Source organism: Mustela nivalis (genome assembly GCF_964662115.1).
Source record: "Mustela nivalis genome assembly, chromosome: 4".
Taxonomy (NCBI): Eukaryota; Metazoa; Chordata; class Mammalia; order Carnivora; family Mustelidae; genus Mustela; species Mustela nivalis.
The window spans coordinates 64,903,414-65,044,333 of NC_139023.1; the positions used below are offsets into that span (position 1 = coordinate 64,903,414).

The 140,920-nt window shown below is 54.5% G+C and overlaps 2 protein-coding genes across 4 annotated transcripts; one reads left to right on the forward strand and one right to left on the reverse strand.

The window, feature by feature from the left end:
- Positions 1-21,849: 21,849 nt before the first annotated feature.
- Positions 21,850-60,349, reverse strand: ACOX3 (acyl-CoA oxidase 3, pristanoyl). 2 transcript variants are annotated; one of them, XM_082727511.1, is made up of 18 exons: positions 60,180-60,349; positions 55,098-55,255; positions 54,560-54,790; positions 53,398-53,472; positions 52,931-53,020; positions 50,092-50,235; positions 46,761-46,849; positions 44,074-44,170; positions 42,300-42,482; positions 40,423-40,545; positions 38,777-38,897; positions 35,963-36,085; positions 35,681-35,794; positions 32,097-32,212; positions 28,364-28,538; positions 26,930-26,997; positions 24,875-24,961; positions 21,850-22,425 (listed from the first exon to the last, which is right to left on the reverse strand). In XM_082727511.1, the coding sequence occupies exons 2-18, from the start codon at positions 55,239-55,241 to the stop codon at positions 22,306-22,308; spliced, it is 2,100 nt and encodes a 699-aa protein (XP_082583637.1). In that variant the 5' UTR covers positions 55,242-55,255; positions 60,180-60,349; the 3' UTR covers positions 21,850-22,305. The 2 variants fall into 2 exon arrangements, with proteins under 2 accessions (XP_082583637.1, XP_082583638.1); XM_082727512.1 differs by lacking the exon at positions 60,180-60,349 and adding an exon at positions 55,394-55,542.
- An 11,970-nt stretch (positions 60,350-72,319) lies between these two features.
- Positions 72,320-93,478, forward strand: TRMT44 (tRNA methyltransferase 44 homolog). 2 transcript variants are annotated; one of them, XM_082727505.1, is made up of 11 exons: positions 72,320-72,970; positions 74,398-74,512; positions 77,115-77,334; positions 79,003-79,071; positions 79,783-79,890; positions 81,079-81,150; positions 82,149-82,255; positions 83,075-83,258; positions 85,080-85,488; positions 87,644-87,760; positions 92,624-93,478. In XM_082727505.1, the coding sequence occupies exons 1-11, from the start codon at positions 72,394-72,396 to the stop codon at positions 92,854-92,856; spliced, it is 2,211 nt and encodes a 736-aa protein (XP_082583631.1). In that variant the 5' UTR covers positions 72,320-72,393; the 3' UTR covers positions 92,857-93,478. The 2 variants fall into 2 exon arrangements, with proteins under 2 accessions (XP_082583631.1, XP_082583632.1); XM_082727506.1 differs by lacking the exons at positions 82,149-82,255; positions 83,075-83,258.
- The last annotated feature ends 47,442 nt before the right edge of the window (positions 93,479-140,920 follow it).

Genomic DNA, 140,920 nt, shown 5'->3' on the forward strand with positions numbered 1-140,920 from the left:
GAGTGGCCCCGGAACACAGCATTTAGGAAGGGGTCAGCACGTCTCCCCACCGGGCCTCACTCTGGTCCCCCCTCTCCTCACCCAGCATTTCCTTGGCCTCGACCTTGGACTTCTTGACCACAGGCGACAGCTGAGCTCTGGACCTCCTCATCTCACTAGGCTCTGCCAGGCTCTGCACAGCCCGAGGCTCATTGGTGGGATTCCAGCAGGTCATCAGGCTATCCAGCCCTTAGAAAGTTGTGTGTCACCTGGGGACATGTGCGTGGGCTGGCAGTCGCCCTGCCCACCCCCACTCCCTAGAGCTGAGACCCAGCATTGGTCAGTTCACCTCTGAGGTCTCCTCTGTCAAACAGGTCCCTGAGTCTCTACTTCACAGAATCTGTAGGAAGAGTCTCAGGAATGACCCAGGTCACTCGGTCGAGGACTGCAGAAGGCCCTCCCCCTCTCTGCCCAGCATGAGTGACAGCTCACCATTCTAGCATGTCTGAGATGGGAAGGACAAGCACTCACCCATCCCACAGCCAGCATGAGGCAGACTTAGGAACTCATGTCCCCTTTCCTGGTCTGGCTGGCTGGCTGTGGCCACGGTCCCATGGTTGGCAGAGCCAGGCGGGTGAGGTAGTGTCTGGTGCCCAGGGAAGTGAAGGCACAGAGGTGGGGAACACAGAGGTGCAGAGTGTAGGCCTATGGGGAGATACTTTGAGCAGCAAGCAGGGTGGAGGGCACCGAGCAGCCCTGCCCAGCCCCTTCCCCACCAAGGCCACAACCCCCACCTGTGCAGTGGGAGAAAACCCCAGACCAGCCTCCTGCCTGGGGACTGAGCGAACCGGATGGACGGTCCTCAGGCCCTGAGAGGGCTCCTGGGGTCCTGCCGGCTAGACAGTTTAGGGGAGCCAGGGAAAGATGGAGTGCCGGGGTCAGAGGGCATCACTTGCTTACTCAAACAACTAAAGCCAGAATGCTGCTTAGACCATGACATGCAGCCCCATGGATGGGCCGCTCCAGGCAGAGGGGGCTGCCCCAGCTGCCCCAGGAGGGCCTAAGGGCCAGGTAGACCGAAAGATCATGGCAGGGAGTTTTTGGTCCTAGGCTGGAAAGTCTGCAGAAGGCTCTGGAATGCAAGGATGTGACACGCTGCTACTTGTGGGCTGCTGGACGCTATTTACGGTTTGAGCCAAGTGGCCTCACGCAAGCTGGGTGACCAGGGCTGTGGCCCCCCAGGAGGGTGAGGGCTGGGGGGGGGGGTCACTTGCCCAGGGAGGAGTACAGGCAAAGACCAGCCTGAGCTGCCCCTGACCCACAGACAGGGAGGTCTCGAAGGCCACAGAGGGTGGGCACAGAGTCATGGATCACAGGCCTCAGTCTCCCCATGGGCAGCATGGGGACCAGGTCATAGAAGTATCAACCCTTCCTGTTTTAAAGGTGCCACTAGGTCATGTGGAATGGGAATGAGGAGTGGTCAGCAACGTGTCCTTCAGCCTAGGCTACCTGCAGCCCCAGGACAGGGATTGCTGGGGGTGGGGCAGACAGGAGGTCATTCTCGAGTGTGACCTTGAACACACCTCAGACCAAACTCGGGCTTACACACTGAGGGAGGAGAGAGCCTTCTCAGAACCACAGATGGGGCCTGAGCCCTGAAAACACCATCTGAGCCTAGATCAATCCATACCTGCATCTTGACCTCACTTAGCATTATCGGTCACTGAGTCCGTCAACTGCCCATTTGGATTCAGCCGGTTTGAGTTATGTTTTGACATCTTGTCACAAGAGGGTCCAGACAAACCCAGTAAGGGTCTACTGCATCTGAAAGTCATAACCTGAAGGCCAGCATCCGGAGAATGCCCCAGGAAGCAAAGCTGTCACTACGGGGGAAACAGTCACCCCACTGTGAATCAGCCCCACGTGCAGCCTGCGTCACACACAGCCCAATGCCTCTTTTGTCCGTGTGACCCCAGGCCGCCAGGTGACCCCCATGGGCTCATGGTACAGTGCTTTCATGGTCTACTTCCTCCCTGTGAAACAAATTCTTTGCATGATGTTTTATAGCTGAGATGGTACAAAGATGAAAGGGCTCTAGACTGGTTTTCTTTACTTTCTGATTTTAAAAGAACCTAAAGCCAAACATTTGCAGGGCCCCGGTCTGCTGGAGACGCTGGGCCTGAGTGGGCCAGCCAGAGCCCCCAGCCCTGCCCTCAACCCCACCTGCAGCGTGCCCCAAATGCTGGGCCAAGCGGTCACTTGGAAAGGTGTCCAGGAAGAGGGCAGAAGTTGCTGGAAATCTGATGCAACCCCCACAAATATATCAGTACCCAAGGCCCTGGTCTAGTTAGACCCATGGACCGTCTGGGAAGGGGACCCAGGAATAAGTGATCGGAGCACTCCAGGGGGCCTTGGGAACACACGAAGCCCTCTCCCAGCACTTGACTGGGTACCCAGTGACCTCCTAGATATCTCCACCCATCAGCCCCACCTGCCCCGCCCCAGTCCCCCAGAAGTCATTCTGACATCACCCATTCCCTCAACCCCCCATCCAGGGCAAGAACACCCTTTGATGGCCCCTAGAGCCTCAGGGTACGGGCCAGCTCCCAATCCTGTATCCCAGTCTCTGCCTCTGTCTCGGGGTCTGCCTAGCCCAACCATGCACAGCTGTTTGTGAGGGAGACCCCCGACCCAATCCCCTCAGGTCCAAATGCTCGTGGCCACCTGGTTCAGCATCCCCAGCCTGCCTGGGCCTGGTTCACTAGCTCGAAGGCCGAAGTCTGGTCTTGTCCCACCTCCTTTCTGGAAGCCTCAGAGCCTCTGGCTTGACCCTGGTGAACTGACAGGACTTGGGCCACGAAGGTCCCAAGGGGTCTGTGAGGTGAGATGTTGCCCAGCAAGGGAGAGGGAGGCGGGGCATCCTAACGAGAACCAGAGGGAGCTGGCAGCCCAGCCCTTCCTGGCAGGAGTCACTAGAATCCCAGAATGGCGCTGTTCCCAGGCCTCCTCAGCCAAGGGGCCTGCAGTTGGCGTCAGACAAGCCTGGGGCCTCTCCAGGCAGAGCCTCCGAGGGCGTGTCTATCACGAGCATTTGAGCCATCCAAGAACCCCGGCTTTCTGGGAGACAGTTCTACAGCAAATATGATCCCCTACTGTGCACTGTTTGTCAAAGCACATCTTGTTACTGCTTTAATTCCCAAACTAGCCCTCTTCTCCCCATTTTACAGATGGGAAACTGAGCCCCAGAAGACCAAGCCCCTAACCTCGATTTACACAACTGTGAAGTCAGCCCTGGGATGTTACCCTTCTGACCTGTGCTTGCAGTGGAGACAATCCCACTTCAATCCAACATAGGTGGGAGAGGGAGAAATCTGCTTCCCGCAGAGGGTCACTTGCAGTGTGAGAGGCCTCTGGGCCTGGGTGTCCCCACTCCACCCTGAGTTGGGAGGATACGTAGAGTCAGCTCTCACCAGCAGGGAGGGCCACGGAAACCAGGGATGGGCTGAATCAGGGACAACCAGGTCAGGTGTGTGCCAGGAAGAGCCCAGCCCCAATGGGTGAATGGGACATTGCAAGGGCCCTGTGCAGGGATGCTGGTACTGGAATGTCCCCATGGCAGTCCCACTGGCACCAGGCACAGCCCTCACTGTCCCACAGCCGGTGCCCACAACATGCAGACCTAACAGCCGAGATTCCTGACAACAATGAGCTGATGGCATTTTTCATGACCCTCCGTGGCTCCACACTTGATGGGTTTGAGGAGGAAACAAAGCCATGGTTGACTCCTTAAATCATTTTGGGGTTTGTAGTTCAGCTTCTGTGACCCTCAGAAAAACCAAGATGGGCCTTTTTTTTTTCTTTTTTTTTCCAATTTGGAGGATACAGGAGTGAGGGCCAGATCAGAGTGTTCAACAATGAACTTATTTTTATTTTTATTCTTCAATAGGTAATATAAGAAGGACAGGTCATTCATAAAGAATTAGGGATCAGAAGGGCTTTGGACTTGACAATGGCTCTACTGACAAAGAGAGGATTGAAGAATTCCTGCACAGTTGGTTCTGTCCACCTTTTCCTGTAGGAAATGATTTCCAAACTAGAATTCTGCCCAGTGCTATAGACTGCATGCTTGTGCCCTACTGTCAGAGTTATATGTTGAAACGCTAACCCCCAGTGTGACGGCATTAGGAGGTGGCGCCTCTGGGAGGTGCTTAGGTCATGAGGGTAGAGCCCCATTAATGGGATTAGTGCCCTTAAAAGAGAGAACTCAGAGAGCTCTCGTCCCCTCTACCTTGTAAGAAACAGGGAGAAGACACCATCTATGAACCAGGAAGCAGGGCCTCACTAGACACGGAATCTGCCGGCACCTTGATCCTGGATTTCCAGTCCTCAACACCATGAGAAATAAGTTCCTATTGTCTCTAAGCCCCCCAGTCTGTGGTACTGAGATAGCCAGCCAAACTACCAATCAAGTGTGAGGACAGGGTGGGGCATTTTCAGGCAGTTGAGTGTAAGGACCTAGTTTAGAAACTGTCCCTGCTCCCCTTCCCCCAGGGGATTTACAGGTAACAAAGCCCAGATACAAAGGTGGGTCTGGCCAGGTGGAGACATCCAATCAGTGGGGGGCATGCATACTGTCTCCCTGGTTACCAAGGAGTATGGGCCCCGCCTTTTGGGAGCCCTTTTGGTGCCAATCCCAATCAAGGTGTAATAGGCTGGTTCAAATGTCTACTAGGGTAAACTGTAACTCAATTGGTCACCTAGCATCACTGTGGAGTGTCCTGTGTGTGTTACAATCTCATTGGCCACCTGTGCGTGGCCAGGCCCGACCGCATGGCCTTTGCCCTTAAAAGCTAGCCTGTGAAACAGAAAAGGGTCATCCTCTCTTGTAAGAGGCGCAGCCCCGAATGTTTGGTTAGATTTTTGATGCTTGGAGTGAAATAAAGCTTTGCTTGACCTTCGCTTTGTATCAGTCTCGCTCCTTTAATCACAGACCCATTATTGGGGCATAACATTGAGATCACAACATGTTTGCTTCCCCTGCACCCTCATTAGAAAGCCAACAGAATGCAAGCTCCACCAAACAAGGGGGTAAATTCAGACCAAACAAGATATAGAACACCTGGTGTGTCCAAAGGTATGGAAATTTAGACAAGAAGCAAAAAGCTTGGTGTTGAATTAGAAATAAGCCCATTAGTTTAAAAAATAAAAACATAAAATAACATAGCGATTGATAACCGTAGGGGGAAAACAGAAAGGCAGGTAAAATGATCATAGTATATGACCTGGCTCCGCTCTGAGTTACAGTTGGTCGATCACGTGACTTTAACTCAAACTACACTCTCTGTGATGGGGGAGATGACAGGAAGGAGGTGTGTGGGGCCGGGGGCCAGGATGAGAGAAAGCTAGCGCCTCTCTTCCATAAAGGAAGTCAGTAGTATTGCCTAAGCTGAAAAAGCTAGAATCAGCAACACACAAGAAGGCTATTAAAGAATACAGACATGAATACCAAAAGAATTAGTTAAGAAAAAAAAAAAAAAAGGAAACAGTTCCCTCTGGGAAGAACAGTTGGAGTGGGTGCACGGGAGGCAGGGGATGGCTGGTTTTTATAACAAGCCTTGGGAATGATTTAATTCCTTACATCACAAGCACATACAACTTTGATTTAAAATGAGACCAAAAGAAAGTCTTCCTGTGAGGCATGGCAAAAGGAGAACTTGGACAGTGGCCCAAGGGGAGTATGCCCAAGAAAGGGGATGGAGACCCATTCTAGCCAGAGAGGCAGGGAGGAGGGGGAGGCATGAGACCTCAGGCCACAGGCTCCTGGTGGAAGGCATAGACTTCAGTGTCCAGCAGGTGAGCCGTCCCCACTCTGTGGAGTTTTGTCTACCTTCCTATTGTTGCCCATTGTGTGGGAGGAAGGTACTTAGCCTCACGACCTGAGATGCACGGGGAAGTCACATCAGCAGAGCCCAGGTGAATATGGGACATCTTGCGGCACCTTATGCTTGCCTCCTCTTAGATCCTAACTGGAGTCCCTTGAGGGTAGGGGCCATGGACACGGGTCCGGGGACAGCTAGTGCTTCGTGCTGTGAGCCCATGTGGTCAGCTCTCCTGCCACGCTGGAGTTTCGTTCCCCTGCTTCCGCCACCAGATGGAGAGCCAACATGAATTTTTTTTCCCATCGGAGGGAAAACAAGTGAGGTCCAGTATCATTTACATTCTGAGAAAAATACATCTGGTTCCTCTGCCCCAAGTGTGGGAGCAAACAACTCCTCGCTGAGAGAGAAGATACAGACCCACGCTCACAGGCTCCATCTGTCTTTTGCGCTTTGGGCCGGTTCTTTCCAAATTCCTGGCAAATTCTACAGTTCTCACAGCAGCCATGCACGCTTTGCTCTCTCCCTGTGAGCCCCATGCCAACCCAAAGGGTTCAGTTTCCTAATCCCTAAATCTGCCCCGAGCCCAGTGTGCCCACATGCCCCAGTCAGAGGCATGGTAGGGGGCTGGCTCAGGGGGGGACTCCCTGTGTTTGGTCCTGTGCTGGCCCTTGCTGCTTGGAACACGGGCCACAGCAGGCAGCTTTGGTGTCGACCAAGACCTGGGGGTAAGGTGAGTCTCACCAACACGGGTCTGCCTTCAGTAGCTACGTGGGGATGTTACAGTTCAGGGCACTATGGCTCACAGGACTTAATTCCCACCCCAATCACACAAGGCTAGGGGATCCAGTGAGAAAGGGGAGGCTCGGTGAGGCTGAGTGACTAGCTCTGGGGTGAGACGAGGTATGAATAAACACTTTGGTCTCGAACCCAGGGCCTAGCTGTGGGGGCTCAGGGTGGTGGCCAGCTTGTGTGAACACAGCCTCTAAGGACATTTCCTCATCTGGCAACAGGAGAGAAGATCTGATTTTGCACACTATGACCAGCCCCTGCTCGGTTGTGGGCAGACCGAGCTGAAGCCTATCAGGGGTCAGTGCCAGCCCCACCCGGGGCCCATGGGGTAGACAGGCTGGGGGCAAGCAAGGGCAGAAGGCAGTGCACAGGGCAGAGCCCAGCATCACCACTGCTGGCTGTGTGATCTCGGGCAAACCACCCGCCCTCTCTGTGCTTAGAGTTTCCTCTTCTGAGAATGAGAGACTAGATGGGGATGAAGGATGTTACTCGTTGCTGGGGGTCTACAGTGGAGCCCCTTACAGGGGGAGGTCTCTAGATTTGTGTGGTGAATAGACAGCAGAGAAAAGGAGGGAGAAGCAACAAGGGGTGGGGGAGGGGTATGGGTGGAAGGGCTTCCCGGAAGCCACCCCAGGCTGAGGCCACTGGGGAGAGGAGGAGCAGGGCTGGGCCAGGCAGGGAGAAAGGAGACTAGGGGACCCTCAGGATGGGGTGCTCAGCACGTGGGTGCCCTGCGGGAAGGCAGGGCCTGCTGGACCCCACTCTGCCCCACCTGCTAGGTGAGATGCCAGGTCCTCAAAGTCTGAAATGATGCCAGAACCTTGAGAGGAGATGTTCCCAACCGGCTTATGTTGTCTTCTAGAAAGAGCCATGGGAAGGCTTGGCTTCTGGGCACTGAGGACTGCATCCTTGGGCTCAGCTCACAGTGCCGGCCGCTGCAGACACAGAACAAGCCTCCCAGCCTGCCCTCCACTGACAGATCATCCCCTCCTTACAGACCACCTCCTTCTCACAGGCATCCCCTCCTCAGGGGTCAGCCCCTCTTGGGTCCATTATTACATTAGTGAGGGCCCACACACCCATGTCCACGCGGACGTGTCCCCAGCTCCAGGGACAAAGGGCCGGGGCTGTGGCCTGTGAAGCCCCAGGCAGGGAGGATGTGCGGGAGCAAGTATGTAGCCTATTGGCCCCCGAGATTCTGACCCCAAATGACCCCAGGGGGCTCCAGGAAGCAGGTGCCCAGGATGGGGGGACACACATACCTGTAGAAGAACAGCAGCCATGCTGGAACCCTGGGGGGGATGGCTTCCTCCGTGTAGGCCAGGCTGCCCTCCCACAGCTGCCCAGTGGGACTGTGTTTGCCTTCCATGGGTGGGACGCCAGACCCAGGGACCTGTTACTTGTCCCGGGTCACAAGGCTTATACCTGGCAGAGTGGGGCTCCGGGTCAGGCCCAGTGAGAACATGCCCATTGCCTCCCCACCACCCTCACAGTCAGATCTGCTCCTGGGGTCTCCACCCTGGGGACTGTCCCACACCCTTCCACTGGACCACGGCCGTCACTCCTTTCTCCTAGCATGCTATGCAACCCGCCAGCCAGTCCTAAAGGTGCCACTTCTACAACATCTAGAGTGTTCTCACCACCTCTGTGTCTGGCCATCTCTCTGCGTCTCCCCTTGCTGCCCTTGGCCCGATCCTGCTCATCTTTGCTATTCCTGCAGAGCTACTGCTGTCTGGCATTTTGTGTACATACTCAGTAATTGTTTCCCACTGTGGTGTGTTGTTTGATTCCCCTTCTCCCTGCTGGGATGTCAGCACTGAGGAGCAGTGCATGCCCTCTTCTTTGCTCCCTAGGCACCCACATCCTAGAGTCATCAGAGAGAGGGCAGATGCAGGGCAGGGGGGCCAGCCCAAGGGGTGCTCTGATGGAGGGAATTATGGAGCAGGGGTGCTGACCGATGGGCTCAGGAGGGCTTCCTGGAGGAGGTGTGGCTGAGTTGAGTCGGCCTGGCGGTGCACATTCAAAAACCATATGCTGCAGTGACTCGTATCAGCATGGGCTCTGTAAGGACATCTCATCTTCCTGCTAATTGGGATGAAGCCTTAGAGAAGCATTTGCAGAGAGCAGGGGCCCTGGGGATGCATTGTTGTGCACCTGGAATCAGCAGGCACACAGACCATTAAGGCCTTCATGTAGCAGGTAGTAACTGGATCTGGATCTGGAGACCCAGAGGGGAACCACAGAGCCATGGCCCAGCCCACAGCCACAAGACAGCATGTCCGTGGAACAGAAGCACACGGGTTACACAGATGGCTGAGAAGCAGGGGGTGAGGGTTGGCTGGGAGCACAACCACAATGAGAGCTGCAGGGAGGACAATGAGGGAACAGTGTTGGAGGTCGGGGGAACAGCCTGTGCAAAGGCTCTGAGCAGGAAGCCCCAGCTGCCCCTGTGTTCTCTGAGGGGCCTGACAGGATTGTGGGTGGACGCTGCTTGGCCCCTCACATGACAACTTCAGCCAGAAGGGTCAGAGCTCTTCTCAGCGGATGTTGGCCGGCACAGCTGTTCATGTTGTTCACATATCCGACAGCAACCTGGCAAGGGCGCCTCTGAAATCCCACTTCATTGTTTTGGTTATGATTTGTGTTTTTCTTTTTAAGGAAAAGCAGCTGTGAGGCCAAGAGAGAATGGGTAGTTTGGAGAAACTTCTGATACTACAAGCCCAGCTTCTAAACGTGGGGCCAGGTCCTAAAACAACCCAGGCAGGGCTGGCTGCAGCAATCCCACGCACAGTCTGAACTGAGCTGACCCATCTGGGGGTCACAACCAGGATGGCAACCCTGCCCTTCGGGCCTCAGACTCAGGCCAGCACAGAGTCTGCCCTCCTCCATCTTTCTGTGAGCACTCCCCGTGGGTGGAGCACTAATGGAAGATGGAGCACTCTTGGCAGGTGGAGCACTCCCGGCAGGTGGAGCACTCCCCGCAGATGGAGCAGTCCTGGCAGGTGGAGCACTCCCCGCAGGTGGAGCAGTCTTGCAGGTGGAGCAGTCCCAGCGGGTGGAGCACTCCTGGTGGGGGAAGCACCCAGACCAGCTCACTTGGTGTCTCCACACACTCTCAGACCCCACTCACCAGACTGGCCTGAGCATGGGACCTGGATGGTGCAGCCAACAGCTGTCCCCACTGAGCGCACGCTCGGCGTGGCACTGTCCTCTGTGCTCTCAGATTGCCGGACAGTGTCAGCCTCCTGCTGTGAGCCCCAGCAAGAGTAGCCGCTGTGACAGCATCCACTGAAAGTCTAAGGCCAGCTGGGCCCATCATCTCCTGGAATCCTGAAGGAGTCCCGTCATGCAGGTGGTGCTGTTCCATTTCCCAGATGAGGGAACTGAGGTGCCCCCAGTTTGCATCAGGGGCCTGAGCCCCATAGCGAGGCCCAGGAGCTCTGGACACCAGCACGCACAGTCTCTTCCCTTCCAGATACCTACATCCAGCCAAGAGGGCAAAGAGGGCCAAGAGGGCCAAGAGGCAGTGGGATGTGAGTGGGATGTGAGGAAGGATGCTCGACAGGAGGCCTGAGGATGGGATTCCAGCCTGGGCTCTGAGTCAGGGCAGCCTGGGGAGGCCTGTAATGAGCAGATAGGGGAAACTGAGGATGGAACTCATGTCGGACCCCAGAGCAAGGAGCTGGGCCCAGTGCCCTTCTGCTAATATGGAGGTTCCAAGAGCAAGCGTTGGAGGCCACGTGTCCTCCAGCCAAGAACAGGGTGGGCAGGGACCGGGCAGCATGAATGTCATAGTCTGGACCCCAGGTCAGGTCGGTGGGGCAGAAGTAGTTGCTGACAACTGGTGATAATAGGAGGGTCCTCTGGATCTGGCTGCCTGGGTAGGTGGCCTGGGGCAGCACGGTGCCATAGATGGACAGGGAGTCAGGTGTGGGCATGGAGAAGAAGCCCGCCCCTCACAGGGAAGGCCAGGAAAGCGGGGGCCTGTGCTGGTCAGCCAGGGACAGAAAACCCACCATGCACTGGCTTCTGCTGGGGGTCCATCCCTGGGATCCACAGAGCCCCTTCAGGCATCTCCTGCTGTTACTGGTTTTCCCATCATGGTCGCTGGCATCCCACGGTTTCCCAGGCAGGTGGAGAGGGAAGGGCCAAGGGGCTTTCCGGAATCGATCACTTCCTTAAAACCTTCCCAGAAACCCCATCCCCAAATGCTTCCACCCACTGCCCAGACGTAGGAGGCACAGCACCCCAGTTTCCTGGGGCCACCATAGCGACGACCCACATGTTGACATCTGCTCCTTCTGTGTCCTCACATGGTCATGCCCTCATGCCTGTCTGTGTTCCAATCTCCCCTCTCTATAAGGATGCTGCAAGATCAGATCAGGGCCCTGGTGACCTCAGTTTACCTTAGTCACCTCTTTAAAGACCCTATCTCCAAATATATCTCCTCTGCAGTCCTGGGGTCGGGGGTGGGGGACACAGCTTAGCCATGGGGCCTGGCCCGCCACAGCCGATCAACACCCGCCAGAGGCTGCTCAAACCACAGGCACTGGAGCTTGCGTCTGGGTCACTCTCTGTTCTCCAGGCCTCTTATTTACTTGTTTAGCCTCGGGTGTCAGCGGCAATGTGGTGACCTCACCCGGAAAGTACACTGGTCTGCTGCCCTGGCGGAAATTCTGTGCAAAGGGAACAGGTCCTGAAATTCCCTGGTCTCCCTTTTGGGGAGTGGGGGTGCTGAGCCAGCTGGACCGTCTGTACTGAGCCACCAGCACACACCCAGCAGGGCGACAGGTGCTTAGCACGTGCGGGGCAAGGCTGAGTGACTTTCCAGGGGGGTCCCAGCTGCTGAGTGGATGCTCTGGGAGGGTGGCGGGAAGGGCACCCCAGGTGAGGGAGCAGCTGTGCCAAGGCCCAGCTTCGGCAGAGGGGCTTCGGGCAGCAGCGGGAGGGAAGCCTAAGTTCAGGTTCTGGCCCTAGGGCAGAGGGGCACCCTGGGAAGACTCTGGGGTGGGCCAAGGTTAAGCCTGTGTTGGATGGAGCCCCGGAGGGCCTCAGAGGAAGGATGGGCTGGGAACAGAGGGCGGCTGGGAGTGGAGGTGTGGAGCTGGGACAGAGTGCCCTCAGGAAGAATGGACACCAGACAGCAGGGAGGCAGGAAGGACACGCCCGCACATCTGGCAGGAGTGAAGAGATAGTCATCCTTGCTGGGCGATGGATGTGAGGCAGGGGCTGGGGGAGGTGAGGGAGGGCGAGCTGGGTGGATGTGGAGGGGTTGGTGGATGTGGGTCTAGGTGGTCTGGGAGGTGATGGAAGAAGATGGGAGAGGGGATGGAGTTGGGAAGGGGCTGGATGGATGTGGGGGTGCTGGGTAAATGTGGGGGAGGACTAGGTGAGGTGGGGAGGGGGTGCTGGGTGGGTGTGGGGGTGCTGGGTAAATGTGGGGGAAGAACTAGGAGAGGTGGGGGAGGGGCTGGAAGGATGAGGGATGAGGCCTGGCTGGGTGTGTGTGGGAATGTCTGGTGTATGTTTAGTTGGGAGGAGCCAGTGGGTTGGGAGGGGTAGATAAGGAGGGATGGGGCTGGGTGAATGAGGGCAGTGGGGCTGGGCGGATGTGGGAAGGGCTGAGGATTTGGGAGAGGGTTGGGATGGAGTTGGGGAGGGGCTGGTGATACGGGAGAGGGGTGGTATGGAGTTGAGGACCAGCAGGTCTATGTGGGAGGGGCTGGGTGGATATGGGAGGGGCTGAGGGATGTGGGAGGGGCTGGTGGATGTGGGAGGAGCTGAGGGATGTAGGAGGAGCTGGTGGGTGTGGGAGGGGCTGAGGGATGTGGGAGGAGCTGGTGGATGGGGAGAGGCTGAGGGATGTGGGAGGGGCTGGTGGATGTGGGAGGAGCTGAGGGATGTGGGAGGGGCTGGTGGATGTGGGAGAAGCTGAGGGATGTAGGAGGAGCTGGTGGGTGTGGGAGGGGCTGAGGGATGTGGATAGTGATGGGCTCTGGCAGCAGCAGCTTGTCTTGCCTCATGGAGCTCACTCACATCCATCCTGTAGTTTTCAAGGTGGCCTCGGGAAGCGTGGTACCTGGTCAGAGGCTGACATCAGTAGAAGCCACTGTGTTCCTGGATCGTAGCAGGGAAAGGAAATAATCCCTCCCTGGCAGCAGGGGAGGGGGGCACTTCTCCAGCCTGGCTGTGGGAAGACAGGATGCAAACAGATCAGAAGCCTGTCTGACGCCCCGCAAGTGGGCAAGACGCCCGCCTTCCTGTCCCCACAAAGAGCCGTGTGTCCCACTGGCTGGGCAGGTGCCATGGCTTTCTGGGCAAAGCGATGTCTTTGCTGCCTGGATGGCAGGGGGCAGCAAGGAAGGGGTGGGTCCGGACTCCGTTCACAGAGCTGCCATCCCCATCATCACTGTCACTGTGGCTGCAGACTGCAAGTAGGAGGGGTGCACAGATGAGGCTTCTGTGGCCTCCTATCCCTGAGTGACTTCTCTGGGAAGAGGGTTTGCCTGCCTGTAAACCCTTGTGCCCCTAGCGCTGCTCTGAACACAGGTGAGTGAACACACCTGTGGACTGCCGACTGGACACCCACATTCTTCACAGGTCCTGTGAGGACTGGATATCCCAAAGTCTGGAGCCTTCTGTTCCGTAACAGAGCCTCTCTGAATCTCGAACATCCCCTGCCTACCCCCAAACACTCCAGAAAGAACCACCAACTTGTGTTCTCTGTCCCCTGGTATGTCCTGGTATCTCCATGGACTTCAGAAATGTGGCTGGAAAGGCCCGAGGAGAGGGGGTAGTGAAGGAACCTTCTAGAAGGAAGAGCTTCCTGCAGATGAACACAAGGCAGCAAGTCTTCTTTTGCTCTTTTTGGCACACAGGGGTCCCGAACCACCTCTGGACCAGCAGAGCATCTGCCCTGAGGGGCCCCTGGCCCATGGGAACCCTCTCCAAGGGGACTGTGGGAGCACCTGGTGCTGCAGGCTGGTCACTCAGTCTCTCCGAATATCAGTGTCCTGATAAAGGAGGACAAAAGAAGATCCCTCCTTGAATCCGGTGACATGTGGATGGTATAAACAGCCAGCAGCCCAGGGCACCCTACGGCAGGGCATTTGGTTGGACCGCCAGTTGCCCTCAGGGGTCACTTCCTACTTCCTCACTCAGATGCCAGCTGCCACGCCAAGTAGATGCTGATTCTCCAGCCAACCCTCTTCCCTGTGGATGTCTACACTGGCCAGTGTCCACAGGCCCCATGATTTCCCTGGACACACACATGCCCCTTTATGTCCCTAGCCTTTTCCCTCTGGGCAGCTGGACCAGAAGCTAGAATCCCCTTACCTACATGCATGTGTCCCATGGACAGAGGGACACTGGACCAGCTCCCAAGTCACTCGCTGCCTCAGTCTCCTTATTTGAAATGCGTGGAATGTTCCAGCCATTGGCTGGATTCCCAGAGATCACACAAGGAATGAATCCTCGTGCCCTGGCTTGTTCGGGCTGCCATACCCACAGAACAGAACCCAAACTACAGAAATTTCTTTCCTCATGCTCCTGGAGGCTGGAAACCCGAGCTCCAGGTATAGACAGGTTGGTTTCCCTCAAGGCCTCTCTGTCCGGTGTGTGGACAGCTATCTTCTTCCTATGTCCTCACGTGGTCGTCTCTCTGCATGTCTGTGTCCCAATCTCCTCTCCTTACAGGGATGCCTGTCACTCTGGATCAGGACCCACCCAACCCCCACCCCCACCCCAAGGACCTCATTTCATGGTCATCACCTCTGTAAAAGCTCCACCTCCAAATACGGTCACGTTCTGAGGTTCTGGGGGGGAAGGGCTTTGCATACAGATTTGGGGGCGACACAGTTCAGCCATTACACCCGTGTGGCTGTTACCGCAGGGAAGGAGGACATAAAGCTGAGATTAGAAGCACTATGGCCAAAGGGAAGACCTGGGACTTTTCTCGGGAGTCCTTGCTGAGCTCCCCTTTTGCAACCCTTCCTGGAGCCGCTCTTCCGGGGGTCCCCAGCTGCACGGGCCGCCATGGAAGGCCAGCACACTGTGCCAAATGATAAAATTGGAGCACAAGTGATGGCCGCTTCCTCGGGCCGTTGGCGGAGTCTGTGCTCACGAAGCCGTTATCCTGCGTTCTGTCGTACCACATGTGACATTCGGTATGGGAGTAGACACACGTGCCTTAAAACCACCCCCAGTCACTGTAACAGCTAGTGAGCATCACTGGAAACATGTGTTCACGGAATGGGACTGGATGAGAATAGCGGCTCGAGCTTTTTTTTTCCGTGTGGTGATTTTTAAAGAATTTTAGCTGCAGTGACACTGCAAGATGAAAAATGTGTTTTTTTGCTGGCTCCCGAGCTCTGTCTAGTCTTACCACTCTGTGTTAGTTTCGAAGCTGTCCACGTGGTGTGCCTGAGGGACATGGGACTCCCTCTGTCCTCAGGGTAAGGGATGCGTCCATCCCTCTGCTCACCAATCCCTCACCCATCACCACACAGGCGGGGTCCCATGAGGAAGGACCTCAACAGGACTCCCGTCCCTGGTCACAGGGGTGCGGAGAGGAGACAGCCCCCCCAGAGGGGCTAACTGGGAGCTGTAGCCGGCAGGGGTGGGGAGGGAGCTAGCACAGAGGCTGAGGGGACAGCACAAGTCCAACATAGTGACAGAAAAGACAATGTCTCATGTGGTAAGCAGCCCTACTCAACACAGTGATGAGACCATAGCTCTCAAGGCCATCACTAAGAATCTTGGGGCCCAAATGGTCATCCTTCACTCTGCAATATCTAGACGCACCCAAACCTTTCTTTTACTCATTCATTAATTCATTTCTTCACATGTATTTACTCATTTATCTTTTTCATTTAATTTTTTTATCTGTCTGTCCATTCATCCACCTATCCATCCACCCACTTACCCGTCCATCCATCCATCCACCCACCCATCCATCTATGCCTCCCTTCAGTGCTTGCCAAACACTTCCCATGAGTGGCCTTGTGCTGGGTGCTGAAGACCGCAGAGGATTCGGGCCCAATCCCTGACTTCAACAAGGTTCCAGACTGGTGGGAAGACTGACCACAAACCAAGCAGGGCTATCCAGGGAATCTGGGATATGACATGATAACAGAGGAATGTCATGAAATTCCTTGTGGCCAAAGGGTGCTAGCTGGGCAGGGAAAGTGCTAGGCCAGTGTAGCTGTGACGTCAGTGGGAAGTGCATCTCCTGCCAACACTACACCCACGTCCACACAGAAGCACCAAGGAATGACACAGAAAGAGCCAGACTTGGGTATGAGGCCCGGTGGCCATCCTGGGGTTAGAAACCCATGTGGGCAGCCGGCAGCAGGCAGCACCCAGGGGTGGAGTGAACCATCCCCCAGGTCCCTGGCCCTTGATGGCTGGGTGTTGAGGGTACACACACAGATACAAAGAGCCAAGGGGTGGCCATCTGTGCAGGCCCAGGGTCCACAGAGAAGGGCCAGCCTGCAGCCACAGGAAATTCCTGCTGTGGACGGTCTGGTCCCTGGAAAAGACCCTCTTTTGAGGTGGAAGGACTGGAGGCCAAGAGCGGGGCTGGCCTTTGGGCACCTGTGGGCAGCTGGTGGGACCACACATGGTCATTCCTCATCTTGGCATCTTTTTAAGGGGCCATGGGATGGTACTTCACCTGTCCCTAAGGCCACTGACCCACCTCCGTTCTCTCCAGAATTCGGGCCCATAACAAAGGTGGGAGTCCTCAGACTCTGCACATCACAACCGCCCACTGTGCTGAAAGAAATGCAGAGTCCGGGGCACCTGGGTGGCTCAGTTGGTTAATGCCTCTGCCTTCGGCTCAGGTCATGATCCCGGGGTCCTGGGATCGAGCCCCGCGTGGAGCCTGCTTCCCTTCCTCTCTCTCTGCCTGCCTCTCTGCCTACTTGTGATCTCTGTCAAATAAATAAATAAAATATTAAAAAAAAAAAGAAGAAATGCAGAGTCCTAGGCCCGGCCACAAGAGTCCCGGTCAGTGCGCCGTGGGCCCTCCCACTTGACATACTGCCTCTATCAGCTCCTGCAAACCAGCAAACAGGTATCTCAACTTAGGAAGGAACAAACAGCTTTAAGGAAGTTAAGAAATGTGCCCCAGGCCTCACAGCCAGTGACCAACCACAGAGGACTTGAACCAAAGCTGGTCCTCTCCAGAGGTGGCCAGCCACCTCTCCAGGCTGCCAGGAAGAATGTCAGGCCAGGGGGCACCTGGGTGGCTCAGTGGGTTAAGCCTCTGCTTTCGGCTCGGGTCGTGATCTCAGGGTTCTGGGATCGAGTTCCACATCAGGCTCTCTGCTTGGCAGGGAGCCTGCTTCCTTCTCAGTCTCTCTCTCTGCTTGCCTCTCTGCCTACTTGTGATCTCTCTCTGTCAAATAAATTAAAAAAAAAAAAAAGAATGTCAGGCCAGGGTTTTTATGGATGATGACCTAAGGACATATTCTTAAAAACGTATTTTGTTTTTACAAGCCTCACTCTGGAGTGAAGATGAAGAATTTTGGGAGAGGTCAGCAATGTTTGCAAATGCCATTGGGGCACCTGGAACACACACCTGGGGGTGAGTCTCACGTCTGGTTTTCTCGCCCCAAGCCTCTGGCCTCTGTAAGACCCTAGTCGAGTTTTCTCTTGTGAACACCATAGGCCTCCTTGCTCAACAGACTGGCAAACCTACTCCCGTGAGCAAGTGTGTGAGGGGAGTAACTGCTCCTGTGCCCTTTCATGGGACCAGCACTGCCTTCCTCTGGGCTTCACGAAGCAGAGCCACCTCCCTGGGCCTCTGGGCCATCTAGCAAGACAGGACCAGCTGAGGTCAGTCTTTGCACTGGAAGGGAAATAGGGTGGGGGAGCTTTCCCAGCAGCTGGTAGGAATGGGGGTCCTCCTGAGACTTCCTGACCTCCTGGACTCAGGACCAATGCCCACAGCCCAACAAAGTCCCCGGATAATCAGTTTTCAGGGATGGCAAGGGGCTGTGACTAAACATGAAAGCAATCCAGGGCCGCATAGGCTCACTGGGCAGCCCCATGTGGCCAGGAGTCCCCAGTCCGGAGGCGGCCGGCATTCTCCTGCTCCTCATGGAGAGTGGACCTCCCGCAAGTGTAGTCAGGAGCCACCCGGCTGAGCCGTTCTGTGGATGCCCAGGGGCCGGTTTGGCGCTGGGGCTCCATGTCAGCCTGTCGGCCCAGCTTGTGGTCATGGGCGGTTAGGCAGCTGGTGGCTCACGCACCTGGAGGCCACTGCCCAAAATTAGGTGGCCTCCTGTTGTCTTCAGATGGGGCCCACTGGGGCACCTAGGTGGCTCAGTGGGTTAAACCTCTGCCTTCGGCTCAGGTCATAATCCCAGGGTCCTGGGATTGAGCCCCACTTCGGGCTCTTTGCTCAACAGGGAGCCTGTTTCCCTTCTTCTCTCTGCCTGCCTCTCTGCCTACTTGTGATCTGTCCATCAAATAAATAATAAAAATAAAATCTTAAAAGAAAAAAAAAAAAAAGAATCAGATGGGGCCCACCGTCTGGCAGGGCACACTCCCCGCGGAGTCTGGGGAATGTCCAAACAGCTGCATGAACCAAGTCATACAGAAAGGGACCTTGTAACAGAGATGCACAGCCTTGTGTGGGGCCTGGTGTGGCTGGGTGCTGGGTGGTCACTGACTTTGTGGAAGGGGTGGTCCCAAGGGCAAGACCACCTTCAGTGTTTTGTAGGGGATAAAAATAGACTTGGGAAAGGTGACTAGAGCTGAGGTCAGGCTACCGGAAGCACATCAAAAGGGATGGTCCCCAAATGTCAATAACACGGCCCATGATAACAGAGGGCCCAACGGCCACCAAGAACCTTAGCGGCTACGAGAAAGACCTTGATCCCAAGATGTTAGTGGGCTCTCAAGGATGATGATGGGGTTTGGGTGGGTTTTTACTGTCTTCTTTATGCTCCAGTGGTTTCCATTCATATCCGCCCAGCCAGCCCCATAGAGCCCCGGGAGCCGGGCTCCTGGTCTGCTCGCAGAGGAGGACTCCCACTCCACAGCCTTTGTCCTTGGGGAGTCAGAGTTCCAGGCACAAGCACATGCCTGTGTGTGCGGCCCAGAGAGAAGGTCCCTGGCTTGGTCCCCTGCCTTGGTCTCTCTTAGCAATCAATCCCCCATACAACATCACATCAATGCAAACCACTGAAGGCAATGTCTGAGTGTCTGAGACTGGACAGAGGCGCTCACTGTCAGCTGTAAGGAGACTGTTCTGGCAAGACCAGTAGACATTAGCCAGGAAGGCTAAATGACTGGTAAAAGTTTTGATAATGGCCAAACCATCACTATTTGCCAATGACATATAAGGAACACCCAAGAGAATCAATGTAAGACTATTATAACTAAGTTTTTTTTTTAAAAGTGATCATTTACAAAGTAAATACACCAGAGCAAGGAAGCTTATTAAAAACAACATGGAAAAATGGTCTTAGATGGAGAGACTACTCACCATAAAGATCTAAATTCTGATAGTAATTGATAGATTAAACCAAACCCACAAATTCCAAAGAATCTTTCATTAATCTGGGGAAGGGAGGGCACTGTATTTGACAAAATAATACCAAAGTTTGCACACCTAAGAAATTTTTTTCAAAAGATGAGAGAGGTTTTGTCTGCTTCAAAGGATACCGGAAAGTATGAAAGCCACACTCATGGAAATCATAGGAGCTAATGTGAGAAAAGACAATAAAATAGAAAAAGGCAGAAATGGGCCCAGGAACATCCGTGATTCCGGCATTTGCTGCAGATGGCACTTCTGGTTAGGGCCAGCCACCGGGATCCCTACCTTGCATTGTATCTTGAAGTCAATTCCTGGTCAACAAAGCACTGGCAATACACGCTGGAAGAAACAGATAGGTAGAAATAATCCCAGTATGGGAAAGAACATTCCAAGCACAACCTCAAAGGGCAAAGCAGGAAAGGTTCTTAATTTTATATAAGATTTCAAATTCTATTTTAAACTTCATGTTAAATCAAAAAGAAAAAAAATTAATACAATCAAAAGGCGAAGGATAAACAAAGAAAAGTGATAGATAATACATATGTCCCAGGTTTATTATTCTTAGTATATAAAGAGTATTTTTAAAATCAACAAAAATATTGTGACGCCTAAAGTCTCCATTAGGCAAAAAGCGATAAGTGGCAATCATCCTGAGCACATAGAGATAGCCCATAAATAGTTGGGAAGACATGTTCAGCCTCAGTAGGGAAGAGCATATCTGCCCAGGGAGCCCCAGACTGGACACCACTGGGAAGGGTAACAGAGCAAAAAGGCAGGTGCCTTCCTGGGAGGAGTGTGATAATGTGGAGACCTCTCAAGCAGCGGCCGTCTGTGGGCCAGGCCTGCGTTCTGTGCCTTCCTTGCTAGCCTGTGACAATGCTGACAAGGGCAGAGTGAAGCAGATTCTGTCGTTCATGCTGTTTCGTCATGGGCACCATCTGGCTCTGCCCGGCTCTCACCCTGTGCTTGTCCATCAGGCTGTTTCACCTCTGACTTGGTGTTGGTATCACAAGCCCCGCCCCCAAGGCACTGGTCTGGGTGCCCCAGCTTCCAGGAGCTGACCCATGCACAGAGCTACTCCGGGCAGAAACTCTAAATCTCCATATCCCTCAGGAGGCTTGTTAAGCTTGTATATCCATGCTGCTTGACACAAGAAGTGCCTAAGAAGTGCCCTTCAGCCTGAAAAAGGGTCTAGAGGATGGCCCCAGGCTCTGTTAGGAAAATCGCACACACAGGAAAATTGCACACATACAGGAGTACACAAGCACACAGAGGGCTTCAAGAATGGGGTGCCGCAGCACGCCACCAGAAGACGGGATGAGCTGTCCACTGGGCTCTGACCAGTGGGGACAAGACAGTCATCTTTCCGGCCTCAGAGCAGCATGGGTCAAAACCGGTATGAACCCAGGACAACCATGAACCCCCTTCTGTGACCTCTGGTCCCAAAGGAAATGATACGTAAGCAGTCATTATCACTCAAGAGTGGAGCTGTGACATTTTCCTCTTTGATGGTTTCTACATTCCTGAAATAGTGCCTGATGGCCATGTGCTGGCTTCACAAACGACATCAGAGGCCAGCAGGCCGGAGGGTGTGCTAGCTGCCATCCATTGTTCCCAAAGGACAGGCGTGACAATGCAAACAAATCCTCTGAAAACCTGCCCGAAGGATGCTAACGGCCGAATGAGCTGCACCGAGGACAGCCTCTTGCAGCTCCTGGTAGAAGCTGCCCACCCCTCTGGAGTGAGTGTATTACACTCAGGCAGGGTTCTTCCCACTTAAAACTACAGCCCTGATACTAGCAAGGACCTGTTCTGTGCTGGGCCGAGAATGTTGGGATGGTTGTGTGCATTCTGGGCTGGACCACCTCCTGGCCGTGTTTGGCCCACGGCAGTGACTGAGGTTTTCAGGGTCAGTTTTCTCACCTGTAAAATGGGCGTGCTTGTCAGACTCTCCCCACCCAGTGTCTGGAGGTCCAGGAGATGGTGACGATGAAGTACCTGCATCCAGTAGCGCTCAATAAAAGCAGCCCCTCTCACCCACTCATGTGTGCCTGGCTGCCCTGCAGGGCTGAGGTGGGGTCGGTTTCCCTTTTTCTAGGTGTGATAACTGAGGCTGGAGAAGTCAAGGAGCCCCTCTGGTAGTTTCCAAAGCTGGAAAGTCAGTCTTTAATAAAAACGGGTCCTGCCCCCGCCCCTCCCGTGCTCAGAGGCACTTGGAGCTATTCCGAGATAAGAAGCCATCCCCAGTTGCCTGGCATGGCCTGTGCTCCTTGGGTGCCTGGGCCATGTCTGCCTGCTCCGCTCTGAAGTTTCAGAGTGGTGGCTGATGACAGAGAGGAACCTGCAAGCCAGGCATGCTTAGTGGGGACCCAGGAGCTACCGTGTGGGGGTTCGTCCACCTCCAACCTGGCCTCCACAGGAAGGCAGGTGCGCTGGTCCACAGGGCGGGGAGCCGCCAAGCAGCACTAGGCATCCTGCCAAGAGCCTCTAACCAGAATGAAGGAACATGTATGCAGCCGGCAGCTCAGGGTCTTAAACTGACCAGACCTGTGTGATGCGTTTATTTTCTTTGGAAACGTTTCCTTGGTGGAAACCTGGATTTCCCCATAAAATAGATTTTCTTCTCCTTAGAAATCTCAAAGTACAGCATTCAGGTAAGCTTAAAATAGGATTTAATTCCATGATAAAGTCAAACCAGTTAACAAAGAATCAGGTTGGCATTATTAAGCACTTAGTGAAGCAGAGCTTTGTAAGAAATCTCAGGAGGCGGAAGACCATTGGCCCGGAAATGCCCTGATTATGAGCACGCGGCCTCCTCTCGGGCATGTGAACACAGCATGTGCGATGTCCTCATTACCAAAAAAACAGACCATCAGGAAGAGAGGTGATCACATGGATTTTCTCTGCACACAGCAAATCTGGCAGAGGCGTCCTCCCGGCACCGTGCTGGGGAGCTGTCCCCGGGCGGTGGGGGGAGAGGCCAGTGCAGGACGAGTACGGCTATGTTCAGAAAGCAGCGGTGTTTCCAGCATCATATGGAACTAGGATTTGAGGTCACCGTCTTTGCCAGCAGGATCAGCTCACTTAGATTCAGCTGAGTGTGTGATGCGACTATAGCTTTGGTTTCAAACTTCCCATGCTGGGCTTCCTGATGGAAAACTCCGCCCACCATGATGGCCTCTCCAGCACTTTGCTTTCCAGAAGGACAGCAGTCCAGAGGTTTTTATAGAGCTACAAGAAATAAGCACATACATGGGTAATAAACAAGGTTCCTCACAGAGCCGAGGAGGGAGTTGCTGAGCCCCTCATACACACTTTTTGCTGAAAACACAGAAAATCCTCTTGTCACTTCTTAGAAAATTTTAAGATGATTTCATTTACATCAATCTTTTTTCCTCATGGAAAACAACTGGAAACATGTAATACTTTAAAACAATTTATGACGACAGCTTTGGATGCGTCCTTTCCTCTGGGGACTCTTGTAGGGGGAGGCCCACATGGGCTCCGCAGGTGAGCGCTGGCTGTCTGCTCTGAAGCGTGCCCTCTCCCTCAGTAGCTAGGCTGGCAGACCACCTCCTCCAGCAGCTCACACCAAACCCTTTCCACCGGGCTGCCCCGTGGGAAAAGCAGAGCAGCGTCTATATGGGCAGAAGGCCATGCACATTGCTGGGGTTCTCCATCTGCCCCAAACGTGGCACACAGGCTGGCAGGTCTCCAGTCCATGGAGCGAGGGAAGGGGCCTCCTGTGTCCCTGGCTGGCCTTGACAAATTCAGCTTTTTTTTTTTTTTTCTTTTTTAAGTGGGCTCCACACCCGCCATGGGGCTTGAACTCACAACCTGAGATCAAGACTCACACGCTCGACCACTGAGTCAGCCGGGCTCTCCTTACTTCGAAGAAGCCAGTGTCCCTGCGCCTGCTGAGTGCACTCCTGGGCCCCGCCAGGCACACTCAGGCCCACTTTCTTCACACAGGTTACATATTGCAATTTGGAGCCTGATGCTTCAGGGAATGGCTGTCTTAGCCTCTGGCAGCTGCATGTTCCCTTAAATTGCACTTCTCACCCAGCAGCGTCTGGTCAAACTGTGTGCTGTATATACCTTCCTGCCAGGCGGGGCCTCAGGAGTCCACGGTGGACTCCAGAGCCGGAAGGAGCCCGCAGCACAGGGACGGCCCCTGCACACCAGCCACTGTCCTACCTGGAGTGGGGTTGTCTCTACAGGGCACACAAGGGGCCCAGTGAGTCAGCTGCCCTGGCTCCTTCTGTACCCGCTAACTCTCCTGGGGGCTCGGGGCCTCACATGACACTGTGTCCAGGTCCTCCTCATTGCCTGCCAACCTGCATCCTGGTCATGCCCCCATGGGCAGCTCAGCCCCCCTCCTGCAGCCTTACTGGCATGTCCTTCTGCGGGTGCTCACTGGGGCCCTGACCACACTGGGGACTGAGGTCCAGTCTCCTGTCTTCTCTCCAGGTGGTAGGTCTATACCCACATCCCGGCTCTGCTGCTTCCTGGCTGGGCAGCTGTGGGCAGGCCACCTGGCTTCCCTGGGTGTTGGGTTTCTCCGTGGCAAAGCATGTGTGTAACAGACACCGTGTGGGACGGGCCAGAGGACAGCAGGCCTCCAAGGATGATACTGTCCTCATGCCAGCCTGGAGACTTCTTCTGTCCTATCCACCCTAGGGCCCAGTACACCATCCCAAGCCCAAGTGTGGCCTGAGACTGGCCATGGTCGGGGTGCCTACCCCCTGCCCAGGAGAAGTCTGTTCCCCTGAGCATGCATGGAAGGCTCCTGTCCCCTCAAATTCGGTCTCCAATGAAACACAGCTTGAGTGGAAAGTGGGTTTTTCCGCACAAAGAACATGGCCTTGAACAGCCTGTAGGGGGTGCATTGCTGGGAGGAGCTGAGGACACAGCATGTAGGGACAAGGGCGGGCTCAGGAATGAGCACTGTAGGGTGAGATGGCAGGACAAACTGGGGGCACCCGCCTCAGAGAAGAGCTGAGAGGCAGCCTTCTGCTTAGATGCAATGGATGGAAGTGCTCCACGCAGAGCGAACAGCAGGTGCAAAGGTCCTGTGGTGGGAAAGCCTACTGTCATCAAAGAATAGAGGGGGACAGTGAGGCTGGAGTCCAGCAGGCAGGAGGAGCACAGCATAAAATGACCTTGGAGGTCAGGTCACGTAGGCTAGGGGTGTGGGGATGAGGGACGTTGGTGGGAGGCTCAGCAGGGGGCAGTCTGACAAGATCACTTGAAGCAGTCATTCTGGATGGAGCATGGTGGGGCAAGGGAGATTGGGGAGCCAAGAGGGGGCTGCTGGAAGCAAAAACACCAGGGATGAGTGGTCAGTGGATAGAAAGGGTCAGGAGCCAGCACTGCGAGAGGTCAGGAAGACCCAGCGCTGGGAAGGGCCCCTGGGGTTTGTGAGAGCAGGGGGACGGCTGGAAGGCCCAGCACTCAGCATGGGCCTGTGCTGACCCCAGCACCCTGGGCCTGTGAGGGCGGGGCTGCCAGCCAACATCTGGAAGAAAGGTAGGCTGGGGTGCAGCTAACCCTCCCCAAACCAGCCCCCACTCCTGGCCGCTCCCTCTGCTGCTGCCTGAGAGCATCAACATCCCTGGCCCATGCCATCATCTCCACCCAGCAGTAACTGCCAGCAGCCCCTGGCCCTGGGGGGACTCACCTCGCCGTTGGCTCTGCCAATCGGTGAGTCTAGGACAAAGTCGGGAGGGGCGATCACGTCCACCAGGGCAACAGCATCGTCTTTCAGCTGTGGGAAAACAAAGTTCATTCTCTTGGCAACCCCCAGGAGTCTCCATGGCGACTGCCGAGAAACAGAGCATTGGCCGTTTGTTGCTACAACCCGCTAGCAATGACCCGCTAGCAACGGTAACCCCAGCAGACGCATGTGAGGCTTGGTTACTAATGCATTATCTTCCCGCTGGCCTGCATCACAGACTCCCTCGGTGCGTGTCTGAATATTTTCTCCATGTTGCTAATCACTCACAACTTCCAGTGCGTTAACTGTTTCTCAAGGAGGGAGCTGCTTGTAAAAGCAGCTCAGCAGCTCACTAACGGGGCAAGCGTCCTCAGATTCGTGTGTGAATCTGCCTACTCCAGGCAGCTGCCATTCCAGCAGAGGAGAGCACGTCCAGAAAAAATGTGCCGGGGTGGTGTTTACAGGCATCTGGGAAAGCCGTGCTACGAGGACTGTTGGGTGCATGGTGGCTTGAGGATGTCCCCATTCCCTCGTGCAAGCAGTTCTCCAATAGGACATGTGAAATTTATGTAAGACTCCTAAGAACATTCTTGAAATGCAAAAGGATTTTTTCTTAAAATAATTGTGATGCGGCCCCCAGGTGCACCAACTGGAGTCCTGGGGTGGGACAGTTTTGGCAACGCAGAGGGAAAGCAACTGGCCAGCCAGGACTAAGCCAGTCCATCCAAGAGAGGGGGGAGCACAGCTTGTGGTTTGGGTGCTGCTCGTGAGTGTACCTGGCCCCTTGCTCCGCAGCCACGCGCCCTCTGCCCCTTGGCTCCTGATGAACGAGTGCACCCACCTCAGATGTAACTGTCCGCAGAGCAAGGCCCTTGTCCAGACAGGGGCCGGCACACCTGCCATGTGACAGCAGGAAATGGTCTGGCTCAGTGGCCACCTCTGCCGTGGTTGCACCAGTGCACCCACAGATAATGCACGAGTAAACTGCGGGATGAGCACCCTGCCCCCTCCACCTGTCTGGGCCAGAGCCCCTGGAATGGCAGCAAGGACCTGGGCCTCCCTGGTGGCGGATGGACAGGATGTTTCAGCTACATGACTGTGTGTGTAAGCACCAGCCTGCCCAGGCCCCCAGCCACGAGGCACAGGTCCCCAGGGATGCAGCTGTTTGAGAGCAAGGGGAACACACCTAGGAAACCCTCCAGTCATGGGTTTGGACAGGAAGTATGCATGGCCGCACATGGGTGTGGCACTGTCATGGACGCACGCCGACCCAGAATGTCGGGAGACCAAGGGATGGCCACTGGCAAGCTGAGAATGGGGGAGGTTTAGAACCAATCAGGGGGCTGCCTGGAACCACATCGACTCTGAGCTCTGAGAGGGAGAAAGGAAGTGGCAGGTCGCTGGTCATTTGAGACATCTGATAAAATGATTTCCCACCATCGAGAGGAGAGATGACTCTGCTAAGGATGGTCACCCAGTCTGGCAGCACCAGGATGGGTGGCCTTTTAAGTGTAAGTGGGTGAAAATCAAAGACAAATACCCTCAGTCACATGGGCACATGTCCATGGCCAACAGCTGTGGGGGCTGCAGTGACCAATGGGATGGCACAGCTCTGGCCATGTCTGCCCCTATAGAAAGGCTCCCTGGACAGAGCACCACGAGGGCGCAGAGTCAGGGTTTGGCCCACATGACCTTTCTGGGGACAAAGATGAAAGAATCCCGCACACAAGAAAAACACCATGAGATAAGTTTAAGCTGGAGGCTGAATCCCTTGGGAAGCTTGAGAGAATTACCAGGGCGGCTGTGAAAAGTGTATTACAGAGTGTGGACTCTAAGATGATCCCTAAAAGTGACTCTTTGCCTAAGACCCCTGACATTGGCGCATTTTTCTGTCATCTTCCTGTTCTTGTTCAGCATTGCATAGACACATGTGTGTGCAAAGCAAAGATGTGTGTCACCCTGCAGCAGTTACACATAATGTGGGGGAATCGTGATGACACAAGAGTGATCACTGCTCACCTTTGAGCACAGTTCCAGGATGGCATTCTGGATCATTTTACCAGCTCGCTCACCAGAGAAATAGCCACCTGTAAGCACAGCACTGGTTACAATGGGGTCTGGTACCCTATGTCCACCTTAGCCCCCAGGTGCTTTGTATGAGCTCTCCCCACTGCAGGAACATGCTGGCCAGGGCCAGGTTCCCGTGCCCCTTTCCCATCACTGTGCATGTGCCAGGAGGTCACAGTCAGGCCAGGAGACATCCTCAACCACCACTACCCCCACCACCACCATCACCATTATCACCTCCACCACTGTTATCACCATTACCCCTACCATCATCACCACCACCATCATCACCATCATCGCTATCATCATCACCATCACCATCATCATCACCATCATCATTACCTCCACCATCACCACCATCATCACCACCACCACCATCATGACCAACATCATCACCACCATCACCATCATCACCACCATCACCATCATCACCATCACCATCATCACCATCACCATCATTATCACCATCACCACCACAACCACCATCACCTCCACCATCACACCACCACAGTAGGTTTGCCGTGGCATCTCATGGGGCCCAAGGCTGTGGCCTGAGCATTTGAGCGCACATTTGCTATAGAATCTTTTGTTGGATTTTTGTGAAGGAAACTGTCCATCCCTCAGAATTGTCACTTTTTAGTGCCCAGTCCCCTGTCTTGCACACCACCACTCCCTAGGTTCGAAGTCTGCTCTCCCCTTGTAAATCTAGCCATTTGCTCTCACTGCCTCCACAGGGCAACACCATCCCTAAGCAGGGAGACTAGTTCTTGGCAAGGGGAGTAGGACAAATGGTCTCACTTCTCAGAAAGCTGTGATAGACACACAGGATGTGAACAGATACACAGCCCGTCTATATCATTAGTGTGTTTTGGGGGAGATGAGGGAAAACAGTCTAAAGATGCTCCTTAGAAGGACAATAATGGAAACAGACTCAAGCTTATCACATTTTTCACCAATCTGCTGGGAATCAGCCCCCAAACCACCTCCTTCAGGAAGCCCTCCCGGGTCCTCAGGCTGGACCTTCCTGAGGGTGCCTCCTAGCAGCTTGGGCTCGTGTCTATCTGGGCCCCATGGGCTGGGAGGCATGGGCTTCAGCTTGCCATAGACCAGCTCCCTGCCTGACTAACATGGGCCTCCTGGAAATATTCTCTGAACAGGAAATAGACTTCAAGGGGACCCTGGACGAAAGGCAAATGTTGTCCTGTCCTAACACCACTTTCCCTCCCATGGAATCTGGAATCCTCATCTGCCCCCAGGCTCCTCCAGCCCATGAGGAATGCTCAAGGAAAGCAGTGGAGGTAAGGACTCAGAAGGAAAGCCAGGCCTCCTAAAGAAGATGTGGCTGGGATCCAGGGCGGGATCAGGTGCCCTCCGCAGGGGCCTCACCTTGGTAGAGCAGGGCTGTGTGCTGGCTCAGGGACCACAGGGCGTAGAGGGCACTGAGGCGGCCCAGCACGGCCCGCAGCCCAGGCGGCACGTGGGGCTGGTGTGTGTACTCGTGGAACCGCCGCACCACAGTGAGCTCCAGGAATGCGAGGGCCAGGGGACGGCAGTAGTACACCTTAGAACAACAGAACACAACATGGAGCCGCCAGCCCCTGTGAGCCAACAGCCAGGGCCGCAGTTCCAGCCTGGGGCAGGGGGCAGGGGCAGAAACCATCAGGAACACAGACCAAGGTGGGCGCTCCAGCGCAAGGCCCCGGGCGGGACAATGACACCAAGGGAAGCCAGGCACGAAGGGGGCAGGGCATGAGAATTGCCTGTGCGCAAACATCAGGAGAAGGCCAGCACCGAGAGAAGGCCAAGGCCAGCATGTGTGTGCTCCATGACCTGGGAAAGCCTGATGACTGCTCTCAGCTTGGCCCCACCCAACACGCCCAGGGACAACCATGCCAGGCCCTGGCGCAGGAGGTGTGAGGGCACACGACAGTCCACTCCTGCACTGCACGCACAGTGATGGCGCTCCACGAGCCCCCGGCCACTCCAGGCATGGCTGCACTCCTCCCCAGGCCATGGAGGAAACCCGTCTTCTGTCCCACTCATGTATCCACCCGAAGCCAGGGCGGCTCCCTGCAGCTCTGACGCGTACCGTTCCCAGCCAGCCTACATTTCCAGGAGTTTTGATGCCCGCTATTTGTGGGAGCAGGAGGTCACGGCAGGTCAGGTCCTCTGGTCCCAGTGTTTCCTTTCTCACCTGCTCCTCCAGATCCCGTTGAGTATCAGCAGCTTCATTAGGTTTTCTTCTCCTGTCTCTACCGTGTCATTTTACTGGATTTGTTCTAATGAGAAGAGTGCGCGTGGGGCCTGACCTGCACTGATGAGCTGTCCCATGGCGTGTCCCGGAGCTGTGACTACACCTGCCCCTGGCTGGCGTCTCTGGTTGTCAGAACTCAGGGGTGCGATGGACATCTTTGTGGGCAGAGGTGGGGTACTGCTGAGCAGCAGACAGCGTACAGGACGCATGGATGGGTCTGGGTGGAGCCTCTGGACAGAGCCAAGGCTCCGCCAGGCAGGGACAGACAGTGAGGCCACAGACCTGTCTTTAGGCTCCTGCGGAGTCCGCTGACCCTCCAGTGCCAAGATGTTAACCTGTCCCCTTGGGGGATCTAATGTGGCCTGGGGTCAGTTGTCTGCAGCTGCAGCAAACCTGGGACGGCTGCTTGCGGAGTGCGAGCGAGCGCTCGAGGGCAGGGCAGTCACATGCGGAGAGCCCCAAGGGCCAGCCCCTACTCCCAGCTCCTTCCCCTCCCATGAGCCTCCACCCCCATGAAGCCCTAAACCATCAGATGCAGCTGTTGGGTCCTGCTGTGCTCTAATTCCTGAGGATATCTGCACGTCAGTAAATCATCGACACTCCAGGCAGAAAACGAACTCCTCAGTGCCCATGTTCAGACCTCAGTTCACGGAAGAGGACCAGGCCCCAGGGATGGCACTGGGTTCCAGGCCGGCCCCAGCACAGCTGAGCTGGGTGACCCCAGGCATCTCTCTTGGCCCCGATTGCCCGATCCATCAGAGAAGACAGCAGGAAATGACCCACGTCAGGAGACCCGGGTGCGGTCAGGGGAGGAGAACACGGCACATCTGCCTTCCGAGGTTGACAGCTCTGGACAGGGAGTACAAGGCTCTGGGGGTTCGGGGCCCCACCGTTCACCTTATTACACATTCTTCCTTTGAACATGGGAGGGTACTACTCAGCCAAAAGAGGCAATAAACACATCTCTCTTCTTTTTAAAGAACTGTGTGTGGCCCGCTTGCAGGAGGCACAGAGCAAGGGGCAGCTGTTCCAGGGGTGGTGGGAGGGGATAGGGATAAATGCCCCGCCCCCACCAAGTGAGAGTCCGCTCGCTCCATATTTCCACGCAAGCAGCCACTGACTGCTCCAGAGGACACAGCAGCTCATGCCCCCACGACCTGCCAGACACCATCCTTCCCCCACATGTCCCCGGGATATGCTCAGCAGCTGCTGTGCCAGTGGCTGGTTCCCTGGCCAGGGACCCTTCTCTGCCGGGACACCCTGCTCATCCTGCTGCACATGCTTCCCCAGTCTGCAGCCCATCACCTGACTTTGTTTACAGAAATGAGGAGCGTTTACACAGTCACATCTGACTACTTTCTATCTTTTACAGCTTCTGATTTCCCATCTCAAGAAGGCACGTCCCACACCGAGGCTACCCACACATTCTCTGAGTATTTCCTCTTGTGCCTGGGGTTGCTGCTCAGGGCACCGTATGGGAAGAGGCTGTGTTCTCCCAGGGCACACATGAGCATCCAACCCAGGCCATGAGAGCTGACCTAGGGCTGGCTCTTAGCGGGCTCCAAGATCCAGATCCCAGCTCAGCTGGCCTCTCCTGTCCTTTCCTGTTGAGCGGCATACTGAATGTGCTGCCACAGTGGGCTTTAACAGAGGTCTAAAGGGGAATTATTTCTAAAACAGCTGAGCCCCTGCCTGAGGTCCGTCATCAGGGCTCTGGGCATGGGCCAGCTGGCAGGGGTGCAGAAGGACAGCACCAAGACCCACAGCCACCTCCAGGCAGCTCTCCAGGATTTGGATGCAGTGGGAATGGGAGCCTCTTGTGCCCTCCATTTCTCTGGGGCCTTGGCTTGTGACTCCAGGGGGCCCTCCGTTTCTACTCCCTAACAGGCAGGGAATGGGGTGACATGGGACAAGCTAATCCACTCCCATCAGTGTCCAAGGGACTAAGGCTACAGCGGCCCCAGCCATTCTGGAAGATCATTACCATACTCCCTACTTTGGTTACCATAGCACTGAAATCAAGTTTACTGACCGGGCCTCCTGCTGAATTCCTGTAAGGCCTGGGTTCGAGTTCTCAATCCAGGCCTTTCCAGTCAAGATGCCATCCTGTCCCCTCACCTCCACACCTGGGGCAGGTGTGTCTAGCAGGTCCCAGGAGACGCCACTGGCTTCGCTCCTGGCCACATCTACCCCAGTGCTGAGGCCGCCCATCACAGCATAATAGGAGGGCTAGAGTTCATTCAGGGGAGATGGGCAGACGTGGATGCTGAGTTCTCAGAGGGCATGAGACGAGCCTCACAAAACCAGGCCGCGGAGAAGGAACACCACCAGTTCTAGAAACTTATGTTTCCTTTATCCGTGCTCTCCCAAGCAACAGCCATCACTCCAGATAGACAGGATATATGGGTCACCAGAGCCCAGATCCAGATGCCAGGAGGCATCTTAGAGTGGGCTGCGTTTCCACAGTGGGTTCAGCCCTGTCTAAGCCTGACAACCAAAGCCATCCTGGGGCCATTCCCACCCAGGCTCCCTGAGAAGGGTGGTAATGTCCTGAGAGAGCCAAGTGTGAGTCACCGAGCAGCCGCTGGTCGGCTGGGAGGGACCAGGGCTGGGGTCCCATGGCCCAGTGTCCCCGGTCCCACCGTGACGGCTCTGGCGGCGTCCAGATGCCACCAGACACTCTGAACACAACACCCACCAACCATTAAGGTCCTTGCAGCTCACCAAGGCACAGGGTGGCCACGGTCCTAAGGTCACAGGGGCCAGAGGGCTTGGCTGCTACCACCACGACAGGCGGCTCACCGAGGCCATGGCAGCACAGGAATTCCAAGCAAATTAAAAAAGCAATTTTCAAAACAGATATACCTGACTGTTGTTTCTTGCTTCAAAGTCATTGCTTCCTGATCTTTTCTCCTGCGTTAATTTCTGATGACTCTCACGGAGCAGGTAACAAACCAACCACTCGTACGCCGCCAGGGGGACTTAAAAACAAGAAACAGGAAAATGACAGTAACAATGAAGCACCCGCAGCCTGCGAGCACTCCCCCAGGACGGGCAGCTTGAGAGCATGGGGCCATTTTGGGGAAGAGCCTGTGAGACACAGACGTGGAGGCACCCGGAAGGCACCCCATGTTCTGCACTATTGCAGTACCCAGAGGCCAGGGAGCCGCAGAGCCAGCTTTAGGGAGAGTGCCTTGTTTGGGAGAGTTGCTGGTTCTGGCTGATGCTCACGTGTTCGTCTGCTGGGACATGGTGCGCCCCCTCAGTGTCACTACGGATTCCCACATGCCCCAGGGGTCACTGCCATAGCATTCCAGTGGTCCCTAGACCTGCCGCTCCTGCCCCACCTCCCAGTCCTGGGGTTCCTGGGCCTCATCCATGTCCGCAGAGCACCAGACTCCACAAATGACACCTGAACTCACAGCGTCCTCCTACCTCTTCACCCTGATGCCCAGGTGCTTCAGGGAGCCCCTCAAGGCTGGCCAGCCCCCTCCAACCACCTCCCCGGCCTTCTACCCTGCCCCTCTCCTTCCCAGGCTGCCCCCACCCGGGGCCCATTTTCTGGCTGATCTCCCCCTCTAAAGCAGAGCTCTTCAACCTTGGTGTGCCCAAACAACAAGGCGGGGACGACTGGCCCCAGCTCCCTGGCTGGCACGGCCCAGGTCTGGGTGTTGCCTGCTGTCTGTCTGTGTTCCCACACCCTCACACTCCTGTGTGGCTAGATGTCCCCACACGACCTCCTCCAAAGGTGCAAGACCTGCCACGGAGCTGACTGCCAGGGAAACAGCTAAGCTCTCCCTGTGTGTGTCGTGCCTGCGGGGGTGCTCAGAGTGGTGGCCCCCTTAGCACCTGGCGGCCAGCCTCTGGTACCTGGCAGCCAGCCCCTGGCAAGAGTGAACCACAGCCTAGGCCCTACTAGGCTCCACATGGGGCTGACCACATCCCCACCTCCATGTACTACAGGGGAAACTGAGGCTCAGAAAGGTTCACTATTGAGCCCTAGGTCATGCCGACTTCAGAGCCTAAGTTCCCCAGGGAACAGGATGCGACTTGAGCCCACTACACTGTGCACGCACATAGCTGTCAGCACCACACATGGTGAACCACAATCGTTGACTGTTTTTGCAAATCAGCCAGCTTGAGGAAAACAAACGGGCCTCATGTTGCCAAGTGACAGTACGGATCTCAAACACACAGGAACATCTGTGAGGCCCATCCTCAGCATGCACGCCTGAGTGAGAATTGAAGGAAACCCAGAGATAGCCAAAGACAGGGACCATGCCCCCCGCTCCCTCCCCAGATAAACGACTTGTCCCCTGAATGAAAACCCTCAGACCTTCCCAACAGGCTATGCGCGGTACTGAGAGCTGCCATCTCTGGTCCCACAGAGTGCGAGGCTTGTAAAGATTTCACATCGTCCTTACAGCAGATCCCATGGGTAGAGGCCAGGGCTGACACATGGGCTCGGAGGACCACAGGCCCCAGAGACGAGGAGCCAGTCCCGTGCCACCAGTTCCTTCATCCGCGTGGACAGTGACGTTGGCATTCAGTGTCATTTGCACTGCTGGAGTTCTTATTCCATTTTTTTTCCCTCCAGAAGATGTTTTCACTTTGTTGGATCTTGCAAAAACCAGGGCACTCACAGGAAAAACAGATGACGCAGCCTGGCCTGTGTCCTGTGGCCACCGCACAGATGGGGTCCACGTGCATAGTGTCCACGAGGGAGGCGCCAGAGCAGAGCACCCCGCGTGGCCAGGAGCTGCCAGACGGTTTGTTTGTTCTTTGGTTTATGGTAATGGTTTTAGGGGGAAAAATGCTGGTTAGATTGATGGTATGAGAAGCATGAGCTCATTTTCTAGTGTTTTCTGCAGCAACGGTTGGTTGGGGTGCTCTGAAACCATCTGAAATAGACCTTCAGGTGGGTCCCACATCCCATGGGCACTTGACAAAGGCTGGTGAGGACCTGTCAGGGGGCTGTCATTGGGAAAACTGTGACAGACTGTGGTGACCACCAAGAAAACAAGCACTTGTGGGCAGAAGCTTCCTGGATGAAGATGATGATGGAGGAAGCAGCTGGGACATCAGCCCTGCCTGAGTTCTAGTCTTGCTCCGACCGCTGGTGCCACCTGGCCAGATGGGAGCAGGGTATGTGGCTGGGCGGAGAGTGAGGCGGGTGCCCTTGGCACCCACAGCAGGTGACACTGGGAAGCCACGGGCTCTCGGCCCCCAGACCCCAGGGGACACTGGCTCTGTGGTCTCCTGATCCAGACCAGCTGCCCCCCTCCCATGCCAAAGGTGCTTGGAGGAACAAGGGACATCCTTGTGGTGCCTTCCATGATGGAGAAGAGGGTGCGGGTTGTTGAGTGTACCACGGCGGCCAGTGGATCCTGAGCATGGATGCAGAGCTCAGCACAGTGCAAAGCACCCCACGATGTGAGTTCCCATGTCCCCACGAGAGCCTGAAAGAGTGGATGCGGCTCTTCCCGGGTGCAGCCAGCAGGCTGGGGTGGGGAAGGGGCACCCCCTCACTCTCCCGGTGGGGCCCACACTGGCAGGTCCCTGGGGGGCTCCGTACAAGGGAGGCTCCTGCCTGGTCCACTGGGACATGTGCCCACAGGGGCAGTCTCCAGGGGGTATGGAAACCCACGTGAAGCACATGCCCTCGGGGCTCATGGGTCAGATGGCAGTGAGATGAGTGATGTTCCAGCTGTGGCTGCAGGGGCTCAGGGGAGGTGAGGGTGCAGGCTTGGGGCAGGAGCAGAGGGAGAGGACCCCCGGATGGGACCGGCACCTGAGCGAGCCCCATCCCCCCCAAGCTGCCCCACCCAGGTCCTGGCAGCACTAGCCCCCCTCCTCCACTGCTGCTGCCCCATCCGGGGTACCCTCTTCTCCTGTGTCCCTCTGTTCCCAGAGCAGCCGGAGTGGCCTTTTCTCCAAAATAACATTCAAGAGTGAATCAAAACAATGAACACACAGACCCAAGTAAGTGAGCGGCTCTCTTGCTCTGAGTCAAGGGCTTCCCATGCCCTGGATTACAGGGGCACTCAACAATCATGGCCAAGCACGATAAGCACAGAGCCCTGTGCTGACTGCTGCTGAGCTGAGCCTCTCAGGGCTGAGAAGGGTGAATGTGCCACGGGCCAGGGGCCACAGAAGTGAGGCCAGCGAGGCTAGCATGTGCAAAGGCCCTGAGTGGGAGGACCCCGGGTTCTTGTGAAGACAGCTCAGTTTCAGGAGCAGCCGGCAGGCTGGAGACCAGCTGCCCAGTGAGGCAGGGACAGGACACAGAGCCCCTCCCTCTCCATCCTTGGGGAGAGTCGACGCCTAACTCAGCACTACACCCAGGAGGGGGGGGGTCTGGATGAATGCAGGGCCCACCACGGCCCACCTTGCTGCACAGCAGGCAGGGGGATTGCGGCAGGAGGCAAACGGGGAGACGGTATGCTCACCTGCAGAGTCCAAGCAGCTGTCGACGCTCGGGCATGTGAACCTCCGACCAAGGATATCGGGGTAGGCTTCCAGAAAGTCCACTGTCCTCAGAGGGCTCTCGATGCGAGCACCACCTGCGAGCACATCAGGCCCTGGAGTGACCACCCACCCCACCATGCTGGGTGCCCCCGACGCCGGTCAGTCATGCTTCAGAACGCACGTCCTCCTGCAGACACAGGGACCGCCTCATGGGGCCAGCGTGTGCGGGCCGACCACTCTCCCATGAGTGCGGGGGGCCTCACCTTGGATGTGGCGAGCCAGCAGGCTGAGCAGGTAGCTGCTGGTCTGCTGTAGCAGGACGTTGTTGTCCCCTTCGTACGTGCAGTTAGGGTCATTGTCATTCCGGAGGTCACCCAGCCGGTTCACTACAAGGAAGCCGTGCACCTCGTCACTTCCAGTGCATGTAGGAGCAGGACCCACGCCACTCCCCGGGAGCCCCAGCACCGAGACACAGGACTCCCAGGCTGCCCAGCACCACCCACGCCTCCCGCAGCTGTTCTTCCCAGCCACTGACCCCATGGCGCTGGCAAGCAGGAACACTGAGAAACACCCCGTGTCACCCGCATGTCCCTCTTCCCTGTGGACACCAAGCTTCACACGGTCAAACGCCAGATCCCAGGCATGGGGGTCACTGATGCATGCTGCAGGGCACCTGCCTACCCTGTGGCGAGTTCATCTTTTCACACAAGAAATTTCATATATCTCGGGCACCTGGGTGGTGCCATTGGTCGAGTGTTGGACCCTGGATTTTGGCTCAGGACACGATCTCAGGCTGTGAGATCTAGCCCCACCTCGGGCTCCATGCTCAGAACTGAGTCTGCTTGGGATTGTCTCTCCTTCTCCCTCTGCCCCTCCTGCTTCTGCGTGCTCTCTCTCAAAACAAATAATCTTTGGGGCGCCTGGGTGGCTCAGTGGGTTAAGCCGCTGCCTTCGGCTCAGGTCATGATCTCAGGGTCCTGGGATCGAGCCCCACATCGGGTTCTCTGCTCAGCAGGGAGCCTGCTTCCCCCTCTCTCTCTGCCTGCCTCTCTGCCTACTTGTGATCTGTCTATCGAATAAATAAAAAATCTTTAAAAAAAAAAAAAAAAAAAAACAAATAATCTTTAAAAAATGTTTAAATAGGGCGCCTGGGTGGCTCAGTGGGTTAAGCTGCTGCCTTTGGCTCGGGTCATGATCCCAGGGTCATGGGATCGAGTCCCGCATCAGGCTCCTTGCTCGGCGGGGAACCTGCTTCTCTCACTGCCTCTGCCTGCCTCTCTGCCTGCTTGTGTGTACTTGCTTGCTCTCGCTCTCTCTCTCTCTCTGGCAAATAAATAAAACCTTTAAAAAAAATACATAAAAAATTAAAAAATAAAAAATTTTTCAAATATCTCAAGAGAACTCTCCGTTCTTTTGTCTCTCCTACCAGTGAAGGGCCCTGATTCCTTCAAATTTTTTATAAGGTATGCCTTCTAGAACCTCTTATCTGGGTCTCCTTCCTCTGGTGAAGAATGTTCTCCACATGGGAGGCTGGGTGGGACAGGATGAGCCAGGAGTTAGAGGAGTGGGAGTCCCAGGCTCACACCGCTGAGAGCACAGTCCGAGCGGGTGTGAGACATCCTGCAGCAGCCCTGGGGCTTGTGGTCACCTGGGACATGCTGATCATTTCCACCCCCCGACCCACTGCTCCCTGCCACAGACCAGTCTACTGAAGCAACCAGGCATGACTACTAAGGAACAGGTCACAGTTGATATTAAACCCAGACCAGCCCATCACATCTACCCCACTGAGCCCAGCCTTGCTGGTTTCAGCCCAGCGTTTGTACTCACAACACCTGACTCGGTTGTTTATGTCCTCTGCGGGGCTGCCCGACTCCATTCTGTATTCTAGTCAAAGCCCAACAAAGCGAACTATTTATTGCGTCTCTCTGAGCTGTGACAACAAACAGAAAGTACGGAACGTTGCACAGAAGACGAGATATGTAAGCAACTTGGATGCAGGCATGGTCACCCGCTGGTCCGTGGGTAATGGGGAGGCACCACGTGGTGGGAGCCAAGGAGCCACTCCTGGCCCTGACATGACAAGCACCTGGGGCAGGTCCTTGCTGAAAACACATAATTGTCCACAGACCATCACCGAGATGATCAAAGTTGGCAAGAGCCTAAAATGCTTGTGGGGTCATTAGCCGAAAGCAAGGTTTCTGCCAATTTCGTTGTTTGGAACGCATGTGTTGGTCTGCTTGAACTAATTAGATTTTACCAATTATTGAACACTCGCACACAGGATGTTTGCAAATAACAGCGGCAACTACAATAATACTAAACGCTTCAACAATAACCGCCAACAGAAGTCACTGGCCACCTGTCACACATCTACCACCGCAGGGAGCACTTAACGCGCACTCACTCATGTGACCACAGTGGGAACAATCATTGTTATGCACCACAATTGTCCCCAGGCTACAGGCAAGGAAACTGAGGCCAAGTGAGGCTGGCTAACTAGCCGGGCTGTGCAGCCAGCGGGGGGTGGCAGAGAAGGACTTGGTCACAGGCCCTCAGCTGCTCACTCTCTTAACCACACACCAGCTGCCCAAACAAGGGCCACTGCCAAAGCAAACCGTCTTTTTCTAAGTTGAAGAATTTTTCGGCGGGACAAAGCTTGGTGCCGGATTAATGCCAAGTCATTAAGCAAAGAGTGACAACAAAAACACATAGATTCAGATAATCGACGTTCCACTGGGGGGCTGGCGGGCTCCGTCACACAGCCTCCCCACCACCCGTTACCCCAGAAGGAGACCGAGAACAGGAGGCAGCAGTGAGTGGAAGCCTTTGTCTAGGGGGGTGGCAAAGCTGCTTTGGGAAAGGCCAGCCAGGGAACATTTTAGGCTTGACAAAGACGACTTGACCCTGCGTGTCATGCGAACACGGCCACAGAAAATTCACGAACAGGTGATTAGGTGTGGTTACACTCTGATAAAACTTTATTCACAAAAACCGGCGATTGCCAACTTTGGCTGGCAGGCGGTAGCCAAAAGCAGGGCTGTGGACTGAAAACCATCACACACTTCAAAACCTACCAGCCAGATAGCCATGTCCTCCACATGCCTCTCGGCATTCCTGAATTCCCCGCTGGGCGGTCCATGAGGCCAGCGGCTTGCCCGCCGACGCCAAGGCGTGGATCTCACGTCCGAGCTCTGCCTTGGGAGAGGAAATCCAACAAGAACAGGTGAAAAGAGGCTCCAACACTGGAGGTCAGAGGTCACTTCAGCCCTAGCGTCAAAGTCTTGTGTCCCCTACAGTCCAATCTAAGACACCCGACAGCTGCAGGAGAAAGAAAGAAACCCAATTTTAGCTTCAAAAGGGGGGGGGTTCGTCTCAGAGTGGACACACTGGCGTACAGATGGTTTCACAGCCGTGGAAACAGATGGACCAGAGCTCTGTGCAGCAAATAAACTCCAGGGGCGTGAGGATGATCGCAGGCATAGAGCGCGAAACATAAACATTTCAACTCAGTGTAGGGGACGCTTCTGAACCTGAAACCAGGCAGAATCTGATGGCAGAAAGAAAAGCAAGAAATCAAACAGGAGGTGGAGACAGGGCCCCCTCTCTGAGGATGGGGGCGGGCGGGGACAAGCTCGCAGGAGACTGTGCAGGGGATGATGATTTGCAGTCGACTCTGTAAGGCTATCCTTGGCCAGTGTCTCTGGGCCTTATGGATGTTACAGACACCCTTCTGCTTCCACCGAACGTTTAACAGAAAGAATTTAGAGAACGAGACAAACACACGCCTGCTGAAGAAGACGATCCCTTCTACCAGTATTTTCAACATGAAATAAGGGCCACTTTTAGGTCCTGGCATGCCTCCGTGAAACCGCAGAGTTTCAGAGAGAATAAAGCATGCTTATGCTTTATAACGTTATTAACAGGAGAATGAGTCCAGTGTCAGCTGGCAAAGGTCTCGGTGACTCATGCTGGGGAAAAACATATTTAATCCCTGATTCCCGAGGACCCGTGTGTTGCCGAGCAGCGCAGCCTACTGGCTGTCTCCACACCCCCCAGCACCCCCTGACTTCCTGGGTGTTTGTGCTGAATATTCCAAAACGTGCTAATGCAATCCAGGCTTTCTAGGGGATTGTATGTAACATCGATCTGCAGTATTTCAAGTCTGTTTTCAAACACGTTCCTCGTGATTCCCATTTTGCTCACGCCCAGGAGGCAACTGAGGGGCCACGAAAAGGCAGCTGCAAACTGTTTACACAGAGATCTGCCAAGGATGACTGTCGAAGCTGAGCTCCATGGACACTCACTTGCGGCACAAATCCTTGGTGGTCAGTTCGAATCCCATCAGCTGGATTCAGGCCTTGACAGGGTTGTTTATGGAAGGATCAGAACCATGAAATCCACTGAGGGGCCGGTAATGAGAATTTGGTAAAGTCATCGCATTCCCGAAAGGAGAAGGACAGCTGGACCCGCGGCCCGGAGTGGAGTCATGTCGGCACATCCTTGCTACCCGGGAACACGGACAGCACCCCAATTGCCCAGATCACGGCAAGGATTCTGGGAGGCCCAGGCAGGCGGCCACAACTCGGGGGGCATCTCAGAACCCCAGAGGGCCGCCACAGATGGACAGATGTTTTGAAAGACAGGCTGAGGGCTGTGCTGTTCGGCCTTGGTAAGAGTTAGGAACAGTAAAGCCCACAGAGAAAAGAGCACGGGAGCTCACCTGCCTGGCACTGTGGTCAGTCCCTGCGAGGCCTTGCTGCAGCTCTGCCAGGTCTAGGAAGAGCAATTTCGAGAAGTGGTCCAAGGCGTAGATGGCGGCCAGATAGGGAAGCAAGCGCCACTGCTACAATCAACAAGACACTCGTGTTAACATGTCACACGTCCTCACAGGGAGCCCCCCTCCCGCACCCCTCCTGATAACCAACCCCACGATAACATATCACACATCCTCGCTGGGAGCCTCCTTCCCGTACCCCTCCTGATGGCCAATGGCTTTGAGGCCCAGAGGAGAGACCAGGGGCAACAGGTCGGGAACAGGACCTTGCAGTTGCAGCCACGCTTACCAGGAAGGCCCCCCCACTGGCTGGTGTGCTTCCAACCCAGCTGGTCCCTCCCTACCTGCCCACAGTCTTGCCCACAGTCTTGCCCACAGGTGCGACCCCTGGGCACCGTGCTCCCCATCTCAGCACACGGTGACTGGAGCAGGGACTCTCAGCCCATCTGCAGCTATGGAAACCAGCCCCCTGTGCTGATAGTTCATGCTTTGTGGACCTACCAGGGATCAAGCGATCCCTTTCCAGCCAGATGGGGAAACTGAGGCTCACAGGGAGCTAGAAGTCCCCTCAAGGCAGGGAGGGGGGGTCTGTTGCATGCACACCGCTGCATGGATGGAAGGGGGATAGAGGAAAAAGCAAGAAAGGACCTAGGAAGCTGTCACCACCACCATTGACATGGCCACCATCTATTCCTTACTGAGTGCCGAGACCCAGACACCCCGCCAGCTGCTTCCCATGGACTAACGTATTTAATCCTCACAAGCAGCCCAGAAGGAGGTGTGAGCAACTCTAATTTATTAATAAGAGAGCCAGAACTCAGGACACAGAGAGGCTCAGTACCCTGCCCGAGGGCACACAGACAGTAGTGGGGAGTGGGGTGAGGAGCCCAAGCCTGTGGCTCGAGCAGGCTCTCCGACCGCTGACCACCCTCAACATCCAGACAGTCAGGGGCACTGAGCTCACAGAGGCCATGGGACCCGCGCTGGAGGGGATGACGTGTGCCCAGTCATGACCCCGATATTCTACTTCTCCTCTTTTATTATTAAAACCGGCTCACAGCCATGGTAAGAAATGTTAGAAGAAGCTGGGACTCTATTATGATTCCCTCCAGCTCTCACTTGAATGCACCTGTGCTTACACAGAACTTGGCCCAAGACTGGGTCAGACTTGCTGCTGAACTCAGACAGGAACCCCCTCAAGGGAATGGCAACGCCAGCCCACTGGGAGAAAGCCAAACATGTGAGGAGGGGTGAAGGCTGGGCGTCCTGGCGCCCAGGTATACAAGAAAGGGGTGAAGGCCGGTGTGTGAGGAAATCCCAGAGCCCGGGTGTTCAAAGAAGGGATGAAGCCTGGGTGTGTGAGGAAGGCCTGTGAGGAAGTCATGAGGCCGAGGATAGGAGTTACTGTGAAGGCTCAGATGTGTGAAGAAATTTGAAGGCCAAGCATGTAAAGGAGTGAGAAGGCCCAGCATGTGTGGAAGAAAGTGTCAGGACGTCTCAGAGCTCAGGCAGCGTGAGGGCCGGGCGTGGGGTGAAACGCTGGTAACCCACCAGCACCCTGAGCACCTCCAGGATACAATTTATCTCCCTCTGCCAGGAGCCAAGCTGCTTTTTGGTGTTCCTGACCAGGTCCCCCCCTTGGCCATCCCAGGGGGCCTGTCCCGACAACGGGCAGGACAAGGGCCCCTCCTGCTCCCCTGAGTGACATCACTACGAATAGCCTGGAGGCCCAGCTGCTGTGGCCGATTATTCCCACGAGGGTCCCGTCCCGGGAATGTTGCGAGTGACCTGGGAGTGCAGCCCCAGACGTGCCAAACCCATACCTGCATCTGATACTCGAGCACCGGGACTTCCTCCCCATCTGTGGGCCCAAACTGACAGCGGGTGGCTGAGAAACGGAGCGCGATGGAGATAGCCAACTTTAAGTTCACAATGGACATGCCCACGATGGTGACCCGGCCGAAGGACAAGGTGCCCAGGGATGCCCCGAAACGCTGTTTGTCGTCCTATGGGAAGAAGGCACGTGGTGAAGGCCACCAGGTGGCCTGGCGGCCTCGGGGACAGACTCATGGGGCCATGAAGCCAGGTGACTCCCACAGTGGCCACAGAGCTCACCTGCCTGGACCAGCCCCGGTGCACCCCCAACCCAGAATTCCAGGCCAGGGCTGCCATGCCACGGGGCCTGAGTCACAGACGGCGATGGCAGGAGCCCCTGGGGGGCAGGCTCTGCTACAGAGGCATGGGCCCTGGATGAAGGGGACCAAGCCGCATGAGTCCACTCCGGGCTCCAGTCCGAGGGGCTGCTGCTGGTGCCAACGTCCTATTCCCGTGACCCCCATTCCCCTGGAATGCCTCCCCTCCAGGGAGGACAACCTTGCTGAGGACAGTGACGGTCAAGGTCTGTGTTCTCTTACGATGGACCTCACATGCACCTGGGTGACTCTCCGGCCGCCGGCCTCAGGGCCCCAGGCATGATTTTCCATGGCAGCAGTGGCCTGGGTGCTACCAGCCTGAACTCACCCAGCCATCCTGACCTCCCTCACCTGTTGCTGCCTCTCCTGCCTTCACTTCTTTTATTATCTGGGGTTTTCTTCCCAATTTACGTGCCCTTGCAAATGCCGGCAAATGCAGAGAACAGTTGGGACATCCCCACAAGGGCACAATGGTTTGTGATAGCATCACTGGGGAAATCAGAAGGCTCGGGGAACCCCCCGCCCCAGGAGAGTCTGAGCCGCACCCCCTCTCTGGAAGGTCTCAGAAGTTTCTCTGTGAAATGTTTCCATTTCTCTGCAGCGTGCTCCACGCCCCCCATCGGGTCTTTCCTCCCTTTGTGAGACGCTCCCCATCTCTGCTGCCGCCTTCCCCTCCTCTCACTTCACCTCAGCCTCTCCTGCGCCCCTGGACACTCCTCACTCAGGCTCTCCAGCCTCCAGCCCAACCCACGCTATGCTCGTCCCCTCCAGCATGTGCCTTCTGCTCCCTCGTCTTCCTACCAGCTTCTAATGAACAGCCAATGCTACATCCCATTGGGAAGAGACTTGGTTCCATATTGCCAACTTCTCTCCTCACCCCTAGTGTCCCCATCATGCTTGCTTCCCACCCTGTGGTTCCGGCTCCGGTCAGGCAGTACGTGTCATCAGATCCAGGCCTCTGAGGCTCACGTGTTGCTGGGGGTGTGGCCACCCTGACTGCGAGCTCAGAACTGGGAGTTGACCGCCTGCTCCAATGTGGGCTGTGGCCATCGCGGCTCTACCCCTCAAAGAATTTGGGGATGTGGTGAGCCCCAGACTCAAGAGAACACGGTCACCCCCATTTGGAATGGTCCACCATGCGACCTAGGCCCTTAAGCCCTTCAGGGAAATAGCACCAGCAAGGGACATCCTCCCTAATCCGGGAGAGCTGGGGGTTGGGCAGAGGAGTGGACATCCATGGGTAGTTTTGGGCCACTATCTGTCATGCCCAGGACCCTTGGGGTGCATCCGACCCAAGTGCCACCTTCCTTGTTGGTGGCACTGGAGCCTGAACCAACAGGGGTTCTCCCCCGGCCAACCCAGCATGGTTGCAAGCCCAGGCAGAGTTCTGTGTGGATCCCTGTACCTTAAAGGGGGTGACATAGGTACCCTCAGGGGTGACGTCTCCAGTCCGGTTCAGGAGGTCTTGGCGAGGAATTCGAACTTTGTGGAACATGGCAAATCTGTGTGGAGAGACAGCAGGACCTCTGGTTAAACGGGGTTCTGGCCCTGGGGCTCCTCTCCTCTCCCTCCAGAAACCCAGTCAAATAAAAGCAAAGGAAAGTTAAAAGGGCCACAATTCCCCCGCCCCAGAAAAAAAGGGAGGAAACACCAGAGACAAGAAATTTCAAAACATTTTTCTATCTAAAAAGTAGGTTTGGGAAAACAATGTGGCGTGTTCGTGGCAGGGTTCTGTGTGGAAGCAAATGACTGTGTACTGGTAACCACGGGGCCAGGGGCCTCATGCTGCTGGGATGAAGCTGGGGAGTCAACAGAAAAGGGGGGAACTGATTTATTTAAAGACCAGAATCTGGTTCTCAGCCTTCAGACTCATACCAGGATCCACAAGACGATGTGAAAAACCAGCAAACTAAGGTCTGAAAACTCACATGTCCTACAAAAGAACTGTGTTATCACATTGGGGCTCGAAGGCACATAAACTCATTTCTTTTGAAAAACTAAAATGAGAGGCTCACTCACACACTGTCATAGACCCCTGTGTGTTAGTAATCAAAGGTGTTAGCCGTGTTGGGCTGGGAAAACCCATTTCACGATCGTCTGCAGGACAAGACTACCACACAGAGAAATGGATGTTACATAAACCAAACCACAGCTCCAAACCATCTTAGAAATACTGACAGTTCCCACATGACTTGTCTGATGGCCAATCACTTCCAGAGTCATCCGAATGCGCTCTGGCCCATGGGAGGTCACAGCTGAAAGCACAGTGTCACCAAGCCCAAGAGGGGAGCAGCCCCTCTTGGCTCACACCAGCTCCTGCTCAAACGGTGGTTACTCCTAAGACAGGGCCAAGTACCCATCAAAGCCTGGTGTGAGCTCTGCCCAAGCAGGGTCTTGACCTCCCTGTCCTTGCCATCCATGTTCACTCAGCCTCCACCGCCTCTGGTCAGGTTCACAGCGACAGTCACCCCTGGGCTCTCTGCAGACCCGCCTGTTCAGCCCGTGGTGTGCATAGCAGCACAGGCCCTTCCAGACCGCTGATCAGAACGGCGACAACTGCACAAGTCCCTTCAACCCTGCCAGCCACCCCCTACTCCCTAGCCTCCAGCCACATGGCACCTGCCATGACCCTTAAACAAGCCCAGCTCTCCTGTGATCCCTGTGCCAGCAGCCCTCAGGGCACCACCGCCTCCTCCAGAGGTCCATCATGATTGTCCTCTCACCCTGCCTGCAGCAGGTATGGGTGGATCCTTGCACCACTACAGGGAGGCCATGGCCCACTGTCTACACTCTCACCATGCCACCTCCTCCTTGGCAGTTTCTGTGGGTCTTATAGACCATTTAATAATGGCTACCGGGTGTGACTCCTGGGAGATGCCTACTGAGGGCCATGCAGTACGTGGAGAGCAAGCGAGACACTGTCCCCTGGGTACCACTGATCTCCCCACCACATCCTGGGGCCAGGCCATCCTTGGAGGAGAGGTGCAGTGCACCTGTCCAGACCCCCAGGGAGGAGCACAGACCTGGGGTGGGGCACAGAGCGGGCTGGCGCAGCACCTCCCAAACTCCCTGGGAAGCCCCGAGAGGATCTGCAAGGGAGGAAAGCTCAGCTGGCTGCCAGGCCCCCACCAGCATCCAGGCAAGAGGCCAACCCCTGCAGGCCACCCGCCCAGGTATGAAATGAAGGTCAGCTATGGACCGGCTCTTCCGCAGGCCCACAGAGAGCATCGAGGCCCTGTTGAGGAGTGACCACTGTGCCTGGGCCTCCATGGGGCACTTGGCCTGGCCACAGTGGGGTCCCCCAGGCAGCGCTCATAGATGTCCCCTGTTCAAGAAGAGACTGGGTGCCGGCACCCTGGACTGTTCCAACTTACCACTTGGAGGCTGAGGAATGCTTCTGCAGGCCCGACTCTGGAAACTCTAAGCACCCTTTCTAAGGAATGGAAAACATTCATCCATTCCTACTACAAGGAGGTAAAACAAGGCCAAGCGTGTTGATACTTGTGAAAAGAATCACTTGAGTCTAACTAAAAGCAAAACTACATGCACCTCTTTTGAGGTGCAGACCACAAAAGCTGTTCCAGAAATAGGTGGCGGCCAGGCCACAGGACGTGGGCACGACACAGGGTGTGTGTGTTAAGACACATGTGACACGGTGTGCATGTGTGACACGGATGTGGGAGACAGTATGTGACATGATGTGTTTGTGTGACACAGCATGTGTCAAACAATGTATGTGAGACAGAGAGTACGTGTGACATAGGGTATGTGTCACGTAAGAGTGTGTGATATGGGGTATGTGTGATGTAGGGTGTGTTACACGGGTGTGTGTGTCAGGATGTGTGTGTGTGTGAGACACGGGGTGTGTGACAGGTTGTGTGTAACACAGGTCTGTGTGACATGGGACGTGTGAGGCACAGCTCTCAAGGGGCAGGTGAGGTGTGCGTCCCACTGTATGTCCCCTCCCCCACAAGAGTCTAGGAGAGCTGGGGACAGCACTGAGGGACCTGGCTCACAGGCCGACATCAGCAGGGATCGAGCAGCAACCCCACAGGGAGCAAAGTGACCACAGAGGTCAGGGCGCACACTCACCCATTGTCCACACCGTTCAGCCCCAGCTTCTTCCCCATGTCGCCAACCATCACCCCCGGCATGGGAAGAAGAGTCTTGGGGTCCCGAATCTGCACAACACACAAAAAACAACCAAGGGCAACCATTAGGACCTCACAGAAATGAAAACAAAAGTGTTAAAAACCCCCAGTGACTGAGCCCCAGGCTCCCTTCCTGTATCCGTGGGTGGAAACCATGTCCTTCAAAAACATGACCTTATTTGGGGCTAGGGCCTTCGCAACTGTAATTAAGCAAAGGATCTGGAGATGTGGTCCTCCCAGATGACCCAGGCAGGCCCCAAATCCAATGACGTGTCCTGAAAGAGACAGACGATGTAGCCACAGGCCCAGTGACTCGGCAGCCACCAGCAGCGGGACAAGGCAGGAGTAGACTGTCCCCTGGAGCCTGGGGGTGGGGAGCTGCCCACACTGAGGCCAGACATCTGGCCTCCGGCTCTGTGGTCTTGTGTCACTGCAGCAGTGCTAGGAGGCCGGCATGCGAGCCAGAGGAGATGCTGCCTGAGATCAGTCCTATAGATCTCTGCCCCCAAAGCTGGGTTCCATGGAGCTACCTTCCCAGACACTGCAGGTGTGGCTAGCAGGTGGTTCCTCACCTCACCACGGGGGCCCTAAGCCAGGGACACGGGGCTGCACCCGAGACCACCAGTATGCTAGTGACTCCCAACCAGGTGGGAGCCCGCACTGCCTCTCGCTGCCAGGGCCGGATGTCCTATCATAGACCCTCTGGCTGTCCATCCTGGAGGGCATCCTGAGCAAACAGCGGGTGGAGCACACCCACCTTACACAGCTTGGCCCCACGAGAGGCTCACACAGCCCAGAGGTCCACAGCACAGGGCAAGAAACTCTACTTCAAGGAAACTGTGAGTGCGCACTCTTACGAGTTTAGCTATTTGCAGAATGGCTTGCTTTCGTTTATTCTGGGGAAACGACCATCGAATCTGATTGAATGTCATGAGAGGGATATCTCAGATGAGAGCAAGGGCTGATGTCCAAACGTAAATGCTCTTTCCCCCTTTCTCAGCTTTCATTAAATCCCAGTGAAGATTAGGATCTAACTTCTCATAACATTTTGAAATGAAAAAAAACTGGAAAGGAGGTGAACGTGGAAGAAAACAGGTAGGTGCTTTTCAAGGAATCGCAGACAAAAATAGAGCAGGCACAAGTCCAGATTCCCATGAAAATCCATGACCACGCAGCTGCCACCAATACCAACTAACCTCCCAGTCGTGGAAAGGGAGCGGACCAACGAACAGAGCGAGTCAACGTCATGCCGATTGCAAACAGGAGTAGCTGTGTCTGTGTCTAATTTCTGAGCTCCGCCAACCTGACTGACGTGAGAGACCGAACCTGTGAGAAACCTCCGCCCTTCACCAGATCAGCCACTGCCTGTAGCAGGCACTGCACCTCTGATTGGCTTGGTGAGTCCTCGTTTCATGCTCCCTTCCTCCATAAGGACGGGGACGCTTGCCACCCACAAGCCCTTGCTTGGTGCACACTAGGCACATGGAAATGCCCTGCTGGATGGAGGGGTGACACAGTCCCGCCGGAGAGTGAAACACCCCTGTTCTCTTGCCTAAAGGGCCGGAAGCCCTCAACAAAGTGAACACTAGCCCAGTCTCCATCAGAAGATCCCTTCAGGGACACACCTGTACTCGCCGAAGCAGCGTATGACAGCCTGGGGTCATGAGAAGTGACTCCTGGGCTTCAATGGCTCAAATATGAGTTGAGAATAGGGACACGAACAACAAGGGGGACAGGAAGCAACCAGACTTCACTGAAATTAAAACCCTTGGTGCCGCAAAGGACACAAACAAGAAAATAGAAAGACAACAGGTGGAATGAGAGAAAATCATCTATCCGATGAGGGTTAGTCTCCAGCACACGGGATTCAACAATAAGAAGACAAATCACCGATTCAGAGCCAGATGGAGAGGCACTGATGGACGATGGCCGGGTCACGTGAAGGGAGGATCGTGAGCCACAGCCTGTAGTAAGCAGCGTGGAAAGGCAAGCAAGGACCCGGCGGCAACGGGCCAGGTTGCAATGGGTGACTGACAGCGTCCCTCATTTCCACTCTGTTAACCAGGCTAGGACCAACCTGGTGAAGCCCAGCCTGCTCCCTGACCAGGCCCAACGGCTGTCCCAGCCTCCAGAGGGATGGTGGCCACCTCACTGCTGGAGCCAGCTCCACGGGGCGAAAGACCTGAACAGACATTTCTCCAAAGAGAATACACGAGCGGCCAGCTGACACACGAAGAGAAGCCCAATATCATGGCCATTACGAAAATGCAATCAAGAACCCAGCAAACATGAACCCATGCCCAGCAGCACACAAAGGAAAACACGCCTCTGGAGGGTCTGAAGAGCTGGGAGCCTCACACGGTGGTGCGGACGGGAATACGGATTGGTGGGGACTGTGGAAAGCAGTATGGCGACGCCTCAGGGAGTTAAGCACAGCATCGCCGTAGGACTCAGCAAGTCCCCTCCCAGGTGTCTATACCCCGAAGTAGAGAAACAGGGGTTCTAATGGACACCCGCTCGTGAGCGCACACAGCACTGTTCACGATAGCCAAAAGATGAAAACCACCCGAACGTCCCTCAGGAGGCAAGTGGATACACACACTGTGGCCCAGTCCACACAAAGGTACCTCAGCCTTCAGAGGTGCGGCAATCCCGGCACTGACACGGTATGGACTGACTTCAGAACCATACTACGTACAGGTAGCCAGACAGGAAAGCTCATTGCTGTAGTTCCCATCCACATGCAACATCCCGCAGGCAAACCCATGGCGGCAGAGAGATCCAGCAACTGCCAGGGGCTGGGGAGGGGGTTCGGGAGCAAGCAGGTCCCGGGCAGACCCTGGCTGTAGCTTCCCACTTGTAACTCAGGAACAGGCTACATCAAGGCCCCCAAGTCGGACCTCCCAGAAGCACTGGAGCCCACCTCACACCCATTGGGTCAGAACCACAGGATGGTGCGGCTGGGAAGCCCAGGTTTGTGACAAGCAGCTGAAAACACAGGGATGTGGCCACCAGAAGGACGGAAAGATTCTCCCACGGTGATCTCGGGTCTAGACTGGGTGGAAGGACCCCAGCACCCTTGACATTGGGGGCTGGATAATGCCCTCTTGGGGGCGGATGGGCTGTCCCATGCGCACAAGGCGGGGGTTCTCCTTCCCCTCGGGCTGTGCTCACTGGAAGCCAGGAGCACCCCAGCACCCAGCAGTGACGAAGGTGCCTTCAGACTTGGTTACGCATCCGTGGCCGGAGCCGCCCCGCCAGCATCCACTCACCTGCACCACAAAGGAATGCAGGCCGTGGCACTGGCCCCCCGGCGTGTACAGCTGAGCGAACACCACGGCGTGTGTCGCCGTCTTGCCCATGTTGCCAACCCAGAATTTGGCAGCTTCAAAGTCAGGGGTGTGTATGATGAATTCCTGCACCAAAAAAAGGTAATAATCATAAAGTTGTAACCAAAGTTATAATGAACAACTGAAGCACACATAGACCTTCCTTCCCTTTCCAATGGACTCAACGTTTGTTCTCTGTTCAAAAGTCCTAAGAGTAGAAGCAACTGAACATTTTAGCTCCTTTCTGGAGCAGGGAGCCCTGTTTTACATTTTTTTAAATATTTTGTTTATTTATTTGTTAGAGAGAGGGGGGAGAGAGAGAGCACAAGCAGGGGGAGCAGCAGGCAGAAGGAGAAGCAGACTCCCCACTGAGCCTAATGTGGGGCTCGATCCCAGGACCCTGAGATGATGACTTGAGCCGAAGGAAGACACTTAGCTGACTGAGCAACCCAGGTACCCCAAGGAAGCCCTGTTTTTAAACACAGTGTATCTCTGGGTCCCATAACTTAATGCAGACACATCTGTGGAAAATGAGGAGTCATGTCAGACAATAACATATATGCCCACTATTCCGGCAGCCGGCCAGCACCCCACCTGCTTAGCACCATGCCTCACTCCCTCAGGGCGCCTTCCCTGGCTACAGCCTTGAATTGGAGGCCCTCCTCGGCTGTGCTCCTTCCTCACCCCTCATGAGCACTACCATTTCCCCTTCCACGGTGTCCCCAACCCATGAGCTCCATGAGGGCCATGTGTCCAGGAGCACAAGGCAGACTCGTGAAACATCAGAGTGAATGAGCCCACGGATCAAGGCAGGAGCTGGGAGGCTTGCCGGGCACTCAGTGAGACAGGAGACAGGCCATGTGGGGGGCCAGGCTGGGAGTGAAATGGGCTGGGGGCAGGATGGGAGCTAGCCCAGGGCTCGGAGGCAGGCTGGGAGACCTGGGCTAGCTAGGCAGAGCCAGCGTTGGACTGGCCACAGTGGGCAGTCTCCCTCTCCCTGTGGGTGGGCAGCTGAGACAAGGGCACAGGGAGGTCCTTGCTTGGCCCAGCCGTGTGTGTGGGGTTATCAACTCCGAGGGCCCTGGTGACCCCCTTCCAGATGCAGAGACCCCGCTCAAGAAAAGTGGGGGCAGGGACAGGCCTGCCAGTCCTGCCTATAGCTCCCCTCTCCATAGTGCCACCACACATCACTGTCCCTCAGCTGGCCACTGCTCGGGACGGCAGGGACACCTCCACCCGCCACCTGTCCTCCACGGGAGGGATGGGGGCTCCCTCAGGGCCACGGCACCGCCACTCTGTCCATCCATGTCTGCCCACAGCCTTCCCTCAGTCCCAGCTCATCACCTCTGCAGATGTCCTCCCTGTGCAGGCACACTACCCCGTCCCTTCGGTGTCTCCACAGTCCCCGACACTCACAGCTCTCTTTGCTCTGTCCCTGTCTCCCCTCCAGCATTGGTGAACCCCCAGAGCAGGGGCTGATCTGTCGTGCTCACTGCTAGGTGCCCCATCTCTTAAAGCAGGGCCTGGCACATACTAGGTGCTCAAAAAACACCTGTCATTGACATGGGCACCTGACCAGCAGCCCACAAAGGGCCCCAGGCTCCCGATCCCCCCTGCTCTGACATCATGCTCTGCTGGTCACTTAGGTGCAGATGCCAACAGGCAGTGGGTCAGAACCAGGCCACCCCGCAGGCCCCTGGGCTTCACCCCGCCTCCCCACTTAGCAAGAAGAGCCAACAGTGCCAGAGTGCAGAGTGAAGAGACCAGGCCAGGCCAAGAAGAACTTGGGCTCAGAGAAAGGTATCCGATGGCTAGAAAGCCAAAGGGGGCCGTGGCCGAGCAGTTCTCTCTCTGCCCGACTCTGCCATGGAGGGCCGTCCATGCCAGGCCAGGAACACCTCTCCCTTGGCCCTGCTTTGCCTGCCAGGGGCTCCCCTCAGGTTTGTGGCTCTGTGCAATATGCACCTGGCCCACGTTGCTGAAGAATGAATGAGTGAAGAACAAATACAGGAGCACAGGGCTTTACTTTCCTTTATACAGACTCTTCCAAACTATGCTCCCAACGCAGGGAAGGCGGAGGGCTCCTGAAACACCAGACCAGGTGTGGGAAGGGCAGCAGAGGGCATGGTCCTCAGAGAAGCGGAGGAGACTGACCCCAGCGACGGGAGTAGCAGGGTACGGAGGTCACAGAGAGAAGAAGCTGCCTGACCCATGCACCCCATTCTCTTCCTGCCCTCCCTTCTGTCCGTAGAGCTGACCACCTGATAAATCATGACTCCATTAGCTGACATCTGTCCCCCACCGACTACAGCCTAGAGTGTCTGCTCCCTGACAGCAAGGACACAGCCTGTGAGGGCCCAGTGCTGAGAATAACACATGCACCAGTGGAAGGCACCAGGCAGCAGCTGACGGTGCTCACTGGCCACATGGCCCAAGGAGCCAGATGTGGGGGCAGGAGTGGACAGGGAAGGCCCCTGGCCAGTGGAGCCTGGCCACTGATGGGGAAGGGTCAGCTAGAAAGGGACCAGGGTCACGAAGAACCTTGTTTGCACTGTTCATTTAAGAAAGTGTGGGCAGCTTGAAGATTTGCGAACCCAACACCGACAGGCTGCCTAGTGAACAAAGAGATGAGCCCCCCCATGTTCCAAGCTGACACTTGGCAGGGGGACGATCTCAGGGTGCACGTGAGAAGCACACGTGCACAAAGACAGATCTCGGAGTGTAGGGACCCCATGTTACGCAGGCTTGAGGCTGTGAGACCGACAGGAATATGATTACCTACCTCAGTTGTGGGGTCATAGTGAGCTGTTGTTCGGACGGCCTTGGCATTACTGCCATGACTGAGCTCGGTCACCGCAAAGCAGCCGAAAATCTAATATCAAAGCAAGAAACAGGGTTAAGGCAAGAGAGATTCTTTGGGGTCCCGCCACCATCCTTCCGGAAGGACTAAACTAGAGTCCAAAGCTCCAAGTCCCCACCCCCGACCCAACCAGCTGGGGTCTTACGGAGTCACAGGGACATGCGGGACACCACGGCCCCAGCCTGTGGGGACAGTGGGCTACTCGCCCGGGCAACACAGAGCCAGAAACTGCTCCCGGGAACGGAAGAAAACAGAAGGCTTCATTTTGAGAGCCTCATGCTAAACCCACCAAGTGCCAGGGAATATGCAGCTCCCGGGGACCCACTTCCTGTGCTTGGGGTACACAGGGAGAAGAATATGGGCTCATGCCTCTGGGGCTCTCAACTCACCTCCATGTTGAAGATCTTTGGAAGGTATTTTAAATGTCTTTCAGAACCAGAGCTGTAAATCGCTGATCCAAAAGTCTGGAAGTACAAAATGGTCACGCAAACAGAGGCAAGTTAAGGCATCCTGCTCTGGGGCATTGGGTGAGGCAGGCACTGTAATGCCCATGGCTGGGGTGATTCCTGAGTCCCTGGCCCAAGCAGTTCACGTTTAAGTTAAGCAGGAGCACCTAAGACACCCAAGGGAAATCCCGAGGGGATGGATGGACAGGGAGACAGGAGCGGAGGGGGAGAGGAGGGACGAGGGTACAGGACAGGCGGGCGAGCCCAACTTCCCATCAGAGCCCCACAGAGGACCGTGTGTCTACCAAGGCTGGGGACACGTCATCACCTCTACCGTGCTCCGGCAGTGGGAGCCCCAGGATTGTCTCTGACCTGCCTCCCCTTCCCTGCCTGTTTTGCTTTTTGTGGGGGCTTTTTTTGGGGGGGGGAGGTGTTGGCATAAAGCAAAAAAAGCCCCAAACCTCCTCTTCTTTTTTTTTTTTCTAAGATTATTTATTTATTTATTTGACAGAGAGAGAGAGAGAGAGAGAGTGATCACAAATAGGCAGACAGGCAGGCAGAGAGAGAGGGAGAAGCAGGCTCCCTACTGAGCAGAGAGCCCGATGCGGGGCTTCATCCCAGGACCCTGAGATCATGATCTGAGCTGAAAGCAGAGGCTTTAGTTCACTAAGCCTCCCAGGTGCCCCCCAAATCTCCTCTTCTTATGAGGCTTTAGTTTGCATGGCGTTCTCCCCAAGGACTATGCAAATTCTCGCCAATTTGCACAGACAGCTGAGAACAGCAGGACTTCTCCCTAAATCATCATGCCCACATGTTCTCATCTCCATTTTTGTTTCCTATATTATTATTTAGAACTCTCTTAAAAGAAACACTTCCCCAAATGCTCACATCGCCATCTATAAGGCAGCAAATGCTGGCCAGCAGCACAGCCCACGGGCACCGTCCACGTCCCACAGGCCGTGTGTCATTCACATGAATGAGGACCTTCTCTCTCTGTGCCTCAACCTTGTCTGGGCCTGGGGTGGTGCAATGGTGGGGGGGGGGTCCTCTGCTCCATGTGAGGCAGGGAAGATGCAATCCTCTGCCCTCCTCACCACCCACTCACCAGCATGTGCAGCAAGAACTTGATGCCCAGGGACCAGTCATACATGCCCAGACAGGTGATGAGCGTCTGGACCAACAGGGGGCTCGCCACCATGTCTTCCATGGAGAGGAAGCTAAGCTCCAAGAGGCGCTGACAACGGAGGAAGTTCAGCTCCCGGCACTTCTCCAGGCACAGCTCTTCCCCCGAATGAGCAAAGAGCGGGTCATTCTCCAAAGTCGAGAAGATGGTCTTCTGGAAATGCAGGAGACGGGGAGTGCCCCACTTGGAGGCAAAGGTCAGCCCTCACCATGCTCTGACTATGACTCTTTTCAAGGCCACCAACCCCCCTGGGACATGGTCCAGCCCAGCCCCCCAGGGACAGATGGAAGTTGTTCTGGCCATGAGCACAGGGACCCAAGGCCTCAGAAGGTGAACCAGGCTGTGGTCCTTCAGGGGTGGCAGTGAGGCTCGCCCAGAGGGACCAGACGGCCTGTGCCCATGAAGCAGACACCCAGCACAGCCGCAGGGCTCGGCTCAGCCCTCTGACAGCTTGCCTTACCTTCAGACGCAGCACGTCCTCGCCTTCCAGGAATAGCGCCAGCTCCTTCCAGCAGAAGGAGGCGCGGGAGCGGTAGGCCTGCAGGGGCCCCTTGGGGAGATCTGGCAGCAAGGCGTCAGCACCACCTTCTGATGGGGGCGCCATCTTGGGGTATCAGCCTGCAGGAGACGGACAACCTGAGCCGGTGAGGTGGCGAGTTCACCTACCCGAGCCACAGTGCGGGCATGCCATGCAGCAAGGAGGAGAGGAACAAACGGACTCCCAAAGGGCCAGCAAGAGAGAATGACCATACAAACCTCACGTCTACCTTCCCCGAAGACAGGGTGAGGAGGCAGTCACAGTGGGCAACCCCGGGCAGCTGAGACCAGAGGCTCCGTGAGCTACCGCTTGGCCCAGGGACACCTCACGCTCTCAGGGCCCCCAGATCCGTCCCTCAAGGCCCAGCCACACCTCATGACCCAGGAACCCTCCCTCTAGAGTCTGGCCACTGCTGACTGGTCCACTCTGGCCACATAGGACAGGACCAAAGGTCCCCTTCCCGCCCATCTGGATGTGGGTCATCTGCTGGAGAGCCTTTGAACACAGACTTTTGTCCTGAACTCTCTTCACAAACAGACATCTGGCTTCCCACCAACAAAGCAGGTACCCTGCAACCCAGCCCTCTTGACCAAAGACTCATTCTGGAATTTTCTGAGAGGACTGGCTCCTTTTCCACAATGCCCTGGCTCATCAAAACCCAGGACAGGAAGGGCTGGTGAACCCAGACCTAGAGGAAGAGCAGCAGAGTGCGGTCCCAAGCATGGACCATCCCCTGCCCACCCAGCCGAATCTTTAACACCTCCAGGAACCTAGGTCTGTTTCTGCTGAGTGTGGAAACAGTCTCAGACACGGGGCTCTGAGTTTGGCTGCTCAGTACTGCTGAGAAGCAATGGGGGCTTGAACACTGGACAAAAGAACTTGTGTGTGTCTGCACGAGAGGGGAAAGGCGCAGAGGGGATGCACTCCCCCACAGGCAAGTGCGAGGGGGGCAGGAAATCTGAGCAGACCTACAGCAGACATGGACACTAGGGGAGAACCAACAAATTCCCAACAAAGACGAGCCACGGGGCTTCCACTAAGAATTCCACCGAACAGTTAAAGAAACATACCAGTTATCTACAAAGTCTCCCAAGAAACAGAAGCACAGGGAACACTACTATAAGGTACTCCATAAAGCCGGTGGCACCTGGAACCCCAAACCAAAGACATCTCGGGAAAGGAGGACGACAGACCAACGTCCCTTATGAACACACTCCTCGGTAAGTCCTGCAGACTGAATCCAGCCCCACCGGAGAAAGATTGCACACTAGGACAAGGACCTGTGCCCCCAGGAAACTACACACAGCTCAACAGGACAAAGTCAATCAGAAGGCATGTGGCTGGTACGGTCAGTTGAGTGTCAGACTCTTGATTTCAGCTCGGGATCTTAGGGTTGTGAGACTGAGCCCCATGTCAGGACCCGGCTAAGTACAGAATCTCACTGGGGGGGTCCTCTATCTCTCTCTCCGCCCCTCCCCATTTCTCTCTTTGTCTCTAAACAACAAAAAACCCCAAAAGAATAGAAAAGAAAGAAATAAAGTCAATTAATGTAATACGCCATGCCAACATGATAAGGACAAAAATGTATGATCGTGTCAAAGGATGCAGAAAAAAGCATTTGACAAAATCCTACGGTCTTTCATAGCAGAAATTCTGAACAATCAGGAGTGTATGCCCTTCACCTAAAAAAGGGTGTCTATGAAACGCCCACAGCTCTTATCACATGTTAATAAGACTGACTGCCCTTCTCTGAATACCAGCAACAAGACATAGGTGTCCACTTTGCCTCTTCCCATCAACACACTACTGGATGCTCCAGCCAGTGCTGTCATGCAGGAAAATGAAATCAAAGGCATCTGGATTAGAAACCCATCTCTTGTCTACAGATGATACGATCATGTATACAGAAAATCCCAAGGAACCCACTAAAAAACGACTAGAATCAGTTAGCTCAGCCAATTTACAGGGTACAAAATCAATATGCAAAACTCAACTCAATTTCTATACACTCACCACAAACAACTCAAAAATGAAATGAAGAAAAAATTCAATTTATGACAGCATCAAAAATAATAAAATACAGAGAAACAGATTGAGTGAAAGAAATGCAAAACTTATACTCTGAAAACTACAAAGCATTTTTTAAAGAAACCTGAGGCCTCAATAAATGGAGAGACACCCCTTGTTCACGAGTCAGAAGGACTCAACACTGTTAAAATACTGACATTCGCCAACTCATCTACAGAGCCAATGTCGTCCCCATCAAAATCCCAGCTGGCTTTTTTTTTTTTCCCCAGCAGGAATTAAAAAGCTGATCCTAAAATATACCGGAAATGTAAGGAACCCAGAATCGTCAAAACCTCCTCAAAAAGAACAAAGTTGGAGAATCCATTCTGCCTGATGTCCAAACCTGACGCAAAGGGACTAATATGGCACCACGTGAAGACAGATGTATGCAAATTGATGGGAGAGCTGAGAGTCCAGCAGCAAACCCTAATATGTAGGGTCAGCTGCCTTTGGCCAGGGCGCCCGAACAATGTCCTGAGGAAGGAGCAGTTTTCTCAACTGGTGTTGGGGGTCCCCAATGTCCACGTGCAAAGGAATAAGGGCCCACTCTTTACACACACACACACACACACACACACACACACACACAGACCTCAATGTAGGATCTAACACTAAAACCTCAAAGAAGGTAAGGTAGGACTAAACCTTCACTACCTTTAGTGAGATCACACCTTCCTGGACACGGCATCAGAAGCACAAGCAATAAAAGTAGATTGATTAAACTTCATCAAAATCAAAAACTTTTGCTGTAAAGAATACCCATGAGTGAGTGAAAAGGCAACCCAGAGAAAGGAAGGTTTTGCAAATCATTTATTGATAAGGGAGAGGCTTCCAGACTATATTAAGAATCTTAATAGTAAAGCCAAATAGCCCAATTTAAAGGCCTCAAATAGGTTTCTCCAAGGATAGACAGATGGCCAAGGAGCACGTGAAGAGATGCTCAGCGTCATTAGCCATCCAGGAGGGCAAACCGAAACCATGATGGGACACCACCTCACCTCCCTTATGATGTCCAGGATCAAAATGACAGCCAGTAACATGCATTGATGAGAAAGTGCAGAGACAGAACGTGCAGACAGTGGAAACCTCATACCCTCGTTCCTTGCTGGTGCAAAGGCAGAAGGGCACAACCATTTTGGGAAAGTCTGATGGTTCTTCAAAAGCTCAGCTACATAGCCACCACATGACCCGGCAACTCCACTCACAGGTACCCACCCAAGAAAAATGGAAAGAAATAGCCACACAAAACTTTGTGCACGAATGTTCATCATGGCATTATTTATTTATAACTCCCCCAAAGTGGAAACAACCCTATGTCCAACAACTGACGAATGCATAAACAAAATGTAGTTTATCCATACAATAAAATATCACTGGATGAACCTTGACAGTGCTAGGTCAAGTGACAGAAGTCACACACCAAAGATCACATATTGCATGAGCCTGCTTTAACAAAACGTTCAGTGTGGGCAAATACACAGAGAAAGCAGACTGGCGGCTTCCATCAGCTGGGGAATGACTCCTAATGGGGCCAAGATTTCTTCTGGAGTGATGAAGGCATTCTGGAAATAAAAAGTAGTGGTGGTCGCACCACACTGGATGGCTGTGGATGGATTGTATAGTGTGTTATGTCTCAACCAAACAAGACTTTTCTAAAGGTAAGCCACACTCTTAGCAGAATTCCAGTGCTCCAAAATGCAAGCTATGAAGTCCAAGGGGAATTCTTATCTTTCTGGACTTCCCTGCCCTCGATGCATCCTGGTCACCCATCATGCTCCCTCCCTGAGGTCCAGGACACCACACCAGGTGTCCCTTCCTGCTCCCCTCGAGCTCCCTGCAGACTCTCAGTCTCAGCCACACTCACTCTTCATCACCTGCTGACATTGTCCCCGATGCATCGAGGGCTCCCAGACAGGACCCTACAGGTCTGCAAGGTCAGTCCAGCAGTTTCCTGGGAAACCTCCCCCATCCCCCGCCACCACACACACACACAATCTAGAAGCCCTCGAGCTCTGAATGGTCCAACCAAGGGCTCCGCAGCCCTGGGTTACCGGAGCAATAAGCCTGAGTGCCATGCTGGAATTCCCTTCTCTGCCTCCAGAACTGATTGGTTACCAAGCCCCCAACTGCAGCTCTCTAACACCTACTGAATCCTTTCTTCCCTACACAACTATTAAACCGATGACAAGACTGTCCAATCATCGAGCAATCCCTGACTGTAGGTGAATGTTAAGCAGCTACATGATCTCAGCGGTGCTCACAATTCGAAGTGCTCTCAGCAGGTGAGTGAATGGAAGCCTGTAAGATGGAAGAAGTTGCCTGAGATCCACAGCTGTTAGCACACCCAACCTCAAATCCCAAGATCCTAAGCAGCCAGGGAGGCCCCTAGGACTCCATGCCACATGAGGTCACCCACATAACTACATGATGGTCTCGCCGTGGTGACCAAGGAGTTTGATGCCAGAATGCCTGGCGTGAGACACCAACATTAGCACTTCTGAGTTGGGAGCACTTAGCCAGTCACTTTACCCCTCTGTGTGTTAGGGTGCTAGTCATGCTAGTCTAGTGTCTAGTGTCTAGTCTGCTGCAGTTCCCAGTCGCCGCAAGACATCATTACAATAGCTACAGCCGCCTTTAGTCAGTTTTCCTCTCAGCAGCAGAGAGGTGACTAAAATGCAGACTGATCATTCTCCCTTTAGGTGACAGCTCTGTGGCTACCTTGGGGGACAATGTCTGACCTCCTCAGACTATCTCTCCAGTTGATCTGCCAGGTCCAGGCGCCGGCAGTCTCGCCCCCAGCAGCTCTGGCAGGGAACCGGTGTGCCACGGGGCCTTTGCACAAGCCACCCCCCCACGCCCACCCCTCCCGGTAGGCCCCCCGCCCCTGAGCCGCCAGCGCCGCCCGCGCCGCTGGGCCCCCGGCCCCACGGACCCGACCTTGAATTTCGCCGTCCCTCCTGGTCGCTGGGTCCCCACACCGTCCAGCGCACACAGCAGGCGCCCGACGAATGTCCTCTGGGGCGTGACAGACATCCAAAGGCGAGCACCGCCCAGATAGGCAGGTTGACAGCGCCGCACGCCTCCCGGCCACCGTCCGCCCGTCGACGTCATCACAGCGCGCCGCCGGCCCGTTGCCTGGGAGACGCGAGGCGCGCTTGGGGAGAACCTGCCTTGTGGGTGGGTGGGTCTCTTTATGCACTCTGTGTGTGGGTCTTGGGGTGTTTGCTCGGTATGCTGATTCCTGGGCCCCCTCCGGAGCTAGGGCAACAGAACCGTGGGTCGGAGCTGCTGCACCGCGTGCTCAGCGATATTTGCGAGCGGTGCTACTACCCAGTCCCTCCCAGGCCCCCGGGCGGCTGCTCCCTGGCCCCCTCGCCCGGCAGTCTTCGACCCGGCAGTCCAGCCGGGGCTGGACCAGCTGCCCGCTGCCGCGCTGCTATTTCCAAGGGCAGTTGCAAACCTAAACACCGCTCCCCAGCCCTGTCTCGCGCTGTGTGGGGGCTCCAGACCCGCAAACCTAAACCCCTGCTCCCCAGCTCTGTCTCGGGCTGTGTGGAGGCTCCAGACTGAGCCGGCCCCTTCCCCCAAAACGCGCGGACAACAGAGGAGACGAAGATGAAAGTCCGTGGCCTCCCGCCGCCAGTTGCAGACACTCCAGGCAGGCAGGGTCCGCCTTTCTCTGGTGGACCCACCTTATGAGGGATAAACAGCCGTCGTTGTCGTCTTCCTTTTTTATTTATTTTTTTTTTTTAAGATTTTATTTATTTGTCCGAGAGAGAAGGAGAGACCACAAGCAGGGGGTGCCGCAGGCAGAGGGAGAAGTAGGCTCCCCGCTGAGCAAGGGGCGGGGGAAACCTCTATCCCAGGACTCTGGGGTCATGACTTGAGCCAAAGGCAGAAGCTTGCCAAATGTGCCACCTAGGTGCCCCTGACAGTCTTCTTGAACATGTGAAAATCTTGCACCAACTTGCATGTTTGTGCAGCCACTTTGGGAAACAGTGTGGAGATTCCTTAAAAGATTAAAAATAGAGTTACCCTATGACCCTGCAATTGCACTACTGGGTATTTACCCCAAAGATACAGATGTAGTGAAAAGAAGGGCCGTATGTTCCCCAATGTTCATAGCAGCAATGGCCACAATCGCAAAACTGTGGAAAGAACCAAGATGCCCTTCAACAGAGAAATGGAAAGAGAAGATATGGTCCATATATACAATAGAATATTATGCCTCCATCAGAAAGGATGAATATCCAACTTTTGTATCAGCATGGAAGGTACTGGAGGAGATTATGCTGAGTGAAATAAGTCAAGCAGAGAGAGTCACTTATCATACGGTTTCACTTACTTGTGGAGCATAAGGAATAACACGGAGGACATGGGGAGATGGAGAAGAGAAGTGAGTTGGGGGAAATCGGAGAGGGAGATAGACCATGAGAGACTGTGGACTCTGAGAAACAAACAGGGTTTTGGAGGGGAGCGGGGGCGAGGGGGTGGGAAGTTTGGGTGAGCCTGGTGGTGGGTATTATGGAGGGCACGTAATGAATGGAGCACTGGGTGTGGTGCATAAACAATCAATCTTGGAACACTGAAAAAATAAAATATTTTTTTTTAAAAAAATGTGAAAATCCTGTTGAAAACTTAGTTTATGCCTGCCCCTCCCAACCCAAAGCTGTATAAACAATTATTCCTCACTCCCCCAGGGCACCTGTTTCTGTCTGTGGGTCCTGTCCCTGTGCTTTGATAATGCCACTTTTTTTTTTTTAACCCAAAACATCTCAAGAATTCTTTCTGGACCACTCACTTCCAGACCCCACACTGCATCAGATCACATCAGAAGCAACTGGATCTGGCAATTTACCACAAGAAGAGCAAGGAAAACCAAGTCAGAAGGTTTCCGTTTAAAGGGATCTGAGAGATTGACACTGTGGTCACAGGAAGACAAGTTCAGTTTTTGGGATGCATGAAGTTTAAGACGCCTTTTGATGAAATCTGGAAGTTTTGGATTTGTGAGCAAACAGCTAAGAAAGAATTTTTGAAGGGTCTTTGGTGCAAAAAGGTGTTTTTATTAAAGCATGGGACAGGACCTGTGGGTAGAAGGAGCTGCACTGGGGTCGTGAGAAGTGGCTCATTATATACTTTTTAATTTGTGTTAGGGATACCATAAGGAATTGGGGAGCAAGGCTTTCAGGACCTTGAGGGGATAGCCATTGCTAAGGTCAGGTTACTTTTCGTCTTTAATAAAATGTAAACATTAGGGCACTAAGGCAGCCCTGAGTTCCTTGGGAAGGGCCATGCTCTATAGGTTTCAAGAGTCCGTGGGCTGCAAGCTGTAATATTTAATTTAAGCTACGTTTCTCTCACCTTTGTTTCCCTCATCATTTTCGCCCCTGAACAGATTTGACCCTTAAATCTTTAAGATTGCTGGGGGGTCGGTGTCATCTTCTGGAGCAGCATCCTGCTGGATGGGGGTGGAGATGGGAGATGTGTCCCTACCTATGGGTTAAGATTACTCAGTTGAGGAATGAATAGGAGTTAGGAAAGGCTGAGGCAGCTGTATCTGGAGTTGATAACATATGGGAGTCTCCTTGAGCAAAAAGGATCATCTGTTATGGCAGGGAATGGGGCAAGTTTGTTAAAACCCTCAGAAAGTTACAAAGCACATGCCCAAATAGGATTACAGATCATTATAAAACTTAAAATTTAATTATTTAACTAAGGTGGCAATGAGAGACTTCAAAGACAAGTATGTTGGGTTATATGGTTGTTAGCAAAACTCAGCTCCTTTAATGTTGAATGAAGAGTTTTAATTGATTAATTAAAAACCCGATAAAGACAAAATATAGAAAACTTGGTTTTCTGGGCAAACAGTAAAAAAAAAAAAAAAAAAACAAAAAACACCGAGGTCTTTTTAAAGAGAGAGAAAAGCAGAATTTCAGTCTTATACCAGTGTGCTTTTAAAATCCATTCATTTCAGGGCCCCTGTAGATATCCAACAATTTCAATCTCATTTACCATCCGAGCAACACTTTAAAGTTTCAGGTTACCAAAGACATTGAAAGCTATCTTAACAATGACCAATGAACATCTTGAGATAGATGAAATTAACCATCATTTTAAGTTATTTTTAAAATATTTTTATTTATTTATTTGACAGAGATCACAGGTAGGCAGAGAGGCAGAGAGAGAGAGAGAGAGGAGGAAGCCGGCTCCCTGCTGAGCAGAGAGCCCATTGCGGGGCTCAATCCCAGTACCCTGGGATCATGACCTGAGCCAAAGGCAGAGGCTTTAACCCACTCCACCCAGGCACCCCTTTAAGTCATCTTTTTTCTAACAAATTGCTGCAGAGATAGCACGAGCTTATTGGACCGTCAGTAAACAGGAGGAACACTGGGTTGTGGGGGAGCAGAAAAGGTGAGGTGCTGACTGAGGCAGAGGAAGAGGTTTCTCCATTCTGAGCTCAGAGTGAGCCACCCAGGCGCCCCTTCTGTTACTTTTATATTGAGTCCAATTAGCCAACATACAGTACATCAGGTTTTTTTTTCAAGATTTTTTTTTATTATTATTTGACAGAGAGAGAGGGATCACAAGTAGGCAGAGAAGCAGGCAGAGAGAGAGGGGGAAGTAGGCTCCACGCTGAGCAGAGAGCCCAATGTGGGGCTCAAATCCAGGACCCTGAGATCATGACCTGAGCCGAAGGCAGAGGCTTAACCCACTGAACCTCCCAGGTGCCCCAGTACATCAGTTGTTTTTGATGTGGTGGTCAATGATTCATCAGTTGCATAAAACACTCAGTGCTCTTCACATGTTCTCCTTATTGCTTTTTCATCCAGTTACCCTATCCCTTCACCCCCTGTCCTTTCTGCAACCCTCACTTTGTTTCCCAGAGTCCAGAATATCTCATGGTTTGTCTCCTTCTCTGATTTCTTCGCTTTCTGTTTTCCCTCCCTTCCCCTGTGGTCCTCTGCGCTATTCCTTATGTTCCACAAATGAGTGACACCATATGGTAACCGTCTTTCTCTGCTTGGCTTATTTCACTCAGCATAATCCCCTCCAGTTCCATCCATGTGGATGAAAATGGTAGGTATTCATCCTTCCTAATGGCCGAGTAATATTCCATTGTATATATGAACCACATCTTCTTTATCCATTCGTCCATTGAAGGACATCTTGGTTCCTTCCACAGTTCAGCTATTGTGGATATTGCTGCTATGAACACTGGAGTGTATATGCCCATTCTTCTCCCTACATCTGTATCTTTGGTATAAATAACCAGTAGTGCAATTGCCGGGTCCTAGGGTAGCTCTATTTCTAATGTATTGAGGAACCTCCTTACTGCTTTCCAGAGTGGCTGTACCAGCTTCCCACCAGCAGTGTAGGAGGGTTCCTGTCTCTCCACATCTCACCAACACCTATTGTGTCCTGTCTTGTTAATTTTAGCCAGTCTAGCTGGTGTAAGGTGGTAACCCAATATTCATTCTTCTTGGGCTCACATGGAACTTTCTCCAGAATAGACCACATACTGGGTCACTGAGATTATTCCCTACATATTTTCAGAACACAGTGCTTTGAAACTGGGACTCAATCACAAGAAGAAATTTGGAAGGAACTCAAACACTTGGAGGTTAAAGAACATCCTACTAAAGAATGAATGGGTCAGCCAGGAAATTAAAGAAGTTAAACAATTCATGCAAACTAATGAGTATGAAAAACATTGGTTCAAAACTTTTGGGATACTGCAAAGGCGGTTCTTAGAAATACATAGCCATACAAGTCTCTCTCAAAAAATTAGAAAAATCCCAAGTACACAAGCTAGCCTTACACTTAAAGGACCTGGAGGAAGAACGGCAAATAAAGCCTAAACCAAGCAGGAGAAGAGAAATAATAAAGATCAGAGCCGGAATCAATGAAACAAAAACCGGAAGAATAATAGAACAGATCAACAAAAGTAGAAGCTGGTTCTTTGAAAGAATTAATAAGATCGATAAACCTCTGGCCAGACTGACCCAAAAGAAAAGAGAAAGGACCCAAATTAAAACAATTGTGAATGAAAGATCAGAGATCGCAACCAATACCGAGGAAATAGAGACAATTGTGAGAACATATCACCAGCATCTATATGTCAACATATTAGGAAATCTGGAAGAAATGGATACATCCCTGGAAACTTATAAATTCCCAAGACTGAAACAGGAAGAGGCAGGCAATTTGAACAAACCAAAAACCAGCGAGGAAATTGGAACACTAATCAAAAACCTCTCCAAGAAACAAGAGTCCAGGGCCAGATGGCTTCCCAGGGGAATTCTACCAACCATTTAAAGAAGAATTAATATGTACTCTACTGAAGCTGTTTCAAAAAATAGAAATGGAAGGAAAACTTGCAAACTCATTCTATGTGGCTCCAGTTAGTCTAGACATTAACCCAGGAGTTGGATGAACGGAACCCCCCCACATCTGTTAGGAGGAAGCAGAGTGAGAGGGTCAACTTCCCCTTCCTTAGGGAGGGCCTGTTTCCTCCATCCCGGGTTCTGTCAGGAGGAAGCCCATTTTAATAATTATTATTTAATCTTTCAGGAGAGAGTTTATTGGCCTTGTTAAGTGAACAAACATGTTCCGCAGGAGGCGCTTAGGTCAGGGTCCTGAGTTAGGACCCTGAAGCCCTGGATCTGGAGTACCTCCATCCATCTGCCCTGTTCCCTTCCTGCAGGAGAGATCTAGGGGACAGATCCTGCAGTGTTACAGGAGATCAGTACTTTCTTAAATTTTGCAACCTGAAATCATTCCAGTGCATTAAAAAGCATTCCAATGGAGAGTCCAGGGAACTGAAGAAGAGAGAAGGTCCATTAGCCAAGAAACCCTCCCCCAACTCCCAGGTGGCATCCCACAAAAGATATGACAGAGATTCCTGGTGTCAAAGTGACCTGAAGCATCCCTCAGATGGAATGGCTATTATCACTGCCTGCCCTCAAAGGCCATGTAGGAGAAAGGCAAGCAACCCCTTGCTTCCTCATCGTTTTCTAGACTGCAAAGTGGGAGCTAGGGCATGGACCAGGACTCCATGCCTTGTCTTGAAGGCCATGCCCTATTTTACCTTGCCTCGAAAAACCTGCAGTTGTTAACCATTGGAGAACCCTAGAAAGGTTTTCCAAGGGGGAAATTACCTAATTTTGTAATTTAAATAGTTAGTAGAGGACATTGACAGAAGACAGTAAAGATAGAAATCCATAATGGTCTAAGTAACATTCCAACACATATAGTCAACTTACATGTCAGCTTCTCGGTCCTGGGTTGGATTTTAATTCCATTGCGTACTGGTTTCAGCGGGCTCCCAGTGGAGGTCCCACGGTCAGAAGCAACTAGACCAGAGATGGGAAAGGGATGGAGGAGGAGGAGACCTCACATGGGAGTCAAGATTGGGACTTAGGTGCTCTCCTGTGCCCAAGACAGACAGCTTTGTGTAAGGTCAGGAATGAAGAGAGGGCACCGAGTTTCCAGGTCTTATTACCATCCTGGCCAGGGTACCAACTTCCAGCAAAAGGCAGCCCTGTAGATCAGCCTTTAGCTAGAGCATTGGAGCCTAACCAATGGGCATGAACATATTCCAATAAGATCACACTCTCTGAAATGCCCCTGGAGTGAGAGCAAAGGAAGAAGAGAGGAAGTACTCACCAAATTTGCACCATGGCTCAGAGTCCTGACGAAAGGACTCGAAGCCCCACGTTGTGGGGCAAATAATTTGGGATAGTTGGGGTTTGGAGAAAATGGTCAAGAAAGAATTCCTAAGATGTTTTTGATGGAAAAAGGTGTTTTTATTAAAGCTTGGGGACAGGACCCATGTGCAGAGAGAGCTGCACTGGGGTTGTGTGCAGTGGGTGATTATATAAAATTTCTTATCCTATGGAAGGAGGGTGATATTAGGGTCCCAGGAAATTGACTCTATGATTTCTGGAGGTCTGCTATGGATAAGACTGCTTTTTTTCCTATAAATCGTTGAGACAATTCCAAACTCATGGAGATGCATGTCCTGTGGGACTGTGATCTGTATCAGTCAACCCTTTGGGTTTTCCCCTTCCTTTGTTCTCCAGCAGCCAGAAGTGCTTGAGGAATGTCACACATCTCCCACCTGGGGGAGGTTTGGGGGTGTTAGCTTGGGGTTTGCCTCCAGCTTGCCTTTTGAACCCCCAACACCCGTGGGAGAACTGTGTGGCAACGCTTGGCTGATATTTGGGAAGTCTCTCTCTGTTCCCATTCCACTCTGAAATATCTTCTCCTTTGTTCCATGGCTGCACATTGTCACACTTGTGATTCTCATTGAAAACGAACTCGGCATTGGGAACACTGAGGTAGGGGAACTGACAGGACTCCATTTCAGAAAGGTTCCCTCTCCGCAGTTCCTCAGCTGGGTCCCGTTTACTCACGTTCCGCATTTTGCCTCTGAACGAGCCAACAAAGCTATGTTCCCATTTCATGGGGAGAAGCAAGAAAGTGAATCATCCTCTGAGTTTTGTCCTAGGTCCCCAATACCTGATAACATCTAAGAAAAGCTGGGTCCCAAACTTGTTCCAGGACATTATCTCCAAGCAAGCCTCCGCTGATGCTGGCTTCAGTATTCCCACCTTTGGTTATGTACAAAATTACATTTTTTAAAAAAGATTTTATTTATTCATTTGACAGACAGAGATCACAAGTAGGCAGAGAAGCAGGCAGAGAAAGAGGGGAAAGCAGGCTATCTGCCAAGCAGAGAGTCTGATGCGGGGCTCGATCCCAGGACCCAGGGATCATGACCTGAGCTGAAGGCAAAGGCTTTAACCCACTGAGCCACCCAGGCGCCCACAGAATGACATTTGTCATTCACCCAACAATCTCCTTTGACTGACGCTACCCTGGATTCCTGGGGGAACAGTACCCTGAGCCCTTTTCCAGTATAAACCCCTAACCCAAAGTGAGGAAGAGGCTCATTCTCATTTCCTTTCTGAGTCTCCCAGACATTTCATCCGCTCGTCTCTGTCACTCATGCTATTCCAGTAAACTCCGTTCTCACTTTCTCTGGCTTGCCTTTGATTTCTGTCCTGTGCGAAGCCAAGGGACCTCTTGGCTGGTCCTGTAGGACTTTCCCCTGTGTTCCCAGACTCAGTATCAGGGGGTTCTTCCTGTTGCAGAAGCAGAAGGGAAAGTCTGCATGACCGGCTACGACCCTGAATCTACCATGCTAAGCCAACAGAATTAATTCTCCACCAGGCACTGTTTCCAGCCACAGGTCTGCATCATTACAAGGGGTCCCTGAGTCCACAGGAGCACCCAGAAGGGCCTGAAAATCAAATAGAAAATAATGGTCTAATAAGGCGCCTGGGTGTCACAGTCAGTTGAGCAATTAACTCTTGGTTTTGGCTCAGGTTGTGATTTCAGGGTCATGAGATCGAGCTCCATGTCTAGCTCCATGCTCATTATGGAATCTGTTTGAGATTTTGTCTCCCTCTCCCCTCTTGCTCATTCTCTCTATTTCTCAAATAAATAAATCTTTATAAAAATTACTGGTCTAATAAAAGTACACGCCACTGTTTTTCAAATGGATATACTTTTGAGAATCTTTTATAAAATGAATGAACTATAGAGTAATAATTCACACCTTTAGATCAGTTTCTCCCAAAATAATGACTACTAGAAAATTATTTGGGTTCACATGTTTTATTGATATCAGATAAACATCTTTCCATTTGGAAATCACTGCAGTCCAGTGCAGAGGTGGGGAGCAGGTACTGGCGGGCAGGCTAGAAGTAAAGACGGAGGAACAGGTGAACTGGTGCAGGTGAGAGGTGGGAAGGCCTGTGGCAGGCAGCTGGTGCAGGGGTGGGGGATGACTTTGTGCTGTTGGTTCTGTATCTCGTGGGGTGGTGGGCACACACAAAGCAGAGGCTCCCCGCTCCCTCTCTCTCCACCCAGCCCTCTGCTTCACAGGTCGGTGCAACCCTTCAGGCTGCTCGGAGCTGGCTCATAGCCAGCTTCGGTCTTATTCCTTCATCTCTCCACTGGATCCCTGCACAGATGACTGGGTTCAGGACTACTCTTCCCAACTCTGACCCCAGCTTTCCTACAACCCACCTTCTGGTCTTTGCTTGCCAGCCCCCCAGCACCCCACACTCAGTTTCCCCTCTGGCCTTAGGACACTGCTTGACTCGAGTCTGACAAGGAGTGTGCTTTAGACATCTCTGGGTAGGACTAGGTGATCTCTGAAACTTCTTGGATGGCGGTGAGGTAGGAAGAGAGGAAGGGGTCACATTCAAGTTTGGGTTGTCCTGCTGGGATCTGGGTGGATAGAGATGCCTCTGAGACCGGCAGAGAGGGGAGCAATTTAGGGGGAGAAGAAGGGGAGCTTGGTTTTGTGCAGGTTTTGTGAGATACTTCCTGGTAAGACTTCCAGGAGAGGCAGTGGAGCAGGTACAAACAGCAGGGGAGGCCAAGAGCTCTTGCGGTGACATCACTGACAAAGAACTGGCAGTCCTCTGCAGCAGTCCCCATCCACCCATTCTTGATCATTTTAACATCTCTCCACTCCACCCCATTTGACCTTGCTCATCTTTAGCCCTTTGCTCTATTGGCCGTCACTGGTCAGTGCAATGATTTGAACACATTGTTATTACTCAAGTTTCCTGCCTGGCTTTGGCCATTTGTCTCTCTCTATCCCCATCCTTCCTTCCTCACCCACTCCTCGCTCCCTTCCACGCCCACTCAGTAATTAACTAGGTAGCTCCTCTGTGCCAAAAACTAAGGTTAGGGCCTTGGTGATGAGTAATCCAGACTTTGGAGGTACAAGCCAAGAGGTGTGTGAAATCTGTTCTTGTTCCAGCAAGGAGCCGACAAACTCTTACACAAGGATTCCCACCCACTGCCAAGTGGAATTTTCCAGCCCCCTCTAGGCATTGTCTTCTGGCTTCATGACCTCTCACCCCAGAGCCCTAGGCCTCCAGGTTTCTGCTGCATCCTTTCTCTCTCCTGCACTCCTGTGACACACAGCAGGGCAGCAGGGACCCATCAGCCAATGTCAGGACAAGCTAAAGTCCCCACACCCCCAGAGGGGTGTATAACACTCAGTGTAGAACACTGAGCCTGAGGAACTTCCCTCTTTCTGTAACCTCTGAACCCCGAGGCCTCTGAACCCGCAACCCTGTGTTGAGTGTTGCACTTTTCATGGTTTTTTTTTTTAAGATTTTATTTATTTATTTGACAGAGAGGGATCACAAGTAGGCAGAGAGGCAGGCAGAGAGAGAGGAGGAAGCAGGCTCCCTGCTGAGCAGAGAGCCAGATGTGGGACTTGATCCCAGGACCCTGAGATCATGACCTGAGCCGAAGGCAGAGGCTTTAACCCACTGAGCCACCCAGGCACCCCACTTTTCATGTTTTAAAACCATGTCTTAGATGTCTGCCTCTGCCATTGGCCTGAAGTTTGCTCAAGTGGCTGCATTCAGCTCTGCATTCTCCACACTTGGCTCAGGTACCCCCCCCCCCACATATATATTAGCAACTGGAAAGTTTGTCGTTACTTGTCTTTTGGCTGCTCTAACCAGGCCCCTTTGGACAGAGTTGGGGGATGAATTCTGTCCCCCCCTTAAAAAAACAGGTCCAAGTCCCAACCCACTATACCTGTGGCCTTATTTGGAAATAGGGGCTTTGTAGAAGAGACTCAAAGAAAGTGTGTGACCATGGAGGCAAGTTATGTGGCTACAGTCCAGTGATGCCAACAATTGCCGGCAACCATCAGAAACCAAAGAAGCAAGAAGTGTTCCCTCTCGGGGCCTCCAGAACCATGAGAGAATGAATTTCTGTTGTTCCATGCCCCTCACTGTGTGGTGAATCCTCATAGCAGCCCTTAGGAAAGAGGAAGAGAAACAGCCTCATTTAAAGTGTGTGTTGGGGGAGTGCCTGAGGGGTTCTCTCTGTTTTATCCAATTCTTGATTTCAGCTCAGGTCATGATGTCAGGGGTGTGAAACTGAGCCCTGTATGGGCTCCATACTCCACCTGGAGTCTGCTTGAGATTCTTTCCCTCTGCCCCTCCTGCTCATCCTCTCTCTCTCTCTCTAATGAATAAATAAATAAGAGTTGGGAACCCTTGAAGGGGGAGTGCTCACATAAGTACCACTCACTACAGCTGGCATCACCTGCAGAAATAATTATTTGGGACAAGAGAGGGCATTTTTCACACGAATTCCATCTCCTTTTAAGACGAAGAAGGAAGGTCCCTCCCCACCCCCGCAACAGGGCATGAAGCACGCTTGCCGCCAAGGAGAAACTGCCCAACCTCAAACTCCCGGTCTTCTCCATTCCCAGTTTCCTCCTAAAATCCAAGAGAAGCTGACCTTTCCTCCGTCTCTTCAGACCTGTCTATGGCTCACCATAGCTCGAGATTTCTCTGCGATTCCTGAATAAACTAGTTTTGGAAGCAAAGTAACTGGCTCTTCCCTTTGTAAGGTGGAACCTACAAACAGCATAAACAAGAACCACGCGGTCCAAGACCCAGCGAGGGCGTCAACAGGTGTGTCTGGGGCTCCCGCGCTCGTGCAGGCTGCTCTGACTGCACAGACCCGGGGCACGCTCTGCTCTCCCAGAGATCACGCGCTTCTCCTGCACTCCGCAGCGACTGTTGGAGGGGGTGAGAGGAGCCCCAGCAGTGGGGCCAGGGTACCAATAGATAAAGGCTCCCGGAGTTTGGGGCATGGCACAGTTCCTGCAGACTCAGCCTGGCAGGGCCCGCCCTGCCACCCGCCCCGGGCCTCCAGGAGACACGCCGGCGACAGAGGCCACCCGACGCACACGGACCACAGGCCCGCGCTGCCCGGACCACAGGCCCGCGCTGCCCGGACCTCGGCCAACTCTTTGCATCCGCCACAGACGCCCCGGCCCTGGCGAGCCCGACGCAGTGTCCACACGCTGCCGCCAGGGCTATCGTCGGAGCCCAGGGAGGACGCGCCCCTGCAAGCAGCACGCGCCGCGCGGGCCGCCCCGGAGATGCCAGCGTGAGCGACACTGCGTAACGCGCGGGGAGCCCGAGGGAACGCCTCGGGGCTCGGTGATCCGCCCCGCCCCGTGACGTCGCAGGCTGCGCCGCCCGTGCGTCGTCGCGGCACGCCGTAGTCGCGCAGCGCTGGGCGCGGGCTAACCATGGCGGAGGTGGGCCGGGCTGCTGTGCGCGACCCGGGTGCGCTACTCCCGGGGGGCTTCTGGGCGGCGGTGGCCGTGTGGCTGGAGAGGCCGCAGGTGGCCAACAAACGGCTGTGTGGCGTCCGTCTGGAGGCCCGGCGGAGTGTGGCGTTGCCCCGGGCCGCTGCGGGACCCCGTCCCTGCTCCCCCGGCGAGGACCTGGGTCCCGGGCAGACTACAGGCCCGGCGCGGGGCACCGCGATTCGCGGGCCCGGGGAATCGCAGCCCCGGCACGGGCAAAGGGAGAACCGCAGGGAAGCGGCTGCCGCGGCTCGGCTCGCAGGGGGTTCCGGGCCGGCCGGCGAGGCTGGAGTCGGGGAGAGCGAGTTCCCTGCCTCGGATCTGGATTCTCTCTGGGACGCTTTCTCTCAGAGCCTCGACGGCGGCCATCCAGAGCTGCTGGGCTTCCTTAGCGGGCCCGCGGCGGGATCTCAGCCGGAGGCGCCTAGCGAGCTCTCCGTGGTTCTCAGAACCCTCATCCCGAAAACAGGCCCTCGCTGCCCGCTTGCTGTCCCGAGGAGAGAACTAGTCGTGCAAGGTAGGAGCCTGTCTCGTGGTGACGGGCGGAACGAGGGAGGTGGAAATTCACCGAAGCGGGATTTCTCAGCGGGCTCCTGGAACCTAGGCTCCTCCCCCCGACGCCGGGACGCGGGGGCGCGGGGCCCACCTTCAGGTCGGGGCAGATACGGTCCTGGCAGCTTTGGGGGAGGCTTGGGTCATTCTAGGGCTGCAGCCTTGAGCTATCAGGAGCAGTGTCAGGGTTGAGTGAAGCTTCTAGGCCAGGTTGGAGCCTCGTTGAGACGGGGCGCAGAGGAGGCGGGCTGGAGTTGGGTCAGGGAGAGAATCTTTGGCACAGGATGCAGTTAGATGAAAAAGCATTTGTTGAACCTCAGATCAGTGAAGAGGCACGCACGGTTACTATGTCAGTACCTTTGCAGTGTCCTAGGAAGGTTGTAAAAATTTTTTTTTTTTTACTGTTTTTTAAAGGGACGTATAGAAATATGTATTTCTAGTGTAGAGAATGGGGTCATTGTTGGGAGGGGTCTGGAATGCCTGAAGGAGAAGGTGAAGGTGTTCCCTGTGTTGAGTGATGGATAGGAGTTTAGCAGGGGAAGAGATGAGTGGAAGGCCTGCTCCTGGAGCAGCTGCTGGAGGCCTCCATCGGGTTTTCTCAGAGCCCGCAGTGGTGTCCAGTCCTTCTCATGCTTGCATCCTCCTTTTCTGCCTCCAGCTGGAGAAAGTTTTCAGCTTATCTGGGCCCCTGTGACTGACCTGAGCCACCTGTTTAATCCCAAGTACTCCCTTTCCTGAGGTTTGTAGCCTCGTCACATCTGCAGAGACCCTCTGTGCCTTGTCACATGGCAGAGACACAGCCTGGGGCATTTGGGTGCCAGTTGCCTTCGAGAGGCTGTGGGACCACATTCCACAACACCAAATTGCTGTAGGCACCTTCCCTCCCACTCCCACTTCCCAGCGCTGTCTGCCTCTCTGCCTCTGCAAGGCTCTTCCCACGTGTCCCCTCTGCTGGGAGGCTCTCTTTTCATCTGTTATGTCCACACAAATTTAGGACCTCTTCTAGTTTCTGTCTCCTGTGTTTGATCTCCATTTCCCCTCTACCAGACAGAGGTTGGTGAGTCAGTGCCCTCGAGGGCTTCAGATGTAGACGTCTGCACTCCCAGATTGGCTTCCCTGTGAGGGAGAGGCAGTGGTCCTCAACTGGGGCTTTCTCCCTTCAGCTGCTGCTGAGCGTGTCTGCTGTGTGGGCCTGAGATGCAGCAGTGAATAGGACATCAAACGTGTCTGTCCTCCTGGATGCTGTGATAAAGGGGGAGTGGGGTGGGGTGGGGAGGAGGGAAGCCCTGGGAGAGCAAAGTCGGCCTGAGTCATGACTCTTCTTAGTACTGCTTCTAGAAAACGCTGAACCGAGCAGTTTTACTGGATTATCCCTGTCTTTTTTTCCCCCAGATGTCCTCAATGGAACTGTAACTTTTTTACCTTTGGAAGAAGATGATGGTGGGAATGTAAAGGTTGAGACGAGCAACGTGTATCAAATCCGGCTCAGTCAGAGCCAGGAGGAATGGTAAGAGCTCCAGAATGGAGTCCTCTTCCAGAGCTGTATGGTTTCTGTCCCATGTCTGGGGAGCTGCAGGACTCAGGGTCATTGAAGAGATAAATGAAGGTGCCCTTTGGCAGTGAAGGGGGTTGGGAATGTGTTTCCTGTTTCTAGGTGCCCTTTCCATGGCGTGTCTTGGTTCTTTTCGGCACCTGGCCTGAGTCTGTATTCTGCCCAGTCCTCGTAGCCAGGGTGATGAGTAGCACATAGGTTTAGCCTAATTGAGTAATCGCAAATCCCCTTATTATTTTCTTTCTTATAACTTGGGAATGGGGAGTGAGGATAGCTTCCTTTTTTATTTCCTGCTGAGGCTCACGTTCTGTATGTATTGGGTAGTCAGTGGTTCTTATCCCGAAAGTGGTAGTTCAGTAGCCCCCTTCGTTCCATGTCGCTTTGGGCCTGTACTGCAAGTGTGAAACTTGGTTTACTTCCCTTTGATGTTTTTTAAATGGAAAAGTCAGAGGAAGGATACATTCACTTCATCACGCTGCTGCTGCTGTTTTCCTAAGAGCCATGTCTGGTCTGTACTTTCAGAACAACCTTGGGGATTGTGCTGTTGAATCAGACTGGGCTTGGCACGTGGCCTTGTATAAAGCAGGGGAATACTGCGGGAAGAGCCTGCTTATGCAGGCAGATATACCTGGGTTTGCCCACTAGCAGGGTGACCCTGGGTACGTGGCCTCTGGCCCTCAGTCTCCTTACCTGTGTGATGGGTTTAATAATTCTTGAACTTCTGAGGAGGGCCTAGGCTTCAAAGGGACCTGTTGTAGGCATAGAAGCTTGATAGCAAGACTTAGAGCCTGGCTGAAGACTCTTAGAATTATCTAGAGACTGCCCGAGGGACCTGGCCCCGGGCCCTTCCTCCATGTGCTTGTGTTGGAGAGTGGGGACTGGGAGCAGGCACCTGGGGGACAGCGTGTTTCCTGTGGCAGTCACTGGGTGGGGGGCGCTGATGGCAGAGCTGGCAGGTAGCCCCTGAAGGCCTGCGCTTAGGGCTGCTGTGCAGGCACCCAGCATGGCATGGTCGTAGCAGCACGATGGCATGTTTCCACGCATGGCAGTTCCATTCTTTGCTCACGGACTCAGGGCTCGGACTCAGCTGCCTGCTCCCATCATTCCGGGTTGGCGTATCCTGTCTTCGAGCCCCTAGGCAGCTGTCCCTTACATCCCTTTGGGCACTTGGGCCAGGTGCTGAGCACAAGGGAAATGGGACTTGACAGGGTTGCATCAGTAGTGCACTGCGCTCCTCATGGTCTTCTGTCATCACAGTGGTGTCAGTGTGTGCCTGTCCCATCTCATGCTCCACAGGGGGCCGGGAGCAGTGCCACACACACAAACTCGCTCTGCCACCACCTGGTGCTGAGGACCATGCAGGCCCGGAAAGCAGGGGAACCATGTCTGTGTCCCCAAGGCCCCTCGGTATCAAAGGCGGTGTCAGGTCATGTCCACACAGATTGGGTGGGCAGTGCCCGTGAGGAGGGAGCATCCCAGGTAAGCCCTGAGCGGGTGGGCAAGTAGGCCATGGGGACTCTGGGGGACACCTGGGAGAAGAGCACCAGGGACGAGCAGGGGAGGGGTCTGACAGGGTGTGCCTACCCCAGCAAGGAGCTTCCAAGGTAAAGGGTGAAGGGACGGGTAGAAGGGGGCAGCCTGAGTCCTTCCCAGGCTCTTCCTGCAGCGTGAGCTCCCCAAGGTGTGCCTCTCAGTGCACAGTTGGAGCCTGTTACTTAAAGGGGGTGAGATGTGTCTCCAGGGCTCACGGTGGCTAAAAGCGTGACAGCCCTAGTTCTAGTCAGAGCACCTGACCTCTCATCCTCGCCCCCTACTTGTCCTTGACCCCTATGCACCCTTGTCCCCCACGCCTCCTCTTGTCTTAGGGCTGCTGTGGAACACCACCTTTTTATAGCCTTTCCACACCCGACAGACTAGACATTCTCCCCTTATTGGTCTGCCTGAATCATGGCCTCAGACAGTGTCTTATGATCTGAGTCTATGGGGGTGAGCTTTTACTCGCTTATTCAACACACGGACAGAGAGGCCCCGCTGTGTGCCTGGCATGGGGCTGGTAGCAGTGGGTGGAGACACACAGCGCACACAGCCCTGAGCTATATGGGGACTGTGGTCATCCTTAGCTGTGGGGCTGAGCGCTCCGCTTTCTGGCCAGGAAGTATTTGGTGAGCCAGTGTACTCACACTTGAGTTGCATGTGTGAAAATACATAAAAACACAGTGTTAGGAGAATCCTGAGACATCTGGAAGGCAGCTAATCAGTGCGTGAAGCAGACAGTAGGAGGAGTTCTGTTACGTGTCCATCCTTCGGACAGGCTTCATAGGATGGGTAAATACATTTTTAATAGCATTTGTAAGAAAAGAATTCTTTCTGCTCTTAGAAAAAATGTATTTTTCTCTATTTGTTGAAAGTTCTGCCACTAGTTCCCAATTGTTGGGTTTCAGATCAAATAATTTATACTTATAGCTGTCTTAACATGTTCTCTCTTTTGGTAAATATTTAATTTAAAAATAAGAATTGAAACCAGCTCTGCTTATTCATATTTCTCTTATTTTTAAAGGTTCATATCTATTTTAATTTTCTGTCCAGAAAGATGGCATTCAGATGGCATTGTTTATCCCCAGCCTGCCTGGCTGGGAGAAGAGCTGCTGGCCAGGTTGGCCCGGTGGTCTGTGGAGAGCAAGAAGAGCGGATTTAAAAGCACCCTGTCCCTCATTTCCATCATCAAGTACAGCAAAACATACCAGATGCTTAAGGAGAAGTATAAAGACATGGTCAAGGTAACTGGGGAAACATTGGTGATTCCCTCCTTTAGATGAAGGGACATGGACCAAATTATGCCAGGAAGAGCCATTTTCTGGTAAACTTTGTGATGTATGCAGACACAGATCTCAAGTCAAAACTACGCCACTTAAGGGCCTGCATTGTAGGCTGTATTTTGACATAGATAGGGATGCAAACTCTGCAACTCTTGACGCATGGAAAAGGATCTTTTCTTTCTTCTTTTTTTTTTTTTTGCACATGGCTAATTTTTTCGCAAGCAAGTAAAAGCAAAGTACTTAATTGAAAATAATTGGATATTAGTTCTGAAATTGCCACATTTCCTTATGTAAAGTTAAACATGTTTAAAGAAAAGATATGAAAAATTAAAGTATAAAAAGCGTATACTTGCAGAAAGAAGGTTAATTTCAGAACATGTCCTTAACTTTATATTTAAGATGTAAAGGGAAAGTAACAGCAAACCTCTGTGCTCACATCCAGAGGAAGAAATAAAGTTTCCCTAACATAGCTGAACTTCTTTTGTAGTTTTGCCCACGTATGGCCCTCTTTCTGGAAGGAACCATGATTTGTCATTTGTGTGTATGTGTGTGTGTTCTGCATTTTGTTTTGTTTTGTTTTGAGGGGGGTTGTAGAAGGAGAGAATCTTGAGAGAGAGAATGTTCAGCACAGAGCCTGATGTGGGGCACAATCTGATGAATCTGAGAACAAGACCTGAGCCAAGATCAGGAGTCAGATTCTTAACTGACTGAGCCACCAGGCACCCAGATGTGTGTGTGGTTTTTTTTCTCAGTTACCTATCATCGTATAACAGAACATTCCAAAGGTCACAGGCTGGAGACTGTGCCCTTTCATTCTTGCTGTAGTGTGTGGGTCCTAGCCTGGCCAACAAAGCTGGTGGCCCCTTCACTTCCAGATTCTGGCCCGAGAGGCCTTCATTATCTTCCTAACTATTCATTTCCTTCCGGAAAGGACTTCATCTATTATTCCAGCCTTTGAAATTGTCCTTAGTGAGAGAGCCTGACCTGTTTAATCCCCCATGACTAGACATGGACATCAGAACGTGTTGCCTTGTCTTGGGTTTTTCCTCTTTTGCCAGCTGTCTGTTCTGCATGTGGCCTGTGTGGGCAGTGAGACGTTATGTGCTTTCGGAGCACCTGCTCGTTGTCCCATGTGGCCGCGGAGGCTTTAGCTTTCCAGAGAGGGAAATGGGGACCCCCTGCTGCGGGCCACTCCTGACAAATGACAGCCAGGCGCCCACAGACCAGACAGCTGGGCCCGGCTTCCTGAGCCCTTTGCTTTCCTCGTCTGGGGTTCCTTGTTCCTCTTCCTCATCTACAGGAACGATGGAAAAGGAGAGCTGAGCATTCTCCTTGATGTGGCCTCATCTAAACAGCCTCATCCGTCATTTCTGTTGCAAAGTCCTGCCATGGACTGCAGTGCTCTTGCCGTGTCCCGTGATGCATGTGCAGTAAAGATTTGGTGTGTCTTTATGTTATGCTCTTACCGTAAGAGAGCCTTTATCTGTGTCTGCCTTCGGAATGAACTTTTTTTTACAACTTTCCTGCCTGGTTAGTCTCATTTGACTTAGGCTGATGCGGCTACTTAACGTGTCGTGAAATGGCAGGGTGACGAGCGAACAGTTACATATGCCCTGGAAAATGTTTTAGGTGTGGCCCGAAGTAACCGATCCTGAGAAGTTTGTGTATGAAGATGTGGCTATTGCTGCATACCTGCTGGTAAGCGTGCGTCTAGTTGCCTAAGCCCCTCTGCGGTGGGGGCGGCGTGCTCTCCGCCGCTGGTGGGGAGCAACAGTCATTAAATCCGTAAGCCTGCGTGCAGGCTTGGTGGCATGGACTCTCGTCTGACTGTGGGAGAGGAGCACGCCTGAGCTGTGAAGCCGACCCGCAGGGGCTCTAGCTCAGCTGGGCATTTCCAGCACCCCTTCACCACGGGCCCACGGCACCACTCGAGCTGCTGACAGGCCCCCTGTGACATGCACTTGCCCTCCACTCCTGGGTCCATCCTTGGCTAGCTTGCTAGCCCCGGAATTTGGGTGTGCCCTTGATGGAATTGTTTTGACTCTCCTATCTAGCACATGTTTGGCCCAGATGATTTCTCATTCCCTTTCATCTGAAGGTATAGCCCAGAAGAACAGAGAGAAGGCATGAGGACCCAGCAGTAGCCTGTGAAGCTCTTACCTGGAGAGGACCACTTCCATTTGGTCTCTTGCTGGGACAGGCGGCCTCGAGACCCCCGAGGCACCCCAGAGGGCAGCCCCTCTGCTCACCTGTGTGTCACCTGCACAGACCCAGGGCCGCAGACAAGGACTGGCCACCTGTCCTGGAAACGCGATTTATAACTCATGCAGAGTTTGTGTCTTGAGTTATTCTTAGAGGGAATGAATGAGGTACTGATTATTATTATTATTTTTTTTTTTTTTAACTTAGATTTTGTGGGAAGAAGAAAGAGCTGAACTGGGCTTGACCGCCAAGCAGTCCTTTATTGACTTAGGATGCGGGAACGGTCTCCTGGTCCATATCCTGAGCACCGAGGGGGTAAGGGCGCTCCCATGGCCCACCTAGTGCCTTTTCCAAGTGTCTTCCAGACCAGGACAAGGGTCCTTGATGTTTATCACTGCTGGTTCGAGCTGAACCCAGAGTCTGCCCGGCTGTTGGGCTGGGACCGAGGAGAGTGGGGGCCTGTGTGGCTCGGGGAGAGGATGGCCATCCTGCTGGTTAGAACAGGGCTCATGTGGGTGTGCCTAGGGACGACTTTGCATAGCAAGGCTGTTTTGGCCGTCGGGTGCTCTTTGGGGAATGAGACATGTCAGGGCACTAGAAGGGGAAGGAGCGGCGGTGGGTTCTGTCCTCCAGAAGCTGGAATCCCCATGTAGAGGCCGTTACATTCCTGCTATGGTATGCACTGGCGACAGGGGTGTGTCAGATCCATGTGGTAAAGGCGGGATGCGATAGAACAGCCCCTGTTGCTTAGAGCGAGCGGTTCAGTGTGAGCCATGAGCTTCCCAGTTCTGTGCTTCCAGCTGGTGTCCAGCCTTCCCTCGGAGTCACTGTGGGAGGTGACTATCACCCCGTGACCCCCACTGACTTTTGTGGCATTCTGCCCTGTGGAAAAGGCGCTCTGTGCACAGCTGTAGGACTTAAAATGGGGTTGTTGTAATACTTCTTATTTGCTTTGTTAAAAAATGGGTTTGTGACAGTAACAGCTGTAAACAGGTTGTCTGGGGTAGGGCGTGTCAGCACATTGGGCGGTGACCTTCAGGCTGGTAGGTAAGGCCGGGGCACCTTGTGCACCTCTTCTCTCCTCCCAACTTGGAAACGAGCATGGCTGCCCCGCGGGAGCCTGTGGGCACGGGCATGCATCCTGGGGGCGAAGCCGCTGCAGGGGGACAGGCCTCATTGGCTGGCCAGCTGGAGGGGCGGGTACACTGGGGTTGGGCCTGACTCTGGGCCATGAGAGGGAGCTCTGTGTCCAGGTGTGTCTTCTGGGCCTTTGGCCTTGAACCCGTTCCCATGCCTCGACTGTCTTTCCCCTTGGTGAAGACTCCTGGTGACCCTCAGCAGCTCTCGGGATCTGACCTTCCTCAGTCGCTGAGAAGAGAAGCTGTGGGTACCATCAGGGATCCCGCACTTCACGCTGCCGACTCACCCTGCAGAGTTTAATGCATTCTTGCTCATTTATTATGATGTACTCACGTTGACCTTTGCATTCTGAAATTCTTCTAGCACCCAGGCAGAGGGATTGATGTCCGGAGAAGAAAAATCTGGGACATGTATGGACCACAGACTTGCTTGGAGGTACCGACCGTGTTCATTTGTCTGCTCTTGGTGTGCTTGCCCCCTGGGGCAATTGTTTTCACGAGCGTGCCCGGCGCTGACCTTTCCAGCTGCCTCGTGCATGTTAGCTAGTCCTCGAGCAGTGCGAGCTGTTGGTCCCCCATCATGCCCACTGTTCTTGGAGGCCAGGACACACGCACCCTGCTTCTTGGCTCACCTCCTGTTCTCAGTGGTTTTTTCAGAGGACAAGTCACACTGTGTAAATCCTTGTGCATCAGTCTTAGTCCACTTAAAAAAAAATTTGTCATAGGCCAAACTTGAGATGTTTTGGATGATATTGTCATAATGCTTTTCAGAAAGGTTTTTCCTCAAATACACTTTCAAGGGGAGTTTGGAATGCTATAAGAGATGCACCCCCCCCCCAAAAAAAAAACAGGAGAAAAAGTAGAGGTTTGCATATTTACCAAATACTTGAGTGCCCTCAACCTGCCAGGTATTCTCAGGTGCTGATATTTTGACAGTGATGGGAAGCTGTGCACCCATGCATACAGAGCAGGTTCGGGGTGGCAGGTGTGGTACACGCTGAGGGGGGTGAGGGGTCTGCCGTGGGTCTGGGTTGTGCTGTGTGTGGGGGTGGCCGGCAGGGCCTCCCAGCAAGAGGGCAGGTGCCGAGGAGCCCAGGAGAGGAAGGTAAAATGCAGCTGGACCGGGGCGGGGCCACAGGTGTGCAGATGCCCCATGGAGCTACAGAGCTGGACCATGCACATTTCCTATGGGCCATCTAGTGGATCAGAAAGAGATGAACACTCAGAGGGCATGGTTGGTTTCTCTAGCGATGATGCTGGAAGCCGCTGGGTTTCACGCCCTCTGGAGCAGATGCAACCCTATGTTTAGGTGCCCGCCCGGTGTCCCCAAGGCTCCGGGGTGGGGCTGAGACCATGCCCAGCAAGCCGGCCTTGCTTCGGGAGCTCTGTGCTGCTTTACTGAACACACGGTCTTGTTTTGTGTTTTTTTCTCAGGAAGGTGCAATCACCCCAAGTGATAAGACCCTTTTCCCTGACGTTGATTGGTTGATTGGTAACCATTCCGATGAACTGACGCCGTGGGTACCCGTCATTGCAGCCCGGTGAGCAGGTGGCCTGGGCGGCAGGGTGGATGGCAGGGGAGGTTTGAGTGCCCTCTCTGTCCGCATCTGGCCACCAGTGGCTGTTGGACACCGGAAATGGAGCTGGCTCAGATTGTCGGAAGGATGATGTGTCGAGCGTATCAGGCCGGGGCTGAATTCCGCCTGGCTGGAGAAGATCAGCTCCCAAATGTGGTTCACGGCATTCTGCTCAACAGCGCTGATGAAAACCAAGGACTTTGGTGGTGTTTTTAGCCGGTGTGGAGACAGGTCGTGTTTTCTTGGAAGTTGTTTTCTGACAGTGAGGGCCGGTCTTCAAAGGAAAAGTCTGTGGACAAGGTGACCCTTGGAACAATATTTCTCTCTCAGCCCAGGGACTGCATGTGGGGCGGCGGCCCTTCTGGCTCAGGAGATGTCGCCTCGAATGTTCTGTGGCTATGGTCTGCCATCCAGGGTCTTTGGAACTGCCCTGGCTCTCCAAGGGTAATGTAGGTCAAGGAGCACGTCTTAGTCTTTGCCGTGCCTGCCTCTGAGCTCCCGCCCTCCCGTCTGAAGCCTCACGTGCTTCTGGAAGTCTTATGTTGCAGTTGAGGAGAACAGCTGCGAGGGAGCAAGTTTTTATGAAAGTAATTAGATTCATGTTTTATGAAGAAAGTATGGCATGCTGCATTGTTTCTAGAAACTGAATTAGGGAGAGCTGTTATTCATGTTCTCATCAGAAAACATGAGCAGCCGCCAGCACACATGTCTTATTCCAAGGCATGATAGCCACGTGGCTCTCCTGCTGAATCTTCTTTCGTTTTTGGTGGATTGATTTTGAAGGTCCTCCTATGGCTGCCGTTTCTTTGTCCTTCCCTGCTGCTTCTTTGACTTCACCGGGAAGTACTCCCGGAGGCAGAGCAGGAAGACTCAGTACCGAGAGTACCTTGATTTCGTCACAGAAGTGGGACTGGCCTGCGGGTTTCACGTCGAGGAGGACTGCCTGCGCATCCCGTCAACCAAAAGGGTGCGTTCTGGTCACCATGGGCTCGCCGTCTTCGGTGGGGTGCTGGCATCTGGATGGGGGGGCTGAGGGTCGCATCACAGAACCAAAAGGGCTGCTGGTGTTCAACACTGGATGCGTTCCAGAAGCTGCCTGTGCTGATCTCAGTGTCTCAGCCACAGGTGGGCGTCGGAGGGCTCATTCTGCACCCACGGCCCCTCCCGTCGTGGCTTTGCAGGACCCTGGCCAAGTCTTCATTTCCTTCCCAGAAATTGCACATGGCCCTCGGGTACCTGCCCAGAGTAGGCGTCAGCCTGACTTATATAGCGGTGGCCCGAGTATTGTCTGTGGCTGCCCGCTCTGAGTACTGACTCCTCGGGTTCCCCAGTGACTGGCCCAAATTGAAGTCTGGTTCAGAAGTTCCACATGAGTCCCATTTTCTCCTTTGGCCCTTGCCCAGTCTGTGAAAACAGCAAGTGTGACCTCCCCGCCGGGGGGGTGGTCAGAGTGGACTGGGTAGCCTTCCCGCTCACCCTCTGAGCCACCAGTTTGTGATAATCTCTGGTAGCTTCCTTTTGTCAGACTCTGTGGCTGTCAGTGTGCTTTTTTGACCAGCAAAACACAAAAACCCATCATATCCCAATTAGAAGCTTGATTGCTTAATTGCTTGATATGGTGAGAAGGACCCAAGACATATATGAGGTGAGCTCTTGGCTCTGCCCCCTGCTCACCGCGAACTGTCACACACATTGCAAACCGTACCTGTGTCCCCGTGTTTCCGGAGGGGAGGCGATAACACGGCGCCTTCGTTGTGGGCACCCAGTGGTGGCGGTGAGTGGGGCCCCCGGGGCCTCGGGTACATCATTGCTGCCTGTGCAGTCACCACTCAGATCACTCTGAAAGCTTCCTTTGGGCCTGTGCTTTTGAGCCACAGTGTCATTCTCATAAGTGCCCTCATGTCAGCAAGTCCCACCGGGAACCGCTGAGATTTGGGTCATGTGCATACAAGGGTCCCAGTTTGGGTTTTTGCACTAGTCTTTCCATTTTCTTGCTGGAGGGCACGTACCCTGCTTCTCTCTGAGCCTCAGCTTGCTTGTAACCCGGTGGACTGGGGGGCAGATACGAGAGCAGGTGTGCACACATCTTACTGTTCAATGGGGGCACCTGGCACATTTGTCCCCACACAGCAATGTCACTTCACCTGCCCATGATCACATAGGGAGCAGGTGGCAGAGCTGGAGTGTAGTGAGGGGTGGCTCTGATGCTTGCTTTTTTTGCCTGTAAGCTGGTTTTGTAGCTCTCACCCGGGGAGGACGTTGAGAGATGCTGTACCTAGGGCGGTGGCGCCAGACCGGCCTCACTTGCCCCGGGGATGCCTGTGTGGCCGCCTTCCTCTGAGCTATATAGAGGAGAAAGCTCAAAGAGAGCATTCCTGCTGCCCCAGGTACTCTGCAGGGGCCACATGCCCCCCTCATCGGACCAGGTGTCCAGAAGGACGTCCTAGGTCCTAGGAGACATCTGGCTTCCCAGCAGCGTCCATGCTTGGGGTCACACGAAGGCTCCCACAAGTGAAGTGTTCAGAGCAGGCACAGCCGTAAGGTCAGTGGGGGGCTCTGTTGTTACATGTGTGTTAGGGCCCTCAAAGTCTGAGCCTTGAGATTCTTCGTGGGCTTTTGCTCTTGAATTATTCTGGACGTTTTTATTGATACTGGTTCCTAAAGTAAGCATTTCTTTCATGATAAATGTCTAAAGCTTTTAATTTGTGCTGCAGAACAAGAGAGTTAAGTGGAAACCAGGCCATGCTGTAGGAGCCTGGTGATATACCCTGCTGTTTTTCACACACAGGTTTGTCTCATCGGGAAATCCAGAACATACCCACCTGCTGGAGAAGTTTCCATGGATGAGCAAAGAACCCAGTACATTAACAGCAGGCGGGGCCACCCCGTGAGCCCACCCAGTGAGGTGTCTGTCCCTCTTCCACCCCGGGCCACAGTGGGACACGCAGGTCACCCTGACGGGCACCAGACCTTGGACACCGGGGCTGCCACAGGAAGAGCGGAGATCCGGGCTGACCAACTCTGGCTGTCTGGATTTCAGCCTAGAGAGAAAGCTGAGCGCGTGAGGAACTGTGCCACCCTTCCTCGAGATTTTATTGACCAAGTGGTTTTGCAAGTGGCACATTTGCTGTTGAATGGAGAGCAGTTAAACACAGGAAGCGCTTCCAGCAGCAGCTCAAAGGCCTGGAACCGAGGAGGTAGGCCCCCTGCAGCCACATGCCTTCTGGCTTTCAGGTGGTGGCTCAGCTCTCCTTTAGGACCAACTTGAAACTGTGTGGTTGTTTTTAATTACGTGTATTTTAAAGGGACATCGAGGATGAATGGGCCACCGACACTGATTGTTTAAAGGTTTCCCTACAGTTCCCATTAATGTGCAGGACTCCATTCCTTCGGAGGAAGGCACTGAGGGCAGAGGGATGGTGTTCAGACTTTTAGTTCACCTTCACAGAATTGTCCAAGCTTCAGGGGGTGGAGCTCTTTATTTTCAGTTTATAGGGGTCATCCAAATGGAAAACAGTCCTGAATGCCAGGAAAGCACACTGTCGCCTTGACAATAGGGTAACACTTGGGAGACGTAGTCAGATAACCTGGTTCTCTTTGAAATCCCCCAAGTGCAAAACTCAGACGTGGTGAAAGGGAGACAGTTGTATCTGATTGTCCTCATAGGATAAGTAACGTGCTGAAATCAGTGGTGTTCAGGAGAGATAGGGAACCAAGTGTGGGATTCCGTTATTTTTGTAAAGTTGAGTGTTAACAGTCCTAGGCTGCTGCCCCATCCAAGCTGGTTTCTTTCCTGCGCGGCGGCACCAGAGGGCGCTGTGGAGCTGGCTGGGCTGGGCAGCGCCTGAGACTGCCTCTGAGTTGTGGGAGTCATTGGAGGATCTGGGGGAGCCTTACCTCAGCCTGTCTGGGGCTGCTGCCTGGCTGCCTGTGAGTGGAGGCCCAGGAGCAGGCGGCGAGCCTGTTCTCCCCCACCGGTGACGTCGTCCTGCCCAGAGCCTCTACGGCTCTGGTGTACGTGCCATGGGGCAGGGCTGTGGAGCAGCTCCCCTTCCCTATGGATCACTGACTCTGGCGGCGTCTGACCGAAGGGCCTCTCTAGGGATGTGCTGGCAGCCTCTGCCAGAGCCCCCACTGCGGGTGGCTGACCACCCATGTAACTAGGTGCTATGGCCTGTTCTGTGGGTTGGTGCCCCACTTCCTGCTGTGCCCTACTGAGGTGGGGCCCGAGTAAAGAGGAAGGCAAGCTGGGTGGGGGGTTTCCAGTGGGGCCTCGAGGGGCCAGGAGTCCCTGAAGTAGGCAGGCAGGTGCCTCAGAGACGTGTGTGTGTGTATCTGAAAATGGGGAGTTCGACCTTCAGACCCAGGAGTGATTGAGTTCAGGAGATCCATGCCTGTGCTTGGGACAGCACTTTCCCAGTGGTAACCACCTGGGTCTTCTTGGGTCTGATATAGATAGTGGGTGGCTCTGATCGTCAGGTCTCAGGTCTCAGGCCTGCCTGCCCGGTGGAGACCCCTGCAGAGCTGGGGGGGCCATTGTGCCACATGGGTCTCGGTGTCTGGGCCTGGCCTGAGGTGCTCCAGTGGGGTGGACCTGTGCCCTTGGCCTCTTAGCCCATAGGTTCCTGCCCTCAGGTGGTCTTCTCACCTTCTGGTTGCTGGAGTTTAGTGACCCCTCCGCAGCCTGCCCCTGTGTGACATAGGCACAGGTCTGTCTCCAGGCCCTGAGTGATCTCTGCAGGGGGCACAGGGTGGGAGGAGGTGGCCCCTGCCCTCACAGCTGGGTCAGGACACACACACGGCCGAGGATGAGCATCCAGGGGGAGGCCGTATGCAGCTGTGTGTATGAGCACCATCGCCAGCAGCTGGAGCAGGGCCGGACCCAGGAGGGGCAGGGGAGGCCATCTGCAAGGGTTTCAGCCTTCTCCTTAGACGGCCCGCTTGCTCTCGGAACTGGTTTGAGGTGGCTGGCTCTGGTAGATGGAATCCTAGGCACAGCACGGCTGCTCCCCTGGGCGTCGGGCCGGGCCGCACGGCGGCACTGATTTTCCATGTCTGGAAGGAAGGGCTGTCTTTGCTGGCTTGCGCAGTCGTCGGGTGGGCGGAGGCAAGAGCCCAGGTACAGGGCCTGGCAGGTGGGACGTCCCTGGCATCCCCGGGGGTGGTGGCTCAGCCGTGTTTTTCCCACTCCATGTGGCGTGGCCTCAGAGCCACAGTCAATCTCACGGCTCCTCTTGCTGACATGAGTGAGGGGCCGGGACAGAAGGAGCTGGCACTGTCTCCGGGCAATAGGCATCATGCCTGTTTAAGGTCTCCATTGACCTTTATGTTGGGGAAACCCGGTTTCCACAGGAAGCCTCTCCTTGGCAGAAGTGGCCCATGAGCTGGCTGGGGAGACACTGCAGAGGTTGAAGCGGGAGTGTGGAGGCCTGCAGACGCTGCTCAGAAACAACCATCAGGTGTTTGAAGGTAAGGGATCAAGCCCGGAAACACACTCATTCCTCAGATGTGGAGGACACGCCTAGATTTCCTGAATCAGAAGGTTCTTCCCCACAGATTCTGCCATCCCTGTCCCTGCTTTTTCTATTAAGTGAAGTTTGCTTTATTTTTCCTTTAAATTTTTTAAAAGATTGATTTATTTTGGAGTGTGCGCATACGAGTGATCTGAGGGGAAGGGCAGAGGGAGAGAACTGAGTGCGGAGCCTGATGTGGGGCTCGATCCCAGGACCCTGAGATCATGACCTGAGCTGAAACCAAGAGTCAGAAATTCAATAAGCACCCAGGTGCCCCTGAGTGAAGTTTGCTTTAGAGGAGATTTAGGTACCTAGGAAAGTGGGAGAGAGAGAGGATAGAGCCCCCCTGCCCATGCCTAGCTTTTGCCTTCCGAGTGCCTCCCACCAGGAAGGGATGTTGGCCATGCCTCTTGTCCAATTTTCTCCAGTCCAGCCCCCATAGGCATGGCACCCCTGGCCAGGTCTGGCCTTACCCCTGTCCGGGATGTGCTCATGCCTCACATGGAAGGAAGAACAAGTCTGAAAACCTCCCGGCCGGGTGTCACTAAAGGACTTTGTGGGGGAGGGGTTGTTACTTGTGTTGGCCCTCCAGCTGCCTGCATTCTGGAAGCATCCCGAGCTCCCAGCAGTTAGAGGAGGGAGCCCCGATGCCAGTCACTGCCCTGCCCTGTGTGTCTGCCCCGGGCCATTGGGAGCAAAGCTCTCAATCCCGTCCTGCCCCATGTTCCAGGCTTCCAGGATAGCCAGGTGGTATAGAGGGGCCCAGGAACCTGTGCCCTTTCACTCAGTCTGCTCTTGGCCAGGCTGGTGGGGAGGGGGACGCAGAACAGATACTCACATGGGGACCAGGGGTAGAAGGAGGTTCCTTTACTTAGAGCGCGGTCAGCCGTTTGTCCTGTTTCCCTCTTGGAGCTCCTCTCCCCCTTTTCTTTGTGAAAGTATTGTAGAGTGAATCCCAGCCTGCCCATGATCACCCCTGAGTACATCAGCGAAGGGCTTTAGAGCCCCTGGTGTCTGGTATCACCGTCGTGCCATAGGTGCGTGTCCACCGGAGTCGTGATGTGCAGGGAGGCCTACCCTCCCACAGGGTGGGGGGCGGGAGGGCCATGCTGGGGACATGATCTCTGGGCCAGGACTTGGTAAAGAGGATGAGGAACAGCCTTTGTTAAAGGTCTGTGCTGGGAAGACGCGGAATTGGGGTGCAGTGAGAGGGCGTGGCCTGCAGCCTCCTGTGGTTGCAAGGAGGGCTTGGGCCTCCGTGATGGCAGGGGAATAGTGACACCTTTGTGACCAGCTCTAGGCCAGCTGTGGGGTCACCATCTGTGCACCCGCTCTCTGCCACATCGGGTGCCTCAAGGGTCAAGGGCAGGGCCCAGTGCAAGTCCCCCCACAGCACAGCATCTGGCTCCTTCAGACTGCATCTGGGGAAGCACACTTGATTTTGTTTCCACTGGGAGGTGGCCCAGGAAGGCCAGCTATGGGCTGGTGCTGAGTACCTCTTCTTTCTGGGAGGTGGGTGCAGGGCGTACAGGTGGTGGGTTCTGGGTGATGGTGCCTGAAAATGTGCTGAGAACGTGGGGTCCAGAGAAGACCCCGCTAGCAGGGGCTGCTCCTGCGCCCCTGGGGCCACCCTGCAGCTGCTGAGTGACGCTCCTTTGGGTCAGTCCCCACACCCCCACCCTGGTGCTGCTGCTGAGAAGAGTGGTTGGGCAGTGACTTGGGGCAAGTGGCCATGGCCGATGGAGTGCATCTGTCCACTCCCAGCCTATAAAGCTAAGGGAGTTGGGCGCTGTCACCTTATCTTCCCTGCCAGTGTGTGCATGTGACACATGAGAGCTCAGGTGCGCATGGCTCCCACGCATGCACAAGAGAGCTCAGGTGAGCAAGGCCTGCATGTGTGCACGGGAGAGCTCAGGTGCACATGGGAGAGCTCGGGTGCTCATGTCCCTCCCCATGTGTGCATGGGAGAGCTTGGGCGTGTGCAGCCGCCCACGTGTGCAAGGGAGAGCTCAGCTATACACAGTCCCCCCACATACACACACACATGCACAGGAGAGCTTGGGTGCGCACAACCCCCCCACGCATGCACGGGAGAGCTCAGGTGTGTGTGGCACAGGAGATCTCAGGAGTATGCGACCCCCCACATGGGGACAGCAGAGCTTGGATGCACATGGCTCCCTCCACGCGTGCATGGGAGAGCTCAGGTGTGCAGGCTTACTGAGCCTTTGGGTGGCGCAGGTACCCTTGGTAATGATAGACTTTGTTTTCATTTAAACCTGGTCTTCTCGGGGCAGTGCCTATGATGGCATTGAGCCCTGTAAACTGAATTGGAGTTTCCTTGTTTTGAGTGGCTGCAGAGGCTGGAGTGTGGGCCATCATGCCTCCTGCTGGGGAGTGGAGCCACTTGGGGGCGGGGGCGGCCTTCCTGAACCCGCAGTTCCTGCTGTACTCCAGCTTTGGCATGGCTACCTGGGCTTTGCTCTCCGTCTCACACGCTCTTTGTCCGTGAAAACACCCGCTGCAACCCAGAAGGGCTGCCCTTCTGTTTTCCCAGCATGGCTTTCTATTTGACTTTGTGAAATCGTAGCTTTTTTCCCCCTACTATAAATATGCATGTATGTGACTGCTTTTCTATGCAGTTCACATGGCGGGGGAGGGGGAGCACATTTATTTTTGGAAACACATCTGAGTAGGCAGCTCAGGGCCTGAGCACTGAGTAAACATTCTGCTCACGGTCTGCAAAAACTATGCACGGAGTGTGCTCTTATCTCCCATGGTGTTTGAAACAAGAGCCTCTAGTTTCTGGTCGTGTTTACAGGGCCAAGGAGGTTGGAGCGATTTTGGATGCCCTCAGTTTTGCTGGAGCCGAGCACCTTGTGGGGATGGGCCAGTGCCCGGGTGGGTGCGTGCTGGGGGCAGGGGCTTGGTGGGGCCGTAGCCGAGTGGTCTGTGCCTGAGGTGCCGTCACTCTGTGCTGGCCATGATGAACCTGTGGCTGCCTCTCACGTGGGGACTTGTTGAAAGTCTCTCCTGGTTAGAGATTGCTGGCCTGGCAACCCAGGTCACGTCTGATCAGAACCTGAGCATGGGGCACTGTTCTGGTAAATTGCCCGTAGTGATTGTGGGAGGGAAAGTAGTTTGGGAGGAGAATCCTGTGATTCCACCGTAGGATTGGGAGTGTATTTCCCACAGCAGTTGGGAAGGCCCGCTGGTGCTCTGACCTGTGAGCCGGCTGGAGTGGGTGCAGGTGCCTGGCCCAGGCCTCCCCAGGATGGGAGCTGGGGGTGTCAGGAGGGGCACTGCAGGAGCTTCCCTGGGACCTGGAGGTACACAGGAGTGTGTCACGGGAGAGCTCAGGAAAAACCTCTGCCAGGGCTGGTCCTCTGTCATTGGTGCCTGGGCCCCCTGTCCCCTGGCCCTGCAGGTGTTGCTCCAGAAACGTGACGAGGTGCCCATTTAACTCACGAGACCACTGTGACAGCCTGCTGCAGGCCAGCCTCTCCTCGGGTGGGGACCCCTATGGAGGCTTTGGACCAGGCCGAGGGCTCCTTGCATTTTTGGGCACACACCAAAGGTGCCTGGTGGGAGTCTCACCTCGGGGCTCTTTCGGGACACACTTCAGGGCCACGTCCTTCTGCAGGGATATCAAGTGGAACCTAGTGATATTCCCCTGACCTGAGCTCTCATACTAAGGAAGCTGGGCGTCGGCCTTGTGGGGAGCAGTGCAGGAGGCCAGCTCCGTGGGGGAGCAAGCTGTCCATGTGGCCCTCCGTCTGTGAGGCGCCTCTCTGCAGCTCCTTTCCTTGCCTTAATGGAAAATGTTTAATAAATGGCAGTCCACAGAGACAGTCTCATTATTGCCACAACACGAGCCTGTTTGAAAGCAAACTCCAAGCTTTAGTTTGTGCTTTCAAGTTCTCATTAGAAGCTGGAGAGCCAGATTTATTCACTAAGCTTCCTTTCTTTCTCCCTGAGCGTGTCTGTCTCCGGGTGGCCTTACAGCTTCCAGGGAAAACCAGAATGGATGTGGCTGCTTTGGCCATGTTTCGGTGGAATTGCTGGCTTCTGGGAGTCAGATGGCCAGGTGAACGCCTGGGTGGAGTCTGGGTCTTAATGGGGGTGGCTAGCTCAGGAGGCAGGCCAGTGGGGGGCCCGGGCAGCCACTGGGGCTGTACCACTCCCCAGTCCCTGTGTCCTGTGGCAGCCCCCACCCTGCCAATGGAGCTGCTGTACCCCTCCCCACAATGTTTGCGTTTGGGGGCTCTGACTTTGCTGGGCACCAGTAAACCCTCCTCTTCACCTGCCTGGAAGGGAGCTTTGCTTGTTCTCTCTTTGATGCAGAGGTGAGGCTCTCCATAGATGCCACTGCAGCTTCCCAAGCTGCACCTGAGCCTGGGACCACATGTGGCTCTTACACCGTGGTCTCCCAGGCCCTCGGTCACTGCCCATAGGCCCGTCCTAGTGCAGCCCCAGGCACTTGTCCGTGGTTGCAGCCTGGATCTTGTCAGCAGCGCCCCCTGCCGTTCATTGCCCCAGCCCCAGGTGTTCAGCGTGTGCCTCCTGAAGACCCCAGACCCCTGGCGCTGGTCCTCCAGGCTCCCCCAGCCTCCCCCAGCTTGCTCCTTGCCTGTTCCCTCGGGCCCTCCCTCCCACCCCCATGTCCGCCCCACCAGGCCAAGGCTCCAGGTTCGGCCTCCACGGGTGCTCACCCTTCAGGCGTGGACGGCTGGTGTCGGGGGCCTGCAGCCCCAGGCCTTGGTGAGTTGGTGGACTTGGAGGAGAATGACTGGGCCATGTCTTCTCCTTGTTCCAAACACAGTTGTGAATGGGAGAGTTCACATTCGCGACTGGAGAGAAAAGAAGCTACAGAGGCAGCCGCACTCGGAAGCAAAGCGAAGACTCTGCTCGGAAGCTTTCAAGACCCGCATGTGCTGGTTCTACAGTCACCACCCCGATGGCTGTGTTCTGCCTTCGGACAGCTGCCCGTTTGCCCACGGGCCAGCAGAGCTGCGGCCGCCCCAGACACCCAAGAGGAAAAAGCCAGTTCTGTGAGCTGCTTCCACCATGTGCGAGGGGCACACCCTGGCTCCCTTGGGGACTGCAGACTCTGCAGGTTCGGATGACTTCCTCTGGATTCCCCTGTAATGTGGCCTGTTAGTTACATGCACACCAGACGCTGCAGAAGCTGGTGTCCCTCCTGCATCCATCCCTGAGTCAGTGCTGGTGCTGTGTTGTAAACGAGGTCACACCTGTGCTTAGCATCTTTATTCCAGAAAGAGCACAGGAGCACTTGGAGCATCTCATTGTCTCGAAGGTGAGGAAGTGCCTGGACCATCTGGCCCCTCTCGGGAGCTTCTCTCGGGAGCTTCTCTCGGGAGCTTGGCTCGGGCTTGCTAGACTCGTGGCTGAAAGCGAGCTCACCCCAGGAGCACAGCCGGTCCTGTCATGTCTTCAGCTAGGTCGTACTAGGTGATAGGAAAGAAAATCCTAAGTGATACCCAACAAGGCCAGAAAATCTAAAGATCACAGAAAGCGGAAACCCCCTTGCCGTCCCTCTCTACTAGACCTCCCAGAAGTGCTGCCAGCGGATCTTTTTGTTCTGGAGAAAAAAAAAATGCCCTATGTGTTTCTGTTTGAAATTATTTTTTCAGTTTTACATAAAAGGTCATGTCGATGTGCATTGTCCTGCCCTTCATTTTCTGCATGGCATGCCCTGGTGACTTCCGCAGTGCGGTATTCCGCGGTGTGGGTATTCTCGCTTTGCTCGTGACCATGAGAATGAACTTTTCCCTTTCCCTGAGAGGCGCCACCGCTCGGTGCAGCACGGGAGTGCCTGACCAGCCGCAGCCAGGTGGGGCCTGCGGCTGTGCCTGCCTCCCTCGCCCAGTGTGGTGGGCGTGTTCCTCCTCACCCCCAGCCTCTTCCCTGCAGGAGGCTCCTGGCAAAAAGTCCTGGTGCCAGTGGCCGCTGTGGTGCCCCTTGAGCTACGATTGGCATGACCGGTGCACATGGAGCTGCTCTGAGCCATGAGGTGGGGGCCTGGTGCAGAGGCCCCTCTGGCCATGTTTGTGGGGGATGCCCGGTGTGGGCAACTGTGGCTGGCTGAGCAGAAGGAGAAAGTCCCCGGCTTCTCATGGTGGCCGTGAGCTGGGTTAGCCCATGCTGGGGCTGCGGCCTCCCTGCCTCTGACCTCAGCTACAGCCACCAGGGGTCTTCATCGGCGTGACACCGGTGAGTGGAGGTCTCCTGTGCACTTGCTGCCTGACACCTCTGGGACGATTCCCCGCAAGACAAGCCCTGCCTTGGGCTCAGACCTGGGGCAACCTCCCCTTCCCTCCTCTCAAAAGGGGAGCCCCTTCTAAGGGGTGAAGTGGGAGCCCTGGGACTGGCCTTTGAGGGCGCACAGCTGCCGGTGGCCAGGCTCTGGTAGCCCACATATGTCCACTTCACTTTCCAACTGAGGGTGAGCTACTCTGGTGGCCACAGCAGCCTGGACCTGCAGGCTGTGCGCCTGTCCCTGTCGCAAGCCCTGGAGCTGCTCGTCTTAGAGTGGGTAGGCTGGCCCTTGGGGAAATGAGCGGCCCCACAAAGTCTTGAGGTGGATGCTTTGCCCTGAAAAACACGCATCTTGGCTAGGATCAGGGGTGGGTGTTGGATGACCTCAGCTCTCCTAGGTGCCCCCGGGTTATGCCTGTCCCAAGGCGGGTGGCCAAGGGTCCTGCCAGGCTGGGTGCTGTGCTGCAGGAGAACATGCCCTGCCTCAGAGACTCCCTGCGTGCCACTCTGGGCAGCAGAAAGTGGCCCACTAAGCCATGTCACCCGGACCTTTCTTGGTTGCAGGTACCCCTTAACGGCCACTGGCACCGTGTCCCTGCCCAGAGTCACTGTTGCATCTAGTGTTCCACTCTTACGGCATCACAGCACACATGTCCACAGGATTGTGTGGCTGGAGTCTACAGGATGGGAGTGACAAAGAGTCCCCGAGGGAGGGTCCTGGGGGCATGGACAGGGGAGTGGCCTCTAGCCTTTCTGCCCTCCTCTACCTGCTCTGTGCCCCTGGCCAGCAGGGGTCCACTCCCACCTCTGAGGTGACCCCCACTTACCTCTCCCTGTTAGACCTGTCACCCCCTCAAAGGGGATTGGAAGGTGACACTGTGCTTCTCTTTTCCACTACCCACTGAGGGCCACCACGCAGGGGCACAGCTGCCACAGCAAACTGACCCAGGGCCCCCGCAGGAGGACCCTGTGTCAGGGGGACAGCCCAGCCTGGAGAGGCTGAGAGCTCAGAGTGGGCCAGCACCTCCCTGGGGGGTTTCTCATGGGCTTTGTGGTCAGGGAGAGGCAGCTCATTAGAAACATATTTAAGTCAGGTGAATGGTGGGTCTCCCAGCTCCTGGTTGACTTCTTGTCACCTGGCTCTAACCCCCACAACGGTTTTCATGGTTGTTTGGCATGACCTGGCACACCGTCCTCATGGCCCTGGGTCCAGTGGGGACACACAGCTTTGGCAAGGCCCAAGGTGGTGAGAGGCTGATGGCCCACAGAGGGTACCCCCTTGGTGCCTCCAGCCCTGTTGATCTTGATGACAGAGTATACCCATTGTTGTGTTTAAACCCTGCTACCCTGTGGTGCATCAGTGACCCAGTGCCACAGTGAGCAGGCTGTCCCTCAGGCCAGGTGACTTGTGCAAAGTCATGGTGAGTAGCTACTGGGAGCAGGGTTCCAACCTGGCTCTGGCTTCTTCCAGGAGGCTCTTCCTTAGCAAGGTCCTTGACTGGAGGGGGCACCTGGGGGCCTAACTGCTCAGGTACTGGCATCTCATCTGCTAGTTAGGGCTCGTGCTGCTGGCCACCCCAGACCATGACTTTGCACAAGTCACCTGGCCTGAGGGACAGCCTGCTCACTGTGGCACTGGGTCACTGATGCACCACAGGGTAGCAGGGTTTAAACACAACAGTGGGTATACTCTGTCATCAAGAGCAACAGGGCTGGAGGCACCAAGGGGGTACCCTCTGTGGGCCATCAGCCTCTCCCCATGCTGAAGCATCCTTGTCTGCCAGACGTCTGGAAACAGCGGAAGACATGAGAGCAGCTGTTGAGGGCTCTGCTGGCCAGGCTCCCAGCAGGAGCTTGGCCCCCTGGCTCCTGTGTGTCAGTCGTGGTGGCGCATCAAACCCCAGACCTTTGGGCCCTTCATCCTGGTGGCTCCTCTAATGAATGGAGGTGAATCACTCAGGGCCACAACTGGGAGGCTACTTGAAACCACACAGTAATCCATCTGGCCTTTGTTGCTCCCGGAGGACCTGGCCTCCAGGGCTTCTTGGGTAATTAGCAGTCTAGGGACTTTTAATCCAAAGAGGCCACAGCAACCTTTGTGGCTGGCCTCCAGCCCCCCTCTTGCTCAATGATTTATCCAGGTGAGGGGCTGCGGAGCATCTGCCAACTTGAGTGATTCCGTGGTCTCCCCCCTGAGCCATCCACATGGTGCAGGGAACGGGGGACTAGAAGGCCAGTATGGCTGGGGTGCTGCTGGACAGCTGGAGAACACTGTGGGTGGGGGGAAGGAGCCGCACCCTGAGTGAAAGTGGAAAGATCTCCCTGGGCCAGGTGTTTAGCAAACACTTAACAAAGCCCCTCTGGTGGGCCATGCCCTGAGCTGGCACTGGGAATGGAGGTGGTTCCTTCCAGAATGGCCAGTCCTGCTGGACTGGCAGGAGTGCTGGAGCAGGGCCCCGTGTCCTGGCAGTGACAGGCTGGATTCCAGGAAGAGAGAGGCCATCCTGGGTGGCGGGGCTGGGGGGAGCAGGGCAAGGGGGGCCCCCGGAAGAGTCACAAACTGGCATGCACTCTACCGTCCCTTACATTGCATTTCTAATGTCTGGTCAGGATTTACAGTTCATGTCCTTCACATGTCATTGTCTACCTTTGATCAATATTAAAGCCACTTCTAGAATAGGCAGAAGCCTCCCCAGTGACGTCATGCCATTTACATGCCTCCTGTTCTTTGTGCTGTTGTTATCAGGCATTTTATTTCTCATGTTGTAAACCTAGGAGCACAGTGTTGTTGCTGTTGCCTGAAACAGTCCATTAACTTTTAAACATTAAAAGGAAAAAATTTTATATTTACCCACATATTTACTATTTCTTGTATTTCACATTCCTTCCTGTCCATACCAATTTCCATCTGGTATCACTTCCTTGCAGCCTGATGATCTTCCTTTAGCATTTCTTGCAGCAAGAGTCTGCTGGTTATCTAATCATCTATCTTTAGTTTGCCTGAAAAATGGCATTTTTTTTGGTCCTCATTTTTGAAAAGTATTTATTTTTAAAGATTTTATTTATTTGGCAGAGAAAGTGATAGAGCACGAGCAGCAGAGCAGCAGAAGGAGAGGGAGCTGATGAACAGGGAGTCTGATGTGGGGCTCCATCCCAGAACCCTGGGATCATGACCTGAGCTAAAGGCAGACACTTAACAACTGAGCTACCCAGACGCCCCTTGAAAGGTATTTTATAGTTGCATATAACATTCTGGCTTGACAGTGTTTTTCTTTTAGCTCTTTGAAGATGTCATTCCATCTTTTTCTGGCCCAGGTTTCTGGTAAGAGGTTAACTGTGATTTTCATTGTTGTACCCCTGTATGCAACAAATGCTCCATCTGTGGCTAATTTTTAGAATTTTTTTCCTATCTGTGGTTCTCAGCTGTTATGTGTAACGTGCATGAGATGTGATTTTCTTTTATTTATCTTGCATGGGTTTGCTTTCTAAATCCCTGGGTTGCTGTTTTTTATCAAGTTTGGGGGGGGGGGGGGTCAGCCAATATTCCGTACAGCTCTTTCTGTTCCTCTCAGTGTCTGATGCTAGAATTCCAGTGTGTGTATTTCCGGTCATTTGACACCACCTCTCCTGGTCACTGAGTCTGTTTACTTTTTAACCTTTTTCTAACACGTGTCTCAGTTTGGATAACTTCTATCTTAACTGGTCTCTAAGTTGTTGGTCCTTTCTTGTGTTGTATCCAATATACTGTTAACCCCATTCAATGATATATATTTTTTCAAAATTTCAGATATTGTAGTTTTTGGTTTGTTTGTTTGTTTGTTTAAAAAAAACAACTCTGAACTTCTGAAACTTCCCATTTCTTTAGTCTCTGTCCATCAGGGTTAAAGTCCTTTCTGGCCAGTCCCAACATTTGGGCCATCTCCAGGTCTGTTTTTTTTTTTTTTTTTAATTTTTTATTTTTTATAAACATATATTTTTATCCCCAGGGGTACAGGTCTGTGAATCACCAGGTTTACACACTTCACAGCACTCACCATAGCACATACCCTCCCCAATGTCCATAATCCCACCCCCTTCTCCCAGACCCCCTCCCCCCAGCAACCCTCAGTCCAGGTCTGTTTTTATTGACTGTTTTTTCTCTTGACCTTGAGTCACATTTTCCTATTTCTCATATGACGAGAATTTTTTTTTGCTGTTATTGTATAATGGATATTGTGGGTGATGTGTAATAGGATCCTGAACTCTGTTGTCTTCCTACAAAGAGTACTGAGTTTTGTTTTAGTGCCTGTTTAATTTGTCAGTGAATCTCTTTGACTTGGTAGAGGCTGGGCATCAGGCTTTGTTAAGGCCAATCTGTTTCTGGTTTGCCCACCTTCCAGTCCTGGGACAGGCCTTCCTGCTAAGATGGGCCTTTCTGGGATTTCAGGGGGCAGTTGTAGGACTTGAATCCCACACAGTGTCCCCCGTGACATGCAGGCACGCATGAGCCTTGCTCAGCTGCCTGTCCAGTTCCCATCCAGATCCTCTTGGTCTTCTGGCCTGCTCCCACCAGGGTTTCAGGGGAGTTCATATGCAGATTGTGGGGTGATTTCCCCTCAATTTCCAGTTATTTTGGCAGCCCTAAACCCCATGCATGTACTCCTTGGGGTGGTAAGACCACAGCTTTCTGCCTGATCTCTGCCCCCATGCGCTGCGTGGTCCAGATAGTGTCTTTAATGTACATCACTCCATGTGCACCCCTTCTGTCAGGGATATACCCCTCCCCTCATCACACCTGATTCTGATCATTGTCTGATGTCTTCAGACATCTGTTTGCACCAGGTTTCTAGTTGTTGGTAGAGTTGGCCCTCTGTGAGCTTCTGCAACGGTGGGGATACCCACAAGCTATACTGTCCAGTGTGCCGGCCTGGTCACCAGCCACTGGAAATGTGGCCATTGTAACTGAGGAACGGCCCCTCTAGCTTCAGTAATTATGATTCAAATTTGCATGCAGAGAGCTGCAGTCCTTTCTTTGCTGCTCCAAGTGTGATTTGACACACAGTGTGGGCCTGGCCTGGGAGTCTCGGAAATGCAGATTATGGGGCTTCTGCGGGCCTGCTCACAGAACCCCTGAGGCGGAACCGGCAAGCTCAGCAGCTGCGATTGACTTGTCCAGTGGTGTGGGTTGGGGAGGGAAATGCTGCATTTCCACGCCTTTTCACATGCTCTTCTCTCTGCCTGGAAAAGCTCCTCCCTCTGCTTGCAAGTTCCTACGTCTCCAAACCCAGAGGAATCCAGCCCTCTGGAAGGTGCTCCTTCTTTGCTCCCTTGCTGACCTGACCCTTCATGGCAGCTCAGGGGGGCATTCTGAGGGCTGGGGAGGGGCTGGGGAGGCAGCCGTGCTGAGGAGGAGTGGCTGGGGCTAGGTGGAGGAGCTCAGCTCGGGGAGAAGTGGCCATCCCAGGGGCCTCAAGTGGAGGACAAAATGGCGTGTTCTGTGCCACCCTCCACTGTGAGACTTCACGGAATTCAGGAACGCGAATGGGGGCAGATTTCTGCCCAGTCCATAAAACAATTTTGGGCTATCTACTGATGAGAAGTAGAACACACTGCCTTTGGGTAGTGAGCATCTTGTCGCCAGGGGTGTGTAAGTGGAAGCTGCAGGATTATCTGGCAGGGATGCTGGGTGATGGTTTTCCCTGCTGATATTTTTTGGGGGTATGAACTCCAGAATGCCTCTTGATTTAGAGTCTGTGTCTGGGAATGGAGGTGTTTGGGCGGAGCTATAGGCTGTGTGAAACCAGGCTATGGAGACTTGGAGTCTCCTCCCTTTCGTGCTTCCAACTTGCAATGTGATTTCAGGCAAAGCTCTCCCCCATCCTGGGCTTCAGAAGGCCGCATGGGTTAGGCCCCCTGCCCAGGTTCTGGGTGCCAGTGGGACAGCCCCAGGCCGGACATCCGGGTTTCCCACCTCTCCTAGAGGGAAACACCACTGGGTCTTTACACAGCACTGACTGTGTCCACAGAGGGGTTCTTGACGCTGTCTTCAGAGAGAGAATCCGGCTGTTCTGATAAGTCTGCCATGGTCTTCTCCAAAATGGTTCAACCTTGAAAATTCAGAGTCCTTTCTGTTGGCCACAAAGTCTAACGGGCGTGTTTTTATAACACACTCCCTGAGTCCTGAGTGTATCCCTGGAGGGTCCTCATGACTTTGGGGCACATGCCTGACTTCTCTCTGTGGCGCTGGTTGACCACGCCTGCGTGTTTCCCACAGACGGGTCAGGTGGACAATAAGGACCCCTCTGTCTGTCTTTTATCTACGGCTGGGAGCCATGAACCAAACAGCCTAGAGCAGGACTTATGTGTCCCCTCCCAGGAGCCCCGGGTCAGCTGTGGCAGGAGTCGTTCACTCGGGACCACACCAGGCTGCACACAAGTCTGCTCAGTCTTGGCTGGGGAAGAATCTGTGTGTTAAAGCCTGAGGTTATTGACAGCACCCCGTTCTTCGCTGGCTGTTGGCCAGAGGCTGCCCTTGCTTGGCTCGAGGAGGCAAGTTCCGGATGGGGCCACTTGCTTCTTGAGAGCCAGCAAGGCAGAGAGCCCGGCTTGACCTCTTTCAGTGCCGTGCCCCGTGACTGTGGGAGCGGCACCCATCCCCCCATGGACCCCATTGGTGATACGTGAGGAGCAGGTCCTGCCCATGCTCGAGGAAGGACAGGGGCATCGGGGCCGCTGGTATGTGTGCCCCAGTGTGGGTGGGCACAAGCCTTTTGGTCCTCATCCTTGCAGACACATGCTCCCAGGCCTGTATGGGTCCTGGTGACCAGTTTCTGCTGAGTCTCTGCTTCCTCAGCTATCAGCAGTGGTTATGTCCCCCTGCCCCAGGCTGCAGGCTGCCCCCCCCGCCCCGATCCCTTCCATAAGTTGACACGAGCGACCACTCCACCCACCTCCCAGGCTGACCAGTGGAGGTTTTGTTTCCTGTACTACCGAGCAATTAGCTCAGTTCTCCATGGACCCTGGCTGAGATTGCCCCCAGTTGAACTTAGTCCCAACCCACTCCTCCTGGAGGTGCCGTCAGGCCCCACGGGGAAGGGCTCAGTCCCACGAGGTCACCCTCCCCACTTCAGACCCCACAGTCACCCGCACTCTGACCGCCTGCCTGTGGATCCAGGGGTCCCACAGCCCCCTCCTCGGGTTTGACCATTGGCTAGAGGACATTGTGGAGCCTGGACCAGTGTGTTGTGTATGGGGGTCACTGATTTGTGATAAGAGGACATCGCTCAGAGCCCCCAGATGGGAGAGAGGCTCCCCATGTAAGCGCCATCCCGTCCCTGCACACCCACGGTCACTGGCCCTGATGCTCGCCCACGTGCCCACGAGCCTGACTAATCCAATCCCCGGCCTTGCTCCTGGGCCTCAGTCTCCAGCCCCTGTGCCCTTGAGGCTTGAGGGGGATACTGAGAGTTGGACCCCCCTCCAATCTCGTGATTGGTTTCCCTGGCAACAAGCCCCGTGGGACCTCAGGGGAATTTTCAAAGGTCACCTCATTCACACAACAAGACACTTATGTCACTGTCAGAACTTGAGAGATCCCAAGAGTTTTGGGGGCTTTGTGCCAGGATGGATGAAGACCAAATATATATTTCATTCTATAAATCACAATGTGAGACCTGCCAGCCCACAGCCCCTGGAAGGGAGCACTTCTGCCCCAACTGTGCCCGAAGGGACCCACCTGAGGACCTGAACCAGGGAGTGGCCCAAAGCACCAGACTCACTCAGATGGAGATCCAAGCCAAGAGGGGCAAAGCTTGTGGTCCACAGGAGGGTCCAGGAGGAGAAGGGATGTGCGGGGCCCTGGAGAGGAGCAGAGAGCGTGCCCCCGGACCGACCTCTGCTACCTGCACTCGTCCGCCCTGTACTTGTGGGTCGTGGGCTGCTCTCCTGGGTGGAGCACTGGTTGGCGCTTTCTCACCTGTAAAAGGGGTGTTGGACAGAAACCCTCCTGGGCTTTCTTTGTGGCCCTGGAGAGGCAGTGGAGGGAGGGCTGAAGTCACGGGGTCAGAGAGGCAGGAAACGTGTACCCGGTCCCCTGCCTTGGGTTGCCTTTCATCCTCACACAACCCCCAAGAGAGGGTGTCCTCACCTGCAGTCTTTACACTGAGGAGGAATCAGAGACCCAGAGAGACTGAGACACTTGCCCAAGGCCACACAGTGAATGGCAGCCCAGCGCTGGATCTGGGCTGTCTCGCTGGAGTGCACATGGAACAGGAAGGAGAAAGGGCTCTCCCTGCTCTCGTGGGTCCCAGATGAAGATATGGGGTCCCCGCGATGTCCTAGGGCCTCCCTGAGATCTGGAGCCATAGGCGGGTGTCCCACAGCTCAGGAGGGGCACCCCTGATGCTGGACCCCGCTGAGAGCTCAGTGCAAAGAGGTCCCTCCAGCCAAGTGGTGAAACAAACCCTCGGGGACCCCAGAGAGCATTGCCTGGAACACCCGGTTTCCTAACCAGCCTGTGGAATCACCAGACCTTGGTGCTGGCTACAGAGCCCGCAGCCCCGCTGCCCAGGCTGGAAGGGAGTCAGGACGGTTCTCCGGAGCCAGCCGGGGCTCGGCCAGGGCACGGCTCCAGACTCCACGCCGACTCACCCGATGTAACCTCAGGGCTGGCTCTGCTCCATCCTGGGGTCCCTCCCTCAGCCCGGGGGTCCCTGTGGGCCGGCCAAGTGCTGCGTGTGCACTTCCTCTGTGGATCCTCGCCTGTTTGGCGCCCGCCCCCCCGCCAGGCTCCGCGGAGGCCCAGCGTGGAGGACTAGGAGCCGTTTCTTGGCAGGAATAAAAACCACAGCTCAAGCTCCATCTTGCTCCACAAGAGAAGTGCTGCCTGGTCAGCCAGGCAGCCTGCCTTCCGTCTGGGCTCACCGAGGGCCTGGCTGAGGCTGGTGGGCCAGGGCTGCCTCCGTGGAGCCCCCCAGTACAGCGTGGCCAGCCTTCCCTTGAGACTGGCCAGAGAAAGCTTCCCCATTGGAACCCACTTCGCTATAGACACCTGTGGCCATGCCAACTCCCCCAGCCTGGCCTGGGCCTGTGGGGGGCCCCGCCCTCCACTCCCCTCCACCCCCTGCTGTCCCAGGGGCACCGCCTGCTCCGGGACCCAGTGGCAGTCTCTCCACCGCATGCCTCGCCCACACAGTCACAACAGAGGGACCCGGCCTGGCTGGACAGAAACCCTAGGGTCACGTGGGTGGGGATTTACTCTGTCCTGTGATTCCACCTAGAATGGACCAGGCCAAATCCCTGAGAGAAGCATAAGTGATAAACAGAGTCCCATAGGCTCCTACACTGCCTGGTTCTAGAAGGTCCCTGAGCTCCCTAGCCATGCTTGGCTGTGGGTTCTGTGACACCATCTCCCTCCTTCCCTTCTCTCTCTCTCTCTCTCTCTCTCTCTCTCTCCTTTCTCTTTTGGCTAAACTAGAGTTCATGTCTGTTACAACATCCAGGAAGAGTTAACTTGGGGGGTGAGGTGCCCCCTGCCTGGGGGTCTGGGGTTCCGCCCTTGTCCACTCCACTCAGAGCCCGCATGTCCACGGTCTGCACCGTTGGCCCCCAGTTTGGATCCTCCAGGAGGTGGAGGTCTAGTCCCGAAAACGCTGGGCCCAGCGCGCTCTCAGGAGTCGGGGGCATCTGCTCTGTCCACACAGGACTCCAAAGCAGCCCTGGGGCGAGAACTGGGGCTGTGAGAGGCAGGCAGGGGACAGTCCCAGAAGTTGTGCCATCACTAGCCAGCTGGTCGTTGTTGGCCTTGTGGGATGGACAGGAACTCCTGGCTGCATCTCACCCAACTCCCCAGCCCGAGGGGAAGCCTGACCAAGCTGAGGGCCACTCCGAGCTACCTCCACGTGCAGGCAGCCGCTCACGGAGCCTGTCCCTCAAGTGTGTGATCACAGCCACCAGGGTCCAGCTGACCCTACTGTGGCCGTGTGGTTGCTGCAATGAGGACACAGGGACATCGGCCCTAACATGAGGTGATGGCTGCACGCATCTGACGACGTGTCCCCAGGGTCCTGTTCCCAGTGGGTCCTGAGACCCTGCGCTCGGGGACAAGTCTGTTCCCCTCCCCGAGCCTCAAAGTGTTCGCCTGTAAAGCAGGGGTGTCCTTGGGTGACACCTGCTTTCAACCCCTTTCCCTGCCTGGCCTCTCCTTGCACCACGCTCCCCCAAAGGGCTGGCAGGGGCAGGGCCTGGGAGCACCCAGCCAGCCACTCCTCCCACAGCTGATGACAGAGAGCCTGTGGCGTTTCCATGGAAATCAGAAAACAGAGCACAGATAAATTTGAGATTCTGTAATCGCAGCTCTCGAGTAACCTGAAAACACAATAGGATCTTCAATCCCACTCTAGCCATTGGAGCTGGGTTTCTGCATGATGCTGAGGTGCCCTCCCCCATGAAAGAGCAGGTGCAAAGGCAGGTGCCCCCAGGCCCCTCCCGAGAGAAAGGACGACTGAGGGCTGCAGCATCTGGGCCGGCTGTGGCAGAAGGCATGGGGGAGACCCTGGACAGGGGTTGGCTCTTTCTGCACCCAGGTCCCCTAGAAGCGGAGCCTGAGGCAAGGATTGTGGCTTCGGGATTTGCTGGGGATGCTCTCAGGATGAGGCAGGGTCTCTGTTGGAAGCAGCCTGGTCCCCGCCCCCCCACCCAGGGTCTCTGGAGCGTGAAAGGAGCCATCTGCGCATGCCTGCATGTGCTCCGGGTTGGGGTGGGGGTGGCCCTCAGAGGAGGCGCTGACAGAAGGCAGTTTTCCTCTGAAGGGGAACTTGTGAGTCAGCCAGCCCCCCTGCTGCTGGGGGAGGGGAGCTCTGGTCAGGACACCCAGGGTCTCCCCTATGGGGGTGTGTCTGATCCCCTCTCACGGGTGCAGAATCCCGGGCTCAGAGAGATGAGTACATGAGGGGTGTGTGCCCAACATTGGAGCTCCCGACTGGGAGGCAGCACCCTCCATGGGGAAGCCGGGTCTTAACAGGATCTTAACAGCCCTCCCTCAGCATGGTCATTTCCCTCAAGGATTTGGATGCGCAAGAAGGCTTTCGTCTGACTTGAATGCAGGGAGTTGCTCAAATTGGAAGTACAGCCCCTGGTTGGCCCCATTTACCCTGTGGGGTCACTCTGCACCAAGATGCTGCTAGAAGTCTCTCTCTGGCCCCAGATAAAAGTCTCAGTATCTGCTGACATGGGTTGTGGGGGAGGGGAGCTGAACCCCTGCAATGTTTCCATCTGGAGCCCCACGGAGACACCAGGGGAGCCTGGGGGCGTGGAACAGAGAATGGAGGCTCCCCGTGTCCGGGTCAAGGTGGGATGCCCGCAGGTGCTCACTGGGGCCTGTTTGGGACTGGTTGGAGGGCAATGGCTCTGACCCTGGACCCCTGCCTCTCTTTGAAGGGTCAGCTGCAGACACTGGGTGGGACCTGGCAGGCGGAACTTTGAGACTTGGGGACGGGCTGGTCAGGTTTTGGACCTGGGGCAGTCCTTCCATTCTAGAGGTCAAGGTCTTAGGGGCTGGGAGCACACACCTCAGGACAAGCTCTGAGCTTCTGGAAGGAGTGCTGTTGCCCTGGTGAACACTTTGTTCTACTTCGATTGAGGCCCTGACATGTCACCGTGAACCCATGACATGGCGTCAGTACCCCCATCTTGCGGAAGAAGGGACAGCCCAAAGCTAAGTGCAGGAACTTAGCCGCACAACTGGGGCCAGAACCAGACCTCTGGCTTCACACTCACCTCTGACCTCCAGGGACATCCGCAGTCCCCTGCCATCCCTGCGGTGGTGGTGGTGGAAGGGGCGTGGGACATGTCTTGGAGGACACCTGTAGGCCCTGCAATGTTTCTGTCTGGAGCCCCACGGAGACACCAGGGGAGCCTGGGGGCGTGGAACGGAGAATGGAGGCTCCCCGTGTCCGGGTCAAGGTGGGATGCCCGCAGGTGCTCACTGGCAATGCAGGTGAAAGACCATTTTGGAGAGCATCATGAAGACCCTCCAGGACAGCCATCAGAATAAGGGAGCAGGGTGGGTTGGTCCTGGAAGGATGGAGTGTGTCTCCTCAGAGTGGGGGAGCACAGTGGCCCTCAGAATCCATTCCCCAAGGACCGATGGCCTCCAGGGGTCTCCATTAAGACCCGCATTCAGGCCCCTGCAGATCCTGGGGTCTGGAGGGACCGAGGCCAGACACACCCCTCCCACAGGCTTTTTTGGTTGGGTGGGCTGCACCCAAGGGGGTCCACGAGTCTGTTTCCACATCAGACCTCCTGTTATTTCCCATCAGTTAGCAAATAAATGGACTTCGTTCTTGTGAAGAGGATGTGTGCACTGTTGCCCTCATTCTCCTTTATCTTTACCCGAGGCGTGCTCAGCCTTCACTGCCGGCTTGCTCCATGGCTCACCCATCCGACCACCCGTCCTGTCTTCCTCCCTTTCCTGCAGCCACCCATCCCTCATCCCTTTCCTGCAGCCACCCATCCCTCGTCCACCTGCCCACCCATCCCCCACCCATCCCTCGTCCACCCGCCCACCCATCCCCCACCCATCCCTCATCCACCTGCCTACCCATCCCCCACCCATCCCTCGTCCACCCGCCCACCCATGTGTTTATCCATGCTTCCATTTATCCATCCACCCCCCATTTGCTGAGTGCCGACTGTGACCCCAGTGTCATGTCAGATACAGAAGCTCTAAAGAGGAATGTGGCCTGTTTCTGGGTCCTTAAGACTGTTGCATATTCAGGGGGGTGGGACATGATGATAATGTGGTCACACATACTGAGGACATGCTCAGTCCATCCTACATTTTCCATGGATGTGGCTAACTCCATCAGAAAGATGCATTAGGGGAACGCTGAAGTATTCCCGGGCAGGGCACAGCGCTCCCTCCTGAAGAGGCCAGGCAGGTCAGGAGTGATCCCCGCCGTAGAACACTGGCCAGCAGTGACCATACAGAGGCCCTGGGGTGTGGGCCACAGCTCCAGCTCATGGCACAGAGACCTCGTCTTGGACAAGGATGTTGAGGATCTGGTCAGGGCAGTGGGTGGAGGATGGGCCCCTCCCCACTGCCCCTGCCACACGCATGTACAGGTGGGGATCCTTCCTGGGATGTGCTTACAAGAGCATGGGCCTGGGCGTCTGGGTGGGCGGCTCACTCTTGGACTGTCTCACTGGTGGGGAGGAGGGCGTACAGGTACAGTAGTCGGTGGCCCTGGCTCTGGGTTTGGTTGTTACTATAAGGGACAGGAGCAAACCATCAATAATCATACAGAAGAAAAGATACTCTTAACGAGACAGAAACTCCAGGAAAACAGCCCGGGGCTCGGGGCGGGGCAGGGGAGATGAGAAGAGACCTTAACACCGACTGTGCCAGCCTCCCACAGAGGCCAGGAACCCCGTCTGGGTGGGCCACCTGAGAGCCCACTCCCGATTGACTGCTGTGTGTTCTGCTGCCTGGACCCTCCCCTGCCACTCAGAGAGAAGGTCGTTTCCAGGCAGAGATGAAAGTGAAGAGGGATCTGGGCTCCTTCATCTCCAAAAAAGGGCCTTTAGAACCTCAGATGTCCCATTCCTAGGAGCGCAGAGTGCTGTCCCCATGTGCCTGGAGTGAAGGGGGCATGTATCTGCAGGGTTTCCGGTTTCATGTCCCCGAGGGTCTGGGTCCCCCGAGGGTCTGGGTCCCCCCAGACCAGATGGGGTCTGACTTCCCTTTCCATCTCCACGTGCCCTCCCCAAAGGAGGCCACCCGGCCTGGGGCTCCTGGGGCCAGGTGGGAGTTTCCAGAGGGGCGGCCAGGCTGGGCTGGGGACAGGGCGCTCCCTCTCTTCCTCTTGCCTGTCCCCCAAGTGAGTGTTGAACGGCTGTCTCCACACTGTCACCCCAAGTTTAAATGGCGATGAATGGCCAAATAAGCTTGGTTTTTAATGTTGGCATTTAAACAAATGTGGTTGATTATTATCCACTCTAGGAAAGTACACACCTGAGTCTGTGATGTCTAGACCCCAGTTGCTGAATTGGAAACGGTGCGGTTCTGCCTTGCCATCCTCAAAGCTGCTCTGTTACAAATGTAATCATGTAAATTGAAACAGATCAAAAAAGAAAATTTCTACGATCCTTCTTTATATGTGAAGGCTTTACATCATCTTTTGGATTTAGTTATCCCTACGTTTGTCATTAGAACCAAGTGGATCGAAACAATGGAAGTGCGTGGGAAATTAATTCTGATGACGATTGTTACACATAAACTTAGGTTTTATTGGAAACGATGAGATGGATTGGGCCATTTTTAACTACGTTTTGTGCTGCCCTTTGCTAGAATTCGAGGCGGTTCTTCTTTTACTTTCTAGATAAAGAATCAAAAGACATTTAGATACCCAGGGGCCCCTTGTTGAGGGTCCGTCAGGGAGGCAGGACGCTGTGTCTCCAATGTGTATGTTTCTTACCGGTTCTTGTCTGCATGTGTCTGGACATACATTTGTGTGAATCTATCAATGTACAGATTTATAGAAAAGACTATGTTATCATAGTCCTTTATGCACAAATAATGAATATATTTTTATTGTAAGTATAATTTATATTATGAAATTATAAAATATTTTTTATTAAATTAATTAATGTCTTTACATAAACATACGTGTACATGCATATACACACACATATTAGGCTTGTATCAAGCATTGCATAGATGTGTATATCTACTTTACCTTTATAGAAGAACACACATACACACATGCTTACATACTTCAGTGCAGGATTCTCTTTGTCCTCACATGTGTGTACCTATGTGTCTGTCTGTTTCCCAAGGGACAGGTTACTGGGTCGCCCGCGCAGCGGTGCTGAGTTAAGCTGTGTGACTGGCCGTCATGTGCGGGGCTGGGATCCCCCCCCCACCCCTCTGCCCCCTGCAGGAGGTGCGAGGCCAGGGCCTCATCCTGCTCTCTCCTGGGGGCTGTGGCCGGCCTTGGGGGGGGCGGGGAGCAAAAACCCGCACACGGGGCGGGGGTCCCCACCCCGCTGCTGAGTGTGAGTCTGCCCCACAGTGTCCCAGCTGCCCCACTGAGTCCGACCCACTCATCCTCTCGCTCAACACTCATGACAGTGCTGTGAACAAGGCAGTCCCTTCCACTGGACAAACGAAGACTCGGAGACCAAGGGGAGCAGCTGGCCTGCCTGGTCACACACCACCCATCTGTCCATCCTTTCTTCCTACAAGAGGCTTGTTGAACCACAGACATCCCACGTGCTCCATGCTCCCCGGCTGCTGGCTGTGTGATCCTGCCTAGAGGTCCTGAAGGGCATTTGCGACATTGTAACCTTGTAACAGTGTAACCAGCACTACTCGCACACCATTTCTGGAGTCTGCTCTCTTCAGAGCTGAGTTTAAACCCTGGGCGAGGGCACCTGGGTGGCACAGTGGTTAAGCCTCTGCCTTCTGCTTGGGTCATGATCTCGGAATCCTGGGATTGAGCCCCGCATCGGGCTCTCTGCTCAGCAGGGAGCCTGCTTCCTCTTCTCTCTCTGCCCTCCTCTCTGCCTGCTTGTGATCTCTGTCTGTCAAATAAAGAAATTAAAAAAAAAAAAAAATCTTTAAACCCGGAGCGAGGGACTGGCATGCAGACCGAGCCTCTTCTCCATGCAGGTGCCGCCCCCACTTCAAGACAAAGACAAGACAAAGCGCCATGCCCTCAGTGATTGGTCACAATCACCAGGCAGCCGTCCGTGGGGCAGCATTGGTGCTGAATCTGGAGCCCCTGAATTATTTCAGGTTTTCAGGACAAAGGGAGCAGGAAGCCATTGGACAGGGTAGACAGGACAGAAGCCTCCAGTAGACCCAGGAAGTTTTTGAAGGTTTCCCGGAGCTCTGATTCCACCCAGAAATTTATTTCAAAACTCATTTCTCTCCGGTGGGGATTGTGGCGTGTTGAATCCAGACCCTGGTACGGCTCTTTTCCCATGTGGAAGGGCAGTGCGGGGCCTCCTACCCTAGAGGCAGTGGCAGGCATGTCCCAGCCCCGTCACCAACCCTCTGTGTGCAGAGCCTGGGCCTCTGAGTCCCCACATGAGACCTGTACACGGGCCAGGTGCCCTGAGTCCCCTGATGTGGACAGTCTGCTGGGCCGTGCCCCTTCGCTGAGCCTGTCTTCCACTACAGGAGGGAGCAGCCTGCACAGGAGTATAGGCTGTGGGCTGAGCCACGCACTCCTGGGTAACTGGGGTCAGACTCTTCTGCTCTGACCTGTACCAGGTGGGTGCCCAAGGCAGTTCCTCTGGGCTTTCCAGGGAAGGAAGGAGGGGCTCGCAGGGCTGTTGGGGAGCTCTGGGGTGGAAATCTGTGGGCTGAAGGGCCAAATGAGAGTAGGGGCAGGGCAGCCCCCTGCCCAGAAAGCTCCCCAAGATGACCTATTGGGGGCCAGCCGCAAGGGGCTAGGCAGTTGGGTCTAAACGGCCCCTTCTCAGCACGGGCTTCTTGCAAGATTCCTGAGTTCTCTCATGGTGGCCCAGGCTCAAGGCCACGTCAGCAGCAGGCCTGGCCTGGGAGGCAGCCCGTGCTCTCTGGGTTTCCACGAGGCATAGGCTTCTGGCAGGAAGCAAGGGAGAGCAGGCCCCCAGGGAGCTGCTTTCCTCTCCTCAGACTGAGAAGGAAAAAGTGACTTCCAAGAACTGAGTCGTATTCAGGAAACTTTCTGCCTTGAAAGCACCCTTTCTCTGCACTGGCTGGCGTTTGCAAGGGCTCTGATTCTGCCAACCTGGCTTCAGTCACATGTAAGGGCAGCAGGGAGCAGAGGGCCTACTGGGGGTCCTTAACCCAGGAGGGGAGATGGCTGGGGGAGTGAGGGCTCTGGAGGGACAGCCAGGCCCAGGAGAGCACCATCAGGGGCAGGTGGCCCTTCTCATAGCTGGCTTCGTAGTCAGGCCCCTGTGGCCACACCAGCCGGGACCTCAGGCTGCCCATCTCTCAAATGGGCAGGAGGTGGCAGGAGACAGGGCAGCCCCGGAAGCATCAAAGGCTTCCTTTGATTCTTTGCAACCCTGACAAGGGGTGTGGGGTGGATCCTGCCCATGCTATCATGTCATTTGCCCTCAGGTCCCATTTTGTGTCCTAGTGTGCCCCAGGTGAGGAGGAGGTGGGTGGCCTGGCTGCACTCCCAGAGCCCAGCAGGGCAGACAGTGCTTTCTGGGAAGATAAAAGGAACCTTCACAGAAGCCGAGGCTCAGAGCCACATCTGGTCTGCGTCAGGTCAGAGAAACGTGTGGGGAGGGAAAGAGAGTGTTCACTATAAGTAAGACAATAACCATATTTCCGGAGGGCTCAGGGCGCCTGGCACACTGGCCATGGGACAACTCTCTGGGTGGTCCTAGAGACATCCATCATCCCCTACAAATGTCATCTTCAGAGAGCCAGATGGAATGTGCCTACAAGGGCTCTGGCTGGCCTGGTTGCCCTGCTGGGTCACTAACTTTGTGAGTGCCCCTGGGTGGGCCCCCATCTTTGGAGGCCTCTATTTCCCCATGTGTGAAGTGATGGGGAACCTTGATTAGGGAAGAAGCCAGGCTTCCTCTGGTGGGGAGGTGAGGCGTCAGGTGTGGAGCTGAGCTGGAGAAGGGGTGGGCTTGGGGTGACCCCGGCAGACAGGCTGGGGGGAAGAGCAGGGTCAGCTGGAGCTGCAGGCATGGGCCAATGAGGGGGAGGTGGACATGGTCCAGGGGTTCTCTAGGAATGTTCATTAAGGGATGATGGGGGGAGGCAGACCCCAGGTGCTCGCCCCTTCAAATTTTTCCTGTTCCCTTCCTCTTGGTTGGAATGCAGATCTGCTAGTTGGAGCTGTAGCAGCTGCACTGTGACTCTGAAGACACACACAGCACAGCACACGGAGTACGCCAAAGCAGAAACAGGAGGATCCGGGGTCCCAGCCGACCTCACGTCTGAAGAAGACGCCTGGAAGCTAATCTCTCTTATAAATGTAGGTGTCAATCTTTAATCAAAATTTTGCAAATTGAATCCCATAATATGTAAATAGGTTAATACAACCGAAGCAAATTTATGCCAGGTATGCAAGGTCGGTTTAACATTAAAAAAGCAATCAGAGTAATTTACCACATTAACAAGCAAAACATGAAAAAAAAAAAAAAACACAGGATCATCTCAATAGAAGCTAAAAAACCTTTTACAAAACCAGCTCCTATTTTTGGTAAAAACTCTCAGCGGACTAGGAGTGGAGGGGAGCTTCCTCTAGATCGAAGACATCTGCAAACACCCACCATTCTCTGGGACCGGGGACTGGACGAGGTAGGGGAAAAAGAAGGGATGCTCATGGGGCTGTGCACTATCTCACAGCGTCCCTTCAAGGACCCTGCAGGGAACTGGGGTGTAGGAAGCTGCTGGCTCACCGGATACTCCCAGCCGGGAGCACAGGGGCTGGAGGCCCAGGTGGCAGGACCCCTGTGTCCCAGCTTCTAGCCCCATGCCTGGCACACATGCACTTAGGCTTGACAAATTACCAGTGGCTAGCGCTATGACAGCTAGCCGTCACTGTGCCCCAAGTCCCCAGCTGGTTCTGTCTACACCCTGTCCGTGTGTGTGAATATATGGACGGGACAAGGGTGGCAGAATGCAGCTTCCCACACCCAGGATCCTAAGGAGGGACTTTTCCTGGATCCTCTTGGGCTCTGGCCTCCAGCATCGCTGGGCCCCCTCCAGAGGACAGCATCCTTCCTCGAGGGAGGACACCTCACACCCAGGCAGTTTCTGCACCCTCTGGCCACTCCAGGTGTGCAGGGTGGTGGCTCCTCCCAGCTGCCAGGCTTGGGGACAGCTGCTAGCGGAGGCTTGCTGGGGGTCCCTGCTGTTGCTGGCCGGGCAGCAGCCTAAGCCCAGGGCCTGCCATTAGGAAGTGATTATTACTGCACAATCAAGCTACCTTCTTCTGAATCCAACCTTTTGTTCTCTTCTAACCAACAAGCTAATAATGCATTTCCATTCTCCTCTGCCTGATTCCTTGGTCTCTGGCTTGGCTGCAACAGATCTCGGACAGGGCAAAAACGCACAGTTAATTAAGACTTCTTTGCTCCCAGAGATAATCAACACACCATCCCTGCGAGGTGGGTAATGTTCATTTCCCCATTGTGCAGATGAGGAAATTGAGGCCCAGAAAGAGTGAACGGAAGGACCATGTGCATTCATAGACAGGCTCCTTGCCGTAGGATACCCTGCCTTCGACACAAAGGGCTGGGTGGGGTGGCAGGCCAGGGGTAGGGCAGCCCCTGGTGTGCAGGTGAGGAGGATGGACCCCTCTGGGGGCCCCCTGTGCCCCGTCGGCTCCCATCTTAGCGATGGGATCACAGGCAGGACGTGGGTGGTATTCCAGCTGGACGGCAGGGGCTGCGTCTTCAATCCCTGCCCCCCTCAACCCCTCCACGTCTTGTTGAGGGCTGGACACAGCAAGGGTTAAAGAGGTCTTCAACCTCCTCGTTTTGACTTTCAGGAGTGAAAGTACCTGGTCTGGGTCCCCCCTGTAGAGCCTGCTTGGCTGTGTCCCCGGCGCGTGCCTGGCCTCCCACACTGAGCAGTCCCATCCCGCGTGCTGGGGTCTGGGTGGCTGCAGTGGGCTGGAGAGCACGCTGGGCCAGGATGCAGTTGAGATGTTCCCCAGCCCATCTGGAGGAGCCCTCTCCTGGCCGGTGTTTGTGCCTCCGCCTCCGGCAGGGGAGGTTGCCAGGGCTGACTTTCCACTGTGAAAAGGAATGCTCTGGAAGGAATGGGGTGGCCACGTGGACCGGAGCCCCGTTTCCCCGCCAAGTCCAAGCTGTTCTTCCTTCCAGCAATCCTCCCCGTGTCCTAGACTTGTCTCCGGGCAGCGCAGTTGCGCTCTGCTCAGCAGATGCAAACAGCCCCACAGGCCACACTTGGTTCCTGACCCCAGGAGCACTAGGTGCAGCGGGGAAGCCGGGGAGCCGAGAGATGGCCACACGTCCACAGCCAACACAGCAGCCACGACAATGGTCAGCGACAGTGTCCTTCTACAGTGCCAGGAAGCTTGTAAAGATAACCTTACTGAACACCTGAGACATCCTTAGAGGCTATATTAGCGTCTTGTTTTATAGACAAGGAAACTGAACTCAGAGAGGTTAAGGAACCTCCCTAAGGTCACCCAGTAAAAGAGAAGCAGGGTTTTGAACTGTATTGACTGACCCCAGTTTGTTGGATGGTTTTTTTGGGTGGTTTCTGCTGTGACAGAGGGGAGAAGAGAGGCTGGGGGAGCCCAGAGGCACCAAAGACAGGCCTGGCCTGGGAGAAGTCTGCCTGGTAGCCGTGAGAACACAGCTGTGTATTGAGGGATGAATAGGAGGTGGCCAAGAGGAGGAGAAGGGAGAGGGCAATTCAGGTCTCTAGCCAGGTCTCTGCCCCAGGGTTGGGTGGTAATCAGGAGGGCTTCTAGTGGGAGGTGCTTTGTGGGTAACACTTTCAGAATCCATTTCCATAGAGGCCCCGGGACTGACAGAGGTTGAAAACTCAGCCTTTCATTAAGGGCCCTCCAGTAAAGGCAGTTGAAAAGCACGCAGGCCTCCCTGTGAACCGGAGAGGTTTCTGGGCCATGGAATTGGCAAAGGGCAGCAGAAAAGCAGGGCAGAAGGAAGACGCATTTCAAAGGAGGGTGAAGAATTTGCTGCTCAGGAAATATTTCTGGAAAAGTTCATTGGGGCATCCTGTGGAATCTCAAATATTCCAAGTTTCAGAGGAAGGAAGGTTTGTGTTCCTGGGATGTCAGCCCGTCTGGACTCTTCTTTCACGGGCAGGGAGGAGCAAGGTCAGCGCTGGGAAGGCGTGCTTGGGGGAGTGTGCGCGGGGTGGTGGTGCTGCGCCAGTGTCACCCAACGTGGCATACATTTGGGGCGGGCCTCCATCTGCCTGCCACTCACCCCTGCTCAGGCTGTGTCTACGTGGCCGCCCCTGGGATAGACTTCATTCTTTAGGGAGCCCCAGGCAGCACAGTGGGGGCGACATCCAGGGAGCCCCACCCCCACTGACCCTGGACATGGTCCTCTGTGAGATGCTTCCTCTTCTGCAGACCGCTAGGGGAGAAACCACTGCCAGGGAACTGGAACGCAGCCCTCCTCTTCATGCCAGACCCGCAGCTCTGTGCAGACACGCACGCATGCGAAGGGGTGGGGACCAGGCTCCTGTGAGTCACGTCTAGCTGCCCCTGGGGGGCGTGAGGGTGCACGGCGCAGTGAGGACAGGCACCGAGGCTTGATACTCATCCTCTGGGTGCTGCGGCCTGGACATCTCCTCTTTCTGTCTTGACTTTCTGTTCCCAGTTTTGGAGCTGAGGAAACAGGCGTGCAGAGAGCCTGTGGCTGCGGGGGCTGGGGGTGGCTTTGTGGGCGAGGCACTGGGTTGTGCTTAGAGATTCCATTTTTCCCCCCAACCCAGCCCAGCTCCCCCTCATTCCCCTCACCCCAGGGAAAGCCCTCTGCAGCCACGTCACAAAAGTGACGTCCCAGCAAATGAGACCGTGTGCGCGTGCATGACTATGCGTGTGTGCACATGTGCGTGTACATGTGCACATGTGAGTATACATGTGAATGTGTATGCATGCGAGTGTATGCGTGTGTGAGTGTGTTTGCATGCGTGTGGCTGTGTGTCTGGACCTCTGTGCTCTGGGAGCTGCTCTGTGCTCTGCTCTGTGCTCTGGGATGCAGCAACCTGACTCCGTGGGTGCGGAGGCCAGGCTTCTGGACCTGCGCAGTCCCCTGTGTGTGTAAATGATGTTTCCTAGGACGAAATACTGACCAGGAGGACCGCCCACTTTTTCTTGATCTGGGTCCCAGGGGCGTCTCTTCTCTGAGCCTGGGTTGTTATGAAAATTTTGTTGTTAAGTTTATATGTTTTGTTTTCCAAATTCTCGCACAGGCCATGTGGCTATTTGGGTGCAGGTGTTGTGGGTTTTAACATGCGTGTAGATTTGTGTGAGTGCACCAGCCCGCCCCCCAAAGAAACCCTTCAGATGCCATGGGGGACCCTGTCTGCGGCACTCACGCCTGCCCCCATGCTCCCCACACACCCACCCCACGCCGGTGGCTCTGTCCTCCTAGGACATCATGTGAGTGGAATGAGACACGACAAATTTTTCACAGCAGCTTCCGTGAAGTTCGCCTGAGAAGAAAGTGGGCCTCGGAGGGCAGCTTCCTTCACCGTCGTGAGACCCTTGGGGCCATTCCCATTTGTCGCTGGTGGGCGATGTCCGGGGACATGGTCCGGCTGGTTTTCCGTTCAACCAGGGGAGGACACGTGCCTTGTTTCACATGGGTGTCCTTCGCCCAGTGTGGCAAGTTGCCAGCTGCTGTTCCTCCAGACGCCTGCCAGCCCCTCTCCCATCACGCCTGAGACCTTCTGCTCTTCCCCAGGTCTCCAAAGTGGTACTCACATCTTTCTTTTTTTCTTTTTATTTTTCTAAAGATTTATTTATTTTAGAGGCAGAGAGAACGAGAACTTGTGCACACACAGGGAGGGAGGGGCAGGGGCAGAGGGAGGGAGGGAGAGTCTCAAGCAGACTCCCTGCTGAGCAGAGAGCCCAATCTGGGCCTTGATCTCATGACCCTGAGATCACGACCAGAGCCAGAATGAAGAGCCAAACGCTTAACCGACTGAACCACTAATTCTCTCTCTCTCTCTCTCCCTCTCTCTCTCTTTTTTAAAGATTTTATTTATTTATTTGACAGAGAGATCACAAGTAGGCAGAGAGGCAGGCAGAGAGAGAGAGGAGGAAGCAGAAAGCAGAGAGCCCAGTGCGGGGCTCGATCCCAGGACCCTGGGATCATGACCCGAGCTGAAGGCAGAGACTTTAACCTACTGAGCCACCCAGGCACCCCTAATTCTCTTTTTTAAATTACACTTTTTGTTGAGACGAATCTCATGTAACACATGGGTGCTTTAAACTGTTGGAACATGTAAGTGTAATGGTTTTTAGTACATTCCTTGTGTTGGGCAGCCATCAGCAGTCTTTCCAGAACATTTGTCCCCACCCCAGAAAGAAATGTCATACCTGTGATCCACCACCCCAGCCCCCTCTCCCAGAGTTGGAGCCCCTTATCTGACTTCTGTCTCTGTGGATCTGCCTGGTGTGGACATTGCCGGTGGATGAGACCAGGGACACATGGCCTGTAGTGCCCAGCTTCTTCCTTGGAGCCCCTTGGAGTCCTCAAGGCCGCAGCCCGTGTCCTTCCAGTGGCTAAGAAGCATTCCCTTGTACGGACGCATCACACTTAAAAGCTCTGTCCGTGGGTTGGTGCACATGTGTGCTGCTTCCCCCACCTAGCTACAGGGAGTAATGCTGTGTGAGCTTCCGCATGTCCCCTGTGACAAGGGACGTGAGTACCTTCTCATGGGCTGACTGGCCCTCCATATGTCTTCTTTGGAGAAGTGTCCGTTCAGATCTTATTTCGTGTCGAAATTGGATCATTGGTGTTTTTATTGTTATAATCTAGGGACCAGACTCTGATCAGATACATGATTTGCAAATAGTCTGTCCCATTCTGTGTGGGTTTTTTTCTTTTTCACTTTCTTGGGAATATGCTTTGCAGTGGATGTCTTTAATTTTGATGAAGTCCAATTGATCTAGTCTTTATTTTATTGCTTGTGCTTTGCTTCTATAGCTAAGAAACTTGTCAAATCAGAGTTCACAAAGTCTTACACCTGTGTTTCCTCCCCAGGGTTCAATAGTTTAGCCTTTACCTTAAAGTCTTCTAATTAATTTTGAATTAATTTTATATATGGTGTGAGGTAGGGGTCCCAATTTATGATTTTTTTTGCACATGGATTATCCTATTGTCCAGCCACCATTTATTAAAAAGACAGTTCTTTCCCCATTGAATAGTTTCACCAGCCATGTAGAAGATCAGCTGGCCCCAGCTATGTAGGCGTGTGCCCGGCTCTGTGTCTATCGTGACGTCAGCCCTGCAGCATTTCAATGAAGCTAGCTTGTTAGTCGGTTTGGAAATCAGGGACGTGCCTCCTCCAGCTTTGTTCTCCCTTTTCTGAGTTCTTTGGCTATTTGGGCTCCCTTTCCATTCCAGATGAATTTTAGAACCAGCGTATCCGCGTATCCATCTCTGCAATTGGACTTTTGATAGGGATTTCCCAGAAGTCGTAGCTCTGTCTGGGGAATATTGCCTTTGGAACAAAATAGCAAAGCCATCCAGTCCAGGCACACGCGATGTCTTCCTGTTTATTTAGCTCTGCTTTTATTTATTTCTTGGGGTTTTCTCTACATAAGTTCATGTCATACGTCAACTGAGACTTTTACTTCTTCCTTTGCAAACTGGAGCCTGTAATTTCCTTGCATTGCCTGGCTAGAGCCCTTGTACAACCTTGAATGGAAGTGGCCTGATCTTCAGGGAAGCAGCCAGCCTATCACTGTTAGGCGTGATGGTCACTGTGGGTGACCGTTCTGTGGATGCCCTTTATCAGGTGGTGGAAGTTCCTTCCTGTGCCCAGTTTGTTGGGTGTTATTCTCATGAAAGGACGTTGGATTTTGTAATCATTTTTTTAACCTCTTTTGTTCTCTTCTGTTCATACTGGGTAATTTCTGTTGCTCCATTTCCAAATTCGCCAGCTTCTTCTTCTGTCATTTCTCTCTGACCATCGAGCCCCTACAATGAGTTTTAAATTTTGATTCCTGTATTTTTCAGCCTTACTTTTTTCATTTGGTTTCTCTTTACATCTTGTCTTTCTTTGCTGAGATTGAAAAAAAAAAAATCGTTTCTTTCATTTCAGTCCTGTTCATGCTTTCTTCCTGGGTTAGTTTTGTGATCCTGCCTTCAAGTTGTCATAGTGCTGATATCTGAGTCTTCGTGGCTTTCCTGTCTGCTGGTGATCTTCTCCCACCAAATTGAAATTTTCCTGGTTCTTCGTATGCCATGTACTTCTGGATTACATCCTGGACATTTAGAGTATTATGTTATATGACTCTGGGTCTTGTTTAAATATTATGAAGAATGTCCATATTTTTGTAGTAACTGGGGATGGATCTAGCTGGGTCCAGCCCACAGTCTCCCACAGTTCCTTTGGGTCAAGGTTTAATATCTTTAACACGGGCTCCGTTTCCAGTCTTGGATGTGACTTGTCCTGCGTGCACCACCCAGTGGCCAATCTGGGTCTGGAGAGGTGGTCTCCACTCAGCCAAGTCCTCAGTCCTAGCACACTGTCTACACATATGCACACATAAGCAGCTCAGGAGTGGGCCTGGGGGTTCAGGAACAGCCCCTGGTGTCAGAATCCAAGCTCCTTCCTCTTTATGATGTCTCTGGGGGCTTTCTGGTTCTCAGGGGCCCTCTCTTCAGTCTGGGTTTGCCTGACCTGCTGCACATCTCCTGGAGCTATGCTGAGTGCGGGCCAGACTGTGGGAGGACAGGACACCAAGCAATCAGCTTTGTCCCTTGCTCCAGAGACTTAGGCTCCTTGGACTGGGAGAGGGAGGTGTGGACACCTGTGGGCTCCTGGGGCCTGTTGTTAGTGCAGTGGATCCTGTCACCTGGGAGACAGCAGGAAACAGCCCAAGAGGCCAGCACAGATGGGGGTCTGGTGCCTGGCACTCTCCCCTCTGCAGCACCCCCTTCTCCCTCCACCTCCCTCAGCCAGGTGCCCAACCCCAGGAGCTGCTCCTTCCCTGACTGAAAACTCCCTACCTTCCTGTCACCTCTCCTTCCCTCCGGCAGCCCAACCTGTGGGACTTCTGAGACAGGCTGAGCTTCTGACTCTTTCCAGAGGGATCTGTTCCCTCCCGCCCCACCCATCACAAATCCTCTCTCCCCTCCTCTCCCTCCAACCCATCCACTCTTCTCTCCCTGGCCCCCTCCCCATGCCCACATGGCACTCAGTCACATGTGACCATAGTTCACACTCTCCGTCCCTATCACTTCTCAGGGTCTGCGGTCTTTACTGAAGAACACTTAGAAAACCAAGGCTCAAGAGAATCTAAGGGAGTGACTCACAATGGCAGAGCTGGGATTGCAAGCTGCACCGCCAGACTCTGCCTTCCTTGCCCTTTGCACAAGAAAGCTCCAGGAAGTTGGGCCTGAGTAGCTGGAAAGAGCTGTGTGTATCCCTCTCACTCCCTCCACCAGCTGGGTGTTGACACACACATCACCAAGCCCCGGACCCCTGGTGACTGTGCTGATGCCAGCCCCTGCCTGGCCCCCAGCTGAGCTCCCAGGAGAGTGAGACCCAATGTGTGCTCTGATAGATGAGGATCAGGGGTCTGATTGCTAATACGACTCTAAACAAGTCACTGGCCATGGGATGTAAGAGCAGCTTGTAAAGAAGAAATAAAATATGAAAATGGGAGAAGGAAAAAAGATAAGCCCGAGTTAATCCCTCAAGGAATCTCTTGGCAACAGACTGACACCAAGGTCCCAGGACAGAAGGAGGCAAGATTTTCTGTGTAGTTGTTCAACATGAGTTGGAAAAGAATTTGGATACGTGGTCAAACTTGTAGGTTATAAGGAGGTAAAAATGGGGGCTCCTGGGTGGCTCAGTGAGTTAAAGCCTCTGCCTTCAGCTCAGGTCATGATCCCAGGGTCCTGGGATCGAGCCCCACATCGGGCTTTCTGCCCAGCAGGGAGCCTGCTTCCTTTCCTCTCTCTTTGCCTGCCTCTCCCCCTACTTGTGATCTGTCAAATAAATAAATAAATAAAATCTTTAAAAACAAAAAAAAAAGGTAAAAATGGTGAGAGGAAGAACAGGGCCAGTGGGAAAATCCTCAGCGAGTTCTGTGTGGACAGCACGGTCATGGGCCTGAAGGAGAAGGGACAGACAGGCACCTAGCCAGTCCTGAAACCTCTGTATATTCTGAAGAGTGTAGTGAAAGACCTATTTGTGGAAAACACGACACAGAAGAGAAGCAGGGAGGTTCTCTCCTCCTCAAACAGAGGAGGCTATGGGCACAAGCACCGGGCAAAGACCCCCTCCATGGCAGGCAGGGAGGCCAGGCAGCAGAAGCACGCTCTGTGCTAGCAGCTGGCTGGGAGACCCTCAGTGCAGGGGTGAATCCTCAGCCGGTTCCTGGCCTTGAGCAGAGAGAAGGGCGGGGACTGCGACAGCAGGATGGCTTGTGGTGCTCAGGGCCCGTAGACTTGGGGCCTTTGCGAGCTCTGCCCACTTCCAACCTAGGGTCTCAGATGATTCATCCAGAACACTGACAACTCATGCATCTTCCCACACTTCTCAGATTGGAGTTAGCTGGATGCAGTCAGCCATACAGTGCAAGGGAAATGCTGAGGGGCAGGGGGCACTGGCTTCCTTCCGGCAATTTCTGAAGGATGGTGCTCATTGAAAATACAGAATTTCACAATCAAAGAAGTGAAAGCCACTTGGAAGTTCTTTCTGAGGTAGCAGCAAGGATGCCATTAAGATTCCTGGACCAGGAGCCTGGCTGCCTGGTTCTAGCCCTTCATTCATTCACTCACCTGTCCATTCATTCACTTATTAGACATTTGCCAAGTTCCTCCAGATGCCAAACTCAGAAACATGATGGACCCAAGATGCAGAGATGTAAAGGCTGCGTGCTTCTCATGGACTGGCTTGGCTTTACCCATATGAGCCCTTCCAGTCCTCTGTAGCTTCCTAGGGGGGCACCCATAACACATCAGGAAAAGAAGAGGCTCAGAAGGAAGTAGTGTTGCCTGGGACCCAAGGCAGCCCCCAGCAGGGCCAGGGCTAGACCCAGGTCTGCCCACCTGCAAACGTTTCTTCCACTCCCCATACTGCTTCACCCACACCCTCCACCCAGTTGTGAGGTCCAGGAGCTGGGAGCCTCTTCTGAGCTTGCCGCCTGTCTTCTCCTGCTAAGGGCAACCTGGATAGGTGGGATGAGGCAGGGTCTTGGTTTGTGGGAGGGGCCAATTCTCAGGTCTGCTTCTGACACTAAGGTCATCAGGAAGCAGGTCCAGACCCAACTTCTCACGACCAAGCCCTGCCATGGTCCCCAGGTGTCCACACCCTTGGCCATGGCTCTCTGGATGCTGGGAAGAACATTCCAGAGGCCCCAGGAAAGCTGTGCTCATGGTTAAGACTGTCCATTTCTTTATTGACTTTAGTCTGGCACCCTTAGGACACATCTTCCTTCTTGGGGCTTCAGAGCATCCAAACAGGGAAAATGAAACACCCTGTTTATGGAAAATATTGATGCTTTGCTTGGTAAAAATCTCACAAAATGTTCAGTCTTGCTGGGTATTGGCAAAATTAGCTGTGTGTCTGCCATGGCATCTTCCTTCCCCCACTTGAAAAGTGCTGCTATTTCTCAGTTTCCTAACTGTAGACACTATTCCTGGCTTCCTCCTATGGAAGACGGGTATTTTTCTTCTTTTCCCTCCCTTCTACGTCCTCTCCCAGAAGTTGCGGCACAGTTTTGGCTTAGCCAGTGTTCAGTGTTGTCGGTGTGATGACCTAGAAAATGCCCCTCACCTATGGACATGAAATAGGCCATGATTATATTGACTTTCCAGCCTTCTCGCTTGCCTGGAGTTGGCACTTGCCTTGTATTTTTCATTTGCTTGCTTTTTCACGTACTTATCACTAACTTATCCCTAAACTCCCTACACTGTGGCCAAGTGCATCAGGTTACCTCCTGGTCATTTTTAAAAACCTCTTTCCTGGGGCCTTCTACCTACAGCTCCACCCTGCCTAGGTTGCCCCTCAGGTCTGCTGCACTTCAGGTTTCTGCAACTGTGTTTGCTCCCCTCCTGGACTGGCTCTGCTGCTTCCTGGGTCCCATGGCTCCCTCATCCATGGGAGTTAGTTAAGGTTAATGGTTTTGGAACCTGAGTGTCTGGGGCTAATTTCTAGCTTTTCTGTTTTGTTCAGACCCACCAGCCACTTGCCTTGGCCCCTCCCTCCCTGGGTGCTGGTTAAGACAGTACCATCTCTGCAGGTGGACTGCATTTGGAAGGTCCTGACAGAGAAGTTGTTTAGCAGGAAAGAGGAAAGTCTGTGTAGTCAGGTGTGTGGAGATGCATCATAGTTGATGAGACTTGAACAGATGGGTGGGCCCTGACTGCAGCTGAGCTTAAGGCCACAGAGAGGCTCTGGGCTGGGCCTTTCCCCATCCCTCTGGGGCTCCCCAGGACCACCTCCCCATGGAGCCTCTAGGAGCAGGGCCAGGGACCAGGCCTGAGCAGTAGGCAGGGGGATAGGGAGGAAAGGGAGGCTGTTACTTCCTCATCTTTTTTCAGGGCTGACTTTCCCCCCTGAGGACTGTGATTGTGCTGGCAAGGGCTCTGAGGCACAGCAAAAGCCCTACTCCCCCTCCTTTTCTCTGGAGAAGGCACATTCTCTGGCAGCTGCAGGTCCAAGCCCAATGTGAGGTGTTGAGCAAGCTGAAATGAGAGCTACAGATCCCACAGAGAAGACATCATGACCGGTTAAGTGCCTTCAGCTCAGGTCATGATCCCAGGGTCCTGGAATTAAGGCCCGCATCAGGCTCCTTGCTCAGTGGGGAATCTGCTTCTCCCTCTCCCTCTGCCTCCCTCTCTCTCCCTCTATCAAATAAATAAAAATAAAATCTTTTAAAAAATACAAATAGTGGGAATTGCTCTGGAAAACTTAAGTCAAAGTGGTATGTACTGGAAGCATATCAAGACATTAATAGAAGCCAGGAAGATGCTAAGGATCCCCGCTTTGAAGAGGGTGGGAGGGCGGGGCTGGAGTGGGACCCCAGGGGTGGGAGTGACTCAGTGTGACTTCTGAGACAGTTTCACTATGAGTGCACAGTGTTTTGTAGATCCGGGAGTAGCGAGTAACCTGGGAGAGCAGTGAGTAACCTGGCTTTGGTCTTGTGAGCCCTCTCTGCCAGGCAGGGAAGAGGAGGTCCCTGACCCATACCCCACCAAGGTAGTAGCCAATGGCGAGGATGAGTCACCAGGTAAAGTCTGGCCTGAACTGTGGGCTGGATGCTGGGCAGGCAGGATGGGGGCGTCCAGCCCAGCTCACATCCCCGCCTGGAGGGGAGTGCCTTGCTCAAGGACACAGGGGTCTTGGGGTCAGGCAGCACCAAGGACAAGCCCATGAGATGGCTCAGAGCATCCCTGTCCCAATGGGTTGTCGGAGGAATTGAGAACAATGCTTGAGGCAAACCAGATGTTGGGAACTGTGTCAGGTGGGTACTAGGAGGAAGTGGGCCAGACAGGAGGACTGACCATGTGCTTTCACCGTATGGCAGGTTCCAACCCCAGTGCAGCATGGCTTGTGGGGTAGGGCCACCACTGAGGTATATGACTTCTGTCTCTAGTCAGGCTGTTGGGATCACATCGAAATAGAAACTACTGCATGGCAAAGGAAACAATCAACAAAACAAAAAGGCAGCATACTGAATGGGAGAAGATATTTACAATGGACATATCCAGAGAGAGTTAATATCCAAAACACATAAAGAACTGATACAACTCGACACCCCCAAAATAAATAATCATTTTTTAACAAATTAAAAAATGGGAAGAAGGTATCAAACAGGCATTTCTCCAAAGAAGACATCCAGATGGCCAGGAAACATATGAACAAGTGCTCAACATCCTTCGGCATCGGGGAAATACAAATCAAAACCACAATGAGATACCACCTCACACCAGTCAGAATGGCTAAAATAAAAAACACAAGAAACAACAAATGTTGGCGAGGATGTGGAGAAAGTGGAACCCTCGTGCAATGTTGGTGGGAATGCAAGCTGGTGCAACCACTCTGGAAAACAGTACGAAGTTTTCTCAAAATGTTAAAAATAGAGCAGCCCTATGACCCAGCAATTCTATTACTGGGTATTTATGCAAAGAACATTAACACACTAATTTGAAAAGACAGATGCACCCCTAGCAACAATGTGGATGGATCTAGAGGGTATTATTCTAAGTGAAATAAATTAATCGTAGAAAGACAAAGACCACGTGATTTCACTCATCTGTGGAATTTAAGAAACAAAACAGATGAACAAAGAGAAAAATGACCCAAACCAAGAAATAGACTCTTACCTAAAGAGAGCAAGCAGATGGTCACCAGAAGGACAGTGGGCAGGGCAGTGGCTGAAAGAGGTGGTGGGGACTGGAGAGCACACTGGTGGTGAGCACGGGGCGATGTACAGAATCGAGTCGTCATATTGTCCACCGGAAACGAACACAATGCTGTTCGTTAATTAATGTTGGAATTCAATAACAAGCTATGGACAGCGGTTCAGGTGACTCTTCAATGGCCAAGCAGAGATGCTCCAAGGCCTTCTGTCCCTTTCTGCACAGAAGCAGTGGGCAGTTTCCACGGTTGGAGCTCAGTGAGCCAACCCTAGTGCAGCTCTGTGGGGTGCCCTGGGCTAGGGGAGCAGGCGTGGCCGCTGACCTCTGGGAGCACTGCCCTCCAGGAGAACAGCCCTCCCAGAGCACCAACCTCTGGAAGCACTGGCCTCTAGGAGCCCTGCTGCAGCAAACCTGCCCTTGTAAACAGTCCAGCCCAGAACACATTCAGGGGGAGGCCGGTGGGAGGAGGAGACGTGCTGGGTGGGCAGGTGGCGACAGGGTCCCGGGGATTTGAGGGCCAGCATGTGAGGCCTGAAAGGACACCCAGCAGGAGCCAGGCAGAGAGAATGTTGGAGGTTGAGGCTGGGCAGTGGGGGTTCCAGGCTCAATGTCCAGGTCAGACCCTAGGCACCTGCCGTGGCTGACATGGAGGTCACAGTGCCAGGAGTCTGGATTCCTCTCCTGTCCTACTTCCATGGGGTCATGCTGGGTGTGTCCCAGCAGCAGGCCACCAGCCTAGGTCACAGCAAAGGAGGTAGGCCTGCAGACTGAGGGGCTGAAATTGTCCCGAAGCCTTGTGTGGATCGCAAGAGTGGTAACCCTTTCCTGGGGCATGGCGGGGGGATTGAGTGGACGTTTGGACAGCAGCCCACTACCTGCTCGTGACTTCACGTGATTCCCAATCCTCACGACAGCGTCCGGCTCTACTCCCAGACATCCTGCAGCCAGCCTCCCGACCTCTCACTGCGGCTGTGCCTGCCCATGAGGCCCTGCTCCCCACTCTCGCCTCGCTGTCATCCTCCCTGCTCCCCCGAGCCCTGTCTCTCTGTGACACTTTTCAAACAGGTCACTCACACAGCAACACTGCCTCTTGGCTTGTGAGGGAGAACTAAAGTCTCAATGGAGCCCGTAAACCCTGGGCGATGTGTCCAATGAGACCCCTGCTGCCCTGGCATCCGTGCCACAGGTCCCTCTTCTCCACAGACACCCAGAGTCAGGGAAGCTGACCTTCAGCCAGGAGGGCTTCCGGGAGCCATCCAGGGCTTTGGTCATAACAGAAATGGCTGGAAGCAGGTAGCTCAACAGGGCTGCCCCCAACAGGCTCTGGCCTGTGGCGGACACGGGGGCTTTGACTGTCTGGGGACCCTTGTCAGGGCAGGGGTGGCAGCATGATCGTGGAAACCTAAGCGACTGCTGAGACCAAGCAGCCCAGAGTGGAGGTAGCTGCCTGGTGGGGTGGCTGGGTCGGACTGTGGGACTGGCTGAGCCCGTGGGCTGGGCGGTCAGGATGGGGTGCATCTTGGCTACGCTTCAGAACTGGACCACTCACTCCCAGGCTCTGCTCTCCTCTCCCTCTGGGAGGCGGAGGGGTGCAGGAAAGACCCTGAGCCCCAGGCTGGGATCTTGGCTTTGCCATCAAGGCCAAGTGGACACCCTTCACTCCTGGGAGCCTCTAATTCCTGACCTGTGAAATGGGCTCTGAGGGCGAGGGTGCAACCTGGGGCCTGGGACAGCATGGGGGGACTTGGTGCAGGTGCGTCTCCTCCTTCCGTTGGACCCAGGAGGGACAAAAAGGAAACAGTCTCCTCTTGGGGGGGGGGGGGTCCTGCCCTGAGCAGAGGTCCCAGCCCTCTGGTGACATGGGCCCCTCGAGGAATCTGGGACATCTCATGGTTTGGAAAAGCCTTCTGGAGGCAGCTAGGAGCCTGGCTGCTGAGGATGCATGAGGGCTGTGTGTCACAGAGTTGGGGGGTCGGGTGGACGGATGGTCTGGACAAATGGCTGGGGGATGCTGCTGGGGGCATGGCCTTCATCTTCTAGAGGACAGATGCTAAGTCCTGAGGAACACGGGGAGGAACTGTTAAATGACCCCCAGCTTGGAATCAGCCAAGGGAGCTGGGTTTGCACCAAGGAAACTGACAAGGGCTACAGATCAGGGCTCTTCATTCTTGGTTTTCCTGGGAACAGGTTTGCCAGCACACCACCCAGGGAGGGGAGTCAGGTGGCCCGCCCACACCTTAGGACCTTGTCTTCCAGCTGGGCCTTGTGCTGCTTGCCCCACCCCCCCGGCCCAGCTTCTGCCCCCAGACCACCTGCTCATCTCAGATTAGGCTGTGTTCTGTCGGCTTGTTGAGCACAGCTGATGTGCAGGCCCAGATGGTAAACACCCCTATAGGAATGGGAGGTTTTGTCATTCGTCCAATCAACAGCCCCATGGAACAGGCACCCGGAACCCCACTGCTGAACAGGGGAGCACCAAGTCTGTGCCCTTCCTGCACCCTACTTTGCCCCGGGGACCCAACACGGGGTATTGAACGACAGGATAAATGGCTGAACGGACCCCTTCCAGAAAGGGTCCCCAGCTGCTCTTCCAGACCCTCAAGAAATCCCGGTATTGAAGGCAGCATGGCCCTGGGCCCAACATCGGCAAACAGCCCCCACTGGGCCCGCTGCACCTTTGGAAGCAGGAGGCCCGGGGCACGGGAAGGCACCGGCAGTTATCTAATGCGGCTCTCACAAGCAGTCCTTCATTCCCTAATTCCCCTGCAATTCCCTCTTACTCAGCTTCTCTCTTGTGCTCCCCCACCTGGCAGGGGGAGGTGGCCGGGTGATGATGACAAGGTGCCCCGTGTCCCCCACCCCATGTCCAGCCTGCACATCTGAGTCCAAATGTGTTGTGGGTTCAGCAGCCTGAGTGGCTGGTTTTTGCCCCCCCCACCCCCACCCCAGAGGTAGCAGAAGAACCTAGCAGTGCAGTTACCAAGGGTTGCAGCCTGTCCCTCAATGGGCAGCAGGGCGGAGAGCTCAGCTTGTGCTGGCACTGCCTGATTGATAGGCAGGTGACAGTTACTCCTGGGAGCATCCAACCAATAAAACAGTCCCCCTTCTGTTTGGGCTGGCTGTGGGGTTTCCAAGGATCTACAGGCAATCAGAGATCTTCTCGGAAGGTAGAGGTTTCTTATGATATGTTCAAAATCTGTTGGTAACCCAGAGCCTGATTACACAGCCTGGCATCTTGTGAAGAAACAAACTTCTCTGTTCTTGGTTAATTCACTGCGGGGATGGCATTACCAAGCCCGAGCCACCTTCTCTGCCGATGAGCCTGGGAAAAGCTTTTCCTTTTCTTGCCTCCTTTATCATGGGCAGGGGCAGTGGCCTGAGAGTCTGTGAGCACACAGAACACCAGAAATTGCGACGGTAGGGAAACTGCTTGTTTTAGGTCCAGCCATAAATTGAACAAAATGAAATGCAATGTGCGGCCTCCTGTCCTAATAAGGCAGTGAGTCAGAATGGGGACTGCAGGGCGCTGGGCGTGGGGACCCTGTTTCCCCACTGCGGCTGGAGGACACTGAGAGTTGCCCATTCACTGCCTGCTGTCCCGATTTCTTCCCAATACAAACTGATTTCATCCCCTGCCACTGTTGGTCTGGAAAACAGAAGCGCATCCAGGTCCTTCAGACAGGATCTAATACAAGGTGCTGGTCACTGAGTGCTGGAAAGGCTGGGGGAGCAAGTGGCAGGAGCTTGATGCCCTGAGATCAGGGCTGCTCTCTCCGGTGGCTGAGCCCATGTACATGCCTACTGGTGGAGTTCTGCAGACATGGCCCGCTGGGACCAGCACCGAGGCTGTTACAGCTGTTACTGCAGGGATCCAGAGATCCCACGTGACCCTGGAAAGAGCAGATAGTCTGCTTCTCCCCTCCCCCAGCCACATCTTCCACCGCTAGAGTCTACCTGAAGGCCACCTGGCCTGGGAGCCTGAGAATTGTCCCCATGACACAGAGCAGGGATGAAGCTGAGAGCAAAAGGGTGAGCAATCAACCTAGTGGTAATGCGCTCATTGGAAGACTCCATGTCCCAGCTTCCCTTGTAACCCAGAGTGGTCAAAGAGAGGTGACAGGAGTTGCTTGGATAGGCTACCGAGAAATGTTCAAAGGGACTGGGCTATTTGTATATATCCCTTCTGCCTTCTTCCCCTTCCTTCTCCTTTCTGCCTGGAATTTGTATGTGATGGCTGGAGCTCCAGTGGCAATTTTGGACCAGGAGGTGACCTTGAAGATGTAAGCTGCTCTGTAAGGATGACGGAACCAAAGGTTGGAGCCAGGGTCCTGGATGATCTTGTGACTGCCCATTGCCTCTGCCCTGGATGTTCCCCCTCTGGACTTTACTATAGGAGAGACAAAACTCTTCCTTATTTCTCTGCTCGTCTGGGTTTTCTCTCCCATCTAGCTGAGCCAAATCCTGATTGCTGATTTCCATTATCAACTAAAAACCCGAGACTCAAGTACTCTATCTATAAGGCTGGGATGGTAAAGGACTGTTCAGTACAGTGGCTGGAAGGACAGCATTGCTGGCGGCCAGCAGCTGCTTTGTCCCTGACTTACTGATGTCCACTCCACTGGGGAGGGGGATGCCTACAGGGAAGCTGGCTCTCTTCCCACTGGGAATAACGACTTCCTGTGTGGCTTTCTTGGGGAGAATGTGAGTTAATAATGGGGACTTCAAGGGTGTGGCTTAAGGCCTGGCATTGGAGCATGGTGGTGCCATTATATAGTTCCTGCCCCCAGAGCTTAGAGGGGGTACCCCAAATGTAAGCAGGTAATTATGTAGTGGTGACATCACAGTCAGGGCATGGGACTGTTGGGGTCCCTGGAGGACATGTCCCCCCAACTGAGGAAGAATCTGAGATTTCCTAGAGTAGACCTGAAGAAGGGTCAGAGCCAGCCTGAGCAGTGGACACTGGGTGGAGCAGGGACAATACTCCAGCCAGAGGGAAGGGCCTACACAAAGACCTGAGATTAAGAGGAAGAATGTCCAAAACATTAGAATAGGGGATGGGTCACTTTACCATTCCTGGAGGCATCCAAGTGAAGGCTGTTGTCCAAGGAGATAGACAGGACTTGCATCTGTGCTGAGCAGGAGGGGGAGGAGCCACCCCAGTGAGCATGACTGAAGAGCTATGCAAGGGGACAAGGGGGGTTGGGGGCATGGGTAACTGAGCAGGGCCACTGGACAGAGTCAAGCCTCGGCCAGTCAGACTCCTGGCAGGTCCATGCAGGCTAGTGGGGGTGTGAGAAAAGGTGGATCCCTGGGGGTCCCCAGGAAACTCCCAGTGTGTTCTGCATGTGGCCTGCAGGCAACAGGATCTGTGAGGCCGAGGGCCCCCTTCACCCCCTTGCCCTCTCCCCGCTGTGCCTGAGTCACCGCCGTGGGCCATGGACGTCAGGGACCAGAGCACATCTGCATCCATGCCCCCAGGCCCAGATGGTGCCAGCCTGGAGCCAGTGCCCAGTCCACGCATGTTGACTGAATGTAACAGGGACCCAGAAGCTTGTCCTAACTCACCTTCTGAGTGAAGGCTTGGTTTCCTCATGTTTGTGAAAGCAGACGATACCCCCTTTCTCCCAGAGTGGACGTGAAGATCGAGGGAGAAATGCACGGAGAGTCTAGAACCCTCAGGCCCTGGTTTCTCAGTTGTGAAAGGAGTGACAGGATCCAGCGTGGCCGAGGGCAGGCCGTGGCATCCCAGGATTGCTGAGCTGGGGCCTGGCCTGGGTCCCACGGCCCAGAGCCAAGCTGCCACACCTCAGCGGCCAAGCCCAGGGTGGATGAGCCTCTCCACCAGCTGTTCCCTACATTAGCTGCCCCTCCCGGGAGGGCCTCCAGCAAGGGAAGGGTGGCAAATAGATGGCCTGGAAGCTTTTCAGGCAACCCTGTGCTCCTGGGACTGCGGGCGGTCAGCCCTGAGGGCGCTGGGCCGTGGTCTCCTCGGCCGGGCCTGGAGGCTAGTGGCTTTGCAACCATGCCCCCTGCTGATCTCTGGGCTCACCGCCCTCAGGCTCTGGCTGGCCTGGCCGGAAGTGGACACCGAGACCACTGACCACAGCCCTACTAATCTGGGCTAAGTGCTTAGAACTGTTCTGGCAGAGGGCGGCTGCCTTGGGTCCTGCCCCTGCATGCATGCCGGGATCATCGTCTCACCCAGGATGCGGGTGAGGCTGGGAACCTGACTTTAACGAAAGGGGCATCCTGGTGGGCCTGACCTCATCAGGAACATCCCTTCTTCCCAAAGGGCTTATTTGTGGGAATGGGCCATGCTCCTGGCTCTGGAGGCAGAGGGTCCCAGGGACAGGCCTGAGAGTGACCCTGGATGCTGAGGGGACTAGGCTCGATGTGGGTCGCACCCCCGCCACGTAGGACTGTGAGCGCCACCCACACTTGTGACCCACAAACAGCAAATAATGTTGCTGTGGGTGACGTGTCCTGCGAAAGAGACAAGAACACACTGCAAGGCCACTGTCTGGGCCTGTGGGTCGTCCGCGAGCCCCCGAGGCCCCTCCCCCTGCCGTGTCACTTCCTTCAGCAGAGCATGTCCCCCTCCCCGTCTGCTCCCTGTCAGGTCCCTCTGGATCCTCCTCAGAGAGGCCATCCCTGCTCCTGCCGAGGGTCTCTACAGTGTGGGCTGAATTATGAATTTTTAATATGTTCCTCAGAACTCCCCCTGTGCATGGGGTGGCTGGGACCCCTAGCCGGGCTGCCCCCTGGAGGGAGGCTGCAGGGAGAGGGTCCTCCAGCCTCACAACGCAGACCCCAGTGGACGGGACCTTGGCTGCTCTTCCAGACCGACAACACCACAAACAGCTGACATGTGTTCCTGCAGCTCCACTGAGGGCAGCCTTGCGGCGGAGTCTCTGGAAAAGAGCAGTTTTTGTTTTTTGACATGGGACATGCACGTCACAATGAGGAGAAAGATACAGGCAGGAGATCACATAGGATGTTTAGGAATCAGGCCAAAAATCCTGTTCCTAGAGAAGTCGACCTTGAATCTTTTGGTGAACGTCATGTCATGTTTTCTCTGGGCGCACAAGTCACCCCCCACCACATGCACACGCTCACCTCCACGTGCCCCTGCACACACACCTCCACACTCACACACCTCTGCACACACATTTACCTCTATGTACACCTGCACACACACACTCACCTCCACACCCCCTCCACACATGCTCACCTCCATGCACAACTGTACACACGCTCGCTTCCACACCCCTCTGCACACACGCTCACCTCCACACACGTTCACCTTCACACCTACACCCCCTGCACACACACTCACCTCCACACTCACACCCCCTTGCACACACACTCTTCTCCACACACCCCTGCACACATGTTCATCTCCATGCACCTCTGCACCACGCTCATTTCCATGCACACATGCACACATGCTCACCTCCACACTTACCTGCACACATGCTCACCTCCACACCCCTCTGCCCACACCCTCACCTACCAGCACACGCATGCAGGTACGCGCACACACACAGGTTCAGAGTAAGACCCTACGTAACATGGGCTACGCCATCTCATGTGTCTTCTCCGTTTCATCAGCTCAGTAAGAAGCCTGGACACCTGGGTTCTCAGGTGCATAGATCCAAACCTGCCCAAATGGAACCCGGTGGGTCCCCCAGCTAACGAATCAGCCTATTTTTTAGTGCCCACAACAGTGTAGGGCACCTTCCTCGATCTCCAGGAGCTGCCCACCTTCCTTGATCTCCAGGAGCTGCATTCCCAGCTAAGGGTGCAGAACTCAGTTGTCTTTCTTCCCCGTGTAACCGCAATCGCTGGGAGGCTGGAACAACGTGTCACCTCCTCTGTTTGCTGGCGTCGGTACAGTCACAGCCCCCAGTCCCCCTTTCGGCAATTCCAGCTCCCTGCCCTGACCTTTTCTCTCCTTTAGAGCACCTGTGAGATTTCCTCCCCGTCAGGCTGGTCGAAAGGGCCAGGAGTGAGGCCCGGGGTGAGCGAGTGGTGCAGGGGACTGGGGACAGCGATGAGAAACCTCCTTTCTCAGCACGGGGGTGGCCTGACCATTCTCCCTGAGGAAGCAGAAAGCAGGGTTCCTGGAAGGAATTTCAATCTGAAGAGGGTTCTTCCTGTTATGAAAACAAAGAAATGACTTGCCTCAAAGTCGATATAATCCAAAGGAAGCCACTCGAGGAAGGAAGAGGCCGCCGCTGGCCTCAGTCTTCCTATCTGTGAAATGGGACTCGTGACCTTCCTTCCCTGCTGGGGCCCAGGCTGGGGTCTGCTGTCTCCTCTCTAGGCCAAGTGGGGTAGCTTGTGCCCTGTGCCCTGCCAGCACAGCAACAGAGAGCAGCACAAGGAGCCCCCCACCTTGGGAACCAAGCCCAGTTCCTTACCAAGTAGGGTGCCTCTCAGTTTCCTGCATGCACACGATCCCTTTTGCTGAGAACATTCCATGGTCTCCACTTGGCTAACCATCCGAGCACAGCTCTTGGCTTAGATGTGATCCCCTCTAAGAGCTTGGGGGACCCCTCTTTGCTCCTCTCCAACCCTGGCCTCACTGGGCACAGGGGTCTGTTGGCTGCCCCTCCTGGACTCTGGCCGCTGGGCCCCATGGATGAGGCAGTGATGCAGCAGTAGGCGGGAGCCGGCCCTTCTTCTTCCAGGGATCCACAGGCCACTGCTGACTCCCATGGCGTGGGGAGCCCACCCTCCCCGCCCCTAACCAGCAACGCAAGCCACCTCGGGATGTGCTGGTGGTGACCTCTCCCTGTGCTCGCCCTTGGGCGTGGGGAGGGAATGGGGCGCCCACAGTTAGAAAGCACCTGTCCTGTGCTTCTATTAGTTTTTGCCCATTGTTCCTTCCGTCCGAGGCCACGTAGGCACCGAGTGTCTAAGCCAGCTCACCTGTACTGCCAGATGCTTATTCCCCTCAGGCAGCCCCTGCAGTCCTGATCACTGATGACACCACGCATCACACTCTGGGGGCTCGTGACCTGTGCCCGTCTCTGTCACCAGTGGGGGCTGCTGCCTGGGGCAGGGGCCTGTATCTGCCTGGCGAAGGGCTTCAGGATTTCAGGTGCTGCTTAGCCGTGCCCACCACAGAAGGAACAGGGGGATCCATGACGTACAAAGTGGCAGGGAATTTGAGGTCTCTTCTTGGGGCCAAGCTTTGGACTGCGCTGCAAGCAGGATTCCCCTAATCTGGCCACCAGGCACAGAGCAGTGGAGGGGCCTGCCATGCTGGCATCATGGCCCCAGGGTCCAAGCACTTGGCCCCTCCCGGCTAGGCGGGCCAAGGCCAGTGCCCTGGCCTCTCTGGGACTAGATTTGTCCAGGGCCAAAACAAGGAAAAGAAGACCCTTCTGTTGTCTGTAAAGTGCATTAACGATTTTTCAAGTGATTTCTGTTGCACTTTCCTCTGGTCACGATCTGCAAGCCCTGTGGGAACAGGTGTGAGCAGAGGGAGCATGGGGACAGGCCCCTCACCTCCCTGGACCGCCAGGAAGAGGTGGAAAGAGCAGCTCGTGAGCATTCGCTGTCCCCGCTTTTACCATCGGAAGGGGGACTGGGGCTTACCTGGCTGTCTGCCAAGCTGAGCCCTGCCTGGGGCTGCTCATCATCTGTGCTCAGATCCTGGCTCGGTCCCTTCTGAGCAGGGAACCCTGAGCCGTCCTGAGGCAGTCCCCTCATCTATAAATTGGGAGCACAATTCTGAACGTCCTTTTCCTCAAAAGTCATGCGTGGAAACCCTACCGCTCCAGTGATGGCCTCAGGGGGCGGGGCCTCTGGGAGACGGATGGAGGGTGGGTGGGACTAGCTGTGCCAGTGAATGTGCAATACAGCAGAGGCTCCGCCCCAGGACCTGAGCCCCTCCCAGAGGCCCCGCCTCCTGAGGCCACCTCCCTGGGCAGTAGAGTTTCCACGCGTGACTTTTGGAGACACGAGCATTCAGGGTGTTCCCGTCATGTTCCCGTTTCACAGATGAGGAGACAGAGGTTCAGAGAGTCTAAGTTCACCCTGCTCGGAAGGGCCCGAGAGCAGGGATCTGAGTCCAGGCTCAAATGGCTCCAAAGCAGAAACCTTCTTCCCCCCCGCCTTCGCCCGCTGTCGGAAGACAAACTGGGCCCCGGCTGACACTGAGTCAGGTTGTCAGCCCCGCCGGAAATCCTTCCGTTCCTGTGTTTTAGGAAAGAGGAGGCTCTCCTTTTGCCTCTTGCAGGAGGAGGGGTGGGATGGGAGAGCAGGGGCATCTGAGCAGGGAACCCTGATTTTCAAGGGCTTCAGAGGAAAAACCAGGCAAAAGGCTTCCTGTGGTCTAAAGGCTCTGGGGTCTCTGGACCAATGGAGGCGGCCCAGGTAGGCAGAGGAGCCAGGCCACCTCCGGGACCTCTCTGAGACTCCCCTTCCTCCATCTCCGGGTTCCTCACTCAGGGTGGGGCTCTTCTCTGCGGAGAGCTCCGGGCAGCAGGAACCCAGGCTGCACAGGCTAAGACCCCAAAAGCCTCCAGGGCCGCCAGACCAAAGATCCAAACAGCCCCTGTAGGGCCGGCCACAGCCCTCGGCCGTTGTCCTACAGCCCTGGGGACAGACCTAGCTCACACAGTCTGCCATTGAGCTTTCCTCACATCTGTCCCCGTCACGGTCCACAGCCATGAGCTTCCCACCAACCTGTCTGCGTTATCCACTTATCTCGTACTTGCCCCTTCTTGGCCAGAGTCTTGTCGTCCTGACTTTGGGGAGACCCAGGCTGTGTCAGGAGCCGCGTGGGGGCCCTGGAGGAGCCCTGGATCTCTCTCTGCCACAGCCTCTGTCCACCAGGGTCATGTCCGGTTTCTGGCTTGTTCCTATCTCTGTCCTGCATGCACAGATGCCATCTCCCCAGGGCCCTGGGACCCTCTGTGCTTCACTAAGGAACTGACTGGAAAGTTAATTTATGATGATGAGCGTGGTGTCCAAGGCGTGCCCATCAGGTCACCCACCCCTCTGCAAGCCTGGGGAATTTCAACTCATGTCTTCCTCTCTCTGCTCCCTGCCTACCCTTCCAGGGACAGTCATGTCTACCACAGTTTTATAAAACCAAGATGCTCCAAAGCCGACCAACCAGTTGGTCATGGAGGGCAGAGTCTGGGCTGAAAAAGGGACAACACCGTGTGGAGTTTTGACAGAGGATTTCAATGGGACCTTTCTTCCTGTGCGATTTCCTATTGTCACGCAGCTCCTGCTTCTACAGCAAATGCGGGAGTTATAGAAAAGTATGAGGAAGCAGAACGAAACCCAGGTGCTCATAATCCCACCATGTCTCTGACCGCCCTGGTGGGTGGGCACATCACATCCTGGCTTTCCCAGGCATTGCTTAGTGCTGAGATGGCCACGTGTTTCCTGTGATTTCTACCAAACAGCACACACTAGGCTGAGCCCTGCGGACGCCTGTGAACCGCTGCAGCCCGCTCTGCCTTGGGGGGACCTAGTAACGATTTGCTGGCTTCCTGCTGCGCACTGATTCCTCCACTTCTCTTTCTTTCCTGCCTTCCATTTCCCCGCACTTTTCCTGATATTTCGGATTATTCCTTGGGGATGCTTGCCTGGAAGGCTGAGGACTGGAGGGACCATGCTGGTGGATCGAGGTCCATATTTGCGTTTTGCACTCCTTCTTGTCCCCCAGAGCCTCAGGGCTCAGATCTCACTGCCTGGGCTGCCCCTTCCCCCTGGGTTTGAGCCCTGTGATCTTATCAACAGAGTACCAGTTACTACAGGAATACCCATCCTGGGGGCGGGGGCTGTGGTGGAGCTAAATACAGTTAAAAGAGATAAGCGCAATCACGAAATACGCTTAAAATTAGGTAAAATTTAATACCCTCAGTTAGTACTTGCTCTTTTCTCTACTTACACATGTTTTTCTTCCTCCCTGAGTGCACATAACAAACTTCCAAGGCACATTTGTGGAAATGAGTTGGTTCACAAGTGACAGTATTTTATTATAATTGAAACAATTTGTTTGTCTTAAAAGAATAAGATCAGTGGGGCCCCGGCTGGCTCGGTGGGCTGAGCCCCTGACTCTTGATTTTAGCTCCGGACATGCGTGATCAGTGTGCTTGTCTCTCTCTCCCTCTGCCCTCACTGACTTTCTCTCTCAAATAAATAAATAAAATCTTAAAAAAATAAGATCATCATTTCTCTTTTTAAAAAAGATTTTATTTATTTATTTGACACAGAGAGAGAGAGAGCACAAGTAGGCAGAGAGGCAGGCAGAGGGGCTGCCATCCCAGGACCAACGTGGGGCTCCATCCAACGTGGGGCTCCATCCCAGGACCCTGGGATCATGACCTGAGTCAAAGGCAGACGCTTAACTGACTGAGCCACCCAGGTGCCCCAAAATCATTATTTCTTATAGGTGGTCAGTGAGCTTGTGTTTCAGGTCTTATGTTGTCCAATCTCCTCTCTGCTCATCAAAGTGTGAGGATCAAATCTTATTAATCTCCACAGTCTGTGTCCTCTCTGACATAGTCCGTTATGCATGTGGGGCACCCAGAAATCCTTGTGGGTGAACAGATGGCTTGCCTTTATGTAACACCGATGGGCAAAGCTTTCCTGCACTCATGTCTCAGAATGCTGCTCTTGACCCCCCAAGCAACCTGCCTGGAATCTGTCTCTCCTTGGAGATGTTCAAAGGGCACAGGAGCTGCTATCACAGGCTGGATTGAAGTCTCCCCACGGAGCATCTGATGTCTCCACTGACCCGCCGATCCACAGATGGCCACTCAGGAGGCTTGGAGGGACTGGGGGAGCCCCTGCGGCCATGTTGTCATGGCCACCTTCACTGCCCCAGGTGACATCTGGGGTTGTAGACCTGCCTGCTCTTCCCAGGAAAGTCAGGAGGGACAGCTTTGTTGTTACAGCTCTGGTGTCAGACAAGGTCTGATCTGATGAGAATTTCTCTTGGATTTGAATGCATTTAGTGGGAGAGAGAGTGAGAGAGGAAGTCACTGCCTTTGTAGGATAAAGACTGGGCTTGGAATTGGTGTGATGTCCTCTCTGTAGGAGGTCACTTGGAAGGGTGACGGGAGGTTGGGTCAGAGCTAGAAGGACTGAGTTTGGTTCTTAGAGCCCCTGGTTTCTAGTTATGTGAGGTTGGAAGAGACACTTGACTTATCTAAGTTTCCCTGTTCCCAACTATAAAATGGAGTCATGCTAAAGGCTGACATTTCTCTGACTACTCACTGCATGCCAGGCACTGTTTGAAGCCTTCTCTCTATATTTATTAGTTAAATCCTAATTGCAACCACATAAGTCAGGTGTGATTGATAATTATTAATATCCCTGTTATACATATTAGAAAAGAAGACCCAAGAAGTGACTTGTCCAAGGCCATGTGGCTGGGGTGAGGGGACCAATGCAGGTTGTCCATGCTATTCCCCCAGCCACCTGTGTTCTCTCCAGTCCTTATAGCAGTGGCACCAGGGAAACCCCCATGAAGGTGATCCCCCTCCCCACTAGCCACACTCTGTCCCTGGGAGAGGGCTAGGCTTGCAGAACCTTTGAGTGAGAGTGGGTGAGTGGGGAAAGACCGGGCAGGGCCACTGCCTTCTGGCTCCTTTCATGTCAGGGCTGCCAAAAAGCTTCCCAGAAATTGGCAGCTTCCAAGTGTCTTCCCTCCATTCTTGTCCTGCCAACTGGCCACTGAAGGGGTTGCAAGATTCCTACAGGTTCAGGAGCCCAAAGGCAGCAGCAAAGGGGGAGAGAGAGACAGACCCTATCTCCCAGGACCTCCAAGAGCTACCTGGAGAGGCAGATCTCACCTCCAAACGGGGTTCCATACTGCACCAAGCAGGGAGTCATGCCTCCCAGGCTGTCCCGCTTTCCTTCTCTCCTCCTCTTTGCTTTTCTCTCCTTTACCTCTCCTTCCCTTTCTTCTTCCTTTCCTCTTTACTTTTCCTTCTTCATCTTCCTTCCCTCATTTCTCTTCCCATGCCATTTCCATTTATTGCTGCCCTTCTTGTTCAGCAAACAGAGATCCAATCCCTGGCCCTGAACTGGGGCTGGGAAAGGGCACCGCTACCCAGGTGCACCTGGGCTTTCTTCCTGTAGCTCTGTCTGCCCATCCAACACAGTTCCCTGCTCCTCAGCCGCTGGCTTTCCTGCTTTCCCTTGCCCCGAGACTGCTGGATCACTCCAGTTTGGTGCCAGCTCAGGGGAGGGGGAGGTGCGCTGAAAAAGGCAACACAACTAGGGACAAGCGGACAGCTTTTAAGCATCTCAGCTGGGCCAGGAAGCTCCGGATTAGGAGGAGGTGTGACCCTTGTAAGGACCGTCCTGGTGTGGGACAGAAGGGCGTGAAGCTTCCTCCAGCCGCTGCATGTGGCGACTGCAGAGAACTCCGTGACCCCAGGACCCCTCCCCCTCCCCCCTAGGTTCGCTGCGGGATGGTGCTGCGGGCAACTTGGCCCTTGGCAGGGGGACGGCAAGCGCGTTCAGCACCCTGGACAGCGCCGCAGGAAGTGACCGGTGCGTTGCGCTCCGCCTGCCCGCCAGCTCCGCAGCGCAGCCCGCTTGGCTGCGTACTTGCCGGGGACCCCGTGCTTGCCACCGCTTTTCGCGCGGCGCTCCGTACCGTGGTACCGTGATCGTGTGCGGTGGATCTCTGGGACTCCAAGAACGCGCCCGTCCGCCGCCCCACTTTCCCCGCCTGCGCCTGGAGTGGAACCATGAGCGCGGGCACCTGCCGCCACTGTTCCCTGGGAGCCTGGCCAGCCGCTAGCCAGGGGCCAGGGAAAAGCGCCGCTGACTGTGTCGCTGGGGCTGTTCCGCGGCACTTAGACGGCTGCACATGCGCCCGTGCATCTTGGACGCTTTCCTGGTGAACCTGTCCCTGGGCCACCAGCTGCTGGCAGCGTCTGACAGGCCCTTCATGCTGCTAAGCACTCTGAGCTGGCGGCTGTCTTCTGGGCCCAGCAGAACCAGGCTGTGGGCTTCCTGGACACCTTCCTGGAGTCCAACTCCGCACCAAGCATAGAGGTGCTGAGTGCAGGACAGTGGCTGGTGGTGGCCTAGGTGTGGGGACAGTCATTGGCCTTCCTGTTTGCAGTGCTCTCCTGCTCATGGCTCCTCTACAGGGGAACCTCGTGTCCTGCTTGCTTCTCCCAGGGATGGCTGCCAGCTCCACGCTGCCGGCTTTGTGCTGCTGCTCCTGGTGCTCGGACTCCCCAGGCTCAGGATGCTGCCGGTGGCACAGGGCCACTGCCAGCGCCTCGACATCGTCCCCATGCAGGTGCTTGTGCTGCTCCTGCACCTGCACCCCACCCAGTCCAGAGGGCTGCACCCAGCTCCTGCGCTCCCCACTGGCGGCCAGTTCCCAGAAGCCTGCGGGCAAAGCACCTGCCCCAGGGCTTCTGTCACTGTGTGCCTTCCCCTGCACGCTGCTACCGGGTTTCTGCACCTGCTTCTTTGGACTCCCAGTGAGTCCACACGCTGGGAGGACCAGGCGCTTCTTAGTGTCTGTGTTTGCCTGTGGAGTCACTGTGGAGCCTGTGTCCACAGTGAGCTTCTGTACCAGCTGTGAGGTCTGAGCCACCAGAAAAACAAATGTTGTCCCCCTACCATGGGAGGAGTCAGTCACTCCTCTTCTGGGACAGATGGGTGTGGATCTGAACACTCCTTCCAGTTCCTGCCCTGTTTACCCACTGCCCTTCCCTGCTGTGGGGTCTAGGTCTTGGGGTGGGTCTGCCGGGTTCTGTCTTCTCACGGCTTGCCATGC

Excerpts from the sequence above, each read along its gene's own strand:
- ACOX3 (XM_082727511.1), bottom strand. The coding sequence starts at position 55,241 with ATGGCGCCCCCATCAGAAGGTGGTGCTGACGCCTTGCTGCCAGATCTC. Across the intron at positions 28,539-32,096 it reads AAGCAAGAAACAACAGTCAG|GTGTACTACTGCCGTCCCCT; the intron begins GTATATCTGTTT and ends TGTTGTTCTAAG. Across the intron at positions 22,426-24,874 it reads TTGGCAGAGCCAACGGCGAG|CTCTATAAAAACCTCTGGAC; the intron begins GTGAGTCCCCCC and ends TATTTCTTGTAG.
- TRMT44 (XM_082727505.1), top strand. The coding sequence starts at position 72,394 with ATGGCGGAGGTGGGCCGGGCTGCTGTGCGCGACCCGGGTGCGCTACTC. Across the intron at positions 81,151-82,148 it reads GACCACAGACTTGCTTGGAG|GAAGGTGCAATCACCCCAAG; the intron begins GTACCGACCGTG and ends TTTTTTTCTCAG. Across the intron at positions 82,256-83,074 it reads GTACCCGTCATTGCAGCCCG|GTCCTCCTATGGCTGCCGTT; the intron begins GTGAGCAGGTGG and ends TTGATTTTGAAG.